The sequence below is a fragment of the Bradysia coprophila genome, chromosome IV (assembly GCF_014529535.1).
Source record: "Bradysia coprophila strain Holo2 chromosome IV, BU_Bcop_v1, whole genome shotgun sequence".
In the NCBI taxonomy this organism is placed as follows: Eukaryota; Metazoa; Arthropoda; class Insecta; order Diptera; family Sciaridae; genus Bradysia; species Bradysia coprophila.
Genome location: NC_050738.1, coordinates 11692 through 132733, shown reverse-complemented (window position 1 = coordinate 132733; position 121042 = coordinate 11692). Strand labels below are relative to the sequence as shown.

The 121042-nt window shown below is 35.4% G+C and overlaps 10 protein-coding genes and 1 long non-coding RNA gene across 19 annotated transcripts; 3 read left to right on the top strand and 8 right to left on the bottom strand.

Annotated features, from left to right (window-relative positions):
• Positions 1 to 1853: 1853 nt before the first annotated feature.
• On the bottom strand, positions 1854 to 62020 carry LOC119066517 (RNA polymerase II elongation factor ELL2). 4 transcript variants are annotated; one of them, XM_037169033.1, is made up of 13 exons: positions 61599 to 62009; positions 28593 to 28640; positions 15282 to 15508; positions 8714 to 9166; positions 6523 to 6593; positions 6301 to 6457; positions 6031 to 6231; positions 5878 to 5970; positions 5133 to 5342; positions 4890 to 5061; positions 4382 to 4420; positions 3781 to 3854; positions 1854 to 2580 (listed from the first exon to the last, which is right to left on the bottom strand). In XM_037169033.1, exons 1-13 carry the CDS (start codon positions 61740 to 61742, stop codon positions 2478 to 2480), a joined length of 1992 nt encoding a protein of 663 aa, XP_037024928.1. In that variant the 5' UTR covers positions 61743 to 62009; the 3' UTR covers positions 1854 to 2477. The 4 variants fall into 4 exon arrangements, with proteins under 4 accessions (XP_037024928.1, XP_037024925.1, XP_037024929.1 ...); XM_037169030.1 differs by having other exon boundaries at positions 5878 to 6231; XM_037169034.1 differs by lacking the exon at positions 4382 to 4420.
• Positions 62021 to 67443: 5423 nt separating this feature from the next.
• On the bottom strand, positions 67444 to 68890 carry LOC119066514 (hsp70-Hsp90 organizing protein 2-like). Its single transcript, XM_037169028.1, has 5 exons — positions 68731 to 68890; positions 68421 to 68666; positions 68211 to 68361; positions 68050 to 68147; positions 67444 to 67854 (listed from the first exon to the last, which is right to left on the bottom strand). The coding sequence occupies exons 1-5, from the start codon at positions 68731 to 68733 to the stop codon at positions 67609 to 67611; spliced, it is 744 nt and encodes a 247-aa protein (XP_037024923.1). The 5' UTR covers positions 68734 to 68890; the 3' UTR covers positions 67444 to 67608.
• Positions 68891 to 71125: 2235 nt separating this feature from the next.
• LOC119066510 (apolipoprotein D-like) lies at positions 71126 to 72696 on the top strand. Of its 2 annotated transcripts, XM_037169021.1 has the most exons (6): positions 71126 to 71341; positions 71413 to 71601; positions 71670 to 71883; positions 71949 to 72100; positions 72158 to 72343; positions 72405 to 72696. In XM_037169021.1, exons 2-6 carry the CDS (start codon positions 71482 to 71484, stop codon positions 72666 to 72668), a joined length of 936 nt encoding a protein of 311 aa, XP_037024916.1. In that variant the 5' UTR covers positions 71126 to 71341; positions 71413 to 71481; the 3' UTR covers positions 72669 to 72696. The 2 variants fall into 2 exon arrangements, with proteins under 2 accessions (XP_037024916.1, XP_037024917.1); XM_037169022.1 differs by lacking the exon at positions 71126 to 71341 and having other exon boundaries at positions 71363 to 71601.
• A 443-nt stretch (positions 72697 to 73139) lies between these two features.
• On the bottom strand, positions 73140 to 75059 carry LOC119066511. 2 transcript variants are annotated; one of them, XM_037169023.1, is made up of 8 exons: positions 74950 to 75059; positions 74779 to 74873; positions 74229 to 74315; positions 74015 to 74161; positions 73802 to 73948; positions 73592 to 73735; positions 73382 to 73525; positions 73140 to 73322 (listed from the first exon to the last, which is right to left on the bottom strand). In XM_037169023.1, exons 1-8 carry the CDS (start codon positions 75011 to 75013, stop codon positions 73263 to 73265), a joined length of 888 nt encoding a protein of 295 aa, XP_037024918.1. In that variant the 5' UTR covers positions 75014 to 75059; the 3' UTR covers positions 73140 to 73262. The 2 variants fall into 2 exon arrangements, with proteins under 2 accessions (XP_037024918.1, XP_037024920.1); XM_037169025.1 differs by lacking the exon at positions 73802 to 73948.
• Positions 75060 to 77173: 2114 nt separating this feature from the next.
• LOC119066508 (glutaminase A-like) lies at positions 77174 to 79817 on the bottom strand. The gene is made up of 5 exons (XM_037169019.1): positions 79582 to 79817; positions 79389 to 79518; positions 78182 to 79322; positions 77588 to 78125; positions 77174 to 77508 (listed from the first exon to the last, which is right to left on the bottom strand). Exons 1-5 carry the CDS (start codon positions 79625 to 79627, stop codon positions 77180 to 77182), a joined length of 2184 nt encoding a protein of 727 aa, XP_037024914.1. The 5' UTR covers positions 79628 to 79817; the 3' UTR covers positions 77174 to 77179.
• Positions 79818 to 82635: 2818 nt separating this feature from the next.
• Positions 82636 to 83177, bottom strand: LOC119066516. Of its 2 annotated transcripts, none has more exons than XR_005085764.1 (2): positions 83029 to 83177; positions 82636 to 82970 (listed from the first exon to the last, which is right to left on the bottom strand). It is a non-coding gene; the product is annotated as an uncharacterized LOC119066516 (long non-coding RNA). The 2 variants fall into 2 exon arrangements; XR_005085765.1 differs by having other exon boundaries at positions 82636 to 82967.
• Positions 83178 to 83766: 589 nt separating this feature from the next.
• LOC119066515 lies at positions 83767 to 84924 on the bottom strand. Its single transcript, XM_037169029.1, has 3 exons — positions 84735 to 84924; positions 84174 to 84500; positions 83767 to 84110 (listed from the first exon to the last, which is right to left on the bottom strand). Exons 1-3 carry the CDS (start codon positions 84787 to 84789, stop codon positions 83788 to 83790), a joined length of 705 nt encoding a protein of 234 aa, XP_037024924.1. The 5' UTR covers positions 84790 to 84924; the 3' UTR covers positions 83767 to 83787.
• A 2615-nt stretch (positions 84925 to 87539) lies between these two features.
• LOC119066513 (apolipoprotein D-like) lies at positions 87540 to 90120 on the bottom strand. Of its 2 annotated transcripts, none has more exons than XM_037169026.1 (5): positions 89849 to 90120; positions 88617 to 88839; positions 88118 to 88269; positions 87837 to 88043; positions 87540 to 87737 (listed from the first exon to the last, which is right to left on the bottom strand). In XM_037169026.1, the coding sequence occupies exons 1-5, from the start codon at positions 89978 to 89980 to the stop codon at positions 87624 to 87626; spliced, it is 828 nt and encodes a 275-aa protein (XP_037024921.1). In that variant the 5' UTR covers positions 89981 to 90120; the 3' UTR covers positions 87540 to 87623. The 2 variants fall into 2 exon arrangements, with proteins under 2 accessions (XP_037024921.1, XP_037024922.1); XM_037169027.1 differs by having other exon boundaries at positions 87797 to 88043; positions 89849 to 90105.
• Positions 90121 to 99787: 9667 nt separating this feature from the next.
• Positions 99788 to 103186, bottom strand: LOC119066509. The gene is made up of 3 exons (XM_037169020.1): positions 102258 to 103186; positions 101495 to 102188; positions 99788 to 100320 (listed from the first exon to the last, which is right to left on the bottom strand). The coding sequence occupies exons 1-2, from the start codon at positions 102898 to 102900 to the stop codon at positions 101872 to 101874; spliced, it is 960 nt and encodes a 319-aa protein (XP_037024915.1). The 5' UTR covers positions 102901 to 103186; the 3' UTR covers positions 99788 to 100320; positions 101495 to 101871.
• A 3469-nt stretch (positions 103187 to 106655) lies between these two features.
• Positions 106656 to 108062, top strand: LOC119066507. 2 transcript variants are annotated; one of them, XM_037169018.1, is made up of 4 exons: positions 106656 to 106877; positions 106951 to 107194; positions 107268 to 107453; positions 107529 to 108062. In XM_037169018.1, the coding sequence occupies exons 2-4, from the start codon at positions 106966 to 106968 to the stop codon at positions 107810 to 107812; spliced, it is 699 nt and encodes a 232-aa protein (XP_037024913.1). In that variant the 5' UTR covers positions 106656 to 106877; positions 106951 to 106965; the 3' UTR covers positions 107813 to 108062. The 2 variants fall into 2 exon arrangements, with proteins under 2 accessions (XP_037024913.1, XP_037024912.1); XM_037169017.1 differs by having other exon boundaries at positions 106656 to 106881.
• A 3688-nt stretch (positions 108063 to 111750) lies between these two features.
• On the top strand, positions 111751 to 113605 carry LOC119085966 (probable cytochrome P450 9f2). The gene is made up of 2 exons (XM_037196522.1): positions 111751 to 112792; positions 112849 to 113605. The coding sequence occupies exons 1-2, from the start codon at positions 111820 to 111822 to the stop codon at positions 113499 to 113501; spliced, it is 1626 nt and encodes a 541-aa protein (XP_037052417.1). The 5' UTR covers positions 111751 to 111819; the 3' UTR covers positions 113502 to 113605.
• Positions 113606 to 121042: the final 7437 nt, after the last annotated feature.

The window sequence follows — 121042 nt, the reverse complement described above, 5'->3', positions numbered from 1 at the left end:
TATTTTTATTCTTCGTTTGTTTCCCCCATTTATTTTGCACTTCGATAAATTTTCAACATTTTTTCTTCTCCCGTTTCTGTTAAACAAGGAACATTTAAATCACAAAAAAAATTGCTCTCCTAATTTCTCTTTTATTTAAATTTTCGTTTTGTCTTAAGAGTTGTTTCTGAATTCTATTAAAATTTAGAAATTAAATAATTTACACATAAACCTATCGAGCACACACATCGACTTTAAGGCATTCATTTTTGTAGTTTCTGGTTTTTAATTTGTTTTTGTTTTGTTTTTGTTTGTTTTATGTGATTCTTGCTTGTCTCGGATGTACTCTATACCCTAAGATGTCAGAAGTTGTGTCGACAAATCGATTTTATTTATGAATCAAGTTGCTGTTCGATTGCCTATTGATCAACGTTTGACTAATACATCACCTTCTAGTATGCAAGTTTTGATGGTGCGCCCAAAATTTAGGCGAATTACTAATAGTTTCAGACACATTTTTTATGATCGTCAAATCTGGTCCCATCGAACAGCAACTGAGGTTGATCAAGAACAACAGTTCTCAAGTAGGGATGGGAGACCTTTTATATTATCGATAATATCAATCAAAACAATTTATCGATAATTGATATATCATATCGTTATCGATAATTTGATAATTATCGATAATTATCGAATTATCGATAATTTGATAATTATCGAATTATCAATAATTATCAATGTATCGATAATTATCAAAATATCGATATTTCGATAATTATCAAATTTTGATATTTCTGAAAATAATTGATACTCATAAAGTTATGTTACTGTGAAGAAATTGAAAACTGTTCTCAGCAACTTTTCGAGATCTCTTTCCAATTTATCATCATCCTAATGGAAAGATGGAAGAGTTACAGCTGAAAACTGCATGCATTTGTATTGATTTATCTAAATATTCATATTAGAGTAGCTATCAAAATATCGATTTTTCGATAATTATCAAAATATCGATATTTTGATAATTATCGAGATATCGATATTTTGATAATTATCGAAATATCAATTATTATCGATTATCGATATTATTTTTGATAATTTTCGATAAAAAAATTTATCGATAATCGATTATCGATAATCGATAATTATCGATTATCAATATCAATATCGCCCATCCCTATTCTCAAGTGACTGTTTCTCATCATCCGAAATTCCACACATATTTTAGGCTAGTCAAGAGCGATAGCTCTGAAATATTTTTTGCTCTAAGTGAAATTTCCAGCTAACCGTCAATCACTGATTCACAATATCTTATAACTTATTCGACAGACTTAGGTCATAGTATCCGACATGCAGCAATTTCACTAACTTTTTTTTTGACACAAATTCGAGGTCGTCCATAAATCCAGTCCTCATTTTTTATCAGAGATTTTTTGAACCTCTCCTCCACAGCACTTTTTCAATACTTCTAAGCCACACAATTTCTGGACCCATCACCTAGATTGCATTTATGGATGACCCCTGCTGAAAACATTTGTTTATTTCATGTGAAGGTAAGGAAATGTGTAAAATATTTAGGAAAAATGGGTTTTTTTGAGTATAAATGGAAAAAAAGAAATTGAGGAATCGATTGGTCGGATTCCAAAATTCGGGTTTTTGCGACCTTCGTCGATTTCCATTGTCGACGTTCACTTGTTTGGTTTTTATTAATTTGTTTTTTTCTTTTAATTCACTACGTGTGTTTGAGCTTTACCGTTTATGGTTCAATTTGCGTGTTTCACATCAAGAGTGTTTCATTAGTTACACTTAAGATTTGTTTTTTGTTTGTTTTGAGCAGTAATTGAAACATTTTCATTTCATTTTTTTAATTTAATTCTTTTTTTTTAATTAAATGAGGAATTTTAAGTTTTCATTTCTTTTTTTTTTCAGTTTAATTATTATGTTAAGAGCACAAAACTAAGTCTTTTTTATGTTTCCTTTTTTTCATTTTTCAGTTTGTTACTTTCATTTCGCTATTTTAGCCGCAACGGTTCTCTCTTCATTTTTGTTTACTAATTTTTGGGTATACGTTTCTGTCTCTGCTTCTCATATTAGTTTGTTTTTTCAGTTGATTTTTGGTCTCATTCATTTTCGAGCGACATAAATGTTTGGATTTTGTTTGTTGTTTCTTTCTCTCTACTGAGCTGTGTCTGATTTTAAAATAGGAATCACATCCCTACATGGTTCTATTACAAATAAAAACAGTTGGCCGTTGTGTGGCACGACGAATTAATGTTCAGAGATTTTTCTTTTATATAACATTCAAATAACAGACGATTGACCAGGAAATAGTTCGTAAACATAACCATTTTCACTCATCAGTCTTCTTTTTAGTAATATAAAATTTTCTGTATAAAAATCTTTCAAATTCAAATTCAAATGTTTTCTTCAGAAAAAAAAGTAAAGCAAAATAAAAACAAAAAATTTTTTCTCCTCCTTTGTTTTAGATTATAAAAATATAGTCAGTAGTCGTCGATCTCGTCTGTTCCGTTGATCAAAAGTGATTCATCGTAAGCATGAATGATATCTTTGATTCGCGACAATTTCTGATGCAGGTACTGAAATCTGAAAGTGAAAATTTTAGAAATTTTAGTGACAGTTTGTCAGGATAAAGAACAAATGGAAAACTGAAATGTCGAGCAGTGCGAAACCTGGTCTAAAAAACTGGAAGAGAACCAATTTCCTTCCAGTGCAAAAAGGCGCTTTATCTCCAGCTATATCCGCAGCTATTGTGATTCAACTTTAAAATTTCAGTTTTCAACTTCTGTTATGGATAAAAACTTTAAGAATAAACGACAAGATCTGACTAGTAGTCTTATATAAGAAGAAACAAGTTCAACGAAATGAAGTAGAAGATTTGAAGACAATCTTCTTAAAATAATTAGATCAAAAATGAAGTAATACATTCGATAGTAAAGCCGCAACAGGCTTGCCGTCAATCTCGGGTTGGAACGTACTAGTCTTCCACCAAGAAAACCCGGGTTCAATCCCAGAAAGGGCAGATTCTGTATAGGATTTTTCTTCAAAGTTTATAGGCGTACCCAAGCTTCTTTCGGGTAGTTGAGGTGTTTGGTGCCCTCAACGAACTGTACACAGAAGAACGACATGTATGACGTCACCCATACACGATGAATTCTGTGTACAAGTATCTGTATCCTATAAGACTTGCTAACGTGTAGGCGTGGTTCGGAATTCACGTACAGCATGTGGTCCACACTCACCAACCCGCACTTGCCCGTGTGGTGTTTCATGGCTAAATACTCTTTAACGGGAGGTCTACATTCAGAAATGGATAGCGAAAGGCTACAAATGTATATTCTTGCCGTCTGTGAAAGGTTGAAGTATTATTTGTTGAACTTAGAGCCTTGGTTTGTCGTCTCGATAACACGCTAATTTGGTTAAAATTTACTCGAGAGGTAGGTGACGTTCTTATATTGAATAAAGTTTTTGTTTTAAACAATTGTCGGAACGGGAAGCATGTCTAGCAAGTGTTCATGATCTAAGAATTTCTTCGGTAAATCGTACGCAAGATATAGCCAGCTGTCCACTTAGCCGAAATCATTTCTTTAATCTTTTAATTTTAAAACTTGTCGATTAGGCTGTGGAACTAGCGCAGGATAAGAACCAAGTTGTTGGTTTTGTTGAATGTAAATCGTTCCAATTGTGTTTATAGTTTGGGTTTGGGTGGCATTACACCATTGAAAACTACGATCTGTTTCACTCAAAAAATTGTTTGTAAAGAAACCAATAAAGTTGTAAACGTACCTCTCTTCCTGCTGTTGCTTTGAACTGTCCGAAATTGTTCGTTGGAACTCAGCGATGATTTTCCGTTGTATATCCTGAAAGCGATAAAAAAGTCGAATTGAAATTCACACGTTGTTTTCTTATGGATTCAAACACATGCAATATAAATAGAGATGCCGTGTCTTGGAAGATCTGATACTTCACGACAAACGACAACGAAAGGTAGAACTATCCTATTCAGGATATCAGTTCGAGTCAGTCAACCTTCCGTTAGTTCAAATATATTATGGCGACAATGATGACCAACAACATCAAAATTGACCTTTGATTGTTGCTGATGTTGTTGACATCTAGAATTTGTCGATTCGACGATGTCGATTGTCGAAATTCTTAGGAATTTAAAAAGCAGAACGAACGCTTGTTAGGTCTCTCATTCAGGTGATTTGCCAAACAACAGGATTCCGAGTCAACTCTATTTCGATTTCGCTCATCTGAGTTTCTAGTCGTAGCAAAGATTACACCCCACACTTTACAGACACAATTATACGAATTGCGGCTCGATCAAACCACACACAGACAGAAACCATCATCACTGAAAACGTTGGAAAAGCGATATATTTACCTTTTTCAACGTTACGGGAGACGTAGACGATGGTCCAACCTATAATTTTTTGTATAAAAAAAAATTAAACGAAAAACAGGACAAAGTTCATTGCATCAAAGTTCCATCCACATCAACCGAGAGAATAAGTAGGGAAAAAATGGCATGAGAAAATGATAGGTGAGATGATCGAATAGAAGGAGGTTATTGTTTTGCCAAGGGTGACAGACTGTTAGCAATATGGTTAGCTGCGTAGGTATGCAATTTTCCGAGGGAACGTTTCACCGTTAATTCATTCACACTCCCAGAGCCACAAAAAGTATAATTTGATCGAACCGCATCGTAAATTAGTGTCATAAAATGGATTTATTATTAACCTTTCGCGGACGGCAAATATATCAAAGATCCCGTACATTGGCGAGATCAAAACGATTAATTGTTCTCGTCTCTGTCGGTGACACAGCCGTCCGCAAAAGGTTTGTAAGCATGCAAACGAGCTACAGCAAAAGTGATTTACTTGACCACTAACCTTATGCCGTTCTTCGTTATTCGACACCTGTCTGAGTTGACTCTCCAGATCGGTAAACAGTTTCGTGATTCGCTGCCGGTTTTCAAACAATGTTTTGTATTCAAGGAAGTCTTTTTCGAAGTCTTTCTTGTATTGACGCCGTTGTTCAATAGACGTTATTTTCGAGTATTGACTGTGAAAAAGAGAATAGTTCCAAAATAACGATCGGTTGACAATATGTGTTTATCAAGCGCCGGACTGTACCTAAAGTCATAAGTAGTAGATTCATTCATCGGTTTATTGTAAGCCTGTTTTCGTATCAGTTTTGTTGTTTCTTCATAAGTATCCTTCTCCTGGTCGCTAATCGACGATGAACCACTTGATATTCGCTTAGCTGCCTCCGAATTCAATACGGTGAAATTTAAGCTTGATACATTGTCATCGGACTCGACAGCAGTAGGAGTAACACTGGAACTATTGGATGGAAAAGAAAAATTTATTGAAAAAAATTATTATTTTTTAGTCACGATACTCGGAATGGGTCGACCGAGGTCAACCGCGGTCAAAAACCAGTTTGTTCTGAAAGCTGACCTGTTCCGCAGTAAAATTTTTGCGTTCGGTTTTTTTATGAGAAAAAATTTATTCAGCCACGAATGGTCTTGCAGTGTTTTTTGGCAGTGACAAAAATTTAAATTGCAAAGTTCGGTCGACTTGTAACGCTTTTTTTGGTGTATTGAATGAAGTGGAACGATTTTTAACCGAAAGTAAAACTAAAACTTTGATTGCGCAAACTGATTTCATTGTAACTCGAATTCCAGTTAATTTCCTCTTCATGGGTTTGTGACCATTGCAACACACATATCAAAAGCTGCATTGAATTTGAACTACTTTTCTCGGCGGAACTACGAAGCAGTCAATTCTATTCATTATTTCTAATTGCCAGAGATTCCATTCGTTTAGTCCCATACAAATACGGTAATCACAAGCAAATTGTCCGTATTCTCCTTACCTGTAATGTGATGAGGAACGCATTGGAATTCCATCATATTCCCTTGAACGAGGATTTAAATTAGCCGCATCTCTAGAATCGAGGACGTTTCGCCTGCGATTTAATAACTTCAAATTATCACACTGCAGTTGAACACAAGAATTATAGTCTGACCTGTTGCTATCAACAACATCTTTCTTAAAGTGACTTATTCTTTGCTTTTTACTCGATGGACCACTGTCGGGAAAATGTTTATCATTATTCAATGATGGACGCTTTACAGCTGGTGGCGGACTGCCATTGTGCGTACTGGATGGACTCTGTCCAGAACCTCCATCCGAACTCAATGGCGGAGTTAAATTTTGAGGTTTTCTTCTGCAGAAATGAAAATGTTTTCCGGTTTTTCCGTCATTGTTCGTGGTCATTTATCTGGCAAACATTTACCTTTTCAGTGTTTGTCTATCCTGTTCGGTATAAAATGGCCAATCTTCTTGCACATCATTCCAAATGTGCCGACTTAAGTAGTATGTGTTCTCGCGTAAAATTGATATCGATTTCAGACAAGTACTAATTAGAGATCTTTCCTTTTCCCGGATTCCATCTGGGGGGAAGAAAATAGCATTTTTAGTACATCACAGGCGATTTCTTGTAGTTTGTAAAACTTACCACTTGTGATTCTTGCCCAAAGTTCAGGTTTTTTGTACGGTCTTAGAGCTAAGAGGTGTATCAGCCGTTCTCTGTGGAATAGAAAATGTGACGTTCAATAAGAATATTCATCAGCACTAGCAGTTCTAATGGAATCTAGGTCATATTTTTCGTGCAATCATTTGAGTTCAACAGTTTTAAAACAAGATACGGAATGGGTCAGGTTTGAGTGGATCTGACTCAAGATTGAACTGACCTGAACCCATCAGGTCGAGTCAGACCCGCTTTGATCCTTAGCTCTATATGTTTACATATTGATTGGACGTCGTGTCAGGAATGTAAAGGCATTTTACAGTGTTGTGAAATTGAAACGATTCAGGCTTGTGGAGAGATATAGAAGAAACGAAGCTCTTTGGCTTCACAATTTAGGTGATTTGAATTTATCGAATTTCCAGATCATATTGAGATCCTTCTTATAATCCAAACAATCTTCCCCTGACGATTTTTAACTAAATGGTAGAATCGGCTCGACTGGTCAGGCTTCTTTCCTGAATCTCAAATTTTATCAGGTCAGATCCAATATACGGAACGGATGGTTGAGGTATAATCTATTACGTTCCGCGCTGTAGAGCACAAATTCAGTTTAACATTTTCCGATTACCATTCAAGTGAACAGAAAGTTTATCTCTTTGAACATCGATTTATCTAATCGATAAATAAATTACAAACAAAATGTAAGATTGAAACATTCAATTCATCAAACCTAGTTTATTTTCGCGAAAGAAACACTAATGTGTGGGTCGTTTGATTTGCTCATTTATATCTGTGTGATTGTATTGATTGTTGAATTGTTTGTAAGCTCAAAATACCAAGTCGGTGCAAAATAAAAGTGTCACAAATTATTCTCAAAATCGATACATTTTATCTGGTAATGTTTTAACTGTATGTGTATGTAACAAGTACGTGTCGCTAAAAACGAAACGATGTTTTAACGTGTTTGTTTCACTATAAATAACAAAATGCAAGTGAATGTATGCGTTTTTTGCCCATATCTTAGACGTGACACCGAAATGCGTTATTGGAATGGAAAGATATTTTGTATGTGTAAGCACCATCGCTTGCATATTATACCATTTATGCATAATTTGTTACCACAATTTCAGTTGATATTCGAACAATTTTCTCATTTTGCGGTCTCTGATATACTAACAAGGATTACCGCATTACGATGTTGGCTTTTTTTTAATGAAATGTTTTACCACGACCGGAAGGCATTGGCAGATTTTTGGACGATTGAAACCAAAATTATTATCAAAAATGATTTTTGGTTTTTATTTTTAGGTTTTGGGCAGATTTTAGTACCTTGTGTAAATTATGAATTAAGGATGCTAACTGCCCGTTTGTTTGCAATTCGGTAATTAACTAAGACAAGAAAAGGAAGAAAGAAATGACAAGAAAAATGCTCGGAAAGTTCAATGAACTTCAGCACTGAGACATTTATTATGATCTGACGAACGGATGGATACGTCAATACTAAAGACATTTCATCATCTGTTATTGACAACAGCTACAAAAAATGTGGGACATGCTCTTGCTAGGATCCCCTTTTATTACAGAATTTATGCTCAGACTAATGAGGTAGCAGATTCAAAACACAAGAGAAGTAACAGATTTGACGCGCTTGCCTTTGTAAACAATTCAGGGAAAACTGAAAAGACCATCACAAATCGGAAAACTCATGGTAACAAAGGCATAAAAGGTCACTAATAAGAATTGAAGAATAATAAGATTCTTGGGTAAGTTGTGGGTTTAACTTAACCATCAAGACAAAATCTTTTACTTCATTTGTTCAATCATTCATTTTACTATACAAGACCGCATCAATCGTTAGACATTGTTCATGTTTGTAGCTGCTATCGTTACCGTATGATTAAGCGTTTCTGATAGTTCGGCTAAAAGCAGGGTCGAACTTAAAAAATTAAGAAATTTTCATACAAAAATCCAAAAGGCTCTTCGAGAGTCGTCCGAATTCACTGTATCCAATCCGGGCCTCGGCCGTCTCTTATCGACAATTTTTAAGTTTACATTAAGGGTATATTGGGTATGATCAAACACATGTAAAAAATCGGATTCGTCGAATCCAAGGAGTGAACCCTCAGCGAATACTTTAAAGGCTGCTCAAAAATCTTAAAAATCTTAAAAGAAATCTTACCGAATAGGTCTTTTCATAATGTCTGGAGTCCCTCGACTGTTGGAATTCTGATTACGATTATTAGTTACTCTTCTAGGCACTGAACCACTCGATGCTGATAACGACATAGGTAATCCATTTGTATTTTGACTATTGTGAACATTTGAATTGGTCGTCGCCGATATGATTGACGATGCGATTAGGGGATTTGATGATTGCAATGGCGCTGACGTTGTTAAACCGTTCTGCTGTTGTTGTTGTTGTTGTTGTGTGTTGTGTGTTACATTATTATTTTTTAACGATTGTGTTATCGTTGCACTATTGTTAACATTATTATTTAAACTATTTGACGCTGAAGAAGAATCACGTTTGTTTAATGTACTACTACTAGGAATGTTGGAAAGACGATTTATTGAGGATTTCACTTTTACTTTTCGCCCAATATCTGTTTGATTCGGTTTGATTTCACGTGTGCTGGAAAGAGATAAAAGAAAAATGAGAAAAATAAATTTATTTACGGTGCCATTTAACACACAGCGCAATTATACACGAAGAATAATTGATTAACTTATATTCAGAAAGGCATGAAGACGGTCTGACGGTCATCAATAACAATAATGTCTTTTCTTGTGTTACAAAACAAAGCGTTAAACTAATGTAGAATATACGAACAGCAACAAAAAAAAAACGACCAAAGTTTGTAATGAGTAAGAGTAACGATATAATTACATAATTCATTTACAGTGCGGACGGTAAGAGTTTTAAAATCAGTCACATTGTCAAGATGTGATTGAATTATTTAATAAAAACGAAAAATCGACTTTCTCCACGAATTACATACACAAACACACCAACTAATTTGCTAATCCACAAAATATATCATCGCGGTATTGCCATCTTCAAGAAATTTGCACTCATTTTCACCAAAACTCATACCATCGGCACATTCAACATATTCATTTGAGATCATGTGAGATCATCAACAAAAAAGATTTGAAAATTTTTAAATAGTTTGAATTTTGAATGTACGGTGATGGGTAAATCCATCGTTTAATTGTCTACCCTAAGCCCCTACAGTGCATGTCACAATAACTTACTTTACACGGTGGGGCTGAACGAACTTTAAATAAACATGTCGACTTCCATCTCGGTTCTTTTCATAGCTGAGTTAGGGGAGGCGTGTACTATCCAACGGCACATGTTGCAGGCGCAACCGCTGAACCGTTTCTGAGAACTAGGAATATCGTCGCCTGGCTCCGAGGAAGTTGATGGACCAGTGTTTGAAACTGGAATCGGTAGAGGGACAAATTCTAAGAATAACCATGTAAAAATTATTGCTCTCGGTCATTTGGTCGCAGAGCAATAGAAGCGGAAAGTCGAAAATTCCACCTCTTCAAGGGGTGATGCCTCCTCGACGAAGTTCTCGACCCAGCACTTTAATAGCGTTCCTAGACAAGGTTAATGTGCTCTTTCGAATGGCAATAAATTTTGTGGTCTCTTTTGGTACATTTTCAGAAAAGTCACTTTTTTGCAACATGGTTGTTCTTAGAATTTGTCGCTCTACCGATTCCAGTTTCAAACACTGGTCCATCAACTTCTGCGGAGCCAGGCGACGATATTCCTAGTTCTCAGAAATGGCTCAGCGGTTGCGCCTGCAACATGTGCCGTTGGATAGTACACGCCTCCCCTAACTCAGCTATGAAAAGAACCGAGATGGAAGTCGACATGTTTATTTAAAGTTCGTTCAGCCCCACCGTGTTTATTGTTACCGATTAGAAGCTTTTTGATAATTTTTTTTATCAGCCCTGTTCAAACTTCTCAATTTTCTAAGAAATCCAAATTTAGACAACAACGATTTGTATTGTAAAATGTTTCCATTGACGCTCGGCAATTGCCTAAATCGCTTGTTTCATTTACGACATTTGAACATTTTCCATGTTGAAGTGACCTGTGCTGCAGTATTACAATTTCGATTTCTTCAATGAATCGTTCGGTGTAGTAAGTACTACAAACTGCAACGCTACACATAATCTGTAAAGTTCTCCAGCTATGATTCATGCTGACAAAATGCAAATGAGTCGAGAGAGATGAGTTATTGTTTAATGAGTCATGACACTGGAGATATTAAAGCATTTAATTCGCATAGAGAGAGCCCTTATGTTATGTTATTACGTCATTAACACTATATTTTAGAACTGTGACGCGTGTAATGCCAAATCGAAATGAAAATCAGCTGCAATTTCATAACAAATGAAAAAGATGGTTTCGAGTTCAATGTAAACGATTTCTCAATCGAATGAACTGTACAGATCGATTGTGTTAATTTTTACACACTGGCTTAAAGCCGCCGAACAACATTACATTAGAAGATAACATGGAATCGGATGATAAGGAAAACGTCTTCAAATTTCATATCGGCATTACAAGTCAGTAGCATACAATATAAGAAAGAAACTGTTGTACCGTTTGGCTGAGATAAGGAAATAATGATTTCTGATAGCACTCACACTGTTGAAAACGAATCTTATCGAAAAAATAAATAATTTTTTTTTGTGTCCTCGTCAACGCATGAAAATAATAATTCTGCGAAACGGAAAAGTTGTCGGTTTTTCGTTGGTATATTTCCATTGAATTATTTGATATTGTACGTAGAATTGATAAGTCAAATGAGTGACAATACAATGTGCATTCCATTATTTTTTGTTAATTTAAAACCGCACTCACATCAAAAACGGCATCAAATCCTTTCGTAAAATATTTTCCATTTTTTTTTAAATCCTCAGTCAGACGTACACCTCACAACAATAAATTTGAATCCATTTTTTTGTATTTGTTTAGTTAAACCTCAAATTTCCCATGAGCCTTTGGGGGATATGTCGAGCATTAATTATGCAATTACACCATTTTTTGCCACTCTGCACAAATGCACACACCTGGGCCATAAAACCGCATAAAATGAACCACCAAGTGTACAGCTAAAGCTCATAAAATGTATGAAAACATGTGAAAGAAGAACTTTGTGGTAAAATTCAATTTAAAAGCAAAGCTTTCTGAAAGTCTGCTTGGGAATTATAATGCAACCGACGATATGGAATGGGAAAAGCAACAGAGTTGCACTGTTTTTAACTTAATGAAAATAACGACAAGGGAGGAAGGGAATTTGCATTTAATGCTACAATACAGACAGAATGTTGGGTAGCTGGTTCAAAGTCTGTTGTGAAATAATGTTTAGTCAACATTTTAGAGATTTTGTTAGTCGTAATGTGTAGAAAGTAAATGGATCTATTGATGACTGGTTGCAGTTTCAGTTCATCGAATAGTCTCTAGAGCTAACAGTAGATGAGTGAAACGAGACCGCATGATTAAAAAAATGAAATATTTTCAAATAGTACTCAACACATTGAATAGTCTGAGTCAAACGAATTCATATTTTGCTACGACATTTTTTAGACCTACATTGTTATCAAAACATAAATAATGTGCTGGTTGGGTCTGTGAATACTAATCACAGATAATGGTAGAACCTACATTTTAGGTAATAAAAGAACCCTTAACTTGTTCGTATTGACATTCTGATTGAATGACTCAAGGTGTTTTCTGTAAAATATTCTTTTGCAATTAAAGTCTGAAAGTAAAACAGATTTGAAACTTTTGCTGCGTGTCATCGTCTCGCGTAACCTTCTTGAACAAACAAAATGATCGTAATATGATGCACTCAGGTCGACCTTTCTCGGTTACATAAAATATGAAATAATCAAAAAAGATGCACATCACTGCAATGTCTGGCTCATTAAAACAAAGACGAAAAAAAAACATTTAATATCTCAACATTGTCAAATATTGCATCAGCATTATTCTATTTCGTCGGTACGTTACAATGGAGAATGTGTCTAGAAAACCATAACGAACGCTCGTAGCTATGAACTTCACGTTGTTGTTGATTTTTTTTTTCTTCAAATAATGAGAGAGGTGTGCTTCGACAGCAACATTTGTGTAATGCACACAAAAAAAAACTACACTTTTTTTCACCATAAGTTTTGTGTCATTGACCTACTTTGCCGTTTTTTTTAATCATCATTTTTGTTCGATACATTTCAAGTTTATTTGCCAACACCGCGGCTATCGAAACTGTAGCTACGAATTTCGAGTTAAATTTTTATTACTATATTTGGTACTCGACAGACCAGAATGTAAAGGTCTATGGCACCACACACAAGTGTAACATTTAGACTAATTTAAAAAAAAAAATGAAAGAAAAACTGTGTTCGTCAGACGGCTAGATGCATTAACAAGCAAACACAGACATGGAAAATGAATGGGAAACATTAAAGCAGATAAGTTCTGGTGTCTAATGAACTGGTTGAAATAAGCATATGACCTACCCATAACTACCTTGGTGGAAATTTATTGTTTCGTTTCCTGTGAATTTTGCAATGGCGGATATTCTATTCAGACAAAACGTCTCCCCTTGCTGAATTTCACCGTAGCTAGACTTTTTTTGTAGGCTCGTACGTTACCGACGTCTTGTGTACACAGTTATGATTTTCCTGTGACGGTTTCCTTACAGTTACGTAATCGAAATACTAGAAAAACGAGGGGTCTGGAGTGGCAATTTTTTGTTGTTATGTAGCAGTGGAATTATAGGGACTGACAATTTTAATCATTACAATCCAAAGATGAGTTTGTTGTATCTTATAAATCCATCCTCCCTTTACTTTTCTAATGCCAGTTCACCGGTAAATATGATTTATAGTTTTACCGGTAGAGCGGTAAAAGATTGTTCATACAGTCTGACCGTTATACAGGTGGTTGTATCTGTCCATGAAAAGATCATTGCGGGTTTTAGCGGTAAATTTTTGACATATTTACCATTTTTACTGGTAAATGAAAACATGACGGAAATGGATTCCCTAGGTACTTTTAGACACTTAACTTGAAATTCATTTCGACATTATTGTTGAAGTGAAACACTAGGGGTGAAATGATATGTTCAACGCTAAAGGTTTGATGATAGTAGGCAGTAACTACTGTCTCTCGACTGAGTATATTCACATTCACATTGCTTCACATCTTCGCCAGGTTCTTTATTTGAATCAAGCAAAAAGAAAAGTTAGCGTACGGGTCTCTTGGAGTTGGCCCGAACAAACGGATGGTCGTAATGGATTTTTTCGTTGATTTTTCTTTTCATTTTTTTTTTCGCGTTTTGTATGAAATGGAATTTCATTGTATTTCATCGTCGCATTATTGTCGTATTTTCCGTTTGGTAACGTCTGAAATACGTTTCTTCATTATTCCAAGCACCTTTTTTTCCACACAACTTTTATGTTTCAGTTTTCATGTTTACATCAGGCCTTGTAAACAGATTTTTTTTTTCTTCAATTAAAATGAAATAAAATTAATTTGATGTTATATGGAGTTACATTTTATAGTAGCTAATAAGCTACGTGATCGCGACAACGTCTTTGCTAGAGTATGGTATACCTATGTATTATTATGATGTTTCGGTGCGATGCGGTTCGGATTCAAATAAAATGATCAAATCAATTTATTGAGTGTTGCATGAAGCAACGAGTTTGAAAAATATTGTTACATCGAACTTTCTTAATACATTCCATTATGAGTGATGTGCCTCATTTGTTTTTTTTTTTAATTGAATGCTTATACTTGTCGACAATGGCGGTAATTTGATGGGTTTTTTTAAAATTTGGCAATCGACATAAATCATAAATTAATAGAGAAATGACACAGTCGGAATTTCGTAAAGGAATTTTTAGGTCTTTTTTCTTCTAGAAAAAATACCCTATTATGACCGGTTTGTCTGTCTGTCTGTCTGTCCGTCTGTCTGTTCCACAAATTTGGTAGTTTTGGTAGCTCTCAGTCGGTAGTTGGTATTTTTGGTGGTTGGTAGTTTCGAGCTGGATTAACATTCAAAATTGCAAAGCCACCATGAGCATATCAACACCAGGCAAATAATAATTATTTGTTATCTGATCACCGATAGCTCACAGTTAACATTGCAATTCGAAAATTTGGTAGTTGGTAGTTTGACTACCAAGGCTATAATTGACTACCAAACGTAATTTTTGGGGAAGAGATGTTTACTATTCGAGAACTACGCACCGACTGACGAAATTATTCTACATGCTCGGCTATTTATAAATCGGAAATTTGGTAGTCGGTAGCTTTGGTAGTTGGTAGTTGCGAGATGGATTGACATTCAAAATTGCAAAGCCACCATGAGCATATCCACACCAGGCAAATAATAATTATCTGTTATCTGATAACCGATAGTTCACAGTTAACATTGCAATTCGAAAATGTGGTAGTTTTGGTAGGTCAAATAGTTGGTAGTTCCAAACAGAAATTAGAAAAAAGACCTCACCAGGCTTTAGCCGGTCTATTCTTGTTCTTCATTTCATACAGATATGTACGGAATTCTCTCATCTAGCTACCATATTACAGTTCATAAAGGTCTCAAGACTCGCTCTGGTATGCCTACTATCGTGGACTTAATATAGTTAATCAACCATCATTCGTTGAAGAAAAAGAAAAAACACAAAATTCGAATAAGCTTCATTAAAACACCTACCAATTGTTTTTCTTCGTCTCCTCGACCACAGCCATCCTATGCCTTGTTGCTTCGTATGTGTCCTCGTTAGCGTGAATTCGGAGTTTGTTCGTCAACGCACCCACAACATCCAATTGATTGTGGTTCTGTTGTATGCAGTCGAAAGACCCCTGAATTTCATCCGTTTCCGTGATAGAAAACATAAATTGTTGGCCGCCGTTATTTGACAATGATGGAAACGATAGGTACTGCAAATAGTGGAAATGGAGAAGAAGAAAATTAATTTTTTTTTTCATTTTTGTTTTGTTTTCGAATTTCTAATCGAAATGTTTTGCGTTTTTGAATTTTAATAAACATTTTTGTTGCATGAAAATGATTAAAATTCAATTTCCTAATATTATTTATGATTCGCATATAATAACAACGCTGGAAACAACTGACAACGTAATGCATAATGCGATCATTTAAATTCAAATATTATTATTAATACAAAGAGTTTCTATTTCTTATCCACTTAACAGTCAGTGAGATGAATGGAACACAAAACAAAAATATTTTTTTTTTTTACAAACGATTTCCTATTACCATACAAAAACGCGAACGTACGAAACAGAAAATATTTCGTAAAACAGCAACAAAAAAAAAACGATCGTCTCAATTCAACCATGAGTATTCAATGGTGACAATGCGATTTTTTCTCATTGTTTCTCTACAATTTCTGTATGAATGGCCTTAACGTTGGTCGGACAAAATTTATAGGATATACACTACGATCGTCCTCCACATTTGTTTCGAACAATTTCGGTAGACACTTTGGCTGCATGCAATCTCAATCGCTGTAGTTTCAATTAATTTAGATGAACGAATTTATAATTCGTTTCTGTATCATTTGGTCAATTTTTTTTTCACTATTCAAATTCGAACAAGGTCCACGTAAATTGAGAGAACATATTGACCCTGACATGACTCTGGCCTGGATTCGAAATCGAAATTATTTCAATGAACTGCCCAGTAAAATAGCGAGAGTAATTCTTTGTTCGCGGAATCAGATACAAATACATTTTGTGTCAACGACATTAGTTTCTGTGGTAAACGTTTTTCGACGATAAGAAGAAGAACGAAAGAAAAAAAAAAATTGGGGGAAAAATGAATCGAATATTGGAACTCGAATAGAATATCATCTTACCAGATCTTATCTGAACCAAAAGAGCGAATTTACAACAAAACAGATTCGAATATCCTGGCAACATCAGACATATGTTCAATATTTAATTTAGCTCTTTTGGCATGCAATTTATTACTTACATCGAAATGTAAGCTCTCTGCATGTTCAATAAATTTCTGTTTAGACCCGTACGAAGTACTGGGGTCTTATAGGTTTACGCATACGTTTGTAACACGTCGAATTGGACTCCCTGAGTAAGGGGAAACCTATTGTGGTTGTATAGAGATGCCAAATCCGCGAAAAAAAATGTCCGTCCGTCTGTCCGTCTGTCTGTGGGTTTTCTAACTTGAGTAAAACGCATCCGATTTTAAAAATTCTTTTTTTCCTCGTTTGGTAATGTCAAAAGACAGGCAAAGTTCGAAGATGGGTGATTTCGGATCGACCTCTCCGGAGCTGGGGCCCAATAAGTGCCTAAGTGTTTTTCGACGATATCTCCAGACATTTAAGCACTACACTTGTCAGTGATACGTCAAATAAAAGGTACTTACAATACCGATCGACAAAAAAAAAGTTTATGGAAATCGGATGACCGACTCGTGAGTTAGACCCCTTGGTGTGAAACAGACACAGGGCGGCAATCAGTTTTTGCTTGTAGGTCGGCCACATTTGAACATATTTCGTCTGTTTTAGCTTTATTAGATGGGTATTGACCGTACCAATCAGGGAAAAAAAAGTTCATGAAATTATGTTCTCCGGAGCGTGAGCTAGGTCTCTTGAAGTGAGCTCTTATCTGGCTACTCGGAAGTACAGTGAACGTGGTGTATTTTGACAATATCTCGAGTAAATTTTGACCGAATTTCATGAATTTTTTTTTTGTTTGAAAGGTATTAACGAATGTAAAGCATCGGTACTATTTCCGGTCTCCTAACAAAATGGCTGCCGGCGGCCATATTGGATTTTAGTAAAATAGAAATATCTTGGGAAAAATTAGAGAGTTTCTGTTAACATGGAAATAATGTGTTAAGTGTGAGGGGTTTCAGGGATTCCATATATGGACATCTATATATACCTATATACAGCTATATTGAGCTATATACAGGCATATAGAGCTATATAATATCATATTTTTCTGTGAAATGTTTATTTATAGTGAAATATAGTTAAATATAGCGGTACATAGCTGTTTAAATAGGAATTTATGAAATTTGTCTTCGTACGGGGCTGTCTATATTGCCTCCGGCAATTTATTTGTATATGATAACAAGGCAAAGAGTGGATAATGTAAGTGATTTTGAAGGCTTTTGACACGAATAGGTGTTTCGTACGGGTCGGCGTTAGCTATGTTCTTTTATTTATTTCGGCTGATATAAATCTACCTGCAATCAACATTGCTGACTCATTGTGTAGTCCATTCGTGAAATTGACTGCATATCAATTACCTCCAGTCAAAGATTAACCATGGACCTTTTTTTTCATCTTATTATATCCCCATAAGTGATAATGGAAAGAGTTACCGATCACACTCTTCCACATTAACAAAAAAAAACACGGGGAATTCCACAGTAAACCGTACACATACATTGCTCTCTGTAAGGAATGGCGAGATAGTTGTAATGAATAAAAAATCCCCTCTTCGTTTGACGGAAAATTATTATGGCTACGAACTTAAATGACTACAATTTAAATGTTCGTTTTAAATATATACGGTCTCAACAGCAGCACTCTCTTGCAATTTGGAATACAATTACAGTGTTTCGTTTTACAAAAACACTTAATTTTTATTGTGCTGATAATGTTGATGTTATTATATCTCATTTAGCATTAACATCCAGTAAACCAATTCATAAATGAAAATGTATTTAAGGTATTTCCCAGTTCTATTGTATACACATATATATAGCGAGACGTGTGTACTATATACATCGAAACATTGTTGGACATGAACGATAGAAAAATAAATCTTTTATGATTGTATATTCACGTGATATACACGTATCGTTGCCGGGTCAGTTATAAGTTATATATGGCTGTGACAGACAGTGTTATAATGGACCCAATGGAGGAGTTAAATATGTAAATAATTACGATAACTTTTTCGTATCCTCAACGCCAGACTGTCCGCTAACGAAATTGTAAATCAATTTACAAATTTCATTCAACGTCTTTCTATTACGAATACGGAAATTATATCTGGATCCCCTAGGCTGCATGACCAGCAACAACAATCTTTTTTTTTTACAGTCCACAATAATATTTGTGCTAAAGCAATCAGCCAGCATTCTGTTTGTATATTTTGTGTTTGTAATTCGCTACATCAATTCTTTAAAAGGAAAAATAAACACACCGTCTAATATATGGCTCATATGGTATACGCGTGAGCCTCTTCATATATACAATTTATACAATGTGGTGATGATTTTCTGTGTCAGAGTTAGAGTGAGTTAACATCAACAATAACATTATCATTATTCAATAAAAAGTTTTCTTTTTTTTTTCAGCTTATACATGTTAGTGTGTATTGTCAGTGTTGTTGTTGTTGTTTTCATTTTTATTGTTATGCTTTACGATCGATGTGTAATGTAGACATTATATACCCGGTGATAATTGGGAGAGCAAATTGAATTTTGAGGGTATTCCATTCAGGCAATTTAACCATATTTTGCTTGTCATACATCGCACAACAAGTGCGATTTGTATTTAAATTCAATTATGTAAGTTACGTTCGTCAATTGCTTGATGAATGCTTTTATGGAGAGAATATATCACTGGCTAGGTGTGTTGGAAGCAAAGACGCGAGGTGATGATACTTCGGTCTTACGATGGTACTCTCAATATTATTCCTAATCAATGAATCAAGTTACCTTGGACATTTATACGAATCAAAAGGTCGTTCTAAATAAACACTAATCGATTCGCGTTTTGACAAAACTTTTATCGTTTCGTATGCCAAATAGTCGATCGACATTCATTTTATATTGCAAACACAGCGAATAATGCTGATTGCTGCTATTGGTGTCAGCATACATAACCCTGATCACCCCGATTTCCTTTCAATGTATGTAAAAGGCAAAACAATTATTTTTTTTTGTTTCTATCCCAAATCAACAGATTTATCAATAAAATATAAAAACTAAAAATAGAAAAGTTGTTTTTGCAATGCGCACACACATAACGGTGTTTTTGAGGTGTATAAATAATTCCGCCGACGAGATTCATAAACTGGACGAGCAACAAAATCATATTGTAGAATGTACGATTGTTGCTGTTTTTGCTAAATTCCATTAAAATTGGAAACATCAAAGAATGAAAATTAAAATGTCAAACGCATAGACTCATTTAAACATCATTTGAATGCTCGATAAAAAAAAAACAATAACAAACGTCACGTGACCTTTTCATAATTGAATTGCAATAACAGAAAAACTGTTTTTCCATTCAAACACGAAAATTTTTGTGCTGTCGAATCCAATGCTCGAATATTATGGTACGACATGAATTGTGTTTGAATTTGTTTAGTCTAGCTTGGTCTGTTCTGTCACTCTGGAAGTATAATACGTTTCGCACAGGTTTGGAGATTTTTATTTTGACATTACTGACGTTTACAGCTCGAGCCAAAGGCGTATATTTAACTCGCCCAAGCTCCTAGATACGAATTTGAACGCTAGTTTCCTTGAAGGTATACGAGCTTCCGGGGTGTGGAACGCGTAAAAATTGTATTCAGTTTGTTAATACTTCCTCTCTTTATTTCACAGTAAAGTGTAATTTTGAATATTTTCTGGAAAAGGTTGCATGTCCTGCCTTAAATTCTAAAAAAAGGCTCTGGTCACATTTTAATGATAATTTTCCCTTTAGTTTCTCACATGAGCATTACAAAATGCCTCAAATTGACCTTCTGCATACCTAAAATTTGGTTACGAATTTTCTGAGCTTAACGAATGGTTTCGTTAAGATTTACAGAATTTCGTTGAAAAATTCGCTAAAGTTTAAACGAATTGGATTCCAATTATTGTCCTTGCAAAATTGTTTTTCTGATTGTCTTTTTCCACCCATTTAGCATGACGAAACTAGTATAATCAGCGATTGCATTGAGGCACAAAAAACACTGTCAAATTTGAATTGCCGAAATTGACAACTATGCTGCGTTCTCCGTATTCCAATATTCGCCACAGGCTAATCAATGGAAAACGCAGCATAATTGTCGGCTTTATAAATTGTCAAAATTGACGTGTGTCGCTTGTCAACTATAATCCAACCATGTATAAAATACAATCACACCGAGGACGATTGTTTTTGTTGCTGAATTTTCGATCAACCACTAAATAAACATGAAATGCTATTCTACCTGTTGATATAAATTGATTTATCTTGCAGCAAATGTGACGGTAATAATATCAGTTTCAACGAGGTTTATTACCATCGATAATTCATTTAACGAATTGAACCAAATAAACTCTCTTTCTTCAGTGCCGAACACAATCAATCAATTGCATTATTAATTAGCGTTCGTAGCAGTGGAGTTACAAATCGAAATGATGTTGTAGCGTAATGACAAACAATTATTAAATTTTCAATAGATGGGCCTCGTTTCGTGTATTGTATTCTATGCCGTTGCCACAAATTATCAACGAGACATGTAAACTATTTTGCGGGCTGACATTCGAATTTTGAAAAGTTTTGAATAATTAATTGTGGGAAACGAGTCATCAGGAATAATAATCCAATTTTGTAAGCTGAAGATGGCATTGTGTGTAGCAGCACAGTGAATGGGGGACGTTCTGAATTTCAAATTTATCGGTACAAGGATCCAATAGACCTTCTAATTTCTTTCATTCCGGCGACGATGGCGTTCAATTTGTATTCGTAATAGTGATTTTCTACTAGAGAAAGGAGACTTTCGTTGTACTGTTTGTATATTGTGACGATCAAATATTCAAGAAATGAAATTATGTTAATTAATAGCTCGCCATGGGCTATCGTTACATGTTTGAAAGCTGCATGTGATACAGATAGACAGAATAATTTATTTGATAAACAGCAAATGATACGTTATCAATGTTCGTTCCATTTTACCTACTCACTTTCCATGTAATATCGTCATCACCATTAAAAGTTCGTAATCCAGTTAGGGTAGTACTTAGTAACATACGCTAAACAATCAATGTATCCTTCGGTATGATTACAGCATTTTATCGGGGAAAGGGACAAGGACTGGAAAATTATTATCTTCTCGTCTGAAGTTTCAAAAGCGAAACTAACTTCAAACTGAATTTTAAACGAACAATAAATTATTCAGAGAAATTAATTACGAAATGATTCAAAGGCGGATATCATTTCCCATTAAAATGATACAACAGTTTCACGGTAAAGTGTTCATAAGGTGGTATGGGTATGGAAATGGAGAAAAAAACGAAATGAAAATTTTAAATGAAAAACGTTCAGAGTGAAACTCCCACATATTATACAGAATGGTGGTATAGCATTCGCTGCGAACGTCTCATACACGGGGCGCTGTTTTTAATGAAAACATGCATTCAGACGTACAATCTATACACATTTTGTTCGACGAACACATTCAGTTATTTAGATAATTGTCTGCTTTGAAAAATAAAAGATTGCTCTCGCCAAGAAGCTTCTTAGCGCGCATGTATCACATTCAACAGATCTAATAAAATTGACTGAACCGAAAAATTGTAAACAATTGGAAATATTGTCATGTGTTGTATTATGGAAATCGATTGCGAGCCCGACTGCATTTTAGACGTCATCGCTGTCTCGTACGTATAAAGGGAATTTCAGAATAAAGGTAAATTCGCATGTGAGTTTAGTATATGCATGGTAAATACACAGCGTCTGTTATAGGGATGAAAATGATACCACTAAAAAAAAGGATCAAGAAATGCGCATGACTGTACAAAAGCATAATAATGGTATTCATTGTGCTGGAAACTACACCTACTGAATACCAATTTCCTCGGCTAAGTACGTATGTGACACATGTATCCGTGTAATTATGAAAATCACATGCAAGTCAATAAATAATGAAGGTTTCACTAATTAAGTCATTTTTAATTAGTGACGGAACAATATACCTCGTTATAGCGGTAATCTATCATAAAAAAGACCCCGGCAAATGTCCTGCTTTTCTCTAATTAATGCTAAAAATTATCTCGCCTTTTTTGCCCTTTATGGAGAAAGATTTTCGAAAAGAAAAAGTAGTTTTTAATAAGGCGACATATCGGTCAAAGCGTGGGGTAAAAATGTTTGTGGTCGATTCGATTAACTTTCTATCTACTTCTAGCGATTAATCACTTTCGTAGAATAACGACATTTGATTTTTATCGATGCGACAAGCAACACGTGAACCAGTCGTATAACGTGAGTACGTGGGATTAGGTCCTAGCGTCAACAAACTTTTTCCCAGTCAGACTTTTTCCACTATAAAATAACGTGACATGCATTTTGTCGTTCGCAAAACGGCACCCTTATAAATTCGATTACGGATTCTGGGGATACATACACATCTTGTAATTGCGCATTACCTCTATATATCCATTAACAGTGAAGGGGCATCATAAGAGAACACTAATTTGATTACGGGCTGTTAGACTTTGCGATATGGAGTCATCAAACGATGAAATACTGACGTCAATGTTTATATTGTCTGCGTTGCGATTTATATTATGTTCATTTCGATGCCTTCCAACAATTCATTCACAATTTTTTTTTTAAATATATTTACGTGGAATGATTTAAAATGATGGTTAATATCAATAAACAATAAATTATAATAATACCAAGGCTGTACGGGTATTTAGGTATATATGAAAAAAAAGCTCGTGATTGCCTTCAAATTAATTCAAATAATAGTTTTGGAATATGTATTCCGAGTTAACTTCAAAAAAAATTGCATTGATTCAGCACAGCTTTATTGAATTCTTTTCGTAGGTAAAAAAAAAGTCCACAAAATCAACAAAAAGTTGATTCTTTTTTGTGATTGTCAAAGACAAGGATTATTGATTTAGTACCGGTGCAAGATTGAAACGATTTTGGATGTGACTAAGCATTTATACACCATAGTACACATCCAGCTCGAAGCTCATTTTCGGGTTCACGAACATTTATTTTGACATTGAAAAATGAATAAACCGATGGCGAAAAAAAGCGTATAGAACTTCGTGTGTTGATTTTATATGTTTTTATCGGTGTATACAGCAAATCTCTATCTTGGAGGACAAAGCGTCAGAGAATTGGGTCAACGAACGGATAAAGCGAAACATTTTGAGCAAAAATAATTTCATTCCGATAACCGAGACGGCATCAAAACATCTCGCTGTCCTATCAGTAAAATGAGTAGTCAACATTACCAAGTGATTATCTTGTGTCATAAAAAAAAATATTGTGTATTATGAGGAGAATGAAGACTTTTCCAGTCATAAACACGATTTATAGTACGTGTTACTTTCTCGGTCGAATAACATCGAATTCCTTGAAACATTTTGTAAGTAATTTCAAAGCAACACACAATCGTTAAAACACTGTGTTTGATCCACAGCACGAATTTTAATGTCGTCGTCTATATTCTCGAAACGACAATAACATTGTTTACACAGTACCAGTGTAATTGTACACAGTCTTGGGTAAGTATAGTAGCGCTTTATAGCCGAGAGTGAGAGAGAGAGAATATAGAAAATAATAATAAAATATTTATCGGCAAATGACAATATAGTTAAATTATCTTTTATAACGTATCGCGAAGGTTCAAGGTCATCTGTTAGTTAGTTTCATTTCGTTTTGCTTGTAGACTTGATTAACTGCTAGCATCAAAATGAAAACTTATGGTGAACATCGTATTAGATGATATTGATTAGAATCGAACGAAATTTTCGCTTTGGCGTCATTCATATCCGACGAGACTGTTACGGCGTATGATGTAAATTGTTCGGTTTAACGTTGGGTTATCAGTTCGTGAAATCACTGCCATCTCACAGCAGAATCAACGGCTATAGCCATCATCTGTTATCGACAACGACACAAAAATAATAGACGAGCATCGAGTATTATAGTTTCTTATAGAGCAAAAAGTATGTTAAAACAAGCGAGGTAACAGATTTTGCGTCAAACACTGGACGATAGTTTAAACAAAAGAAGTAATAGATCTTATGGGTGTATGGCGATAACAGCAGTGTCTACATCGAATTCTGAGGTCAAACAAAAGAAGTAATAGACTTAACGGATATAGAAAGAGACCAACAACGACATCATCAACAAATTTTGACTTGTTCTCGCAACCTTATTGTTAGCAGAGTATAGATTCGATTTAACACGTCTTTATTGAATCAGATGTATATCCGGAATGACAAGAAAAATATTACAAAGAATTTTGGACTACATGATCGAAACTTATTTAAGTAGAAATTCAATGCAACATTGATTCTATCACAACCCCTCAATGTTATCATTGAATTCGTATCCAACCCCTCAATGATGACAATGTTTAGAATAAATATTCAAATCCGTCGTCTTCTTCGGATACAATTGCATTTGCGGCTTCTGTCGTCTTCGGAGAATTATTCTTTGCATCTTCGACATCTTTCTTGTACGTAAAACAATTTACTCTCAAGTGACCAGGTTTATGACAATAACTGCAACTTCTTTGAAATTGCCGTCTACCATTCGAAACTTGCAGAATTGAACTTTCAGGTTCGGAATACTTGTGATCAAGCGATTTCATAGATTTCAGTTCCATTTTTCGTTTAAATTCGTCCGTCAACTTTCCAACAACATAAACGACAGTAAGGTCTTCTTCAGGTTTGGTTTCGAGTGCATTGATCAACGAGTCGTACGCTTCTGGAAGACTACGTAGGATCATGGCAACTACCAAATTCTCAGCCAACTCTTGACCCAAACTTGTCAACTGTTCGACTAAAGAAGTCATTTTGGTTAAATGTTCTTCCATGTCATCTCCTTCGTACATTTGCAGACCACAAATTCGTTTCAGTATGGAAATCTTGTTCGTCAACGATGGTTTTTCATGACGATCTTTCAAAATTGTCCATGATTCCTTCGATGTTTTCGACTTTTTAACATGAACGAACTCCGTGTCCTCGACTTGCAAACCAATTAGTGCTCTAGCTTTGTCGTCTTTTCGCTTCCAGGCTGCCGTAAGGTTTGCAGGTGGGTTTTCATTTACCACATCCCATACTTGCTCCTTTATTAGCACCAATTCGATTTTATATTTCCAGATCTGATAATTTGAGCCATTCAGTTTTTCGATTGATATCTTACTTGTATCCATTCTGCTGCCCAAATTATTCTTTTAGGAAATTTTCAGTGATTCTGACTGTCTACTTTCTTGGATTGTCTCGTGATTCTAACTGACCACGAAGTTCTCCGATTCGATCGTTGTAAATTTCTCTGAATTACACGCAGAATTTCTCTGTATTTACTTCGATTTCCAGTGAATTTCTCTGAATTACACGCAGAATTTCTCTGAATTCACTAGTGATTGCTGATATGCCCATAACCTGTTAGCAGAGTATAGATTCGATTTAACACGTCTTTATTGAATCAGATGTATATCCGGAATGACAAGAAAAATATTACAAAGAATTTTGGACTACATGATCGAAACTTATTTAAGTAGAAATTCAATGCAACATTGATTCTATCACTTATTTGTTAAACTAACAATAGAGACAAATGTTTGTCCGTCGCTAGGACAGAGTTTATTTCTTTAAGTTCCAATGAAACTGAATTGGAAGGAAATTTGAGTTCTTATCATCAGATCCAAAATTGGCCTGTCACAACTTTGAGACGGTCTACTATGTCAAAACCAAATTTAGGCGTTTTAGAGGATGAAAAAAAAAATGCATCGGTCAGATGTGCCTATCACGACGAACTGAATTCTGAGGATAGACTACATTAAGAAGTGAGTCATGCAACATGATTTAGTGAATTGTTCCTTATGTTCTGTGGACTAGAATCGAAATAAATCCAAAAATGAAACAGATGAGTTTGTAGATAGTTTAGAAACAGCAACAACAAAAATCGTTCCACTCTACTGAAATGGCAAATGTCTTTTCTATTCAAATCATATAATTCGCAAACAAAATCCGATGAAATTTGAATACAATACGCTCAAAATATTTGTATTTTTTTGGCAAACATTCAAAACAATTCAATTGCTTTTTGAATGATTTCCTTAATCGATTCAAAAAATTATTTATTTATTTTTTGCGAATATGAAGCGAGAAGGCGAATTTGAAACTAATAAAAAAAAATTCTTCTTCCAATTTTTTTCCATCGTTTATGCAAAACATTATAACAATCTGTGAATAAAAGAACGAACATATGATGGTGAATGATGACGATACCCAGTCACTCATATGATTGTTTGCACACACAAAAAAAACTGATATGCGTGAAAAAGTAATAACCGTATACGACGAAGTTATGTATTATATAAAATGTAATGGCCACACACGAACAATTGGGGCAGTAGGGTAATTACATTAAATTGCAATCATCCGTATATGTCTGATGCGAATTTGTTACATATTTTTTTAAAGCATAAAGTCATTCTATGCACAAGTTTAACTCGTTTTAACGAAATTTCGTTTTAATGTGGAGAGATAGGTTATCGAAACATTGCACGAATATTTTGAGTTAATGAAAATGTAATCGAATGACACACGTTCGCAGTTTTAACCTCGAAAGTAAATGACCTTGCTTTGCCTAACATAATCGTTTGATCGGACGAATAGTCTAAAAAAATATAATTTTGCACTTCTGAATTTGAGATTTTTATTCAAGAAAATTGTTTGAAGGTTCAACAATGTCGTAGTGGAAACTTTTTCAATTGTAAATGCGATTCCATCTGTGCGTTATAAATAGGTACAAATAAATGCTACCATCATACCTATGACGTTGACGTGATAAAGGTACTGGAAATTATTTTCGATCAAAAAATCATCAACATGTACGCCATTGGACGGTAATTGGCGTCATAAAATAGAAATTCTTTTTTAATTAACACTCTGAATTGAGCCGAATTTGCAAAACATTTGCTTGAAATGTATTTTTCAATAAAAAAAGAACAACAATAGAGCACGCGACATTTCATTTAATTTAACAATGATGACGCCAATCGAAACACTGTTGAATACTAAATATTTTTAAACAAAATGCACCACGAGTAAAATAAGAAATTAAATATTTGTCAGAAATGTTTTTGTTTGTATTGGGAGACATGTGTGCGAATAATTAGAGTTGTTGTTCTTCTCTTGCATTACGTTATTGTATCACAATTTACTTTTTTTAATTAAAGAAGAAAAACCCCAGGTATTTTGTTTACTATGGCAGTGCCCTAGGTCTTTGCGAATTTTATGATATTTGGAATGGATGAAATCATTCACCCAAAGGTATAACTCGACAACAATTTTCTTTTGCATAACAAGGGATAAAGAGTTGAAAAATCCAGTTTTCGTGTGAATTTTGTTGATCCGAGGCGAAGCCGAGGTCAATAAACATACAAAAAGTTGACTTTTCACTTTTATCCCGAGTTTAAGCCGTCGATGTAATTCGATGAAAAGAACAATTTTCGCTTCGAAAGCATGTAAAAGGCGGCTCAAGAAATAAAGTTTTACGTTTAGCAATACACTGAAATTTTTAAACTCGCAGTAGCATTTGTTACTCATTAAGCTTCCTACATTGAATGCGAGCTGCCCGAAAGCCATGAATTCCTGTAGCTTTTTTCTGATTTTTTTCCGAATTTTTTCCAAAATACAGTTAGAGGCAGTGAAATTTGAGCATCAGCTGTTTTTTTAGCAGATCCACACTTCCAATCAAACTTACAATTACTCTTAATACGTCTACGGTTTTACAGCAGCTTCAACCGTATAAACAAGTATAAATAGTTTTGATTGTATGTGTGGATCAGCTGAAGCAACACTGCCTTGACTGCATTTCAGAATTGTTTGGAATTTTCACAAAAAAAAGTTCCAAACTCCATTTTGTGAATGTTGAAAGTTGTGACAAATTTCAGTATTAAACTGGGTCCCGAAGGTATAATTTTGCTTGGTGTTTCATTCATAATGTCGGGACTATGTATCCGTTAAAATATGCGAATCATCTTGCTTAAGTTTAATGACTGATTGAAAATCACTTACCCCTTCATTTCCTAAGAATTGAATTGTTGCTTGCGAACTTAGCTTATTCTGAAACGAAAAAGAAAAATTTCAATTAATATTCACGTCACAGATAATTATGGCTACAATGCTAAAAATTTCCACCAATCAAACACCTTTGCGGTACATCATAATAGAACCCACTAACCTCGTAAACCCATCGATTTAGAAAAACAATGACGAATGTGTAATTAAACTAAACAAACATAACAATAACATTGGTTTCGAGTAAAACAACAACAACAAAATTGTTCGCCAAGCGCAGCTGTTACATTACCAAATTAGTCAATTGACTCATTCACTCTCAGCACAGAATCGAAAACCTGTGTAGAAACTACAGTTTTGTGCAAGTTAATTTCCATTCAGTTCACTTGAGATTTTTTTTTTCTTCTCTCCATTATTATTATTTGAGGACTTTCGCATCTACATACACAGTCGCTATGTACAATAGATTTTTTTCCGTACGGGATTTTCCATGCGCCCACTCTCGTTTCATTTTGGTGTTTCATTCTCACGCATATAAAGCGTTCAGCAAGTCATTTCAGTCAGTGGACTTTTAAAAGGTAGAACGAAACATCATGCAAGAATATTTGGTTGCATCGATTATTATCTGATGAAATACTGTTTGTGTTAGAGATGTCACGATGGGGGTCATGTAACACATACTTGAATTTTGTAGTCCGGGTATCGAGTATTACCAAAGTTAATTTAGTGGAAATGTAAGATGAGAGCATTCTTAATGGAAGCGAGATCGATCTTAATCTTTCCAACTTTGTTAAAACTCTGATTAATATTTTAACAAAGACAAAATTGCAAACGGTGGTCAACACAATTTTTTCTGGACGTATTAGGAAGGCCCTTGAATAATTTACCGGAAAAGTTTTGCACTTTTCGTTGAGCGTTTTATTCTCAAAACTTTGAATGTCTAGCCAAGACGATCATTAATAATTGGCTAAACTACCGCAACTAAATAATGGTCTCATCGATTAAATTGGTATGTGGCAATTACAGTGAATTTCGAATGGAAAAATTAAATCTTTCGGAATGTCTGTGACAAAGTGTTCCAACGAAACCCTGGCTTTTCCAGTTACCTAACAATATTAACAAGTTTTATCAATTCAAGTGTATACCCGTCTTGTATATTATACTAAAATGAAAACAATTCGTGATCGTATGGGTCTATAACAGTCAAAATGTTTTTTTTTCTTTTCAATTTCAATTTAAACATGGAAAATTTCGTAGCCATTTTTAATGTGATTTTTTTTATCGCACATTTTTATATTAAATGGTGTAAGTATATAAAGTGTACTCCACACCAAAGCACCTCATGCTGTATTAATTTGTAATAAAAATAAAGAAAAAAAATAAACTCGTTGAATACGCGCTTGCGCTTCACGATCGCTAAACAACGAACGCATGCGCTTTTCTTAGCGTTTTTATGAGTGTTTGATTGTTGATTTGTATAAAACAAAGTTTGTTGTTGATACTTTTTACTGGTCGAGAATCTGTTGGTAGCTTTTTTTTACACTTGCTTGCATACAAACTCACGACAACGAAAAAAAAGAAGAGAAGAAATAACAAGATGAAGCAAAAAATAAAATGAAAATTTATTATGGGTACCTAGAAACAGCTCGGTATAAACTGTGTACTAGTATTGGTTTCTATTTCGTTCGGTGTGTGTAACGTACGAACCAAATGACCTTGTTGTCATAATTTTAGCATAACATATACCTGCAACTGTTATAATGGCGATATGAAAATAAAAAGTAAATCTATAAGACACATTATATGCAACCATCGTTAATGTGTAGATGTACACTTTTCTGTATTGCAATTGTCCATTATCTGAGTTGGGTTTGTACTTAAAAAAAAAAAATCAAAATAAAAAATCGTACATTCACATTGAAGATAAGGGACTCGATGGAGTTGAAAAGGTGGCGCTTTGCGAATGGTAATTTACGTTTGTGCAGCATATTATAAGCCACTAAGGCTTCGAAAGTCATTACAAAATGTTTCTGGTATTTTGAAGAATGCCAGACGCTTTAATAACGCAGATTAGTCTTCAAGTGCGCAACAGGTCCAACTAAGCCAATTAAATGATAATTTTTGGGAATTTTAATTTCGAAAAATTCGGAAAAAGTTCGAAGAAATTCCGAATTTTTTTAGGGATTTTTCGGAAGGTTTTCCGATTTTTTCAGAATTCAAATTTTCAAATTTTCCCTTTAAGTTGAAGGGATGCCCATCCACTGTCAACTAAAACTCATTTGAAACTCAAAAGACGATCAATGTAAAATCTGTTCTTATTGTAACGGTTTTGACGAACTACTACTACCACTACAAACTTCTACGACTTCCACTGTTTTTTGTAGTAAAAATCCTCAGATCCAAATTTGGAACGATAAACTCGCAACAGTTTATTGATTTCTGAACTTTCTTAGGGTTAAACAAACCGAAATGAAGAAACGTGTTTCCATTCGCGAAAAACGGAGAAACAAACACACACCGCGGAAATCGCAAAATCAATAAATAAAACAACGAAACATGAGTTCAAATAAAAGACCAAGTGTAACTCGGTGTAAAATGAAAGTCTGTTTGGTGACAGAAACCAGAATTGATGTCAGAATCAATGCAAAACGAAAAATGTACACTGGTCGATGGTGTTGATTCTTTTCCGTACCAGTTGAATTACCTTCGGTATCGGCATGTAAACTATACACGGAAAGGTAGACGTTACCCACCACATACTATGGACAATATACAATTTTAATTCATTTACATTTAATTTTGCTGGAATAAATTAAGAGAAGGAATAGCGTAAAATTTATACATAAACACGAAAAATTTGTGAACGTTTTAATTGAACAACTGATTAAATAATCACTCGGCATATTTTCCATTTGTAACTTGTTTTTCCATTAAAAATGCCAATAATAATGACAGAAAAATGAACGATAACAACAAAATTTAATACGAAAATTCTTTTTTTTTTTAATTATCACAATCCGCATTTGTACCTTTTCGGTACGAGTCGGTTCGTTTTCGGTCTACGCATGTTCCAACTAATTATTCCACTTCTTTGAATTTGAAACGAAATAGAACCTCTACGGACTCCCATAATAGCGGAAAAGGTAAAACGATATATACCTAGTAAGACACATTGTAATTTGTAAGTCAATCTGTGGTTTAATTACGTAATTATCAGTTTATGCAACAATTCACTGAAAGTGAACACAAGAATTGCAAAGGTACGTTTTTCATTCGAAATTCGAATCGTAGATCAGACAGTATATAGGGACACGGTAGCTACGAAATCGAAATTTCTAAGTTGAAGTGTCAACAATTAATTGGACATTAACAACAAATCATAATTCATTTTGATTGTAATTTACATTCCGCATAAATAGACATAGACGGTAAAGTGATTGCTCAATACTTTATACGGCATGCACTTTACTATGCCATAATGCAATATTCAAGGGGTTAATTGAATTCAAATTCGGATTGTAGGGTGAGTGTACCAATCCTCGGACAAGAATGAGTCCTCGGCCACCTATTTATAAACTTTTATTATGAATGAGAGAACAATAGGTGTCCGAGGACTCATTCTTGTCCGAGGATTGGTACGCTCGTCCTACTATGTAGTAGAGAGGTTCTTATTTTCCAGCGAAAAATATCGATTTTTTTTTGTTGTGTTTTTAATTTATTCGAACAATTTAATACATTCTTCATGTATAAAACATATTGAATGGCATAAAGCGCGACTGCCTGTGGTCAGACATTTCATTTCGATTAACCAAAGTACATGCTTCATATATGTATATACGAATCGCATATATGCATGCAGGCAGAGCCTAATATAAATACAATCAAATAAATAACAATAAACCAATGTCTGAGGGAATGTGAGCGCGTCAAGCATACAATATATGCAATTTACTTGTAATAAATATATAAAATTTCCTTGTTTTGTAAATAAATATTTTGTTGTTGTTGTTGTTCGAATTTAAAATATAAAAATTGTGAGAGAGAAAGTAAGTTTTCGGATCCGCTTTAGATTTTTGTATTGGTGGTGGAAAGTTAAGTTACTGGTTTGCCATCTAATTAACGACTTTGTATTTTATATAAAATGATTACAAAACAGATGATTTAGTTTACGAACGAAATATAATTGAAGCCTTTTGGATTGTTGTGTCTTAAAAGACCGTACCGCACCGCCGGCATACAATGCCATATATTTCCAGTCAGCTGACTGTCGTGCAGTTAATCTGTGCAAAATTGTATAGACCTGGATGATTGATTGGAATTTGTTACACACTGGTTTTGGGGTCGACTTAATTGGTTTTGTAATGTTTGTGACAAACTTTCGAAGTATTTCGGAGCTTTGGTTGACACCTTTTGTGACATTTTCTTTCTTTCTTTGAAACTCGTTGTTTGTCTTTGAAAATTAGTAATAATGGCACGAGCCGTAATACCTATATATTGAAAGGAAATCATGATTTAATGGTAATTAAATTCAACTCCGATGGACACAATACGGAATTTACTTTTCAAATTTTTATTTTTGAAATCTAACGATTTTCTAGGTGTTTGAATGTTCGCCGAATTTATCCGAACAACTGGACTTCAGGCACCAAGTGATGACGTAATATCGCCATCGTAACAAGTGCATTCGATTGAACGCTGTTGGGATAGATCGTTTCGATATTTTGTAATCATAATTGGGTTATCAACGATTATAAAATGAATAAACAATTTTTATATACAAAATGAAATTGGGACAAACGAAATGTTGAAAATTATAAACAGCAAAAAAACAACGAAGAAATAAAATCAAAAGCTTGAAGCGAAAAAAAAATTGTTTTAATGTCCAATACATCGGCTCTCTTCGCACCGAACGACAAACCGGTATTTAATTTATAAACGAAACTTTTTCATTAAATCGTTTTTTTAAACATCGTTTATCGATACATACATAAGAGCTGGTCATTTGAAAATGTCGAAGGAAAAAAAGCGATCATGGATACAAATTCAATATAAACTTGTGAGACTGTGTAATGTGGTATGTTAATTGACTAATTAGTCAAGTTTTTTAAGAAGAAAAAAAAACTTCTTTTATGCAGGCAACTTTGGGTGGCAATTTTAAGATAAATCAACGACAAAAGCTTAATGAGCTAATCCCTTAATTACAGAAGAAGAAATAAAAAAAAAACTCTCGCAGCCTAAGCACCAAGTATAGTATACAAATAGGAAGTGCATATAATAACCAATACAGATTACATCCAATCACAGTGTGACAACTCTTAACATAACATGAAATTATTATCCATTTTATGAGTGTGTGCTGATAAACCGGATACATTTTTATTACATTCAAATCATAAGAAAATGTTGAAATGTTCAACTAACATATTGCACACACACACACACAAACACAACAAATGCAAAGGTTTTTCTCGTAGTCGACCGTTTGTCTAATGTCTATGGCGAATACGCACCGATGTTGATCAAATATTTACATCCTAATAGCACCCTAAATTTTTCTTTTCTTGACAAACAGGTGAGATAGTACAGAAAATTTGTTCTACCGACGTAGTCCCCCATTCAAAAACCTTTCACTACAATTCGGTAAACGAAATTATTTGATTTTTAAATATTTCTTTCTTCAAAAATTCTATACAAGGAGTACACAGTTGAACGAAAAGATTTTTTATTTTTATTCTAAATGGAATAGAAATGAATGTATCAGGCACAGACACCAGGTGTTTGTTGGTTGTCGTTTTATTTTTTATTACATTGATATTTGCGTGGTTGACGTTATGAATACGTATACGAAATGTTACAGAGCCGAAAACTTTTTGTTCGTTATAGACGGTGACAAAGACCCAAATAGCCGCACTTCTAGGTCATTGAATATAATTATTAAGTAATTGACCAGGTAACGCATTCTTTCTTTTTAATTACGTTTTCAAGTCTGAAATGCAATTCATACGATTGCTTGCTTAATCGTCGTTCAATAATTAAAATGAAAGAAAACCGTTGCAGAGAGAAAAAAAAAGATTTTTTATTTTTCATTTAATCATTTCTTATGTAAAAATGATCCGTCCACGTTTAATTAAACCGATCAAATCTGAGATATATCTCAGTGCGCACATATGTTCGATAAATTTTTTTTTTTTTTTTGAGGTAATGAAACCAAAAAAAATCATGTTCTTGTGTGTGCAGGACAGGTGGTGCAACTTTGATTTTTCTTCGGTTGTTCCCTCAAAAATTAAACTTCTTGTTCGTTTACGTCAGGTAAATATTAAAAGTCTAGAATAAAGGCAACTGACAGCACGGTAAACTTTTTTGAATTTATTTTTGAAAATTTATGATCGCCATTCAGTGAGAGTTTTAAATCGATTTTCAATGTCTTCAATATACCCATTTTCTGTATGGTATAAGAGTATATGGCTTCAATATATCTAATGTTTGGATTTTATTGTTGGATTTCGTTTGCTGTGGTATCTTTTTCTTCCCTTCATTTTATTCCTATTTTCCATAAAAATATATTTTTGTGAAGGGGAAAGATATCCATAATGTACCTTAAACATCATAACAATAGAAAGTGTACGTGTAATAAAATCATGGTGTAGATAAATGGTTGATGTACCGTGTATATAACCACTACACATTTAACGTCCTTTATAGCCTTCAATCCTTATAGCTCAAGTACATATGCTTTGCGCTGAAAGCTAGTCATAAAAATTGTTGATGTTTCCCTCGGAAGGGATATTTCTACAGTTTCGGAATGAATTTATTTCAATTTCAAATTCCAGACCGTTAATCATTTAGGAGTGCTTAGTGGTATGGATGATACGAGTAAAATTTGTTTGTCATCTCCGTCATATAATTACAAAACATTGACAACATTCTGAGTTACGAACTTTTGCCGGCAGAAAGAAAAAAACTTTCGTTTACCGGCTTTATACAAAGTTCTGATCGAACGTTGCATTGAAGACATTATTTTATTATCTATCCACCTTGGCACTCAGCGACTCAGCATACATTGTATATGCAATTGCACGATAATTGAGAACATATTTATAGAAATTTGTCGTCAAACCAAAATAAGTCCAAGTCGACACACAACTTATAAATATGGCCAAATAACAACGATTGAGATAAGACATTCGGTAAACATAATTTACATTTTGCTATATTATCGCATAAATTTCGGCCATTATCATTCGTGATACGAAAACAAACATGACCTTTTTACAATTTTACTTTATGGCATAGAATAAATGAATTTTTAATGGGCTTAAACAAACAACAACCGACCGTATTCGCTATACAGCTATACAATTTTCAATTAGCATGAAGAGACCAGGTTGAATGTAGAGAGTAGGGTTTGAAGTTGCACTTGGGAATTTATTACGGATATCGCTGAAGGTTAAAAGGAATGACAAACGAAGAGGAAAAATTCTCGAAAGATTAGCGTCTTTCGAAAACATTTATGTCATTCTATTGATAAGAATGTTGTTTACAGTGATTCTGAAACTGAAACTACTGTTGATCATCACAGTTCGGCGACTAATTTTTCGAACATTCAGATTCGGAAGGCTTGTTAATTGCGACCTTTACAACATTGATAGAATTGTGGTGAACAGCTGTGTTCACCCATTGATAAGGAGATTCAACTCTGGAGAATTGTGTTGTCACAACACTGTACTAAATTCGGGAAAAAGTTAAAAATAGCAATTTTTTTCACACAAAAAAAATCGTTTGATTGTCATATCAATTTTGGTTGTTGAATTGTGTATAATTTACCGCATTTTGATTAGATATAAAATGGAAACAAAATATGTGATCGAGCTGTTGAAAAACCATCAAAAAAAAAATAAAAGTTTTGGGATTTGATGTGTTTGTGCTTCATATTATGTTATCAGCACAAAACCAACTTGACGCTCCATAAAAATCATTATCTAGGTTTGATTTACATTTTCCAATTTTAAAATTCTCATGATAGTCGTAACACAATATAGTCGAACCAACAAAAATGATAATTATCTGCCATATAACGCAAGTGTTCGAGTATATGCTTTTGCGTGGAAATACGCAAATTGTAAAAACGAAAACGGAATATATTGACAACAATGAACACTTTACGTGGTTATGAATGACTGTGTAATGCAATGTAAAGTCGATATTGATTAAATTTTTCGTTTGTTTAACGTTAACGTGATTCGATAAGAATCGTTCGTTTGCTGTCAGTATAACTGAATGCGGAGGGATGACAATGTTACGTGACAATGAGCGAATGGAGAGTTGCTTTTTTTTATAGATACATTTTAGTATCGGTTAGAATGGCGTTGATAATATTGTACATACCGTTTGTAAGCGACGATTGTCAATTTTCTTAGTACATCATTAATCTAATATTTCTGTAAAATGGGGTGGAAGTTCCGATAAAGACTGATTCCTAATATTCCAACAAGATTTCTATGACCGGAAGTCTATTGAACTGGAAAATGTGTCTCCGTCAAACGTCTTTGTACAACGAAAATGATGAATTTTAAACCATCGTTACACCCCCCAAAAAACCGTCAGTAATTTGTGAATGGTCCCTAACTCAAATCCCTTTCACTACATCATAATACCAATGCAACGAATCTCTATGATTGACGCCGATTAAGACAATCATTCAATTCGTATTTACAAAGAAAAAGTATCGTCACGCCAAGCGAGGTTATAATTATTTAAAATTCACGACCATCAAGGCCTCGAAGATACAATTATTATGTAAATTCCTAAGTAAACGACCAAAACACCATTACAGTCGCTGTAGTACTATCGGTATAAATAAGGTTTACTGATCTGTTCTGCAACGTTCTAACCTATGAATAAACATTGATTTTCCTTTGTTCACTTAAAATGAAAAGAAATCCTACATTGGCGCACTTAACATAATCACACCACCTACCCCATACAACTATTTACTTTCCCGTTGACCCGATGGTTCACAGACTTCAACAGAAATAAGTTCGTTTTGTAATTACCTGTTTATTATTTAAATGAAATCTCTCTGTGTGTGTGTATACGACACTGTGCTTGAACATAATACATTCAGCATTATCGTTCGGTTACAATTTTGCTAACTATACATCGGTTCTTCTCATGTACGTATATACATACACTTTGAAGTACTATATATATTGGCTGGCATGGTCGTGGATTATTATAACCAATGCCGTTTCATTTCGCGTACACATTTTGAACATATGAAATACATACAGTCATGTGTAAAGAATCCAATCTTTGGCACACTTACCAGTAAATAAAAGAAAATATTTTTACTGAATATATTAAGTAAAAATAAATTATGAAATCTCTTTTTTTTCGCTCTATTGTAAAGTACAAAACGGCCACCTAACGACTGTGAAAAGAAATACAGTAAAATTTGAATAGTTATAGCATAGGCATTAGGTTGAAGAAGAATACTCTACTACCTACAGCCCACATAACGAAAGAAAAATATTCGCAACAACAGAACAATAATAACGTTCGCTTCTTTTACGATTGTCTAATGTTACGTTATTGTTTATTTGCACTATTTTCACCAGTCTTTATTAGGAAAATGATTAAATTTAAAAAAAAATTGAATTGGGTTCGTCATTGCGATATATGAACTATATTTGAACGGAATTCTGTGCCATATATATAAAATCAACCGCCCGCTCTAAACAAAACAAAAAAATTAATGTCTTCCGGTAATGATCTTGATTGTTACATTTTGTAACGTAACTTGTGCGCTGCCGTAATCGATTATGGCTTCATTATTCAATTCATTCTGAAAATGCGTCCGAGATGGTGGAATTTGAATTGGTATAGTGAAACTGTTCGTTTGTGTGGAGGTGAACATTGAAACGATCAGATAATTCGATACAAATAAATCGAATTGTCAGCAAAATATCTTATCATATTGCTAACCAGTGATCCACTGCAGCAATAAACAATTTAAATGAAATGGAGAAAACAGAAGTCATCACTTCTTACTAAATGAAAAAAAAAAATTGCAACAAAATCCATAAATTATAAAATGAAAGAAAAACTCACAAAATCTGTTCATGCCAATGTTACTCGTTTGTAATTTTTATTAAAGAGAAAACGCGTGTTCAATAACAATTTTTACAGTTAATACATTAAAATATCGGTCGTTGATTGTACGTATACAAAGTCAGTCTACAGGCACACACACCTCTCCTCGGGTAAAGCGATATGATATGGTTGAATTTCGAAAAGAAAAATGAGATTTTTTGTTGCTGGCGTTCATTGAGAAAACCTATACTCGATAAAGTTTCGTCGACTAGTCCAGGCTACAAGTGGAACTAGTTATTGTTTCTGGTGTGCGAATGCTTTCAGAAAGATATATTCAGGGCAAAATTGCAGTTTAGTGGAACAACCCCGATTTGGACGAAAGTGGGTGAGATCGACAGGGGAAGGTCCCCTGATGACGAAACAACAAGATTTGGGGCGCGGAAGCCCCGTCCATGGCCGCCAGGGCAATATAAAGTTTTCACACGAATTTTCGCGTGTTTTTTTGATGGAATCGACAGTAGAAGGTCCAATGATGGCAAAACAACAAGAATTAGGAAGCAATAGCCTCTCCCTGGCCGCCAGGGAGAATTTTTGCGTTTTTTTAGGGAAGCGTCATTTTTTGTGTTTTTTATGTACTGATGCCTTTGTTGCAATGAAATTACGTATGTATTTAATTGCAGTCATTATATTCTTCTTCCGTCTCTGAGTCGGTGGCAGTAGAGGGTTCTTCGTCTTTCGTTGTTGTTTTCGTTGTTGTCTTTTTGCGTCGTAAACTTTAGTCTTCGGTATTTCGTACAAGGAAAATGAAGTTATTTTGTAGGGCACAATGAAGTCCTCGGCATTTCGTACAAGGATAATTTCTTCTGAGAGGCAAGGCACCTTTGAAAGGAGCTCTTGCGCGTCAATTCTTGTTGTTTTGTTATCAGTGAACCTTCTACTGTCGATTCCGTCAAAGAAACACGCGAAAATTCGAAAAAGTGTGAAAACTTTGTATTGCCCTGGCGGCCATGGAAGGGGCTTCCGCGCCCCAAATCTTGTTGTTTCGTCATCAGGAGACCTCCCACTGTCGATACCATCCACTTTCATCCAAATCGGGGCTGTTCCACTAAACTGCAATTTAGCCCGAATTTGGGCTCCCTGGATTTCCGTTACGAAGTACCTCAAATAATAAAAATAATTTTTTTGGAGGGGTATGGTCTTACTCCCTAACAACAATCGAGTGAGCCAAAATTCGGCGAGCCGCAATTACCATCAGTGTGTTAAGAATCATTTGGAAGTATTTTCACGTTTTTCGTCTTGATGGCGACCTCATCACCCATTTCACTCTTCTATTTTTATCAAAACCTCACAAACGAATAAATTTACTTATCAACAGTAATAGGACCTTGACGTAGTACCTAAATACTTTGCTAAATTGCGCAGTTTCTTGTCATCAAAAAAAGAAGTCTTCCATTACGTTAAGAGAAAAAAAAATAAACAAAAATTTGAATTACAATTTCCACATGTTCTGCAAACCGATGCCATTTAAAATACAATTTGCTGGTATTTTGTTCTTTTAGTTTTTCAAATGGATGTGTTCCATTGAATATGTATTAATAACCCACATAATATTCGAGCGAATGAGTAAATAACAAAAGTGGGATGAATGCGGAATCGAGATGAATTTTCTCTGTTCAGCGCTTTTTTTCTGCCTGCCTGCCTGCTATTAAATGCGCTCTTTTCAATTTAATTCCGTAAAGTGTGCATAATTGAAATTTAGCTAATTATAATGTAGTTACGACGCTCAGCCCCCACAAAACAAAGTGGAACGTGATTTTACCCTGAAACATTCTTATTATGTGTAACAAGCTTAATCGCTTCATGTATTTACTTGTATAATTACTCAATAAATCTCATGCAAATAAAATTTTGTTTGTTCCGAGACACTGGTTGACACAAAACAGGATTTCTGAACAAATACGAAATAAATTGAATTAAAATGAGAAGTGAAGTCGTCAAGAATTTTCATTCAAACAAAAAAAAAAAATCAAATATTTTCGCACATTTAACGCAACACAAACCGATTTCATTTTTAGTAAATAGTCTAGGCGTTCATGGTTATTATTTGCGGTATCGCGGTATCTCATCATATTGAAACGGTGCAACTCTGATCTTTATTTTTAGACTGGTAAATTCATATTCGGATGCGAAAAATGTAAACTCGGCGAATACATTGTATCAATCCCTTGATAAAATCAGCTGCGTTTAAAAAAAGGAACAGGCATTAAACAACGAAATGAAAATAGTATCTTCCCAACGAGTCACAGATCGCTCAGTCCTGTGCTACTGGACTAGCACGGTGTTTTTCTTGCAAATTGTTTTGCTAGTAACTTTTTAAAATTGAATAAACGTTCTACGATTTTCTTAGTTCTTTTCAAATGAATTGCCTACAACTTATCAAGACGAGACGTTTCAATTGGTATGATGCTGTGCTAAGGATTTTTTTTTCGAATCAAGAAAATGAAATTAACCAACTAAAATTAACTCACTCCAGTTACTTAGTAGAGAGGAAAAAAAAACTGGTTTACGAGAAAATAGATTCACATTATACCAATGTATCCAGTCTCTGTCGTACATATAAAATGTAAATAACAATAATAACGAAAAATTTCTAATTATATATTGCACAAGAGACCGTTCTGAAGTTGGGTTCGAGCTTTTAAAAACAATTTCTTTTTCGTATTTTAATGAATTTCGTATTATTCGAACATGTTTGCATCTATTGAGTATATTATTATGCATGAACACTATATATGTATGCATAACAAACACACATAGTTTACATCACCATATGACATTCGAGGAAAAAGCTACATGGTATGCACAAAGCGAGCACACAGGTGATCATTTCAAATGCGCATCGATAATCATATGAATTGAATATTGTACTTGAACACTGTTACCGATAAATGAAATTTAAATTGAAAACAAAAAAAAACCCGATGTTATTTTGAGGATTGAGGTGGGATTTTCTAGTTATAAGTGAATCATGTGCAACATGTTTAAAATTTAATTTATAGCTTCGTTCATATGGCAGAGCGTTCAGTTACAGATTAGTGAGTATGGTGACATGTTGGCGGTTTTTAAGTCCGTATTTAGAGTGGTAGCATTAGATTTCCCTGCAATAATGGTCTATGATCTAATTGGATATGACTAACAATTCTGTCCTTGTATTATCCTCTGTAATCATGCATGGAAACAATGTCAGACGAAACTGACACCCAGCGACCATATTTGATTGTATAACCAATTAAATGACCCAAAAAATGATTTTCTTCAGACCTGTAAAATGCAACGCGCACACACATAACATGTGAACTATCACGTGGACGGATTTCTTTCACTTTTCCTCGTTCATAAAAAAAATACCGAATCGAGCTTGGTGCTATAATTTACAGAAAGCTACTCCAAAATTTCCTAGCTGGCCGTGTTCGAGCCATATCTGTGAATTGATATTTCTCTCTCTGACATTCACTTAAGATCATTGTGTCTTGTGTGGGCAATATAAGAAGGAGAAAAAAATTGTATTTTTTCTCTAGTTGGTTTTTTTTTCGCATTCGATGTGATGTCTACATTTTATTATATTTCTTTAAGTTGGAAACCGAGTGTATATCGGTGTGTGAGTGCTTCTTATTGATTTTATATTTACAATTTACATACACCGATTATATCACCAACACCAGCGCTGTAGACACATATAGACATATTTCTCTTCACGTTAAAATAAAACTGAACGAATGAATGTAATTCATCGTAATGCTATTTTAAAAGTTGCACAAAACTTGTATATCAACGAGGTTTTTAAATACACAACACTTTATATAACATTTTAAACAGACAAATTTCGACTTTCATTATTATTTTATAAGTTCTATAAAATTGTCTTTGTGTGAATGGAGCGAGGAATGGAGTTTTTTTTTATTCAGTGTGATTTTCTCATTGAAAATCGATGTTTTTGCTTGTTATTTCGTGGAAGTAGACGTTCAATTACACAGCCACAATTTTATTGTGGACTATGGTACGGATATATTTTGAGTATAACAAGTTTTGAGCTTTTGACGTAGGTAAAATTATTCGCCATTTAGTTGAAAAGCGACGAATCAAGCATATTCCTTTGAAAAGCATCAACATCAATTTATTGTCTGAAAGCTTATCCGATTTTTTAAACGCAGAAGACCGGAATTATAACATAGAATAGTCTTCTTGAATGACTTTGCTGTACATATTCACTGAAATCAACAGGTATATATCACCTTCAATATCAGTCGAAACGAAATTTTCATGTCAATTCCCATTGTTTCATTTACTATTTAGTTCAAGGTACTTCAACAGACGAACGTTTCCATTAAAATGCTCAATGTAACATGTAACTAGGCGATTTTGATCCATTCCGCGTTTAACTGAACTTAAGACTTAAGAAAAAAAGTTGGTGAAAATGGCACATCCCGAATACGAACATCGTTTTTTGTTCAAATATTACAGAAAGAAAAAAATTGTGAGAATGTTATGTGCGTAGGTGCATTACATACTTAATCGAAAACATCTAGCGAACACTTGCGAATTTTTGTTGGATGGTTTGCAGTACTGGGAATTGACGTGATAGGTTTATGTTTATTTACATTGAATTTTTTTCCACATTTTCGGTAATAGGTCTGCACATACTTAACATGACACAGCTTGGGATTTTACAGATTTTACCGAAGTCGATAATTCCTCAACTAAAACTCCAGCGACAATTGGAGGTAACGTAAGAACATGAGATTTCCGCTACATAAATACATTTTTTTTCTAAGAATAAACACACCCCATTCTAGCAGCTGTGCCATAAATGTTATTCTAGACCCCATTCCATCACTGCCTACGACAAGTGATTTACGGAATAGAAATTTCTAAATAAAGCCGGGCTTGAAATTGAAATGAAAACCGTAGACAAGAAAATGCGACCATGGTAGTATATAAAATGTGAAAATCGAAAAGCACGAAAGAAAACTACAGAATTTCTACCCGTCATGTTAGAAATCTACCGCCGGCAATCAAAATAAAATTAGAAGAGTGTGGCATTGTGTTTTTTTTCTATTTTTAGCCAAATTTTCGGTTTTATTATTTAAGTCGTGTTTGACTGATTATGTTTGGAATTAGAACACCAAATTTTTTATTTATTTATTTGTCGTGCGACATTTAGCTGAAAAGGTAGGTTAGTAGGTGACTTTCGATTTTTATTTTATAGTTTTTTTCTTCTTCTTCTTCTTCTTCCTCTGCTGTATGTATATTACATACAGCATGTGTTCAATATCATAAATATAATTAATTGGAACAACGAGAATGGAATTGGTGTCACATTATAGACGAGTCAATATGATTTTTTATTACAATACCAATTGATTATCTCGATAATAATTCAAATTCGAATTTATCAGTTGGTGTATACGTGTTAATTGCTTTCATAACAACTGTATTTGAATATTTTAGAATTTTTATCTGCCGAAATGATATACCTGCCGAATGCGAAAATATTATCAGAATTGTTGTTAGACACATTTTCCGGTGTACGACTTAGTCATGCGTTAGTTAACACCATTATCACTTGTGCACTGATAAAAAAAATTCGTCAACATACATCCAGTATGTATGAAATGGCTGGCAGACAGCTTCATTTCTGCCTTACTTCGGATATGTATATATTCCAACGTCTGGCAAGTATATCGTACATGTTTGACGTATAAACATACAAGTGACAAGAATAGTCACGAGCAGTACGTATGACTATACGTCGGACATGTACGATATACATGTCAGACGTTGGATATACATGTCAGACGTTGGAATATACATATCCGAAGTAAGGCAGAAATGAAGCTGTCTGCCAGCCATTTCATACATACTGGACGTAAATTTTTTTATCAGTGTAAAAACTAAATTGATGTGCATGTGTACGTTACCCAAAATCGATTGATACTATGCGGAGTAATACGATTAAGGCTAGACTGCTCGACGGTTATTAGAGAAATTACGCAGTATTAGTCGTACTCATCTGCTATCAACTTCAACGACAAAAGAAAGCGACAAACTATGTCAAGTGTTTTCCAATATATAGTAAAATCGATGATAAAACTAATGAAGTAATAGATTTTGAATGAAGTAATTAGCGCCACTTTCAACAAAAGAAGTAGTAGAGTCGATGATTAAATTACGATACATTTGCCAGATTTGTTACGAATAAATGAAAAATCTCTGAACGAAATTAAGAAGGAAGTCCACATTATTAGTACTGCCTGTGCAGTGTGCATGTATTTCAACAGCGATCTATTTCATTTCGCATACTTGTGTTCCACACCATCTTCTTTCACTCAGTAAAATCTGACATCTCTCGTTTGATATTCAGAGTGTTTATGTAAGATGTGAGTTAATTTGTAGGAATTTTAATGTCTAATCTTACAATAGCCGAACTGTGTTTATGTCACAGAAAATTGTAATTAAGTTGTACGTTTTTGGAGCTAATTGCAATTCAATTAAACGAACAATAATTAATTGAATAAAGAAACGTTTCTCGATTAAAAATAAAAGCGAACGTGACCCGTAGTCTATTTCCGTTGCTTCAATTTTTATTTTCGTTGCTAAATAACTCGAATCCATAGAAAGAAACAATAATTAACCACCGCCCCCGCACTCAACGTACTGCTGGATATTAAAAAGCAATTTTTTCCTCTAACAAGATGTTTCAATGAAAGATAAAATTCCTTTGCCAATATCACATCACCAAGGATACCGTCATGTCGACAAAATGTTTGCCATCATAAAAAAAGGACCAACAATTGAAAGGGTTCATCAAGTTAAGTGGAAGAAACGATTTACGGTATTATCAGAACATTGACAAAGCCATTACAAAGTACGTTGTCACCACACGGAGCTTATATCACTTTTCGCTGGGATCTTTTCTGAAGCGAATTGACAATGATGTTAAACATTATTAATGATGGAGGATTGTCGAAAAAAAAAAACAACAACGTGAGAGTGGAACTTGTACGTAGGAGGTATGTGAAAATTTGTGTGTCTCTCGAAATATAAACGCAGAGGTTTAATCACAATATTTGCGTTGGGAATTTGGTCGGTAAACAATTACCGAATAAAACGTTTTTGTGCCAACAATTTATTGTTACACTACACTTGAAACGTCGAGTCATGTTTATTGTTTACTGTAACCCAACAAAAACATAGTTTTCGTTTCGGTTTGATAACAGTTTCGTTTGTTGTATAGTTGTGTGTTGAAATATTGGAAATTTTCTGATCGAAGTCCATATCCACTTAAGATGTGATCGAGTATCGAAACAATTGTGCGTTATATAGACCTTGTATAGCATAACCAGCTAGGTTCCGAACGAAAAACGAATTGCTGGATTAATCAATTCGTTGAATTGCATCAATGTCAGATGTTAGAAAAACAAAAACCGATTGTCGAATGCTTAATAATGCGACATAGCAGTAGAGTAATTAAAAACTAATTAATGAGACTGATGGAATAAAGAAATAAAATAATTTCTTTATAATATCATAGGTCACTGGTTGACTTATTAAAGAGCAAGGAGAACCACTAACACAACTAAAACATCTCCAGATACGTGTATAATACACAAAAGAGCTGAAACAATGTCCGGTGTCGAATAATATAATTATTTCAATCAGATAATGTTCATTGAAAATTGGTGGAAACGACTTCTACCATCAAAGTGGATAGCTACAAATATAATAAACCACAAACATGATCGTCGTTACGTGTAGAATGAGTTAATCATGACAAATTTGCGTTCTTTTTTTTTCATTGCCCTTCATAAGATCGAAATTTTCTTGATATTCACCACAAACAAAATGGTGGCTAATTAAAAACAGATACAAATCATGTACGCAAACAAGACGACAAAACTACATACGAAAAGAAACGAACAGCAGCAGCAACAACAACAACAAATTGATATAAAATCCCAAAATGGTGTCTGATGATTCGAATATGAAATACTCATTTAAATGTAACGAAAAAGACAACAAACACACGTAAAATCAAATAATAAAAAAATAAATAAATGAAAGCAATTTACACAACATTGACGCTAATATACTGTAGGGAATGGTATGTGTGTCTTGTTTATTATGTTCCTTAAAGGTCATTTTGACGAAACAAAAAAAAATTGAATAAAACAAGTTTTGTCTCAGATTTTAAATTATATTTCTGTCAGTGTCTACAATACACATAATATACAAAATGCTGAAAGTATATCGACTTTAAGTCAAATGCGAGAATCAAGAGCCTGATTTCTTAGAATTTGTTGCTGGCGTTGTTGTTGTTGTGGTTTTGAATTTGTTGTTTTCAATTAAGTATCGCTGAAAGAATCTCCGATCTATCATTTTGTGACGGATGAGAGAAAAACATTTTTTCGATCATTCAACATTCTCAGATCAACCTGATAATTGATGATGATCGCAGATTAAGAAGATTCAGTGACGATAGTGTTGCAACAGTCTGGGATACGATTTTTATTTGTTTTAACAGTCTTAACGATATTGAATCGAAACCGATACAGCGAATACTAATCTCTGTTGCACAGACGCGTCATAAATTGCCCTCCATACACCGTTTTGATTGACAAACGATCCGCATAATCCATTCGTTCCAATATTTTGGCATGAAAATAAACTGATTGAACTGAGTTCATGAGACCGTGGCTGTTGGTGCAGTGCACCGGCGGACGATGTAACCGAAGGAAAATAAAGACAAAATATAACACGACAAATTTATCAAATACCAGACGATTGTACGGTTGAAAATAATAATAATAAAAAAAATTGTATCACGGAAATGATCTACTTTTGATGTAATTGGTGACGAATGTAACAAAATACACTACCGCATATGTGTACACATAGTGGCAGCGACATAGTGTGCTGTGTTACATTTCATGTTTAGTTTGTGTGTACGCCATATGAGTTTAGTGTAATTTATCGACAACATTTTGCCACACATGTGCGTTTTTTTCGGTACATAAGGTAAAATGATTTTTCTATATTTTTTTCTCTCTAAATATATTCTGAGAATAAATGGGTCCCCCTTGTAGTAGCTGTAGTTGAATGACCTTGCTGTACAATTGATGACAATAATTGTTCGATAAGTATTATATACATTGTTGTTGACAAAGTTAAGTAACTTGTAACTTGTTGCTATACGAATCGGATAGTGAATTTACGTTTGAAAAGGTCTTTTTGTAATCTATTGAATTTAATCTTTCAAAGGGGTATTGTGACACATACAGTGGCATCTTAGCGTTGAATGAAACCATATAAAACAAAATGTTACAATGTACGTCGAAGCATTTTCTTCTACGTGCAGACCATTGTGTGCACAGACTGGACTGCATTGTGTTCGATAATAATTTTCAAGGTTTAGATTTAACAGAAATTTTGGTTTGTAGCGATTCGGGAAATTGGAACATTTAACACAATCTTTTACTAATGGCTAGTCACCTCTTTTATCGACAACGATGACAAAAGTAAGCATATCCTCTTATGTCGTTCATATAAAAGAGTACAAAAAGATTTGTATTTTGCCTGAAATTGATCAGTCTATACACTAGGCGAAGGCGAAGGCGACACGTTAAACAATGGAAGTAATAGATTTATAATTATGTCGCTTCACGATATATCAGTCTTTTACTTGCTACTCGGAAGCAACAAGAACGCTTAAATGAGAGACAAAGAAAACTGAATCCGTAAAAAACACAACAAAACGCAAGAAACGCAATCACTAACAAGGTGAAACCAGAATACCAAGACCAAAATCAGGGAAATTATCGAAGAGATAAGCTGTTTCGGCCTCAGGTTGCAGTAATGGCCCTAGGTCAGCGTGGTCTGACCATCATCAGTTGCTTGTTACTGCACCTTTTAGCAAGACAGCGGGCATATGATCGTTTGTGAACTGGTAAAACGTCATACCTGAATTTCTTTGACTTATTAGTCACAACAAGTACAATTAGTGGGAATGAAAACCGTGTGACCAAAAGGGCTTGGCAAGAAAGCAACCGGTCATAGTTCTAACAAAATTCACTTCTCTCATCCGCAACAGTTCAGCCATAAGAAAACACAAATTCAACACGTACCTTCACCTTCATCCTGTCAGGTGTAAATCCTTCACCAAAGGCCAGATACCGAGCAACTCTCCAACTACTCGAATTCCAACGTAAAAACAAAGACCAACCAACTCAAATGAAAATTCTTTTAATACAGGAAAACAGTCAAAGGCAATTGCGATCAGAAAGCAAAATCGAAAACGAAAAATTAACTCCGAGCCAACTCTAAACCTTCTGCAACGCATTCAAGGCTAATTTTAACTCGAACTTACTCCTTAATTGAACCTCATTTTTTACTTCAAAAGTATGTCCACTGTGAGAGAAGTGTCCGTGCATGTCGGAATCACTGTTCTGCATATGATGTGAAATCGTTCTCTCGACGTCTAAGTCAATAGCGCTGATCCGAGTATTAAACTCACAATCGTTGCAACTCACGGTGAAAATCGTATTAATCTTCCCACTGCTTCCTCTCTTATCTTTTAGATTCGTTATAATCTGATTCGCATTGCTCTTGATGATCCTCGGAGCTAGTTTAATATGGCGGAATTTCATCTTTTTTATTGCTTTTGACGAGAAGTTCATCGTCGGAGGGTGTTCAAAAGAGTGTTCTTGTCACCTTCGGGTGGCAAGTAAAATACTGTTATTAAAACGCTGACCTAGGGCCATTACTGCAACCTGAGGCCGAAACAGCTTATCTCTTTGATGCCAAATGCATTACGTCTCTTCAAATTTCCCTGATTTTGGTCTTGGTATTCTGGTTTCACCTTGTTAGTGATTGCGTTTCTTGTGTTTTGTTGTGTTTTTTACGGTTTCAGTTTTCTTTGTCTCTCATTTAAGCGTTCTTGTTGCTTCCGAGTAGCAAGTAAAAGACTGATATATCGAAGGTTTCGTTTGAAACATGCGACTTTTACGATTGACAAGTTTCCCTTTGGGTTTAAGAGACTTGTCAAATATTCATTTTTCGTGGTCCGTTTTATGGAACTCCGTAAAGGCAATGAATGCAACTTTCATATCAGACGTTTGCTCAAAGAAAAAACCGAAAATCTACCAACATAAGAAACATCGAAACAGTCTCTCTCACAATACACACGCGCGTGAACACACAATTTTATTAAGTTCGTGTATCCATAAATTATTGAACAAATTTAACATAATAACGTAATTAAAAATGTAAATAAAATGTTGGAAATGTTTAACCGAAAAAAAAACCGTTTCTGATATCATGCAAAATGGAAACAAAAATCCAACGAATATATCGGTTTTGAAATAAACTTTTTTTTAAAAGTTGATTAGACATGGGTGTCAGTCAGGTTCTTGAGATTAGGCTCAATAGAAAAGCATTTATTTGATGCGTGATCAGAAAATTTATGTTGAAATTAGTCACTTTGATTTGATATGGGCTGTGCGGCTTTTTTTCTACTCCTCCGAAGTTGTATCTTTATGCTGACAGGAATTGTTGTTGTTGTCACCTTTTTTTGTCACGATAATTGTTACGGGTTTGTGTACAACTTAATTGGATACTGTAAACATTGCCACCAAAGTTTCATTTTATTTAACAGAATGAGGCTCAAGATCCCGACATCAGAAGACAAATGCATTTCACAACAAAAAAAAAAATTTCAACTCAAATGCAGAGTCAGTTCAGCTCGAAAATGGATTAATGTTTGACATTCTGACACACAGGCAATTTTTTTAATGTTCAAAATGCAGAGACCACAGCTTGTTGTAGTGTAAGTCCCTGTCATTAAGGAACATAAGATTCGTTCATATTAAGTTTTGTTGGAGTGATTCCAATATTCGAGCGATGGTTAATAATAATTTATTAAATTTTGTGAGTCGGATGATACTGTTTGCGAAGCAACAATGTAAGGAAAGTTTCGGAATTTATGCAAAACAAATTGAAAATGTTGTCACACTTAATGCCGACTACAACACCTTGTTTTCTTCAAATAGAGTAGTAGCTCATTAACATTTAAAATAAAAAACTGGGTCAAGAAGTAATTCGTTCAAATACTGTGAGAGCTTTTGAATCGAATAAAATCAGCTTTATTGAAAGAGGCCTACTGGTAAATATTTTGACCTTGACAGTCAGTGCGTAACTATTTATGGGTCAAAAGAAACGATTTTTTTTTCTTCGATCTATTCGATGAGACGAACGTCCTTTAAAAAATACAATCGCTGCGAAACAAAGATGTTCAAAGTCGACAGAAGATTTTTCTTTTAAATTTTATCTCGGATACTTATGACTTCCCCATTCAACGGACCAGCGACGTTATAATATACAAATGTTTTTTTTTTATCTAAAAATAAACTCCAAAAATAGATGAACACACAGGTGAGCGGCTAATATGAATCATCGAAACACTTTTACACAAAGATTCAAGCAATTAAATTGAATTGAAATAATGCTGACATGTACATCGCTCAGATTGAAAATATATTCTTTCGGGTTTTTTTTTTTATTTTCTTCTCTTTGATATAAGTCTGTTTCGACACACTCTAAATAACTTCACAGTTATACGGTGAATTCGTGAAAAGGCGCAACAACACAAAAGGTTCGAAAAGAAGACGAAATAAAATTACAAATGACGGTGTCAGTCTAAGCTGACTCGTATCCCCGAGTTCCTATGTATACTGAACTATATGAATCGTTAAGTTGTTTGTCATCAATAAACAAACAAATTTTTGTTCATTTTTTATGAGTTTTCGTTCAAAAATGCACACAAAGCAAAACTCATCGATGATTTATGGCAGGATTTACTGTGACGGTGAGTCCCAAAATTAAATCATCACAGTCAAATACCGCCATGCTAATTCTGTAATGTGTTGGATGCGCCTTTAAACCATCCGAAATACACACACAAAAACCCTAAACCATTTGAACACAAAAAAAAAAGTTTTAATTTCATTAAGTCGATCCGATGTGATGTGGATGATATTTACAAGTGATTCCATTTTATTCATTGACGATGTTGAATGTTTATCTTGTTTTCCATTCATCCATCTATTCATTCAATTACAACATAGGGCTTCATGAACGTAACTTTACACCGTACACGTTTGAATCGGTTATATATACAAGGCTGTAGAATAGCACAATATCGGATTAGAACTTTTAGAACGACACAACCTGATTTAACTACCTTTTTAGCAGAGGTAAGCAAACATTTTATGACCATTGCTAAGCAATTTGAATGTCGTGATTGATTGTTATCTATCTGGTGTACGTCTCTGTTCTCGTTTTATTTACATCCGTTAATGTCTACTCACTAACTCAAACAATGAGTCATCTTTTGTTGTATTCCGAAAAATCATTCGTAGTCGTAGGTGTTTAATCGATCATTTTAATATTTATATGGTAAGGTCACATTGTGCGTTCGGTAAAAATGAATTTGTTTTACCTGGGCAAGAATTATCGAGTTAAATATGTCTTACACCGTTTACGCTTTAGAACTGAACCTCTTTACCATCACAATTAGTTTTCTCTTTATTAAGCCCTTTAACCAGTACTTAACACAATAAATGTCTCGCCGTGCAGTAATTATATCCGTCGACACGGCATTCATAATGACTATGCTGTGAAGATGGAAAGAATTTTTTTTTTCCTTCGGAGAAAAAAACGCAAATTAATTGCTTGCTGCAAAATGTATTCACGTTTTACGGACATAATGGCAACATTCTTTTAAATCAATTAATTCAACAGCAACAACAACAGCAATAATAATAATGGAAAATACGACAAAGTAACGAAGGTCGGCTATTGCATTAGATTTATTTGTTTATACAATGAGTCCATTCGAACCTAAATCTGTAGGTTTTCCCCATATATAATGAAATTTACATTTTTAATTCTGTTTTGAACCGATGTTCAGTTTACAATTACATACTGTCATCTTGCAACTGATAAGATAGAAAAACTGAATTCGTTAAGAGTACATCGGTTGTGTATCTGTGTGTGTATTTTAATATGGATTGCCTTTGTGCACAGTGAACAGTAACAATTACAATATTTGCTACACCGATGTAAATAAAAAATTCATTTCATTCTCGTTATCAGCTGGCAGTCATTATTTCCATTTCATATCTCATTATCACATGAAAGTTTGTCGATAACATTTAAGCAGGATTTATAAAAATTTTCATTTATTCGAATATGGATAAGCATTACGCCGAACGTATGTTCGGTATTATTAATATAGGTAGAGAGTTATCACACTGATGTTTTTCGTCTAGCTGATATTGACCCATGTGTTCGGATCGTAATTATTCAAATGGTTTCAGTAATAAATGAAAGTCGATTTATAATCACGTTAATGGAAGATTTGTCAATGGAAAAATCACAAAACTCCAAAGTCGGAAGCATTTATGGATTGTAAATTTCCAACCATTAAATGGACTCAATAGCAACAACACAAACTGCAGGAGATGAAATCTTGATAAAATGTTACAAATGTCACACAATATTTATGTAGGTAACGTCCGTGACATAAATGTATTTTTGACATTAAAACTAATTTTATGGGCGATTCATCGATATCATCTTTAGGATCCATTGAATTGAAATAAGAAAAATGATGCGACTTAATTTTCATGACTTTAATCTTGATATTGGACGGGTTTCGATAGACAGACGGATCGACATCTGCATAGGGAATTAAACAAAGTGATGCTATCAACAACGGTTAAATTAAATCATCTGTTATCAACAACGGCGACAAAAATAAGCAATGATCTCTATTTAATGTCGCTTTATATACCAAAATATATGTTGAAACATATGAAGTACAAGATTTTGTTTTATTGTTTCGAAAGAATTCATAACAAATGAAGTAACAGATTCGATAACAGAATCATTACGATTACTCTCTGTGAAAGTTTAATGTTGTTTTGGATTAAAAACCAATTTTTAGAATATGCAACGAGATTCGCTTGGAGAGCAGTCGAACGAACATAAGTTTTTCTTTGTGCAGAGCTTAGTAAAAAACCGAAAAAAAAACTGATCGTTTACACTGTAGGTGAAAGTAATTGCAGCTGTAACATAGCGATGGTACGGTATTATAAATCATAACCGTGATTTATTGAGTACGCTCACAGCATAAAAAATTGATCCTCACGTCGAAATATGCTGAAACGTTGAAATGAAAAACTACTTCCCGTTACGACGTCATGTCCAAAACTTTGATCGTTAATATCTACCATTCAAAGCAATTTGCCAAATTTTACGATTCATCGAAAGTTCCTTTAATTTAAGCTGCCAAATTTTCTGTATATAAGTGAGAGGTAGAAAAAACTATGATTTTGAATGGCTTTCCGTTGTAACTCCAAATATGATCGGTGTGTGTAAAAAAGAAGTATATTCCGAATACAGACAATCCTTCACTGCAAAATACAACCGTAAACAAGAGTCTATGAACTAAAATTAAATTTTTTCTTCTTCTTCTCCAATTACCGCACATATAATTTCAACCTCTGTATATTTGTTTAGACATCCATCTTATACACACGCAGTGTACGGTCGTCATTGCACGTTTTTTTTTATTGTTTCGAATTTACAAATACTACAAAAAAAATCGTTACTGTAGGCATGCACAAAATTTACGATTAGCAATCATTGACATTGGCATGAATATCATCTCTCTTTCGTTTCTTATATGAAACGCTATGTATACATTACGTTCCGACAGTGTATTGTTTAGAGGCAAATCAACTTAAATGGTTTTTTTTTTAATGCGGAATGACTGATCTTAACCTTTACGTTAATTAATATTCATAGATTAGGCTCTGACGGAGGTATTAGATTACTATTTTCGTTGCGAAAAGGTTCTTGAATTGGTTTTTTTTTGTCGAACACGACTTTCGTTGTCGTCATCTGACCGAATTTAATACAAAACCGAATGTGTGGGTACACCGCCACATAACTGTTGTTACAATTCGATAGTCGCAAGAGAATTTCATTTCAGACACAGGCAGGTTATGTCTCGTTTTTTTCCTCATCAATTTTTCGTTTCAACTAACCATCAAGTCAATTAAAATAATTTTATGTAACATTTTCAATCAATGTAATAGAAGAATATATGAAGTTATGGTTGCTGCACAGACGTAGTAAAAAAAAAGAAGATAATCCACCAAAGATATGACTTCACAATGAAGAAAACGGAAACGAGCGTTCAAGCCATTGGAGGTATTCCGATTTTATTTTTCGGCTTCGAAACCTTTGATTATTAGTACAAAATGAGTGGCGATTAGCATCGACAGATAAACTTTATTTTCTCTTTGTCAAACTTGTTGACAATAAAGCCTTATCTGGCATCATCGCAGCGGAGAATGATTGATGGGACGACACTTGACGTTGCACGTGGAAGTGAAAACGAGATTGGGATGAAAGTGACCGGTAAAAGATTAACTCCTAAACGGTTAATCATCTCTTATCGAAACTGATAAAAAGAAGCAATGTACTCTGGTGCGTCTCCACTTTTATAGGAAAATTGGTGTTCAGTTCGAGGTTCAAATTAAAACATTTTCCATCAAACTCATCATATTACTTAAACCAATTGAAGTAATAGATTTTACTTGTGGTGCCCGGAATATTTTACAAATTTTTGCTACTTCTACACAAACTCACACCGGTTTTGTTCTCTAAAAACGCCAACTATAAAAAAAACTCACAATTTCAAACTACTATTCGAACCATTAAGGACATGAAGTAGAGCCAAGACTAGATTGAAAATTATTTTAAAATCATTTTCAAATCACTGGTGAACTCAAACGTGATTCATTGACAATGGTATTTGGTGTGACTAAGAAGCCCTAAGTTTTATTGCATTTAAATCTTGTATGGGCCGGTCTCGTTCAGATCATACTGATCGTCAGATATTTCAACCATTGAAATGAAATGGGAAAATAACGAAACGGTTTACGTTAATAACATGTTTCAGTTGCTATAATAATGGTCTGGTCTAGATTTGGGATAAACTTGTTTTTTTTCCTCTGTTTTTGTTTATTTATTCGTCTTACGTTCGTTCTTATCTTGTTGATAATTATATTAAACTTGTCCGACATCAATTAAAATCGAATCGATGTTTGGTTTACGGCGTGTACAACAAAATGTTTTATTAAAAGGGACTGAAGCAATCCATCAATTAACTATTACGTGCGATGGAGACTGCGGTGTTGGATACATTTAAGATTTATAAGACTTTTAAACACACGTCAAGTACACTGAGAATTATTACTTAACGCTTTTAAATATCCGGGTTCAGATGGAAAATATATGGAAGCCAAAAATATCATAAATTAAATGTGGATGGAAAAAAAACGAGTAGAAAAAATGCAATAAAATATCCGAGAGATCTCTTTTTTTCGTACAAATAATTCGGTTGAAACACCACCAGTGTGAAAATCAGCCAACGACAACGATCCAACGGAGAACTGAATGATCCGGTCGTTGTTTATATATATATATATGCATACACACCACATCTATATACACATTCATGCATTTGAGTATATTTTATTATTTATATGAAAATGATTACAAAACATATTTTATTATAAAAATTGTATCTCTCATTTTGCCATTAAAAAGTGAAAGAAAGTCTATGTGGAACAGCAGCACTATTATGTGTACATGAGCCGTATAGTGGAGCTCTGTGTTTCAGTGCCTTTTTTTCTCGACTTATTTCTCTTCAGCTTTTGCATTATATTGTTGTGGATTGGAATACATTTTAAAAAGTAGTACCTAGACACCGTTCGAGTGAATATAAAATATGGCTTAGAGACTGGTATTTGTGGGTGTATATGTGTTATGGTAATATCAAAATCGTTGCCTCAATGCATGTCCAACTCGAAATTGATTTGCTAATGTTGTTTTATTTCATTTTTTTACGCTTCGAGAACAGTGTGTCGATATGTATGCATGTATGCAGACGTCCCATGATACGATAATAATTAATTGACTTCCTGAATAATATTGTGAGCAACTCGTTTTGATGATTACTATCGATACATACAGTTTCTTCCTCTAACAGCACGAAAATGTATGCCGAGTCATTGGTGTAACTGATCTGATTGGTTGATTTCTGTTATTTAATGCAACTGACGACTCAAACCCCCTAAAAAATTGGGAAGCTGTTCTAGAACAACAATTGTCATTAACCAGAACATTCAGCCACATTGACTGAAAAACTGGACAAAATTCCAAGAAAAATTCGATTTATTTCCACAAAAAAACTATTTTCGGCTAGACAATGCGAAGACAAGGCGAATTGAATTTCTCAACTATGATCTTAAGAGAGCAGAACTGCAACATAACTTCCATTAAAATGTCAAAGCCACTCCTTTTTGCGTGACACAATTAATGTAAGAGGTTTTCATACATTTTATCGAGACAATTGGTAATGTTTCATATAAAAAAGTCGGTGTTGGAGATGGATGTTACACAATAGGGCATTGTATTCGTAAGATGGACATTGCATCACACCAGATACAGAGTTTGTTGGGAAAGTTTCTTAGATACAATTCAAAACTTTCAATTCAAGAATACAGAATTCAGTAACGTTACGTGTTCAATCAACAACACACTATTCGACGAACGATGGAGTTCAATGTTTTCTAATTTGAGTTCATTTTCTTCTAAAGAAAAACCGGTGGACGGGTGGATAGATATAAATTTCCTTCCGGAATGCTGACGAATCATTTATTTTGTCTCATTTGTGTAAGTCATGGCTCGATCATAGTTTTATCTGACAAAATTAATTCCATAAAATCATTTCCATTGCTACACTTGCAATTTGCTCTCGCAATTTGCTGTAGATTACGTCCATTACAAGTTTCATTTTACGATAAAATCTTTCGAAGAAATTCAATGATTCACCAAGAATAATTGTGAAAAGTCTCAACTATTATCAGTCAATTGAAATGTTTCGACAAGGACAGATATACAACTTTTTTGACCGAAGGAAACACATGTCTCAAGTTGACACTCTCAACAATAAAATTTAACTTAATTAGCGCCCCACAAGCGACACAAACCACGGAAATATTTGAATTTTTGCGAATTTAATTTTGTTAATTTCTTTTACGATGTCAATGTTTAGCTCAGCATTTTGTGCTACTGAAACACTGTTTACGATCAGACTTGTTTACACGAAATAAAGATACGCTGCCGCACACTCACAGATACTCAGTTGCGAATATGAAATCAAGTCAATTTGACTTTCTACAGACATCACGCATTGATATGAACATTTCATCTATTACTTCACTTCGTTAAATTGTTTTCAGATCCTCAGTGCAAAATCTACTACTTCATACGTTGTGACACTCTTCTTTTTGCTATAAAAGTAACATTTGTTGGATTTGGTTTCTTATTATGCCATCGCCTCTCGATAGATTATGCTTCGTTCAAGAAGATGACCCTAACTTTAACTGCAAGAGATGACTGTCTAATGAATACTTGCATCATTTGACGAGGAAAAGTATTTCCTGGGAGATTGGTCTATCGAGCGGTAAATATACCGCCCAGTTAATGCATAACAAGAGAGTCGTTAGGAGAAGGAGCACTGAATTAAATTTAAAAAAGAAATGGACTGTCAGCAAGAACAGTGAAGGAATACGTGAGCGTTTACATTGACATTTACACTACTAAAAGGTAAGTCGTGGTGGCCACAATAACAATACGATCACACCGGTGAATGTGAGAGTTTGTAGAGCTTTTCAACAGAACAGAACTTCAAAAAGAGATTATAGAAAGTCGCTAAAATGTGATTTACAGATTTTCGATCAAATTAACTGATCGAAACCATTCAAGACTTTCAAGAAAAGTGGAATCGATTCAAATAATTCAATTCGACGACAGCACAGACATCTATAAATTTACTGTTGTCACTCTTGGCAGTATTGTTTCAGTTAATTTAAAACAAAAATCCATCAGACAACTTTTTGGTGAATCTGAGAGACTTTCTCTTCAAATTTTAAATTCGTTCTCTTCAATTAAATGAAAAACTTTTTTTTAAGATCAATGGTCAGCACGTCCTTCCTGTTTCATCAAAGGTGGAAATGTAAAACGAACACATAATATTCATCCTCATTAATTCCTGCTCTATTCGTACAAAGCCATTCCCAAATTAAACAACAACACCAACGAAAAATAAAAATAGAAAGAACGAAATCAAATGGGTCATCGACTTTCCATTTCAAGTATAATTTATGTAGCCCTTTTTCTAACCGAAATTAATGCCGTGCACTAAGTGCGTCATTGACTTTCATTTGTGACCCGACTTTTTATTTTTAAATTCACAAAAGAAATGAAAAGGAAATTCGGTTCGATCAAAAGTACACTTTTAAATGTGTGTACACAGAAGCTAAATCAAGACAAAATTTCTTGAGATTGAGTGACAAAAGAAACTTCATATACATCCACCTAATTAAAGAAAATTCACTTGGCAACAACGGATCATTCACATTTTATATAGATATATATCCCATACGTATTGTATATATATATATATATATGTACAGAGACACAGAATAATTTTTCCATAATATTGAAAATAAAAAAAAGTGTTGCTATTGGTGTGTGCTAAATCGGCGACTCGGTAAGTTGTTGCAATAATTTATATTGAAAACTTGTTGTTGGGTTTTTGTGTGTGATTTTTGTTGTTGTTTTTTTTTTCCTCGAAACATACATCTCTCTTGGCTCTCTGATTCGTTTGTGTGTATTAAAATTAGTGGAGCCCCCAAACAACACCTTTCTACGTTAAATAAAAATGTACGAAAAATTTGTACAAAACTTTTTTTTTTCTTCGTTAAACAGAGACAACCTCACATCGATTGGCATTTCGAAAAACAAAGACCACAAATATAATCTACCTTAATGTTAAAGCGATATAATACATACTTCCAACCAAACAACCAATGATACAACACACGAAGTTGTATATCTACATGAAAGAAATATAAATTTAACAGAAAACAATTTTTTTTTTGCTGTGACGCAACAGAAAATCACAGCAAAAATATTTCGTTTCATGGAAAATTGAAATATTAAGACTACATTTTCGCTTCATGTACGTACACATTTTGTACAATTGGCAAATGGGCGATTGCGAGCTAAATGAACTTTGTTTTAGCAGAACACCCGTACGATGTCTAATCTAGAGTCTAATGTGTCTCAAGACACTTTTGGTGATAATTTTCCGAGATACGAAATTGACTAGATGCGCTCCACCCGCAGATAAAATTGGAAAACCAAGTGTTGTTGCTTAAACGAAAATAGATAGACCTTCAACCATTCAACCAATTGACGTTACAATTTAGTTGAACGAAGCGATAAAGATGACAGAGCTAGGAAAATATTCATCTAATGAGCTTATGACAGAGAAAGTTGAATGGATACATTAAATGACCAGCTGATAAAATTAGTATCACAAGCTGATTCAACTGTTTACACAAATCTCGCGTAATGTACTACCTCTGAATGGATTCTTTTTCCATACAATTATCGAGATGTACTTGTTGATTGAAAGACTGACGGTCATTGTAATGGGTAACAAAAAAATGGTGACGAATGGCATGATTTAATTCAAGGAAACAATTACGGATACAGCTGTTTGATTCGCAAACGACTGGCTTTGAAATTACATCTATTTTGACGTAGCTTGTCTCTCTATTTCTATGGCAATATGGCGAACATTTAGCTGAAATCTGAATTTCAAGTTTCAATAAACTCTTTGACGATTGTTGTTTGATCAACGAATGCGTGACCCAGTAAATAAAACACGGATGAGTTGACATAAAAAATTGATGAAATAAAAATTGAAAAGAAAGAAACGAAAATGAAATAATTTGTCAAACAGGTAGCTATATAGCGTGTTGAACACAGTTTCGGGTATGGTCTATTCAGCACTCGAAACAGCTGTTCGGAATTACAGACGTAAAATATATGAATTGTACGAAAGAGAAAAGCTTCCTGATTTTAGTGTTTGTGGCCTAAATATATTACGGCACAGATACTAAACTTTCACGTAAATAATTTTTTTTTCTTTGGGGAAAACGTTTTTCTATTTCTTCACATTTATATTAACATTTAACCAGCCGATTTAAACGCATCGGCACGTTGCTGAAATCATTCGTCACCGCACACTCACACTCTTCGGTTTTTTTTAAGTAGCAGAGATATACTTTTTCCTCAACCGATTTTGTTCAACTAAATACGAAGTAAAGAACAGATAGAGAAGATTAAAATCGTCGAACGAACGAAAGAAAAACCTGTAACACAAAATATATAAAAAAAATCTCATTTCTGAAAACGAAAAAAATTGATGGGTGATCTAGGTGATCATTTTCTCGAGTGTGCGAACTGAAAAAAATAAAATAAATCTGGACACACATGTGAGATAGACTGACTGCTTTACATTCCATTATAGATAAAAATATATTTTTGCAACTTTAAACTCGACAAGAAAAAAAAATTATTTCAAAAGTAGCAAAATACCTTGACGACGAGTGACGAGACGTTTGCGAAATAACTTAGTTTATAGGCAGCAATATTACTGTACAGTAGATGTATGGTTGTGATATGATAAATAAATTGACGAAAATTGTACAGTCTTCAAAGTCGTCAGCGAAGTACTTTTTTTTTAATCGAAACAAAAACAGATAACGAAAGTCGCAGACTCTATTTCGTTCACATTGTTCGAAGGAAAAGTCAAAGAAGAAGAAGGCAAGAAAAAGTCGGTGGTAGAGAAATATCGGTTCTTACCTGATTCTTCTGGTAATCCTCAATGGCTCGATAAGCTGAATCCGTTAATTTCACAAATATAACTTCTTTATTAGCATTGCTGATATTGCTCTGAGACAGTCCATATGAAATGCCTGGACAGATATTAGGACAGAGAGCGGCCATCTTGGCTAACGATTATATTACAAAAATTTGCCACGTAAATCTTAATTTATCTTTTTTACCAGCCACACACACTATTTTTATGTTCACGTCAATCTTCGTAACACTAAATAGTAACACAATTCCCTTCTTATTTTACTAATTATATCAAGTTTCTATTCTTTTTGTGAGATTGCCTTTTTTGAAATTAGAATTTTTTTTATTGATTTACGGACCGTTTCGCGACCGTCGCTGGCCTGGCCGTCGCTAAACTGAACTTTCAAATATGTCATCGAATTGTCATTTCAGTGTTGACATCAAAACATTTAGAAAGTTGTAGCGCTCAAAGTCATTGAAATGGCTGCCATCTATCGGCCTTGAATTTCATTACACTGGCGAAGTTTAAATTGCAATTCGTGTGTATGGTATTGTTATTAACGAGGAAAAAATGCGCATTTCGCAATTACCAACAAATGTTGCACGGTGATTTATCAATGAAATTATCAAATTGTCTAATTGGATTCTCTTTTATCGTTTCTAGCCATTTCATACAATACGGGCTACATTTAGCGCTACAATCAGGTGTTGCATGGTAGCGACAAAAAGAACGGACTAGATTCAACATATCAGTGGTGACAGGTGAAGACACGATTAGGTACCATATGTTTCATATGGTTTCATCGGTTTCATCCATATGATTGGATAATGGATATACAGTGTTTCGTAATGGATACACATCAACTCCAAAGCAGCAATAACGAGACTTACGCAGTATCAGGACTTGAATTTTGAATTGAATAAAAAAGATGTACACTTAATAAAATTAACGAATTATCACATTTTCGTTTTCAACAGACTCTACATAATTTCTAGATCCACAAATTTGACAGTCTTGATATTGAATGGTTATGTGCGACGAAAATTTCGACTGGGAAAAAATTCAAAAATGGCATTCAATATAACAGCTGTCAGGGGTTCGTTCAGCAACTAAAACTCGTTACCCAAAGTGACGATTTTGACATATTTCATATGAAAGAAGTGTCAAAATTCTCACCAGTGAAACTTAACAAAGAGTTCCTGAACGAGCTCCAGAATCTGTGGGACTAGTAATATCAGATCACACACAAAACGAAAATGTGATAATTCGTAATTTTCCATAATTGTATGCAACACGTTGCGAAAGTTGTAATTTTTGTCACACGATGTCACATCACATCTAGTTACAAAAACTACCACTTTTTGCATCTAGTTGCATAAATTACTATTACGTATTGGAAATGTACCATCGATTCTTGGTACAATAGGTCAGAGTCAAGTAACGGTTCCTTCTCTCAAAATAGTGTCAAATGAGTTGTCAATTTCACAAAGCTAGCCTCATAGAATGACAGCTCCATTGTGGTTAGCTTTGTGAAAATGACAACTCATTTGACATCTCAAACGACATTGACATTGATCTATTCCACCTTTTAAAGCAAGGCTGTATACTTTGGGAAGGTCACGCAGATGCATATACGCGGGTTACACACCACGTCTCATACAAAAAATTCAACACACCACACAAATTCAATTTTGGTGAATTTGTTTGCATGGAAAAGGTGTGTTCCCGCGTATCTAATAAAATGGCGATCTGCGTGACCTCCCCAAAGTATACAGCCTTGCTTCAAAGAACTTGGTAGAATTCAGAACGAGTAGAGGCGATGAAAAATTCAACCGAAATAGTTATTTATACAACCGAGTGATAAATGCTTTTTTAGGCACTAGATGTGTAGATTGTCTTTCGAGGCCGCAGGCATGTGACAATACACATCGTGTGCCTAAAAAGCATTTATCGTCGAGTTGTATATAATGTTTTTCGCAATAAAGGCAAAGGAACGCACTTACGGCGTGAATTATTTTATTTATAAATAATGTAAAATGCTGTTAAATAAAAAATATAGTCTTCTATTACGTACTGTCATTGAAGTTTACAACGTTTAATTTTTGATTATTAAACGACGCCGTAAGTGCGGTCGAAATTCAAAATGGAAAGTGCGGAGGTCTTTCTAACGTAGCGTCATTTCCATAGTTTCCATACAATGAAACGTTGAAATTAATTTTTCGGTTCACTTTTTCATCGAATAGTTCACTTAAAATTCAAATTTTAGGCACACTTACGGCGTGAATGCCTATCTATAGATATCTTCAGTTGACAAAACTAATGACAGTATGTACCTAGTTCACTTTGACTATTTTGTGTGCCAACTAAATTACAGCCAACCTCACAAAAGCGGAATATTTTTTTGAATTCTGAGAAAGTCAACATAAAATTTATCATTTTTTGGAACAATTTAGTGCCTTTATTGTGTTTAGCTTAAAATATAAACATTTCTTGGTTACTTCAAATTGTTCAATTATGTTTTATAGAAAACTTAAAGAAATTTTTTTATGCACCCCGCTTGCTTTTGAATCTTTAGGTTGCATGGGTCCAGAAACAAAGAAATTTCTCACGAAATAAGGATCGTTGATGAAAAAAGCATCAGGGGAAAAGCGTTCAACTTATTACTTATTGCAAAGAATTTCAATTGCTATTCAAAGAGGAAACGCAGCATGCATTCTTGAAACATTGGGAAGGAGTGGACGATTTATATTTAGTGTAATTTCTGTTTATGAAAAGATCAATTTTTACTGGCTGTGCATTGTGCAATTTGAGCAGTCTTTTTTTTCACTTATCTTAAAGTAAAATTAACTTTTTAGTCAGAATTTTCAGTTTATTCGTTTTCCCAACAAAGAATTCAAATATTACCCCGTTTTGTGAAGTTTGCTGTGAGTTAGTTAGCACACAAAATTTGGCATGTGACCGCACATTGTAGATCAAAGGGCAAAAAATTGAGCTCGTTGCTTTGAATTCGCCGCACTTTTGTACTGATGATAACTGAACATGCTAACATTATAGTAGACACATGTCCGTCATGTCCAAAGTGTTTACAAAATCAAAACCAAAAATGGGTGGCAGAAAATTTCTTACACATTTTCATTCAATTTTGTGAGAATTTAGAATACGGAGGATGTTGACGTGGTACCTTTGGACTATTTGAAAACTGAAGCACAAACACCTGTTAGACTTCCACTATCGAATCCCGAATTCTCGTTCATGTATATTGTTATTGTAGCAACACTCTGCCTATATATATTTTAGATACTGATTAAAGTGGAATTACAGGAAAATGGCTGATGTGATCGCAATCATTTTTGCAAAAAACAAACTTACGAGCATCAAGAAGTTCGGGCTAGATTCGTTGCAGAGAATTTTGAAGAAAAATTTGGATGAGGAGGATACAAAAACTTTGTTTATGCTTATATTCCACGTAAGTAAATTCAACTTACCACATCCTGCGTGCAGTTATTCAAAGATGGAAAGAGCAACGGCAGTTCTAAACATTACATCAGCGATGTGACGTTGGACAAGAATTGCTAAGAAAGTTATAGAACACAACAAGGTAAGTTCCATTAGGACAATTGAACCAGAAGGAAATTTTGTGTAACGCTAAGATGTCAATATTATCTATCTTGCATGTTTGCTGGGATTTTAAATTAATTCTAAATTCTAATCTTAACTTTTCCACGCCGAAACTTATGCTGACCCCGTCCACCACACAGGAACATGAGTTCGGTCGCATGATGGCATGATACATTGGAGAAAGTCTAACGAATTTGGACGGGTGCCACCGAACTTTGTTGATGAGTTTTTAAAAAGTTTAAGAGCAAATTCTACGCTCCCGCAGTTGCCCCCCGACAATAATCTCATAAGACGTGTTAGTCAAACAATTGGGGATGCATCTGAAGTTGATATATGTTTCGAGTCAGATGAAGAGATTGACTTACCATTAGAGGTGTGCTGTGGATAAAGAATCGAGATTGGCGTAGCCCACAAAACATTTTTATTGTCACTAGATGTCGAAAATCGATTTGAAAAATTTTGGAAATAAAAATTTATTTTTAACTAGCGAGAAATCATCGAAACTAAATTTTCGAGTTTCCGGCCTCCCACCTTTTTCGACCTCTGCCAAAAGATTTCTTTGAGATTGTTGCTAGCTGTATCAGTCTTATTCTACTATTCAACAGAAAAATAAAATCTGGAAGAAGTTTGTTGAAAAAGTCTTCTTCGTGAGTCGTCAAAGTTCGCCGACTATGAAAAATTGATTGGATCATGAACTTGAAAATTCGTAAATTCGTAACACACCAATGTATTACAGTATCATCTATCAACCCGCGCAATTAGAATGTTTTATTTGTCCATGAAAATATTGCTCGATGAAGTGACAGAAGTGACCGACTTGCCGACAGCGTCAATCATTGTAAGGCTGCTAGGAATTTCGCGCCGCGTAGTTCACAATAATTGACAATATGACACATTTTGTATAAGGAAAATGCCACTTTGTGGGTTATTGTGAATGGCGTGGCGCGAAATTCCTCAACACCCATTGTAAGTCCTGTGAAATAATGCTCAAATCCACAATCTCATAGATTGCAGTAAAATATATGATCTCTGGAAAACTGTACGATGTTTAACCTTTTGATGTTAGTAGTGAAATTCGTTTAAGATGTGATTGTAGAATGTGGGTCTTTATTTTGGCCACGCACTGTGTTGCTTATCCTCAGGCCAATTTTTTGATTTTTTGCGCGTTTTCATCTTTGTGCACAAAATGGCCACACGATGATAATTGAGCGCAAAATGTGCACATTTTGTGTTCAACATGTACACAAAGTGTGCTAATTTTGTAAATAAATCTGGCAAAATTCGTGAATAAAATTTACACATCTTGTGCGCAAAGTATGTACATTTTGTGAGCAAAATGCGCACAATTCGTAAATAAAATGTACACATCTTTACTGGACGGCCTTTAAGTCCTAAGGATCACTGTACAATGAAATAGATACGAGACGGTTTAATATCTTTAAAAGTTTTTGTTTTTGATCTAACAAACATATATGGAAAATTATGGGAATTGTACATGCCAGATTCGAATTAAAGGTTTTTTTCCTATATACCTATAAGATTTGTTCATTTGTTTATTTCAATTCTCGGTTACACGTATTGAATGGGTTTTTTTCAGCACACGACCCAAGTTTTCCATACGAGCGGAGCGAGTGCTAAAAAAATCAACATTACAAAACTTGTAACACAACATACTATAGCGGCAACGTATGATTTTTTCGGTCGAGCACTGGTGGAACTGCGTGTGTAAACTTTTTCATATCTACTTTGATATGCGTAAAGACAACTTTTTTCACTTGCTGTGAAAAGTTTTTTCGTAACTAGTGGTGAAATAGCTATTTTCAGCGAAATGTGAAATTATAGAAGTTAGCCGTCATTCTGGGAATGACGGGTTTAAATCTAGCTCGTTTTGATTCTAAAAGTGTCACCAAATTGTGAATATTGTGACATTACAGTATCTAAATTATTTTTCTCTGCTATAGCTGCGAAATGTAGCTGTGGTTAGCTGTTATCGTTTATATTTATGCGAAATCTAAACAAAATACGCATAAATTGTGTAATTGTTGCGCACCGGTCTGCGTAATTGGCCTGAGGGTTAGATTAGTTTAACTTACCCTTGTCTCAGTTAATTTAATGGGGACGTTCTTCTCTGTTTTAAATTCGGCTCCAGTAAGACAGATTCTTTTAAACGCTTTCAAACCCTCGAGTACGATAATGTATCTCCATTAAACAAAAACTCAGAGCGACGAATTTTCGTTTCAGATTTATTTTTTATTTCCCTTTAGCAAAAGCTACACACACATTCATTTCTCCACCTACGATTATACGGAATAAACAACTTCCATTAAAATGTTCAGATGGAAGTGGCGCATCATTATCAATCTATGATAAATTGTCGCCTTTTTAGCAATAAATTTACTTAGACAACCCCTTGCGAAATCGTTGCCTTGCTTGCGCTTTTGAGTATCTGTTTCGTATCGGTGTCGAATCGACATTATTTCCTTCAATGTCTTCAGACGTCTTCTTAAATGATTCTAGAATATCTATCGGCGGATCGAGCAGACCGCGATTCTGTAGCTTCGAATAGTATCGAAATAGTCTAGCTATGCCGTAACAAACACCAGCCAGGGCCATTATCAACAGAAGCATTAAAATTGGATGCTGTGGGATGAATGGAAACAAAAAACGAAAATTGAATTTCAGTCAGATATTGAGGTCGTTGTTGCGATGGTGGTCAAACCAGCACAATAACAGCACTTCATGACATGTTTATGTTTGTGTCGCTACAATTTGAAATGTGAAACATCCACACAAAATCCAAATTGTATCGCATTGTCGCTTCCAATTCCTACTTACTTTAAGTGCGGGAGATTTGGTCAATTGATCAGACACTACAATTATCACACCAAGTACGATTCCGATTCCAGCCCCAGCCCAGGGTACACGACTTTCGTCTAATGTGTCAAGATGGATAGGGGGTTAGTTAACACATTTGACATTTTTCCAATTTCACTTACAATATGCCTGTTTCGTGCTTAGAGAGGCACAATGTTTGGCTGCATTCAATATGCTTTCGTTTGGTTGCAATTGTAAGGCCCGGCCGTACGATAATAACGACACATCATACTGTGCAGCAGCCAGATGCACTTCAGCCTTCCGGAAATGTGCCTGAGAATTCGTTTCGCGGTAAATTGCTTGAAATTTACGTAACAAACGAGGGCAGATACCTTAGCCCAATCCGGTTTCAACTGGATAGCCCTTTCTGCGTCCTCGTTGGCATAGTAAAGTTGCTTCAATTTTAGGAATGCAAATGACCGATTACTGTACAGAATCGGATCGTTCGGACTCAATTTGATGGCGAACGAGTAGTGTAGCACCGCTTCACTGTAACGTTCCTGGCGCACCGCCTGATTTCCTTTTTCCTTCAGTTCGTCCGGAGTCTCTGGTTGACTTTGTTGTTGGTTTTCGGATTCCTGAAATTTTTAACTTTTATATCCAATGCAGCGATTAGATATCTGGACATTTTATGTTTGTTACCATCGTTACGATTCACAGTTCACATAAACGGAATGATAGCCACTCCGGAACGAATCAAAACATAAATTTCTTGTCAACAAGAAATTGGGAAAATTTTTAATTTGATTTAATTTTCGGTTTGCGGTATTTAAACGTCACAAAATGTCAAAGTTTTGTTTTTGTTTTCGTTATCACTACACTCTTTTTCTCCTCGGCTATCTGTCTTTTTCTCTTTCTACTGGTAGCTCACATCTCATCACTCGAAACGGATAGAACCGATAAAATAGGAGGGCTTTTTGATTCTATTCTACATAGAAGTCAGTACCGTCAGTACTCATAGGAGAATGATGTTTAGAAAGTAAGAAGAAATGTAATAGAGTTTTCCCATATTTTAGTACATTCGGTCGTAAAATTACTGCTGTCACTGCGCTTATTTTCATGTGAACCAACTTCATGACAGGAGGAATGACAAATGTGAAGTTGGTTCACATGAAAATAAGCCACAGAGAATAACGGACTATGAAAAAAATGTGGCGCCTTTACAGGCCAACCGACTTGTTTCATAGCGAAATGGTCTTCGGAAACTAAAGCTCAAATGTAGTATATTTCTAGTACTTTTTGTCATAAAATTACTGATGTCAGCGCTCTATTTTTTATGAGCAAACTTCACAGTCATGACATTTAATGGACTTTTTTTTTGCCAAAGTGAAATTATGCCACCTGAAAATAGAGCGCAAAGAATGAAGTACTGAAAAAAATGTGGTGCCTCTACAAAGGTTCTGAAAGATGAAAGTTCTTTCAGAACTTTGCCTCTACAGGCCAAACGAGGTTTCCTTGAAGGAATGACAATGTTTAGTCTTTTCGTATTTCTGCTTGTCACATGCTTAGATATGTACATTACAGGTAGTAGACAGTTTGCACAAATGACGTATGAGTTGTAAGTCAACTTATAGGTTGGTAGTAAATACGGTCACTTAGTAAAATGCACGTTAAAAAATTTGAAGTACAAGATTTGAAATCAACAAATTAAAATACTTTGATCGATGAGAATATGAGAATGGAGTTTAGAAACTAAGGGTAAAATCTACTACAATTTAGTACTTGTCTTCATAAAAAGACTGCTGTCACTGAATTATTTTTTCATGAACAAACTTCACTGCTGTGACATTTCATGGGAATGAATCAATGTGAAGTTGTTACACAAAAAAATAGTATAAAAAAATGAGATTGAAGTACTGTAAAAAAATGTGGCGCCTCTACAGGCGAATAGGGAAATGATGTTTGGAAACTAAAGCTCAAATGAAATAAATTTTCGAAAATTTCTATTACATTTCTAGTACATTTACACTAATGTCAGCGATCTATTTTTTGAGAACTCACTTCACTGCTACGACATTGCATGGATATTTACCAGAGTGAAGTTATTTCACGTGAAATGAGAGCGCAAAGAATGAAGTACTGAAAAAATTGTGGCGCCTCTACAGGTCAATCGACTTTTCCTATAGACCAGATAATAATACTGGTCATATGCTTGCCGCCTGCAACAGGTTAATAAACTTTGAAGATTACCCGCTTACAGACGGCAATCAAATTAGCACTTTTACTAACAGTTCTATTACTTCATTTGATCTAACTATTTTCAAGAGATCGATTTCATAGTTATTTACGTATCTGCGGTGGACGGTATATTGTAGGCAATTTCGCGGGTTGCAGCCCGAACGAAGTGAGGGCGACAAGCGAACTTGCTAAAATAAACCGTACTTAACAGACAGGGCCTATTTTAAGGAATTAAATTTCCAAAAATTTCCAAAAATTTCCAAAATTTCACAAATTTCACAAAAATTCTTAAAATTTCCAAATTTTGTTTTCTGTTAGATCTCATTCCGAAGTAATCAGTTAAGCTCAAAGACATGAAAAACAACTTAAAAGGCAGTAAAAACAACATTTATGATGCAATCTGTTGTGTTTTTAGATGAAATGACGAAAAGTGATGAAAAAATTTGAGAATTTTTGGAAATTTAATTTCCTTAAAATAGGCCCTGTAACAGATGCAATGCATATGCAACTTTTCATGCTGAGGGCTACATTACGAGAAAAGTTCGGAAATGTATGTCCATCATTCTTTTGAACATGGTTTTGGTTATTATATAAGATCGCATTGGTCAGAGCGAAAGTCGTTTATTCCTAAAGTCTTTATCTATCGATAACAGACCGTTTTTTGCTGAACAGAAATCACATTTCAGAAGTTGCCAAAATCAAATTTCAATTTCCAGTTGCATTAAACCATTTGCACGATTTTCAGCCAATGAGGGTCTACTAGCTGTTCACACATTCATAGGTAGTGGCAAAACCGTATTAAAGCATGTGCCGGAAAAAGAATGTAATCTGATCAACATCTGAACAATGTCACGGTTGTTCTAAACAATAAAGTCTGACCAAACCTTTAGACCATCAACTATTTCGTCTTTTTTACAAAGGGTCACCAAGTTTGCAATTTCCGTCCAATTTATCATATAAATTAACTCAAGTTTAGGACGGAGGTGACAATTAGTACAATAATGAATCATTAATGTATTAACGGTTAGGTTCATTTAAATTATGGTTTCAAACGGAATTACCCGACAAGTAACAGGTATAAATTGCTAAAAATATTTTCTATTTTGGTATCTGCACAAATCCACCAAATAAATCATTTTCGATCAGAGAGTGGTCGAGACGATATTGTCGAGTCGAAAGTGTACCTGCGATATTCTTACATTGTTTCTGTGTAAAATGTTCTCTTTAGTTATATTATTGATCCTTCTGTGCTTTACACACCCATCCCTGTGTCACACATACAGTCCAGGAAATTGTCCTAGCGTTAAACCAATCCATGATTTTGATATGACAAAGGTATGTAAATTGTGAGGTGTATAATACATGGTGCCAACCTTTATCATAATATTTCTATGAAACTCCAGTTCCTTGGGAGATGGTATGCCATACAGAAGACAACGACAAAATCGTCGTGCTTGATTTATAATTTTACGGAAGGTAAAAAGTCTGGTGAATACTTCCTGGAACAAACATCGGAAGGATATCCTACCAAACTGAATGTGTCCTACGTCTTTGACTATACTGGCAAAATCAAGGCGCACAAGAATTCATCAACAATGTCGATACACTTTCCGTTGAGTTAGTTTAAATTTGATTGAAATGTTATTAAGTCGAACTGATTTACAGTTACAATTACAATTTAGGTGTGGCTGGCTCTGCATCATTCGATGTAGTTACAACGGACTATGAAACATATGCTGGTATTTACACGTGTCAGAATTTATTATTCTTCAAACGACAAAGTGCCACGTTTCTTTCCCGAACGAATACGATTGACGAGAACGTACTGATGAAGGCAAGATGAAGCAAAATTATCCACCATTTAAACCACGTCTAAAAATGTGTTTTCTAGATGAGACATGTATTCCATGAAGAAAATCTGACCGATCTCCACTTGAATCACATCAGACACAATAATTGTAACGAAGCAAATAGTCAAGTATTGTTGACTGTGAAGTCAAATCTAGCGTCGTCAATCAATTTTTCAAACATCCTTTCAACCCTGCCCAGTGTGACTGACTTGATCGATTCGGAAAAGGTGAGATTCTACACGAGAATCTTGTGTAAATTGTGCTTTTCATACGAAAAATCAATTCCAGAAAAGTAATCGACGCATTGATGATGAAGTGGAGGTATTAGTAACAGTTGAACCAGCAGTTGAACCAGCAGTTGAACCAGCCGTTGAACCAGCCGTTGAACCAGCAGTTGAACCAGCAGTTGAACCAGCCGTTGAACCAGCCGTTGAACCAGCAGTTGAACTAGCAGTCGAATATAATGTCTTCGATGATGAGGAAAATTTCATCCAGCCCCGATTCCTTGACAGCGAGAACGATGTGAAATTAACCGAACCAATTATAAAATAAACGAAAAAATGGCTTCGCCATCAATATGTGTTCAAATCTAACTAGTTTGGTTTTAGTGGGATAATTTGTATGCGAATGCGGTATATGGATATATTGGTGACATGCTGGCCGGCTGTAAAATGTAAAAAAAAAAAAAATTTCTAAGGGAGAGTCTGACTCGAGCCTGTTTTCAGAAACCCTGTTTTCGGTTTCAGGTCGGTTTAGGTTGACCTGAAATTTTCGGTGAACATTTTCAGGTTGACCTTAAATGAGAAAACATCATTTGAATGTGGTCAGGTCCAGGCCTAATTTCAAAATCTTAAACTCTGGCTCATGTCAATTGATGTTGTTGACTAAATCAGGTCGACCCTAACTTGGTCGAAGTCCAACTGCACCTTCAACATTTGGAATGAGCATTTGGTTTTTTGTCTGAATTCCTACAAAGAGTTAGATTTCTACTAGAATCATTTATACCGGTAGACCACCAAAAGTCCTCGCAAAAATACACAACTTTCGTTTGTGAAACATATCTTTTTGTCAGCCGAAAGGTATTTCAAAAACGTTGCAAAATTTGCAAGTGGCTTCATTTGAAAGTTTGTCATCGGTGGAAATGCATTAGGGCGACGGCACAGCTGTTGTAGTTTGAATTCCTTCATACTTCGCACAATCAGTCTCCTTGAAAAATATACGATTTGCAGAGAGAAAGTCGAATGACCACTTTATCATGTACCTACCGTTAAGCCACATTCCTTTGCATTGTCTAAGCTTGCACACCAATACGAAGGACCCCATGTGCACGGATTGTTTCCCACAATAGCAGGAGCAGTAGTCGTTGTTGATTCGGCTTTAATTCCACCATATTTGGTACAATCAGCTTCCTGAAATGTACACGCGATTGTACATCACTTCCTTTCAGCCAAACAGGCCATTTAATTTCATCTTACTGCCAAGCCACATTCCTTTGCATTGTCTAAGCTTGCACACCAATACGAAGGACCCCATGTGCACGGATTGTTTCCCACAATAGCAGGAGCAGTAGTCGTAGTTGATTCGGCTTTAATTCCACCATATTGGGTACAATCAGCTTCCTGAAATGTATACGCGATTGTACATCACTTCCTTTCAGCCAAACAGGGCATTTAATTTCATCTTACTGCCAAGCCACATTCCTTTGCATTGTCTAAGCTTGCACACCAATACGAAGGACCCCATGTGCACGGATTGTTTCCCACAATAGCAGGAGGTGTAGTGGTCGTAGGAGGGTCGGATTTTATTCCACCATATTTCGTACAATCGGCTTCCTGAAATGTATACGCGATTGTACATCACTTCCTTTCAGCCAAACAGGCCATTTAATTTCATCTTACTGCCAAGCCACATTCCTTTGCATTGTCTAAGCTTGCACACCAATACGAAGGACCCCATGTGCACGGATTGTTTCCCACAATAGCAGGAGGTGTAGTGGTCGTAGGAGGGTCGGATTTTATTCCACCATATTTCGTACAATCGGCTTTCTTAAAATGTAAATGCAGATGAATCAATCATTTATTTCAGTTTCCATGTGAATACGATTTAACTTACTGTCAGACCACACTTTTTAGCATTTTCTGCACTTGCACACCAATATGATGGACCCCATGTGCAAGGTTTACTTCCGATAGGCTCAATCTATAGACATTAATTGAATTAAGACTTGATTTCTACTTACAAAAAATTTCGTCATTAGCTTCATGAAGGATTTTTATTAGTTAATAAACGAGAGAAATGAATTTCGGCCAATAAAAATCCTTCACGGTGCTCTCTTCCGACGAACTGTTTTAAGTGGAAACCAGACTTAAAGCTCGTAAAAGATCGACAGCGGTAAAAAATAAGTATTGCATGAAATTGCAGTCAGATCAGTTAATTTTAGAAAACCAACCTGACTTAAACCTGGTTTCAGTCATACCTGTCAGGTCAGGTAACCTGAATTTTTATACAGATTTTCAGGTCAATATGTCAGGGTTCAGAAAAAAACAGGTCAAGTCAAAATAGGTTCAGATATATTCAGTTAGTTTCAGGTAAACCTGACCTGTTCCGAGCTTATAAACAGCAGATGTCTCAGAAAATCTCTTGTTGATTTACTTTTTTTTACCTTATTTCCACATCGATTTCGAGCATTAGGTGGATTCAGGACTGGTCCGTTGGCGCACGGATTGATAACTCGAGTGACAGCAATCGAGCTGACATCTAGACAAATTTGGATAGTAGAATCTAATAGTAGTACTATTCCAATCTATTCTTCTGGAAAATGCTATAATTTTACCTTCAACAGTGATGGCGACGAATACGGAAACAAAAAATAATTTTCGAAAAGCAGAAAAATTCATTTTACACGAAAATAATAAGCACAGAAGGAAGAAACGGTGTTCACAGTAACGCAGTAAAGTAAAGTAAATTATTTTTCGTTTTTGAGCGAGCTACTTATAAAAGTTTGTCTATTGACTCAAGTGTTTCTTATAAGTAATGTAAAATTGTTCGTCTAAAAGCGTCAGTAAATATTTTTCAAACATGCACGGCCAGAAGTTGTGTTAATTTCCAAGGTAGATAAGTAAAATTGCGATTCAGACGTTCGAAAAATCTGATTTATTTACGGCAAATCTAAGGAATTACTTTTGTCTAAACTTTAAGACTCTGGTTGCAACCGCTTTTATATTTCTACAAAAAAATAAAAAATAAAAACTTTCAAGTAAATCATTAAATGGGTAAAGTTAAGTCTTTGTTCGTCTTCCAAGCAACACCTTATATGCCATATGTATTTTCACCATCTATTTGCTATTGGTGAATTTTTGTACATCTATTTCCTTTTGTTGATGCACTATTTCCTACTATTGGTACCAATAGCAATTGTCCCAGTATTCGCCCGCGCAGTTTCCCCTCGATTTTCACACACCGTGACGCTAGAGTACCAGTTACAATAGTTCTTAAGTTTCTTTCCACATCCTTTCATTGGGTCGGGAATCATCTGCACGGCTGATGTTCTGATCATCAGGGCAAGTAGTAAAGCAAGGCTAACAAACTACAATCCCTTCATAATGATGATGTGCTAAGAGTAAGACCAACAACTTTACACTGTGTAAAATAAGTTGACAATAAGCATTGAGAACAATTTGTGGTGGAGTCAAATTTACACCGATCACTTCAATGGAACTGTTTACCGATATAAAAACCAGACAATTTTCTAGAGAAGAGGCAGCCCTAAAAGCATACGAAAGAATTATTAGACTCTACAATGCCTCTAAACAGTTGCAGTAGACGTAAAACATTATCCGCCAAAAAACCCTAAAGGGTGAAAGTGTGACGTAAGTCCCTGCGTTTCTACTTACAAAATAACTGATATCGCTGAGGGTGACGCTTTCTGAGGCGAAAGTTTTATCAACAAAAAATTTACTCAAAAAATTTAAGAAAGAAAATTTTAGAAAAAATTGCGTCACAAGTGGCAGATGTTGAGGAAACTAATGTTAGGAAAATAGTTAAAACAGGGAAAAATATGTCCTGAATCATCTACCATCTATTTTTTCTAAAATTTCTTTCTTAAATTTTTTGTTGATAAAACTTTCGCCTCAGAAAGCGTCACCCTCAGCGATATCAGTTATTTAGTAAGTAGAAACAGGGATTTGCGTCACACTTTCACCCTTTAGGGTTTTTTGGCGGATATCAGTTGTTTTGGAAGTTTATGGGTAAGGGTCACTAGTTTTGTAAGCATCTCATGTCGAACAGTTCAAATCGATTGAAAAATCCGATGGAAGTTGGGAAGTGCCAGAGGAATCATATTTCATTCCAAAATTTAGGAACCAACGTTGGAACACCTCACTCATGTCGAAAATAACCCAAATCCATCAAAAAATCCGATGGAAGTTAGGAAGTGCCAGAGGAATCATCTCTCATCCCAAAATTTAGGAACCAACCTCGGAACACCTCACTTATATCGAAAATAACTCAAATCTATCGAAAAATCCGATGGAAGTTAGGAAGTGCCAGAGGAGTCATCTCTCATCCCAAAATTTAGGAACCAACCTCCGAACACCTCACTTATATCGAAAACAACCCAGATCCATCGAAAAATCCGATGGAAGTTAGGAAGTGCCAGTGGAATCATCTCTCATCCCAAAATTTAGGAACCAACCTCCGAACACCTCACTTATATCGAAAACAACCCAGATCCATCGAAAAATCCGATGGAAGTTAGGAAGTGCCAGTGGAATCATCTCTCATCCCAAAATTTAGGATCCAACATTGGAACACATCACTTTTATCGAAAACAACCAAGATCCATCGAAAAATCCGATGGAAGTTAGGAAGTGCCAGAGGAATCATCTCTCATCCCAAAATTTAGGCACCAACCTCCGAACATCTCAATTATATCAAAAACAACCCAGATCCATCAAAAAAATCTGTGCATTTTAGAGGCAGACTGTAGAACAATTTTGTGCTTACAATAACGCTCTGCGTCGAATTGGTCAAAACTTCAATCCCCCATTCACAATATCTTTATTTCAAAAATTAAACATTATTTTATTTACGTAAGCAAATAGCAACAGTATACTATTGCTTGCTACTAGTTGAATGAAAGAATATCCAATAATAACAGATGCAGATTTATCAGGTGTAGTGATGGTATCATTAAGCGCCAAAATTGCAAAATGACCGCCGACAACTGGTCGAGCTCTAAATCCGATGTGAAGAGATGTGGCTGTGACATACCAATCTGAAAATGGTTCTCTAAATGGTGTAAATTTCAAGAACTTTGACAAATCTTCAACGAGATTAGTTCGTAGAGTTTCGTTTGAATGACCGAAAGCAGCTGCAGTCCACATCTCCCAATCTACAAAGGCGATAGAACCGTTTGTATTACTTTACCGCCATTATCATAGATAAACATTGTGGAACTACTGTGTTCTTACCACTTTTCGTAAAATCCCGAGTGCTTACGAAAGGAATCCCATACGCTTCCTCTTTAGTTAGATAATAGTCAGCTTCCAATTTATAAATCGTCTCCGGAACCATTTCCAATGCAAGGAGTTTATCTTGAAATGCATTGTATTTAAGCTGATAGCCATTGTCCACATGATACTCCATTTTCAAATGAGTTCCGTCTGCATGCATAGACTCACTGATCCAAGTCAAAATAAACTCATCGGCGATCTCAGTATATTTGGAGGATGCATCTTCATCTCCAATAAGCGAGGCGAGTTTTGCAAAAGTTTTTATCGCAAGAATTCCTTTCAGTGCTAATCCCGAGTTCAGTTCAGTTTCACCAATGAAATCGTCGGTTGTTAATTGATCAATTGGGTATAAACAGTGATTATGTAGGTAGTTTGCCCAACTGCTTAAAATCTCGTAGTGTGATGTAACGTAAGCTTTGATCTCGTCTAGTTTCGCTTTCGGATTGAACGCAATGTTGCCTACCATTAGAATCATGTTTGCTGATTCTTCGACGGGCTGTCAATTTATTAATTGGGTAATTGGAAAGAGATTGTGGCTGTTCTATAGCTTACCATATCTTCTTCTATTCCATCCTCATGTCCTGTAGCATTAGGATAATGAGTTCCAAGGTCATGAATAGAAAATTCCCGTGGCCAAAATCCACCTTCCATTTCGTAAAACAGTGGTTCCAAAAGATATTTCAGATAATCAACATTCAAATAATAGAAAAGTGGTATGGCTGGATACATAACATCAACAGTCTGCATATTTCCGTTACTAGAAATTTCCTTCAGGTATAATAAGGGAGATGAGGGAGTCCCACCGAATTCGGTGGCACCATACGCTTGTCTCAATGAAAATGAGAGCACATCAGCGTAAGCCTGACCCTCAGCCCTGTAAGCATCATTGAGAATCCTAGTATCCAGTGCATCCGCTGTTGATCTTGAATTGGTCACGTCGTCGTAAAAGAAAGAAATCATCGCAGCCGCATTTGTAAAGTAATGGGTCCACAAGGCCTTTTGAGCGGTACCCTTAAGATTAATTAAATCTTCTCGAATGTATCCTACTACGTATTGAACCACCTTTTCCGTATCACCTATTTCCCCTAAAGCATGTGCAAAAGCGAATGTTGGCCAGTCGCAACTGGCACAACGGTACGAATCATCATGTGAATTGTCTAACCATCCATTTTCAACGAAAGATCGTCTGACATCTTTATCTGACCCGGAGCGATGTGTCGCATCATTTGAAGTAGCAAACACAGCCTGACCCCATTGAGCGTGATCGTTGTATTCACCAAATTTATACTGTGTTTGTAATTCGGTGGACCACACCTTAACCGTCGATACAGTATTAAGAGCCCATTCGACTGTTTGACTTAGATCACCTGCTGCCCATTCACCGGTGATGTCACAATACAGCTGAACGCTGTGACTCGCTCCGTCGTTTGACTTGACTCCGACAAATACGTATGAAAGTGGAATTGATTGACGCTTCACATCTTCGTACTCCACTGGAGATAAGAATGTCACTGTGAGATTAACTCCACCTGCAGTTAAGCTGAATATTGTTTGTGTTGGTGTTGTTGTTACTGAGGTTTGTTCCGCCTGATCTCGTACTGGAGTTCCACCTTGAACAGATATTGCACCCATCCATTCGTATGCTTTACCATCCACTCGAATAAGACCCAGCCATCCCTTCGCTTGACCAGTCCTGTGTGAATATCAGTTTACTTTTATGTATAAGTTTCCATGTGACAGTGACTACGGTCAACATTACCAGAATGAAGGCCACTGTCCAGGTAATTTATTATAAGGCATCCATATTGATGCGTATGGTGTGCGTACGGCTAGCGGATAGGACGGGGATCTAATTGTACTTGCATATTGTGGTATGGCCGATGAAATTCCTAGATTAAGTGATACTTGTTGCGTTTACAGCTCATTTATATGTGTAATTCAATTGGATTTACCTGCTACAAAACTGCATACTATCCAAACAGTCAAAATTATTTTCATTTTGTATTTGTTGTGATCATGCAGCTACATTAAGACTCGAAATTCAACTAATTACGTTTTTTAGTCAGTATTTCGTTTTGTAATATCACCGTTACACGATAATGATAATCCGAATCTAGAATCTAAGAGTACCACTCATCTTTTCGATATATAAATTACATTTGTATAGATTGGTATTCGTTTTATTACTTAGAATTATTATGGCTTTATGATATAATGTACTCTGTTCATATCACTTTCGGTTATAGTTAGGGGGTATTTCGTCAAAAAAAGCGATTCGCGTTCCTATTGATTTTAACAAGAAAACTTTAATTAGTAGTCAAATAAACACTAATTAGAATTTTTTAAGACCGCGGATCAACAAGCTTTTTTTAACAAACAAAATTTTGAACGCCAATGTAAAGTCAGTGGTACAATGTGAACAATCCGTTTCTTCGGCAACTTACCATTATTTTCAACGGCGATTCTATATAAAATGTAAAGCCCACTAAATGAACGCGACATGTGTGTTATCATCACCGAAAATTGAACATTCACGCAAATTGTTAACGTAAGTACAAGTTGAGCCAAATAAGAATTCTTTTTCTATACGTCGCTTCTTTATAGTACTACTGTCATTGAAATTCTTCAAAGTTGTTCCAAGTCGAGGGCCAACTCACTGGCCAAAATAGTGGCAAATGAATTACTAATTCCGTCAATTGCCGGATTAATTTCTAATTAATTCCGTTTTGACGCATTTGCTCTCCAATTCCTATTAGTTTACTATTCATTTGCTATCCAATCCATTTTCTATTTTTTCGATATAATTTTCCACACATTTTTACTCTTTTTTCTTTATCGACAATTTTCTAAGATTTCCTTCAAATGTAAAATGAACAAAAACTGTCGAAATTACTGCAGTTTCGGAGATGACGGAGCATCTGGTTAATAATAGTAATTGAAGGAAATTTAAAATACCAAAACCAATGTTCAGATTCCGTTTTAGCGTTGCAAAAATGCTCAACGAACCACGCGAAACGTGCAGCGAGTGAGAAGAACAAGTTTTTTTTTGCATTGGCTGATTCTTTTGATCATCATACTCATCCGCATTTCCTCTCAATTATTTTCAATTTCTCTTATTTCCAGTCAATTCTTTGTAATTCCATAAATTTCTAGCATTTCCCTCAATTACTATTATCTACCTGATGATCCGGCAATTCCTTCAAGGGTGTCTAGCACATTGTCTAGTCAAATACCCGAGTCGTTTCCCCTACGTTCCAAGTATTAAACATAGCTAACGCCGACCCGTACGCAACACCTATTCGTATCAAAAGCCTTTACTGTGAAACTCTTCATTTCTTTTACTTCATTCTCTACTGAAAAGCTATTCGCCCTTTAAAATCACTTACATTATCCACTCTTTGCCTTGTTATCATATACAAATAAATTGCCGGAGGCAATATAGACAGCCCCGTACGAAGTCAACTTTCATAAATTCCTATTTAAACATCTATATACCGCTATATTTACCTATATTTTCCTATAAAGAAACATTTCACAGATGAATATGCTATTATATAGCTCTATATGCCTGTATATAGCTCAATATAGCTGTATATGGGTATATATAGATGTCCATATATGGAATGCCTGAAACACCCCACACACATAACAAATTATTTCCATGTTAACAGAAACACTCTAAGTACCATTTTTCCCAATATATATCACTTTTATTAAAATCCAATATGGCCACCGGCAGCCATTTTGTTAGGAGACCGGAAATTTTACCGACGCTTTACATTTGTTAATACCTTTCAAACAAAAAGAAATTCATGAAATTCGGTCAAAATTTACTCGAGATATTGACAAAATACTCCACGTTCACTGTACGGCCGAGTAGCCAGATAAGAGCTCACTCCAAGAGACCTAGCTCACGCTCCGGAGAACATAATTTCAAAAACTTTTTTTTCCCTGATTGGTACGGTCAATACCTATCTAATAAAGCTAAAACAGACGAAATATGTTGAAATGTGGCCGACCTACAAGCAAAAACTGCTTGCCGCCCTGTGCCTGTTTCACACCAAGGGGTTTAACTCACGAGTCGGTCATCCGATTTCCAAAAAACTTTTTTTTTGTCGATCGGTATTGTAAATACCTTTTATTTGACGTATCAGTTACAAGTGTAACGTTTGAATGTCCGGAGATATCTTCGAAAAACCGTAAAGCACTTATTGGGCCCCAGCTCAGGAGGGGTCGATCCAAAATCACTCATCTTCGAACTTAGCCTGTCTTTTGACATTACCAAACGGGGAAAAAAAGAATTTTCAAAATCGGATGCGTTTTACTCAAGTTATCGTGCAGACGGACAGACGGACAGACGGACATTTTTTTTCACTGATTTGGCATCTCTAGACAACCACAATAGGTTTCCCTTTACTCAGGGAGTCCAATTCGACGTGTTACGGACGTATGCGTAAACGCATAAGACCCCAGTACTTCGTACGGGTCTAAAAAGAAAATGGTCTGATGTTGCAAGAACCGAATTCCCTTATTAAGTTCAAGGTTCTATTTCTTCACTTTCTTTGAGTTCAATTAAGACTTCGCCAATCGTAATTGAGTTCCAAACAAAAAAAAAATATATTTTTTATCGATGGAGAACCTAATTATAAGACACTTTGTCTCGTATTATATGCCGAAAAAAGTTAAAACTTTTTTTACAAATCATTTTGAAAGTCACTGAAAACACGAAAATTCGAATCGAAATACAAAAATGTTTGATGGTATACTGTATTTCTATTCGAATTGTCGTGTTTTAAGTGACTTTCAAAGTGATTTATAAAAAAAGTTTTAACTTTTTTCGGCATATAATACGAGACAACGTGTCTTATAATTAGGTTCTCCATCGATAAAAAATAAAAAAAAAATTTTGTTTGGAACTTAATTAGTTGCTGTAAGTTTAAGGCTTGAAAATCCAATTTTCCGAAAATTTAAGGAGGTGGATTGTGTCTAAATTAAGAACTTAAACGTCTGGTTCCAACCGCTTTTTTATTTTCACCAATAAAACATGTAAGTCTCATGTACATTTTTAAATCGATCTCCAGGTATAGCTAAGTTCTTGTTCGTCTTCCCTGCAACACCTGTCCATACCGTATGTATTTTCACACACCGTGACGCCAGAGTACCAATAGCAATATTTTCCAAGTTTCTTTCCACATCCTTTAGTCCTTTCGTTTGTTCGGTAATCATCTGCTCCTCCAGCTCGAACACACCAGCCAATGTCTTTTCCGGCTGATGTTCTGATCATGAGTACAAGAAGTAAAGCAAGGCTAACAAACCACAAACCCTTCATGTCGTTGCTCTGCTAATAAATATAAGACCAACATTCTTACACTGTAAGTTGACTTTTAAACTTAACTTACATTTTAGAGTTCCACTCCTATTTTTTGCGATGAGCAAAAACTGATTGTAAAATCACTAAGCTAACCAACGTTAATGGTGAAACCTCCGACAGACCTTTTCACGTTCGTTTGGTATTGAAACTAATTTGTGCACTAACTTAAACTCACCATTAAATGATTGTTTATATATTGGGGAGTTATCAATTTTATTTATTATCAAGAGCTTGTTTAGCTTGTTTATGTTCCTGGTAATAACAAGGTTTCATTATCCCCTTTGGTTACCCGGTTTGCTACTGCGGTTCGTCAAAAGTTGTTGTGTTATGTGTATGTTACCATTCGAGTAATGTTCCACTATCAACTTCTTGACTGAAGAATATTCAGTGAGACTAGCCTTGGTGCAAACATATTCTTACAACTTATCAATGCTCGCAACAAGTTTGTCGACTTTATGTAATTTTAGAATAATTAGTTGTACAATGAAAATAAAATTAGAATTTCATGGATATCGTACGTGTCTTCTAACGAAAACTTGCAATACTTCACATTAAGTTTAGATTTCACAGAAGAAGAACCTACGACTCGATGTAGATATTTTCAGTTCATTTGTTTTATCATGTCATAGAAGACGACGAGAGGTGGAGCTCATTATTGATTTGTGTCATTCGTTGTAGGCAACAGACGATGTAGCCGTCGTCCGCGAAAGATTACCACTTCGTCATTGTCGCTGTTTAGCAAAAACCGCAAAAATAGAAACGCTCATTCCACAACAGATTTTTATTATTATGCCGAATCGTCACTCAGATCACTAAGTACAAATGAGTCTTCTAAATCTTCTCCTGCTGCTAGTTTTTCGATTTTATCGACCATTTCTTTGAGATGTCTTTTGTGGCGATTGATCAACACCCTGAGAGTTGTAATTGTACTATGATCGTATGCGTCATCAAGCCGAATGCTAATTTCGTTCATGTACTCCTTCATCAAATATTCATAGTATTGCTTTTCACCAGCAACATGACCTGAATCTGCTGGGATCCTATCGCATCTCTGTTGGATAAGTTCGAAGTCGTCCTCAAATTTTTGTCGAATTTCACGTTTCAGCTTATCTGATACAGTAGAGCGACATTAATCTATGAAGGTAATTAGAGCCAATCATGCGCTGTACATACCTAATATTACACTGTCGGGGATGGAAAGGATTTCAAACAATTGGTCAACAATCACCGACAATCTATTTTCAAACATAAGAATGCTTGCGTCGAAACGCTGGACAATGGAAGAAGGTCTCGAGCTGCGAATCAGATTATTTATTTGATTCCAAGTGCTGTTGATTTGACTTTGGAATTCACGGCATAGGTCATTGAACACTGGATAGTTTGCTCTAAGCAATGGCCTTTGGCTGTATTGTAACTTAGCTATGGAAACTCTTTGTTGTAAGGGTGCTACTGCACGATTCAATGCATTTGTCAAATATCTCCGTACCGCTGCTTGATGTGCTACATTGCATAATTGATAATTTGATTTTTTTTAAAGTTAAAACTGAGGTGAAAAATTAGTTTTTATGCGTCAGGGTTGAAAATGAGGGAGTTTTGAGATTTTCTTTGGATTTTCGTCCCTTTGCACGTAAACTTTTTTGAGTATCTGTGTTGGGCGACTGGTTTTGGGCTTGTTCCAGCCTGAACGAAGTGCGTCCAAAAGAGATATTTTAATCCAAATAACTATTTCCTTACTCATATCTCTCGGATTTTTACTGTAGGAAACATCGCTCATTCTGCTTCTGCTCATTTTTATACAAATAATTTGGGAAAATAGAACGAAAAGAAACTTTAAATTTTGAGAACAGTTATTCACGAATTAAAATTGCTCGACTAAAATATAATGACGCGAAATTGAATTTAGGCCACTATGTTTAACATTTTTGAAGTTTTTTTTCTTCAAGCAACGTTGATGCTCATTACAGTGTTTAAAGCTCAAACATTTTGGCTTTCCGTGCAAACAAAAATAATAAAAAAAAGGGAGGGTAGGGACTATTCTTTGTATCACAAGTCATTCGCATCCTTGGAAGACCCTAAATTCCAGGAACGCTCCTATCTTCAGATTTAACTCCAACATCACTTCTCGAAAGTCTTGCCTCTATCACTGTTCTCACAACGTGTGTGTGTGTGAGAGAGAGAGAGAGAGCCATGTGTAATTTCCTAGATAATAGTATATTACTTCCGAGGTTCCAAGTTGTATATTTGATAAGTGGGGTGTTACAGCCCGACCCGAAGGGGACTTGGACAACTTGGAACCTCGTAAGTACAATGCTTTACGTGATTAGGCAATGTAAATGAAAATGAAACATGGCGTAACACGTAAATTGTTATTTTCCACCTTACGTAAATTTTATGCTCTCTTCCGTTTTGGCGTATTCGCTTTCCAATTCGTATTATTTCCTATTAATTTCTCATAATTCCACGATATTTTCATTTTTTTCTTTATTTCGATAATTCCCTTGACTGAAAGTCAGTGTCTTATGAAAGAAAATACCCTTAAATGTCCGTAACGCTAAGTTCACTTTGATATTTGGAAAATGTTCTACATTGGCAAAAAACGTTAAATACAGAAAACGTCCGTACACTTGTGGACTCGATAACTAGAGTAATTCTTTACCGATTTGCAAAATTTTGGTTTTAATCGACGGAGAATAAAAATCATGAGGTTAAGTTCGTAGATGGGCAATATTGGAGTAATGAGATGGGAGTAATTCTCAAGAGAATTTAATTCCTTGTTACCGCGATAACTTCCTTAATTCTTATCAGATTTTCAAATTTTTTGTGTTATTCGACGAAGATTGAAATTCTTGAGGTTGAGTTTGCAGATGAATAATGTTCGAACAACGAGATGGAAGAAATTCTACACAGACGCTTTCTCTTGTTACCGCGCGATAACTTGAGTAATTTTTACCCGATTTTCAAATTTTTTGTTTTAATTGACAGAGAATGATATTGGAGTAGTGAGTTTGGAGTAATTTTAAACATAGCTTGTTATACCACGGCATTTTTGCAACGGATTTCCAGAAAAATTTCTTATTTGACGAGTTGTGAAATTCTGGTTTTCTGGTCTAACAATTAAGAAGTACTTCCCAAAAGAGTTTTTGCTTGCTTGCTTGAGAAACCGATAGCTCGAGTAATTCTCACAGGCTTCAAAAATCAATTTCAACCAGTAGCGTAATTCATGTGGTTAAACTCGAACATTGGAATTTAATATGATTAGTAATCTGGGATATACGACAATTTTTGCGTGAAATCCGAATTCGTAAAAGAATTTTTTTCGTTCCTAAAATGTTTGAACGAGTGTGAACGAGTTATATTTTTTCTAGAGGTAGGCAGGAAATACGCCACCTTTTCAGCGCTTTTAGTAGACTATATAGGAGACTCATATTAGGTGTTAAACGTACCTCGCTGGACCTTCCACTCATAGCGTATGTTTGGCATTGACTGGAAATAAGAGAAATTGATGGAAATTGAAAGTAAATTTAAGGAAATACGGATAAGTATGATGAAAGAAAGAAATTTTAAATATCAAAACCAATGCTCAGATCCCGTTTTAGCGTTGCAAAAGAATCAACAACTTGCGAAACGTGCAGCGAGTGAGAAGAACAATTGTTTTCTTCATTGGCTGATTCTTTTGATCATCATACTCATCCGTATTTCCTCTCAATTACTTTCAATTTCTCTTATTTCCAGTCAATTCCTTGTAATTCCATCAATTTCTAGCATTTCCTTCAATTACTATTCTTTACCGGATGATCCGGCAATTCCTTCAAGGGTGTGTAGTCAATTACCCTAGTCGTTTTCCCTTCGTTCCAAGTATTAAAAAGAAAATTGTCTGATTGTTGATCTTATCCGAAACACTGAAAGTACCCTCTATTACTTTGAGAAATCAATCAACCTACAAGAATTTATTAGTTGAGCATTGAAAGAATGCATACAGACTTGGCTTAACCTGAGACGAAAAGCTTAGGGGCGCAAATCGCAAGAACCGAATTCCATTGTTAAGTTCAAGGTTCTAACAGAACAGGTTCAGACAACTCTGAGTTGATCACGAAGGCGGTGACACACAAATTGCGTCAACGGCTGCGAAGTTTATATGTAAAATGGAACTTAACAAAAACAAAATTCTGAATTTTCGAGAAAAATATTTTCTTCAAGTTGATTTCTCACACTATCTGTTTATAAAATTTGGTGTCACCCGCCTTCGTGATTGTCTTAACCTGTTCTTTCAGAACTTTGGAGTTGATCACGAATTGCACGCAAATTGCGTCAACGGCTGCGAAGCTTATATGAGAAATGAAATTTAAGAAAATTCTGAATTTTCCAACAAAAAAAAACATTTTTTTTCAAGTTGATTTCTCACAATATCTGTAGTGAGTACGTTTATAAAGTTTGGTGTCACCCGCCTCCGTGGTTGTCTTAACCTGCTCTTTCAGAATCTTGCATTGAACAATCGTCACAAAGACGATTTAAATCGTTACAAATGTCAACTAATTACAATTTGGCTTCACAAATTTTGCAGCTTTAATGTATCCAAAATCAGTAAAATTACAAATTAAAATGACACACAGATCTTTGAACGATTTACTTAAAACGAACCCATTCTGCATCTTGATCCGCTGTTTGGGGCTGTTGCATTATTTTATCTTTATTCTCCGCATCAGTTACTGGTGTTGAGTTGGTCAGTTTGTTGTAAGCCTTGGAGGAAAATTAATTTAAAAAGTTTAATTACTCCAGGTCGATTGCTTTTAACGTACTACGCTATTAAAATAGAATTGTTTTAGCAACACCACCAACCTTCTTGGTTGCATCGATGGTCCACTCTACTCCATCGCCGATTTTTTCGCCAGCCTTTCGGAATACGTTCGCCACATTTGCAGCCGAAAATGTGTCCGGATCGATGTGAATGTTATAGCCTTCACTGGCATCTTTCGGACAATCCGTTTGCGAAATGATACTCAAATCGAATGGATCGACACTGTGTGATGCCAAACGGGTTCTCATCTGCGAAGATGAAAAGTTTTTTTTTTGTTTAAATAAATTGGTCGATGTGCTTTTCCCCATTATGACTGTTCTACCTTGTCGAGGTACATTTTATCCAATGTGCGAGTACGGGAGAGTAATGTTGCACTTTGGCGATGAGTAAAAGCCACTTTTTGGCATGAGAATATTCCGGCATAGTTTGAGTAGTCGGTCATGAACACGGTAAATGATGATTCGCCAGCAACGTCTGATAAATAAAGTTTACAAATTAATTACATGAGTCTTGCTCGAGGTCTTGCTCCAGTAATCAATGAAAGTCTAGAGCAGGTATGGTCGATCGGCGAATTCGTCTTAAACGCACTCACATTTTATGTCAAAATAATATGAAAATGAGTGCGTTTAAGTACGAAAATCAAATTTTTATGTCCTCCGGGCGGACAATAGACCATATCTGTTTTACACTTTCATTGCCAGTAAGAGTCATTTAAGCGAAAAAAAACTAAAAAGTCGAATTTTGGGTCAAATTTGTTGATCCGAGGCGAAGCCGAAAATGTGACTTTTAATTCCATTTAACGAACGGTTTGAATTACTTACTCAATGGGAACTTGACTTGCATTTTAGCTGGAACATCTCTATGCGGAACTGTGATTTCTCCCGTGTAACTGTATTCATGTTTCAACGGCGTCAGTCCAAGTGCAAAATGTTGCGATGTTTGTTCGATCAGATATTCTCCCGGCTCAGAGCCTCTGGTTATATTGTAAATCAGACATGATGAAGCGGTGGAAGTCTTCTGAACGGCATACCAAATGCCTAGAAACTATAACGATTTGATGTTCATTAATTCACTAGAGTCGGGAACTGATGCACTATAAAGTACATGAACTCAATATGCAGATCTGTCGATGTTTAATATCGTTTTTATAAGAAATAATCGAAGGTCAGCATGGAGAGTGGAGAAGTTCTCATAAAGGAAATTAATGTTCTCATGTAAAGAGAGAGAGAAGAAAGAGAAAATTTCTCAGAACGTCTGAGGTTCAGAGACGTTAGTAAGACCGCTTGTCGGCAAGTCCGGACTTGTCATATTGTGAATTTGTTCGATTCCCGAAGAACCTTTTGGATTTTTGTATGAAAATTTTGAGTTTTTGGACCTTTTAGAAATTAGTTGTCTGTACTCTGTAGTCCTCGAAAGGCTTTTCCGAACTAGTGCAGCCCTGTTGCACGGTCACGTAATTATATGAAATTTAATCTGTTTGACTGATGTGTCGGAGTTAGTCATCGAATAATTTATGAAGAACGTGCCTTTATAATGGACTAATCTCTCTAAGTATGGCACGTACGCAACACACCGATTTTCTACTAGAAAATTGTCTTCAAAGTGCTGGTACGCCTTTCTTGCAAAAACTTTAATCTTTTCATCCAATTATGTTGAAAAATTTGCAACGTTTCCTCATAAATTTACAAAATATCAACAATTTACCGTTCAGAAATTTTTGCATGAGTTCCGTATAGATCAACGTATGCATAAGCGACCGTCTCAGATTCCGATAAACCTTTCAAAAGGTCAAAGATTTCTGTCAATGATAATCAACATAAAAATGATTTAAACAAAGTGAATAACAACAAATTGATGTAGCATTGCTATCACAGCATTGTGCGCATCATTCTTTCTCAGAATTTGTTTAGTGAAAAATAAATAGTGGGTCCGCTAGGCTAAACACCACTAACAATGCTTCATTCTTGGCCTTTTATTTGTTCAATTAAATTCTGTTGAAGGACCAGCAATTGAAAATAAAACGATAAAAAAATAAACAAAACGAAAATCTTACTTGACTCATATCAAATCCAGACATTGGTTCCACCAATGGACATTCTCCCGAATGATAAGTGTGCGCATTGCTTTTATCACTCACAGCAATCACAAAAAACAACACCAAACAACTAACTAATTTACAAGACATTTTGAAAATAATTATTGGTAAAAAGATCTATCTGTGACACAGAGAATTCACTCTTCAACCTAATTCATCTAACAAATAAATTACACTGACTTCGACCGATACACTGGCTTTATGTAGAAGTAAATAATTTTCTCCTTCCTCTTATACTTAGCTTAAGAGGGTGAAACGTTTAAACCAATTATGGCATATTGCATTTCAGGTCGAATTTCATTCACATTTTTAGTGACGATTCATTTCAGTTTTTAGTGTTTTCACGGTGATTACATTTGACTGCCTCAACATCCGAACAGAAAGATCGATGTAACATTTTCTTGCAGTTTATTGGAACCTGATAAAACTGCAAGTAGAGTATACAAAGATCGGAAAATTTTGATCTTTGATTTTCGTCACTAGAATTTTCCAATCTTTAATTCGATTCGAAATGCAGTTTGGATGGTAACTTAATGTTCGTGGTGTTCATATTTAATTGAGAGAGAGAGAGAAGGAAGATGCGATCCGTTTGTATGTAAACAAGTTTTAATTTGTTGAATAGTCGGTTAGGTATACGAGGTTAATACTATTTTCATGTTTAATGAAATGCTACGAAAAATCCCATCTTTGTTTTGGTTTCAAAAATATTCAGCGTTAATCTGAAATGACTCACCCACAATATTGAATAAATGTGCCGACATAATGTTGCACTGTGAACCTGTTTTTCAGATTTAACTTGAAATGTTTTTCGACACGATTAACGTTATTCGAATTCGAGGAATTGTTACCAGCAATAAGTGAATAATGATTGAGGAAAGAAAACTGTACGTACACTGTCAATTGGTTGTAATTGGAGTCGTTACGAAAATGATAAGACGTCTTTCAGTTATGTCGGTGACTCAGATTGAAGACTTTGGAACCAATTAGTGGCTTTGTTTTCAAAATTGACAAAGTGCAAAAAGTGTTATTGTCAACATATTATTGATGTGAAGAATACGCTAGCGCCTTTCAATGTGTTTGGATAATCTATCTGTTATTAAGTCCGTGCTTCCAAATATTTGTTTTGAAGAGTGTGTAATCCACACTGTGATGTACAAAGCCCGGCCGGAAAGGGCCTTCCACTTGACATTTAGAAGCAAACAGACCTACGGGATTTTAAGTGATTTAACCTGTCACAGACGGCAAGAATATTAACAGTTTTACTATCAAACTATTACTTCATTTTATGGAAGATTGATTTCAGAAATCTTTCACTTCATTTGTTTTGAACATGATTTTTGCTTTATAAGACCTCATCAGTCAGAGCTTGTCGATTATCATTGCTGTCGTTGTCAATAACAGATGACAGCCGTCTGTAACAGGTTAACAATGCAATAACGGATTACTATGCCAGGGAAGTAATTTAATATCTCGTATCCAGATGAGGGCTGATACCTCACTGATATAATGCTGTATATAAGACTTAAGACACTCGTACTAATACTCGCGCAAACGCTCGTTTACGTACAGGTCTCTTATATACAGCCTTATATACAGTAATGTCCTATTTCTTTACGAGTCTGTCTACACTGAAGTAATTAGCAATTTTTGTTCTTTTTCACCATTTTGTTAACTTTATTGTGAGAAAGGCTGTATACTTTGGGGAGGTCACGCAGACCGCCATTTTATTAGATACGCGGGAACACACCACTTCTGATGACTTTACATATACAAAAAATTCACCACATCATCAAGACGACGACAATCATCAGAGTAGGTGAATTTTTGTATGAAATCGGCCATTTTATCATCAACTGTGGTGTGTAACCCGCGTATATGTATCTGCGTGACCTGACCGCCATTTTATTAGATACGCGGGAACACACCACTTCTGATGACTTTACATATACAAAAAATTCACCACATCATCAAGACGACGACAATCATCAGAGTAGGTGAATTTTTGTATGAAATCGGCCATATTATCATCAACTGTTGTGTGTAACCCGCGTATATGTATCTGCGTGACCTCCCCAAGTATACAGCCTTGATTGTGAGCCCTATACGAGTAAATAAACTAAGTGAAATAGTTTTTTTTTTCTATCTTGTGTTGTACTTCCGACGCCGCGTCGTTTAGCAAAAACGTTGTTCCTAACTTATGCTGAAAGGCTTTTTCAGCTACTTCAATTCTAGAACTCGCCTCCGGCTCGTTAGGGAAACCTCTCATTCGCTAAAAAAGCCTTGCTAGGAAAAGAACTATCAAATAGCTAGATATGTAAAGTTGTATCTTGCTTTAGCTATATAAATAGAATTATATATCGAGCGACTGTGAGTTCGCTTACTCTACTGTAAAATGGACTTTACATTAGAAAGATATATCGAGAGCAACGTCACTAAAGGGCGTAAGTCCCAAATCTCTGGAACTACTCGACCGACTTCCATAAACCTATTTTCGCAGTAGGACAGGTGAAGCGAAGGACGATTAAACGAAAATCTATCTGTTCTTTGAATATAGTACGTTTAAATTTTTTTTGCTACGCTGAAAGCTATCACGAACCACTGTAATTAGTCTCTACAGTTTGTTATCGACCAAGCACAAGAGTGAATTGAGCCGATTTTGGTGGTAAAGAGAATGATGGAGGGTTTTCCTCCTCTTTTTTAGTAAGCAAAAGCTAACATCGCGGAAATCTTTATACTGCCATTCGATGCCAAGTGAATGTAATGTGCTTAATACTAAGTCGACATGCTATGCCGTTTATTTTTATGTTGTTTACTATAAAACAAGCGCGAATACTTTAATTAGTTGATTTCTTTTATAATCCTTAAAGCTAGTTGAGAACAGTAAAGCGTAGCTTTATGTAACGTGACTGACAGGCCCGCCGTCACGTTACACCAGGTGGGTAATTAAAAGTTACAGTATATTTACAATTAATTCAAAATTTATTTTTTGTACAATATATACATTTCATCGGAGTCTTGAGATCAAGCGAAATTCATCGAGCCAAAATTTAATTATTTCTCGTTTGACAGTTGTGAAACCTATACTATTTATACTTAATATACCCGATATACACAGTATATCCAGTATAATCTTTTTGTACAATGTACATAGCATGTTACTACCTACATTTCTAATCAAATTTGGCGTTCAGTACAAAGTGCTATGTTTATAAGTTTTTTCAAAAATATCAATCGATCACATTTTCACTGCTTGTGTGTTTTTTAGATAATCAACTTAACCGGTTAGTAAGAGCTGTAACAAATTAAATCACGACATAGTAAAATATACAGGCAATAGCGGACCGATTTGACGAGGGACCTGATATATAAGTAGGCTTTTCACATGTCATATATGTTACCACAACTCAATTTTTCTTGAGATTGTGATCTCAACTCAATCGGAAATTCGCTTAAAAAAGGTAAACTGATCGCCGAGCGATCCGGCCCATGGCCTCGAAGCGAGCCATGCACCGGAACAACTGCGGTATTCCTTCCTCGATACAATCAAATTTCTCGCACAAAGAAGCTGAGCCGATCGACAATCCACGACAATAAATTTTCAATTTTTGTGCAGATGATTTTATAAACTAGGACCATTAGGTATCAAAATAGATTCGAAAAATACTCTTCACCCGTCACTGTCGTTAGGATGTGAGGTCCAAATATTTCTGATTATCAAGCAAAAAATTAGTCAATATAAAACCCGTCCCGATTTAATTCGTTACAACTCTTATTCTACGCCAATTTCATTTTTGTGTGTTTTTTTTTTCAGCACAGCTCAATTATTTTTTAGAAACAACACTGCCCTTAATCGAACAAAGAATTTTTTCTTCTCCTCAGTTTTAATATGTCTCAGCCCAGTAAGAAGAAGGATAGGAACAAGAAGAAACAATTTGTTCGAGTTACCACAGTGTGAATCACAACTCAAGAAAATCTTGAATTTGTTCAATTTAGTGTTAGAGTGCTGTGAAACGTTATAGATTATTTTTGAAGTAGAAAAATCCTTTTTGATTCTTTCACTATTTACAATATTTTATAAATTTTTAGTATTAATACACAATATTGTAAATTATGAATCGTGCTGAAAAAAAACCCCATTGGTACGTCGTCGAATACTTCATATCAGCTTACTACAAGTTCAATAATTTTCGTGTCATTATAACTTTAAACAAATTCTCTTCTTTCTTAGGTTTGCTTACCGATAACAATGCAATTATGGACTCTACTGCGATTTTTGCGTGTTCCGCTCGCATTCGGAAATGGGAGCCGATGTGGTTTCCATGCATTGCGTAAGCATCCACTGCAATGTTGGAGAAACGGAGCAACTTTTTCCTGATTCCATTTTCATCAAGTAACGCAATCACTTGTTCAGAGAACATTGATACTTCTATGCCTTCCCCATACTGGTCAAGCATTAATTTGATTGCACGCTTGGCATTTGTTGCCGCTTCTTTCAGGTTGTTATCAAAGCGGTTTTCCGACACCAGCAACATCGAATAGTTTGGAAACTCTCTAAGACAGTAGCGATATTGTTGACGTCGGTGGGCGACGGAGTGTGATCGGATCTTTGATAATCCAGACAACTGCTTCCTATTTCTGCGCTGGACTCGTTCATATTTCTTGAATGAAAAAAATTGCTTTTATAACGTCTACGAAATCTCGTGTGGATTATTATTCAAACACAAAGAGCACTGACAATACAGAAAAAAAGAGTTTAATGTAAACAAACACATACGTTTTCATGCTGACAAGTTTACATGAAAACGACTGACCACCAAATTCCACGAGTTTGTTTTTTTTTTTGCTTAGAACAGGTAAGAACTATCCTTAGTACACAAATTCATCGGACATCTTTCGGGCCGGGCATTTTTTTCAATTTTGGGTGATTACAGGCTGAAAAACTGATGCCCGCTCAATCGAAATTGATGACTTGTTTATGATTTTTTTTCTATCCAGTTTTGTTTTCCTTTTTTCGAATACAAGTCGCTCAAATTTGTTTGTTGAATATTTTCCTGTTTGACACTCTATGACAGATGTGTTCTGATCGAAAAGTCTGAATAAACTCGGATACTGTTTCTGACTGTAAAACAAGTAAAGGTGACAGTGCCCCCTACATCTCGAAACCATGATATAAGTGTTCATCTGACATCGGTTCAATCGTTTTTTTTTTCGGCGGGACAACAAGAGTCTTGTCTGTATACCTTTTACAGACCGACATTTCCATTTTATTAACAGAAGAATATAAATTTTCTTCTGTTTTTTTCCTTCAAAAGTTTCTTTAATCTCAAAATTAAGCACACGATCCGATTAAACAAACGAAACAACAGATTTGCCGAATATAATTGCTAAACGTCTGCCGTTTCTGAGTCAGATGCAATTCGAAATTAAGAAAATAACTTCCAGTTTTTATAAATTGCAAAATTGCTCATTTGAGAACATTCTTTGAGACATTGGCTAATTTCCGCCTATTCCATTCCTGCCTGAGCGAATTCGAGTTGACCTGAGCACGGTCATGAACTGAAAGCTTAAGTGTTGCGCGTATCAGAGTCGCCAAGACAATTTTCATTTCCATATTATTCGCCAAAAACGGTCAGCGGATTATATAAACGTTACTCATAAAATGTCAACCAGCTGATTATTACTCGCCAAAAATGGTGGCCATGATGATTCTTAAATGGAAATGAAAATTGTGCAATCCACATCTAGAAAATCGATTCTAATTTTCCGCCTGGCATTGTCTAGTATACTGGTATGACCGGATTTTCAATCTATTATTGCATCTTCTATCTGCTGCTGCTGTCATCTCTTTCCATGATTTTTAGTTCATTGCAATAGATTCAACAAAAAACCGAACTTGGCTGATTGGGTATACTGGTACCAGACGAAAAATACAATTTTTTTAAGCCATGGTGGGGTCTGGAAAAATAAACATTTTATGTGGACTGACTGAGATTGTGAGACATGGACAAGGTTTACCAAACGCCTCTCTTTGTCGCGCTGAAAGCGGAGACAAATATTTTTCGTACAGAATCTGAAAGCAGCGCTGCTCAGGATGTCAAATCTCAGCGAAACCATTGTGGTACGTTTTGGTTGTTAAAAATTCGGTTACCACAAAATCATTCATTGAACAGTCCACATTCATAACATTAAGCTAGCGGCTCATTTTTAATCTGAACATCCTCGAAATCATTATCCTCAATTACGGATAAATTCGTACAAGTGGGAACCAACGCAAGTTAGCGCGCATTTAGCGGTAATCTTCGAAGCAGGCACAGATTTTTTTGGGAATTGTGGTTTTGTGGAGTTGTGGTTTAAGTCGATTCTCTATATTAATTTTCATCTTCTTCGCCTTTGTCGTTGAGCGTGGTGGCAACGGTTGTTTGCTTGGACGCGACATCAGTCGAATTAACATTTTCGATAACGCCAATTTCATTTTATCAAGTAGCTCCTGTGATAGCCGGAGCTTCGGCAGCTTTGGATTTGTGTTTCTTGCTGCCAGACTTCCTGCAGAGAACATGGAATTTTGCACAGTAGCATAGAAGCAGCGGTCGGATCATTGACAAATTCATAGAGTGAAAGTAGTAGATCTGATACAAAACTGTTAGTCACCGCAAAGTGAAAAACATTCGTTCGACAATCTCAATCTTCAAGCGCCCAAAAAGCTGAAAGCTATAAAATATCTGAGTCCCTTAATAAGATCGATGCAGTAATCTATAGATATGGAAAGAGACACATTTTGGAAAAGGTTTTTTTGCGAACGTGGGACTGCGTTAACGTTTGCCGAAGGTTCACAGTTTCTTCGAAAGATATTCAATGAAATTCACATAAGCTTTCCCTATTTCGATCCTTTTTTTCATTCAACGACCTCTCGTCAAATACTATACACCTGACACCTCTGCATCGCCCATCCTTGGAAATGAGCGGAGAATTTTCAAAGTCTGCGATGCTTCTACTTCAAGCAGAACATTTATAAGCTTGAACGGTTACGGTGTAGCCGCGCTACACAAAACTTAAAGTTCCAATCCCACGACGTCGATCGAGTTACCGTCGATCAGAACTCAATAGAGGAGAGGAGTACCATCACGTAATCTAGAATTGCTATAAGAACTGATAACGACAATAAAATCTAAGATTAGAACAAAAATTATAAGAAGCGAGACGTGAAATCCGAATCAAATGTGTCAACTTATGACTCGTTGGGGGATGAAATTCCAACTTTCGGAGAGTATTTTCAAAAAGTTACAACGATAGACTTGGAAGATATGGGTATCGTTGGGTAGGTAGTGACCTCTACTATCCATGACACCATGAACCTACCGCGGCACTTTCGTTGAGCTTCAATTTTGATTGAAGTGTACTTACACAAAAATACTCTAGAATTCCAATTTTTTTCGCGTCTATTTTAATTTTTCTGACGTATGAGACAATTTTAAGTCAGGGCTGGAGTTACTGCCACCTTACACTTCGGGAAATTACGCTCAGGATCTATAAAATTGTAAAAAAAATATCCAACTAATTCAATTGTGTCATACGTTCTTCGGGTATCTCCAGACTTTCCAGTATGGCCATTGCGGCACTGTATCAAGTGTTTACTAGCATATTATAATCTTTTTTTGTAAGTTGGCCGCTTACCGATTTCTGGCGTGAAAACATAATTACTTCGAGGATTTTTAGGTTTACGCATACGTTTGTAACACGTCGAATTGGACTCCCTGAGTAAGGGGAAACCTATTGTGGTTGTCTAGAGATGCCAAATCCACGAAAAAAAATGTCCGTCTGTCCGTCTGTCTGTCTGCACTATAACTTGAGTAAAACGCATCCGATTTTGAAAATTCTTTTTTTTCCCGTTTGGTAATGTCAAAAGACAGGCTAAGTTCGAAGATGAGTGATTTTGGATCGACCCCTCCCGAGCTGTGGCCCAATAAGTGCTTTACGGTTTTTCGAAGATATCTCCGGACATTCAAACGTTACACTTGTAAGTGATACGTCAAATAAAAGGTATTTACAAAACCGATCGACGAAAAAAAAGTTTATGGAAATCGGATGACCGACTCGTGAGTTAGACCCCTTGGTGTGGAACAGGCACAGGGCGGCAAGCAGTTTTTGCTTGTAGGTCGGCCACATTTGAACATATTTCGTCTGTTTTAGCTTTATTAGATAGGTATTGACCGTACCAATCAGGGAAAAAAAATTTATGAAATTATGTTCTCCGGAGCGTGAGCTAGGTCTCTTGGAGTGAGCTCTTATCTGGCTACTCGGAAGTACAGTGAACGTGGTGTATTTTGACAATATCTCGAGTAAATTTTGACCGAATTTCATGAATTTTTTTTTTGTTTGAAAGGTATTAACAAATGTAAAGCGTCGGTACTATTTTCGGTTTCCTAACAAAATGGCTGCCGGCGGCCATATTGGATTTTATTAAAAGTGATATAAAGTGGGAAAAATGATGCTTAGAGAGTTTCTGTTAACATGGAAATAATGTGTTAAGTGTGAGGGGTTTCAGGGATTCCATATACGGACATCTATATATACCTATATACAGCTATATTGAGCTATATACAGGCATATAGAGCTATATAATAGCATATATTTATCTGTGAAATGTTTATTTATAGTGAAATATAGGTAAATATAGCGGTATATAGCTGTTTAAATAGGAATTTATGAAAGTTGACTTCGTACGGGGCTGTCTATATTGCCTCCGGCAATTTATTTGTATATGCTAACAAGGCAAAGAGTGGATAATGTAAGTGATTTTAAAGGGAGAATAGTTTTTCAGCAGAGAAGAAAATGAAGTAAGAGAAATGAAGAGTTTCACATTAAAGGCTTTTGATACGAATAGGTGTTTCGTACGGGTCGGCGTTAGCTATGTTTTTTTGTTGCAAATGATTCAGGGGGGTCGCCTGAATCGATTACTGTATACATGCCGATTTCCCTGATTGGTACGGTCAATACCTATCTAATAAAGCTAAAACAGACGAAATATGTTGAAATGTGGCCGACCTACAAGCAAAAACTGCTTGCCGCCCTGTGCCTGTTTCACACCAAGGGGTCTAACTCACGAGTCGGTCATCCGATTTCCATAAACTTTTTTTTGTCGATCGGTATTGTAAAAACCTTTTATTTGACGTATCAGTTACAAGTGTACCGTTTGAATGTCCGGAGATATCTTCGAAAAACCGTAAAGCACTTATTGGGCCACAGCTCGGGAAGGGTCGATCCAAAATCACTCATCTTCGAATTTCGCCTGTCTTTTGACATTACCAAACGGGAAAAAAAAGAATTTTCAAAATCGGATGCGTTTTACTCAAGTTATCGTGCAGACGGACAGACGGACATTTTTTTTTCACTGATTTGGCATCTCTAGACAACCACAATAGGTTTCCCCTTACTCAGGGAGTCCAATTCGACGTGTTACGGACGTATGCGTAAACTCATAAGACCCCAGTACTTCGTACGGGTCTAAAAATGGGTGTATTGAAGCTACTCAGGGATAACGAAACACTCGTAGAAAGAAATGAAGCGAAGAAAACTAATTACCTTTTACATATTCTTATCGTTATCACTCATGGTTGGATCATTCCGGGTCTAGGTCATCCCTTCGGTTCGTTGTGATGGTCTGTTTGTAGTCTTGTTATGGTTCCATGTCTCATCCGGTTCTTATATGGAAAATTTAATGGAGTTTTTACTTTCAAAAGTTTATGATTACATCAGTCGCACTGTTTGTCCGAATGTTTTGTTGAAATAATGAAAACTGACGCATATTCAATGTCTTAAATAATTTATTTTCTTTTAGTACGTAAAATAGTTATAAGATTATCCGTGTTGTATAATACACCCTAACTTATCGATTAATTCTTTCTTTTCACTTTTAATTTCACTGTCAATGCAAAACGTTTCAGTAAATTTCAATTGAAAATCCGAGTTGAAACGAATATGTACATACCTGGCTCTAGAAAATTGGTTCGTATATGTCGCACTAAAAACTTTTTATTTTTATTTTTTTTACATTAAATATTTGGGAAATCTGAAAAACGATAAGCTGGCATTCAACGCTCAGCTCTCTCTTTCAAATAAACAAAACTTTTGCCTGAAATGTTTAAAAAAAATGACAAAGATAAGATTGGTCCGAATAGTTTCGCTACGATAAAGACTTTTCAATTTATCCCGAATTGTTGACGTGAACAAAATAGAAGAACGGAAATTTCCGGTTCTTGATAATTTTAAAAATGGGATTCCGATCGAAACGAAAAATTGAAAAATCTTGGTCGCATAGTCGCAATTGATTCTTTTGCTGGTTCGATACGATACATATTCCATATACACGGAATGATTTTATACTTAGCCGTCAAAGAAACCGAACTTCGAAATTGCTATCCAAAACACACTTGCTGTAAGCATAAATACCAAATTCAATAAATAAAAATCCCAGACAATATTTTTGGTATGAATCTAAGGTGCAGGAGGCACGGCGGCCGTTTGTAATTGTAATTCAGTTTTATGGTCTAATCACCAATGCATTCGAACGAGGAAAAATCTCAAAGAAATTCACAAGCTCCTCTGGACGCATTTATGTTTCCAACGCAAAATTCATCATTTCAATTTGAAGTTATTTCACACAAAAAGAGGAAGGACAATTTGATGCGCTCTCAGTGAGTCGAGCCACTGAGCACTCCTTGTTTGAAAGTTTGTAATTCCATAAAGGACTATTTTTGGGAATACAATTTCCAAAATTTTCCGAAATTTTCTTAAATTTTTTCATATTTTTCCATTTGTTTGGTACAATTAGGGAAAACTTAGGAAAACTCGGGAAAATAAAAAAAATGAGAAAATGTTTTCCCAAAAAAGTTACTGAATTGAGCACAGTGCCGCATTTCAAAACAAAATTCGAGTTGTCTTGTGAGTCTGAAAGAATTGTGAAATCAATTAAGATTCAAAGAAATACGAAAAATGAAATCTCAGCGACATTACATCTCTCAAAAATTTCAGTGGACGATTCAGTTTAATTTTTCTATTGCGGTAGAAATGGAGGAGAAGGAGGAGCTCCTCAAGATGTCAAGGATGACATTGAAGTGATTTTCGGTTTGCATGACCGTGAAAAAAAACGATTTATGAAAGACTTACTGACCTATTTTTGGCCAAGACATTCTTCAAATCGATTTTTTACCGTGAAGCCATGATGGCACATTTTTGACCAAATGAAGAAAAATGTTGCAGACGACAGGTTCTGCATTTTTCTTCATTTTAGTCAAAATTGTGCTTTCATGGCTTCACGGTGACAAGTCGATTTGAAGAATGTCTTGGTCATAAGTAACTAATTCGTACAATGCTTTTCACTTTATAATAAGCGGGTGACGCTTGTGATGTATGTTGAAAGCACAGAAAATTTAGTCAGTCAACTGAGCGAGAGAAAATCTCTGAAATTATGACATTTTGTCGCTCAATGCAAAACCCTTCCTCTTTTTATGTGAAACTCGACGATTACAACAAGAAAATAAATATTTTCGGATTGAACCTGTGACCTTAGATGTCATACCAAAACGAAATGATGCAATGGTTTCCCACCTTAAATTAACACCACATTCGGCCATACACAATCTGTTGCCGCACTGTTGTGTCTCCGATCAACATTCTGAAAAATTAACATGAATAATTAACAAGCAACGGATCAAACCAATTCTCTGTAAAAATTTCGTTTCAGTATATTCGTAGTCAACTCTTCATTTTCTTTGTTCTTCGTTTTGGACGTCGCAATTGCTGACGCTTTATGTTTTTCAAAAAATGAAAGAATTCTATCGATTTACAAAATGAAAAACTAAACTTAAAGGCAAAATATTTTGTAACAAATTCCTCGCTTCCATGACAGAAAATTAGAGATTAAGAATTTTTTAAATTACAAAAATGTATTCGTGTCCGATACAGACATTCAAACTCTTTCCTATTTACATTTCCTCGATCCATGCATTCTGTGAACTGGAATGGCAGGCCGCACAGAATTCCAACGAAACGCGACCGCCTGACAGATGCAAACAAATGCCCGGACCGGCATCCTTTCCACACCGCTCATCCGTTTCCGACGTCCAATTCGTGTGTTGCTGATAGTAATTGTGTTCACTGTTCACCAATGACTGTGTGTCACTGGCCGTCGACAATTGTGGAATGGATTTTACATCGTCGTCACTGTTCAATAAGCTCCTCCAATCGCCCATTGCCAGACAGTTATCATCGATGGTCGACTGGCCGAAACCTAAATCATAATCTGAAAATGAAAATTCATTTTCGTTTAGCGGCCAACTTAAAAACGGATCTTTGCGGATGGTCACTGTACCATTCTCTTTTTCGTCTTCGCCGAACGATGTTGCTGTTGATGTTGCTGGGGACTGGCTCGACACAGAGCCGGTCAATCGTCGATCCTTCTGTTCGTCTTCGGCAACAAAACTCAGTGCCGATGAAGTGAGTGGCAACTTATTGCCGCGAATGGTCTTCAACAATGCCATTATATCGGTCTTGTTCGCAATAGTGCTCCGTAAATACAGGGTTTCGTGTTCGAGTTTTTTCACAGTTCGATCTTTTTGCTTCAAAATCTTTCGCAGACATCGAATCTCCTGAGCCTTTTGCTCTAATTGATCTTCCAATACTTTGACGTGCTCCTTCTTTCTGCGACGATTTTCTCGTGCCATTAAAGCATTTCGATTTTGTACGTTTGGATCCGGTTGTCTGGTCGGCAATCGTTCGATGCGATTACCTGACGCTGTGGATGATGTTTTTCGTCGTTTCACAACTTTATGTTCGTCAAACGTTTGCAAACGTTTACGTGTCGATGACGCAATTCGATTATTTGGGACATATTCATCGTCCGAATCAATTTGAGTGAAGGATTCGTTGTCCGGTAACGATTCAAAATTACTGTCATCGGATGAATCAGTGCAATCCCGTTCTTGTATCGACTGGGCGAACGTCTCAAAATCCATCGTTCGACAGTTTATTAGTTTTTCTTACTTCACTTTCTATTTTGTACGTGCTGAGCGCAATGGCGTCGTAATTTTTGTTGTGTGAAAAACAAGAAATAATTGGCTATTAAACTTGTCTAAATTCAAACCCTTTCTCAGTTTTACTTACTGATGGTACAACACTTGATGAATATTTTGCTTCAGTTGCATTTACTTTCCGTATATTTGATTATTTTTTCAATCTTTTGTCTAAGAGAGAAGCAACGACGTCGTTACCTTAAAAAAACTGAATTTCACAAAATGGTGTCACATGATCAGTGTTGTTAGAACAGCGAAAGAGGCGAATACGGCGAATCTCTGTTTTGAGTCTTGCGTGAAGTACAAGAGCAATAAACTGTTATGATCAGAGAGGGTGAATTTTTTTTTTGAATCGGACACACCATTTTTGTTTCCGGACATTTATGGTGCTATCGATAGGAAATTTTGAGGTGATCATTTCGAAGAAGAAGTTTCTTTTTTAAACGACCTCTCCGGCTCGAGGTGAACCTTTTAAAATTTCAAAATTTTGTTCTCCGAAACTAACCGACCTGGTCGATTTTGATCTTATGGTGGTTTGTAGAGTAGAATTTTTTTTTAACAGATTGATCTGGATCTGGAAACATGCTCTATCAATAATCTCAGTAGACACTTTCTCCCACACTCTCCTTCCTGGAAATCGATTTTATTTGAAACGACAGAACATTTCCAGCCTAAATGCCTCGCTTAGGTGGGTTCTGAACTATATTAAGTTAATATTATTATTATTATTATTATTATTATTATTATTCGTGAGTTAGGGCCACCTAAGTGATTTAAGGTCTTTTGGTGATATTTATGGCAAAATAAACGATGGAAATGTAAATGAACGGCAAATGATAGGTATTGTCAATACCAATCCAGGAAAAAAAAGTTTTTTAAAATCGGGTGAGTGGACCGTGAGTTAGGGCCTTAGAAGTGAAAAGCTACTAGGGCCCTATGTGTATACATTGAACTCGAGTAAATTTCATTCGTTTTTCGCAATTTTTGTGTCATTTGGAAGGTAATCAAAGGCCGAATAGAATGTTGTTGAAAAAAAAAAAATTTGGGTCCTCGGACTAAGGCCGCTACTAGGGCCCTATGCGTATTTTACATACAACTCGAGTAAATTTCATCCGTTTTTCGTAATTTTTGTTTCATTTGAAAGATAATCGAACACCGAATAGAATGTTGTTGAAAAAAAAAATTAAATTTGGGTCCTTGGACTAAGGCCGCTACTAGGGCCCTATGTGTATTTTACATATAACTCGAGCAAATTTCATCCGTTTTTCGTAATTTTTGTTTCATTTGGAAGGTAATCAAAGGCCGAATAGAATGTAGTTGAAAAAAAATTAAATTTGGGTCCTCGGACTAAGGCCGCTACTAGGGCCCTATGTGAATTTTACATATAACTCGAGCAAATTTCATCCGTTTTTCGTAATTTTTGTTTCATTTGGAAGGTAATCAAAGGCCGAATAGAATGTAGTTGAAAAAAAAAAATTAAATTTGGGTCCTCGGACTAAGGCCGCTACTAGGGCCCTATGCGTATTTTACATACAACTCGAGTAAATTTCATCCGTTTTTCGTAATTTTTGTTTCATTTGAAAGATAATCGAACACCGAATAGAATGTTGTTGATAAAAAAATTAAATTTGGGTCCTTGGACTAAGGCCACTACTAGGGCCCTATGTGTATTTTACATACAACTCGAGCAAATTTCATCCGTTTTTCGTAATTTTTGTTTCATTTGGAAGGTAATCAAAGGCCGAATAGAATGTTGTTGAAAAAAAATTAAATTTGGGTCCTCGGACTAAGGCCGCTACTAGGGCCCTATGTGAATTTTACATATAACTCGAGCAAATTTCATCCGTTTTTCGTAATTTTTGTTTCATTTGGAAGGTAATCAAAGGCCGAATAGAATGTAGTTGAAAAAAAAAATGGATTGACTGAGGCTGATACTAGGCCCTATGTGTATTTATACTCAATAAATTAAAATTTTAGGGCTATTTGAAATTTTTGTTTTATTTGAAAGGAACGTCGTACGGGGCTTCGTAATTGCGCTATGCGCAATTTCTAAGATGTATACATTCCATAATAATTTTACTTTAACTACTTTAACCGGCGCATAGGCTTACGGTCAAAGTAGGGTGACAGACGTACTAGGGTCACGTACGCAATAGATATACGGGTTTGTACGGGGCTCAGTCGCAGCAAACGCTCCGACTGTTCTGATGGCTCGTTTTTTATAGGCAGCTGTACGTTTCGATGTTTAGATGAATTAAAAAAAAAATCCATTCATTTTAGAGGAACAGTCTAGCTTAATGATTGTGAAATCGATGCGACGATGAGACCGTTCAATAAGAAGACGACTTTCTGTAGTATTTTCATTTTTACAACGAGATGTGCATTGATTGCCGAAATAACCAGTGTTTCAATGTTTTTGAAGTCATTGTTTAGTTATAAAAAGTAACAAAAAGGAACGGCGCTCGAGTGATTCTTTTCTTGTTATTTTTACATTTAAAGTTTCAGAATAGGATAAAATAAAGTGTACAATAGAATTTTGTTTCTCTTTGCTTTTAACGCCTTCATTTGTTCTTTATACCATCCTTTAACGGAATATTCTTTATCATTTTTTTGTGAAATTGAAATTGAATCAGATCAATGTGATCAGATCTGAATCTTAAAATGACCGATTTGAATTTTCCAGATTCACATCAGATTACAATTAGCCTGATCTGATCTGGACCTGAAAATTTCAGGTCACCTTTTTTTCAGATTCAGATCAGTTCAGAACGATCTGTTCCGAGCCCTACAGCTGTCAATTACTCACAGAAAAAATTTCGCAGTATTCATTTTTAAAGCTGCTTGACATTCGAAATGGAACACTCTATCATTTTGTTACTATACAATGTTAAAAGAGTTTAAAAACAGGAGAAAAAACCAGTTAATTCAACTGAGCTCGATGGGTGATATGTCAAAATTTGTATGTAAAAAGGGGAAAAAACCAGTTAATTCAACTGACATGTCGAAATTTCCACTCTCTTTTAACACTGTATACAGTGTTTAAGCAGAGAGTTTTTTGACCAATGTGTAAGTGATCTCGGGGTATAGCTGTCAAAACAGGAGGCAAAATTTGAATTTGTTTTGTATTTTGCAAACAAAATTAAATTAAAATTTGGGAAACACAAATTCAACCGAATGAAAGATTATAGTTTACTATTGAATTGTTTGAAGTCAAATACACTACATCTACATGCAATTAAAACGAAGAAAACTCAAAATTGTTTTCACATGAAAACATACTGCCACGCAAATTCAAATTTTCAGCTCACTTTATTGTGACAGCTAACCCCAAGATCAGTTATATTTCCTCTACTTAAACACCGTATACTCGATACACTAGTTAGGAACTGAGCCGAAATCTCTCTCCGTTAATGTGTTCACGGAGAGCGATTTCTGACCAGTTAATTTCAACTAATCTGTGGGTCACTCAGGTCGCTCAGGTCCCTCAGGTCACTCATCAAAACGAGAGAATTTATTTATTTATTTATATGAATTTCTGACAACTGACCTACAGATCAGTTAGATTTGACTGGTTTTCGCCCGCCGTGAATACAAGCAAAGAAATTCAAATTTTCTGAATCCAAAGTTATGGTACTAGATCGACTGTGAGCAGCATTCAATTCAATTTTATCATAATAGTTTGTACAATCTGTTACATACACTGACAACACCGCGAATCAATGACGTTTACCTAGTTTTAAAACAATACACAATCCTTAGTTTTGTAGACTCATTGTTTTAGTTTTCCCCATTTTCATTTTGCATGCATTTTCCGTAGATTATTACTTATCACCGAATTCATATTATTATGACCGTCCCACTGTCGAAAGACGAATCTCATTTATAACCGAAATCGGAAGCAGCACACAAAACAATTTTCCGTAAGTCATAAGCTTTAGGGTGTCACACATCATTCCTCAGTTTACGATCAAAACAATTTTTGCCCTTTTTCAGTACCACTTGTCTATCATGAGTATTAAAACAAGATCTCTAGTGTTTGCAACGTTCTTCGGTAGTTGCATTGTTGTCGGTCTTCTAGTTGCCGCCTTAACGACTGATTATTGGGTATTATCTGAAGCAAAACGTCACACCAATGGAACGATAACGAAAGAACCTGCGGGTAAAGTTAACTTTGGCCTATTTTCCGGCTACAAAGGACTCAATATTGGCTATGGCGTTCGACCGGAAACTATCAATGGTTTGTTTGTTCAATCTATAATCAAAAATTGCCTTCCGTTCAGTAGTTCCAACATTTCGTGTGTTGATTTCAGTTATGCTGTTCATGCAATCCGAACCGGATTCGATGAACTATTGGTTGTGGTTAGGAGCGGCTCTTGGTGTCGGATTTGGTTTATTGGCCAGTGCTATTGCTGCCATTGCATCGGTACTTAAGACTGCTTCGATTTCGAAGAAACGGGGAACATTGATTTTACTGTTCATCAGTAATGTAGCGTCAGGTACGTGAATCATTGACGGTCTTGTCGATCTTTGAGTTAGTAACATTCCTTACCATTTGTGCTTTGTATTCACAGCTCTGTCACAAATTCTTGCCTTTATTTGCTGGCTCGTTCAATTCTTCCAATATTTAACGCACAATGTTCTAACAACGGCTGATCGAGAGACCCATTGGTACTCACACGGCCTAGCATCACTTGGTCATAGCTTTTATTTCCTTGTCGTTGGAATTTTATTCGTGTTCTTCAATATTGGACTGCTCATAGCTGCGGTAAATATGGAACGTAGAGAACGCCGAAAAGCCAGACACGATGATCCTGCGTACGATGAGAAGGCTCAGGGAGCTATTATGTTGTATTAGGAGGGAGAGACGTTCATGTGGAACGTTAACTTTTCACATTTTTTTTTTATTTCTAAAGATCTGAGACTTTTGAACAAATTGAAATTAAGCAACACAAAGTTAAAGTGCCTATCATGCCATACTCACAACTCTTTTTTTTATAGATTTATCGATGATTGCCTAACTGTACATTGTTGTACTTAACAAAATGTTAACGAGAGTGAAATATTTTTGTTTTACAAATAAAAGTTTACATTTTTCAGTAACAGCACGTCTCTTCGATCTTTATATGCCCGGGATACACTGACAACCTTAACCACACTGACAACCTTAACCACACTGACACATTAAACTCAAATACCACACCTAGAACATTGGCAACAACACTGACAATCCTGAAACTTTAGAAATTATAGTTCCGAAGTAATCGTAGACGGTACGAAATCGTCGATCAAAGGGAATCGTAATTCCTGGTGAAACGAAAATTCTGAGGAATCAGAATTCCTAGTCCTACAAAATCGTAATTCCTAGCGAATCGTAATTCTTGGATAATCTCAATTCCTATTTAAAGTTAAGGTAGCTGAACATAAGTGAAGCTTCCGCGACATCGGCTCGACGGATTTCATCAATCGAGATCCGGTGACACTTTAGTGGTAATTATTATCAAATTACTGAACCATTCATCGTTATGCCAGTTCTGTCAAAATTTTAAATTTTATTTCACTGGCTGTTAAGTCTAAGGTTCTGAAAAAAACAGGTTAAAACACTTCTGAGTTGATCACGAAGGCAGTGAGGTTGCTAGGAATCTCGCGCCGTATGGGCGCGAGATTACTACGTTTATATAGTGGTAATTTCGCGCCCATACAATTTTTGAAATTTTGGTGTTGTTGGAATTCGGCGCGAATTATGGAATTCGGTGCGAATTTGATTTATGATGGTTTTAGGCTAAGTAAAAGTTGGAAATGGGTGCGAACACGATTTAGAGCACTTTTAAAGGAACTGAAAGTTGGAAATGTGTGCGAACTCGATTTAGAGAATTTTTGAAGGAACCGAAAGTTGGAAGTGGGCGCGAACTCGATTTAGAGCACTTTTAAAGGAACTGAAAGTTGGAAATTGGTGCGGACTCGATTTAGAGCATTATTAAAGGAAGTAAAAGTTGGAAATGGGTGCAAACTCAATTTCGTAAAAGGAAAATTCACTAAGTCTTTGTTAGCATTTCGTAAAAGCAGGTTCTTTGTACATGCTCTAAATCGAGTTCGCACCCATTTCCAACTTTCAGTTTCTTTAAAAATGCTCCAAATCGAGTTCGCACCCATCTCCAACTTTCAGTTTCTTTGTACATGCTCCAAATCGAGTTCGCACCCATTTCCAACTTTTAGTTACTTTGAACATGCTCTAAATCGAGTTCGCACCCATTTCTAACTTTTACTTTGCCTAAAACCATCACAAATCAAATTCGTACCGGATTCCATAATTCGCACCGAATTCCAACACCTCGCATCCGTTTTCAAAAATTCAAAAAATGTATGGGCGCGAAATTACCACTCTAGAGTAGGAATCTCGCACGGCGCGAGATTCCCCAACACCGGCAGTGAAACACAAATTTTGACAATTTAGACAAGTTTTGTTAAAACGACTCATTGCAGACAGATTGCATAAAAATGTCAACTTTCATATCAAAATATCTCGTATTTTAGTTGTCCGAAGCAAAAAACGCTGTTCCTACCTTATGCTAAATATGTGTATGAAAATCCATTTATGAACTCTTCTGCTAACAACTTTTTATAGACGCTGGACGTGAACATAATCCTATTAAACATAAAACTGACCACTTTCGAGTTACCATCGAAGCTAATATCCCTTTAACAGCCTCAGAAACAGTCCTATCTCTCGGCAAAGCATTTGGATGTATCTGGAAATCTCATTTTTGACGAGCGAATATTACCCATCGAATAGTCTAGTTGGAAAAGTTTAATCTCCGTCGGCCCAATGTTGACATATATTTCTGAGTAGTAAACACAAATGAGCAGGAAGATGGCGAAAAAAGCTAAAAACTCTTTGGTACTGACATCAACAAACATCTAAGTCTTCTTTATTACTAAAATTTTGAAGTTCCATTAATTCGCAAAATTAATAAATTGATCAATTAATCAATTAAATTGATTCAGAAGAAGGCCAAGGTCAATTATAATCCATACACATTTGGACATGTAGAGAATAATAACAAAACAATTCATTAATGGTATAAATGGTATAAATACTAGAACTCTTTAATCACAGTAATGACAATGATTTAGCAAATTCGAGGTTAAAATTTACCCAGTCAATTCAAAGAAAAACGAAAAATATAGTTCATTATTATACTTACAGTCGGAGAAATATAGATTTTGGGTTTTTTTAGAGATACCATCATTTCTCTGATTCTCTCAATTGCCATTTGAAATATCATGCGAAATGAGAGAATACAGAAAAACGATGAAAACGATGATGTCTCCTAAAATCCCGAAATCTATTTTTCTCCGACTGCACCAACGGTACTTTTATGTGAAGGCTAAATAAAAATTCGCTCGTATCACAAAATTGTGTCCGAGCAATACTCTCTCTCTCTCTCTCTCTCTCTCTCCAGCAAACAAACTCTCAGCTCCCTGTGTCAAATTCACACCATATTTCTATGTATTTTACAAACACTATTCTCCATTTTGACTGACTACGCTGTAATGTACATGTAAATTCCAAAGGCTACTTGCTTTTTTTACCACCTTAATCAAAGTAGTTTGGTTGCTATAGGTTTGGTTGCTAGAGAGGGTATTGGTCAGAGTCAGTGAATTACGTCGCAGCATCCAATGTATTCTGGTTTATTGTCTGCCCCAAGCGAAAATTGACTATTACACGGCGAAAATGATCCATTACACTAGGCATATTTAGGGTTTATTTCACGCTGACAGTTTTTTCAAGTAAAATTTGCCTTATTTTCACTTTAACTTTTTGTGGAATGCATCGTACAAAAAAGAATGCAAGAAGTGTCGCTAAAATAAAACAGTTTTGGTAAAAATATTGAGCGATGAACACAGTTATTCGAGACAAAATTATTACGCAAGCAATCTGGTTACAACAAATTTTTAGAAGAATTTGCAACACACAGAATTAAAAATGTCGACCACATATTGTGTGCATATATTTTGATGTTTTGAAACAAAACAAGTCAAAATCACACTCGTGAGTTCGCTCGTATCACAAAACTGTGTCCTTGTGTAATGAACTACTTTCGCAACATCCAACTTTAAATCGAGGCAAATCTACTTCTACAATTATTGTAAACATATGACAACAGTAATAATACCTAAGTTGCCTGAAACAACAGTTGAAATTCTTGTCATTCTGATAAGTTCTGATAAGCAACGACTAAATCAGCTTTATTTCAAGTTTATTCTAAGATAAGCATACATAGTCAAAAATACCATAAAGGAATCTCCTAGTACTTAATTTTCGCTCGCAGTTAGCCGCGTTTGCTCATTTTGACTTCGGTTTGCAATCCCTTTCATAAATTTTCTAGCTATGATATGATGTGGTGTACACTTAACCTGTTACCTGCAAGCATATTACCAACATTACTATCGGGTCTATTACTTCCATCGATCAAAGTATTTTTAATCGGTTGATTTGAAATCTTGTACTTCATTTTTTTTAACATGATTTTTACTGCATAAAGGACCATATTAAGCATAGCTTGTCATTTTTTTTGTCGTCGTTATCGATAACAGATGAATAGCCGTATGTGACAGGTTACTGTTTCGCAGACCATCTTTAAGGCAGTTTTCAGTAATATAAATGCCATGACTCCGTTTGGAGAATTTGAATTCTTTTCACAAGTGTAACAAAAGTGAATTGACAATTACTATACACAGCAACATAATCACAAGTTACTCTGACCGTTTAAATTTTGCCAAACAGAAAAACAATTCAGTATTTATCGGGACGCTAAGTGATAAGCATTGCGGTGTCGAACTGAGGTTTAATATCGAAGAAAAATGGGCCCACTTACACTAATGTCGATTTTTCAAATCATTGGATGGCTTTCAGTCATTGGTGTAGTTTTCTTTCTCTACGCTTGTGTATACAAAAACTGGTCATACTTTAGCGATCATAATATCACCTACGATCGTGGAATACCACTTTTGGGATCTATGTGGGACTCACTTACCGGTAGTCGTTCCTTTGTTGATTCGGCGAAACGGATTTACGACAAATATCCAAACGAAAAGTTTTTCGGAATGTATGACAATTTCGGACAGCCAGGCTACGTCATTCGTGATCCCGAATTGATAAAACAAATTGCCATCAAGGACTTTGATAGCTTTCGAAATCATTCGTTCTCTATACCGGAGCACTGTGACTCACTGTTCGGACGATCATTATTTTCAATGACCGATCAGCGATGGAAGGATATGCGGACAACTTTGAGTCCTGTTTTCACGGGAAGCAAAATGCGTGTTATGTTTTCACTAATCGGTGAAGTATCGCAAAGGTTTTGCACATTTTTGAAATACGAATTAGTAGATGGATCACTGGAATGTGATGTGAAAGACCTGTTTAGTCGATTCTCTAATGACGCAATTGCTTCCGCTGCTTTTGGAATGGAGATTAATTCGCTAAAAGATCGCTCTAATCACTTTTTCAAAACTGGCGAAAGTCTTTCGTCCATGTTCGATGGGTTTTCATCGATTGTGAAAATTGTGACAATGATTGCTGCACCAAAACTTGCGAACATCCTGGGTATGAAACTTATAACTGAAAAAGATGCGCAATACTGTCGCGACATAGTTAAAAGCAATATGGAGCATCGTGAGAAAAATAACATTGTCCGTAACGATGTTATCCAGCTGTTAATGGATGTAAGGAAAGGACTGCTCACCGACAACACTGACGATGTGGAAGAGAGCGGTGACATTGGCTTTGCTACCGTGAAAGATCAAACGGAACAGTTGGGAAACAAGATTCAGAGTAAGACGTTTCATGCTTAATGTTCCTTCCGTTAAAACGCTTGATAAACATTTCAGAATGGGAAGAAGATGACTTGGTCGCACAATGTATGCTGTTCTTTCTTGGTGGATTTGCTACGGTTTCATTAACAATTTCATTTATTGCTCACGCATTGGCTGTGTATCCGCAGGTACAGGAACAATTACTTGACGAAATCAAGCGAACCGAAGAAAAACTCGACGGAAAAGCGTTGAACTATGACGCTTTGCAGAACATGAAATATCTTGACATGATTGTGTCAGAAACTATGCGTATGTGGTCACAGGGCGGTATAAGTGAAAGAAAGGCAAACAAACCATTTGATTTACATGACGATAAAGGATCCAAAATCACGGTTGAAGTTGGTCAAGCAGTTTTGTTCCCAATGCACGGCCTTCACAGGGATGCCAAATGGTTCCCCGAACCCGACAAATTTGATCCGGAACGATTTAGCGATGAAAATAAGGGGAACATAGTTTCAGGAACGTATGCTCCATTCGGTTTGGGGCCGAGGGCATGCATTGCCTCACGATTTGCTTTAATGGAATGTAAGGCCTGCATCTATCATTTAGTTAAACTGTATCGTTTGGAGCCATCATCAAAAACACAGCACCCGATTAAATTGAAGGCGGGTGTCGGTAATACGGAAGCAGAAAAAGGTTTTTGGCTACGAATTTCGTTGAGACAATAAAATCATTATTTTGGTTTAAAAGATACAATACAAAGTCGATGGATGAATTTTGATTTGGAATCATAATCCATTTGTTTTGCGATAAATAGTTTGGCTACAGATTAGATTAGATAAGATATTAATCAACTCACTGCGTTGTGCTGATGTTCGTTAATTAAATTTTTAATGACAATCAAAAATGTTCCATCCATCAACGTTTCATTCTGATTTCAAATGATTCCTTTTTTAATTGTGGAGGTCAAAAGACCGGTTTGCCTATAGTTGGGGAGAACCGCCCATCTGATTCTGTTATACAACCGAACAACATAGACTTTTGCGGGAATGACGAAAACAAAATCCAAGATGACCAGTTATAGATCTGTGCCCGCGACATTTTGAGTCCCTCATAGCCCCACGGACTTTCATCGATGCTATTGGCCGCTCATGAACGTGAGAAACACGAAAATGTTTTTTTTTTTGACCTAGATTAGGGCATGCCAGACAAAACGAAATCTGGGAAATGGCAGTTTCTTGTCGTGTTGACCCCACGACTCGAAACGGGTGCCATTCGACGCCTACAGATCCCAATGAACCAAATATACTTTGCCAGAGAAAAAATGGCATCTATTTTTTTGTCAGCAAATTTATTCTTTTTTTCTGCAAATTTATTTTTTTTATCAGCAAATTTAGTGTTTTGTATCAGCAAAATTAGTCTTATTTTCAGCAAACTTATTAGTACTCGAACAGCATATTTATTGCTTTCTGAGCAGCAATATTACTGACTTTAAGCAGCAAAAATAATTCTTTTGCAGCAAATCCCTGGCAGCAAATTTATTAATTTGTAGTCAGCAAATTTATTGTTTTGTAATATGCACTTTTAATGCCTTCGAACAGCAAAATTAATACCTCGAAGTTATTGCTTTTTGTCAGCAAATTTATTAGTGTTTCAATTGCAAATTTATTTTTTTATAAGTAGGAAAATTACTATCTTCAATCAGCATGTGTCCCGCAGTAGGACATATAAAATTATATCACTAACACCACTAACACGAAAACGTCAACTCAACAAGCGACGAAAAGTAGAACTTTCCGTTGCCTTTATTGCGAAAAACGTTGTACACAACTCGGTGATAGATCTTTTAGGCACACGATGTGTATTGTCACGCTCGACCTGCGGTATCGAGTGACAATCTACACACCTAGTGCCTAAAAAAGCATTTATCCCTCGATTTGAATGGGGCTTCGTAATTTCGCTATGCGTAATTTCTAGGATGCACACCTTTCATAATAATTTCACTTTAACTAAGTTTACGGATGGCTCGGCGTGTTAAAACGCTCTTTATGGGCAATGAATTACACAGACTAATTATTAGACGATGCGAGAGAAAAAAAATTAACTCCTAAGTTACCAACACCGTTCCGGCGCCCGGCTCGCATTGCGGCCCTCCGCTTCGCTCCGGGGCAATGGGCCGGATCGCTCGGCGTGTTAAAACGCTTTTTAAGTGCAATGAAAATTGGTATCCATTTCGTAAAAAGAAATGAATTGTCCGTGTAGTGTCAATAACTATTTACGTTGACGTAAGACGTGAAATAGTAATTTCTGCAGCTAGTTGCGAAAAGTGGTAGTTTGTGTCACCAGATGTAATGTTATCAAACGCGCGAAGCGAGCGAAGCATGTGACAAAAACTACCACTTTCACAACGTGTTGCATACAACGTTTTCTGCAACCAGCTGCGAAAAATGAACTTTTGAAAATTGTTACACTGCGATTATATATCTCAATAGCCGAATGGTTAGAGGTGTTGCTCGATAAGCATTAGGTTTTGGTGTCCATTTCACCACTAGTGACGAAAAGAATATATGAAAATCCATTTCACCAAAAATAGATAAAAAATAGCTAAAATAAACAATTAATTTTGCTGATGACGAATAAATAAATTTGTTGACAAAAGTATTAACTTTGCTGATAGAAATAAATAAATTTGCTGCTAAAAAATAGCTAAAAAAATATTTAATTTTGCAGATTGCAAAAAAATAAATGTGCTGACAAAATAAGATTAAATTTGCAGCTTCAAAAAAATAAATTTGCAGACGAAGAATTAAATTTGGTCACAATAGCAATAAATTTGCTGAACTAAAAGAATAAATTTGCTGATAAAAAAATAATTTTGCTGCAAAAAAAGAATAATTTTGCTGACAAAAAAAGATTTCCCGACAAAAAATGTTCAGAATTTCCCGATGCCAGACAAATTGAAAAGCTCAACATGCTTTACTCGACGCCCACAGATCCTAATGAATGGAATACACCTTGCCAGACGACATGTTTTCAGAATTGAGAGCTGCCAGACAAATATAAAGCTCTTAAGGCCAGTTCATACTCGCATAGATTTTTGCGATATATGCGACCATGAACTGGCCTTAAAATGTCTTCTTTTTATCATGATAAACCCACGACTTCAGGCACAGACCCACAGACCCAAACGAAGTTGTCCACCCATGCCAGACAAAAAAAAAATCAGAATTGACCTATGCCAGACAAATTTAGAACTCAAGAATTCGATTTTCTTGTCGTCATAACCCCACGACTTGAAATAAGTCACATTCGACATAGTGCATGTTTATTTGGTTGTATATGGTATTGGGGCGCGAAATGTAGGTCACGAAGGTAGATAATATTAGTATTTTTAGCGTTTATTAACATGAAGCATCATCCATGTTGTATGAAGTTAAGTCGAAACACGAACACGAAAAATGCTCGAAACAAAATTGAACAAAATATAAACTTCCGGTAAATGATCTCATCTCATGTAAGTAATGCAGATAGAACTCACTATCAAACACGATCTAGAACGCGATCGAAATCAGCCGATTGAAACCGCTGTACGCTAAATCTGCTATAGAAACAACATGTACGGACTTAACATTAGGGTGTGTCGATTTCAATTATTTTTTTTAGTCATTCCGGGTTCCGCCCTACCGCGATTCACCCTCGCACTAGCAATAATAATCAGCAAAAATTTTTTTTTTCTAAGTCAATATAAGCTTGCACCGTCACTTTTTCAAAAATTTTCGAGCTACACGAGATAGCTGGATTATGGGTCCGAACCAAAAAAAATCTACAGATGCTTTTGCAAAGTTTTCACTCTGTACGGCATCTAGAGGGTCTACTAGAACATACAAAAATTAAAAAAAGTTAAAAAAATGTTTTACCGTCATTTTGGTATAGCATCAAGTTTCACCGAGGTGGAATTTTCAAGAATTTTGTAAGTGGAAAAGTCATCTCACCTGGGTGAATTTTTTTCAAGCTATTGTTGTGATAGCTCATTTTGTAGGTATTTCAATAGCGCATCCAGCAAACGTACAGTTTCGATAGGTAAATTTAAATATTTTTTGGTTTCACTGTTGGAAGGCCCAAAAATGGGGCATTTCTTTGGGTATTTTCGAAAACATAACAAATTGGCTTCTCTTAGAAAACGAAATCGTACTATTTTCAGCTTTTAAATGTGTTATTCATTAATAATATTTGAATTTCTGTCAAAATTTTTCATTTACTTGATGTATTTAAAATGTTAATTGTCTCCATACTCGAAGAAATGCCCAATTTTTGGGCCTTCCAACAGCGAAACCAAAAAATATTTAAATTTACCTATCTAAACTGTATGTTTGCTGAATGCGCTATTGAAATACCTACAAAATGAGCTATCACAACAATAGCTTGAAAAAAATTCACCCAGGTGAGATGACTTTTCCACTTACAAAATTCTTGAAAATTCCACCTCGGTGAAACTTGATGCTATACCAAAATGACGGTAAAACATTTTTTTAACTTTTTTTAATTTTTGTATGTTCTAGTAGACCCTCTAGATGCCGTACAGAGTGAAAACTTTGCAAAAGCATCTGTAGATTTTTTTTGGTTCGGACCCATAATCCAGCTATCTCGTGTAGCTCGAAAATTTTTGAAAAAGTGACGGTGCAAGCTTATATTGACTTAGAAAAAAAAAATTTTTGCTGATTATTATTGCTAGTGCGAGGGTGAATCGCGGTAGGGCGGAACCCGGAATGACTAAAAAAAATAATTGAAATCGACACACCCTACTTAACATTGTGACAGATTAGGAAGATTGCGATTTTGACTTACACGTATTATTGGGACATGTGATAGAAGTTGAACTAGGACCTTTCAACTGTCTATCCTCTGTTTTGTAGTAATGGATCTTATATGCTGTGACCTGCTAATCCAATTACTTCGTTTTCTCCAGTCAAGCAATAAACCACTTTCGACACTAGGGTATGTAATATATATTACTCAACGCAGGTACGTCTACTTTGTACGCAAATTTTTAATTTTTTCGGTTTCTTTGTTCCATCCCTCCCGATGAACAACTTCATAACCAAGTTCTCTCACAGATGTGTAAAGTATTAATGAACAAATGACATCAACGACGACTTCAATACTACGTACGTAGACTTAATAAAATGAGTGGAAATCTCAATGTTTCTAATGTTTGATGTCATTGTACGTTTCCTGTAACAAGTTTTTCTCGAGCGTCTGGAATTAAGTCACAAAAAATGACTTTATATAAATATTGTAGGCCGTTTCAATCGTTACTCGTAGTATTTGCACTCCACAGCATTACAGTGACAATGCTGAATTATCCTCAGATTTTATTGTGCTTACTTTGCCTCTGGAAGGCTAGTTCAGTCAGTTCAATTAAGTTCAGTCAATTAGGGCAATAAAATCTTTAATTTTCAATTCTAGTTTCACACACATTTTACTGACTTTTATTTGGAGTCGGCTAAGATTCTATATATGAATCCGGAGTTAACGTTTATTCATGCGAATGTCAGTTTGAGTAGAAAACAACACGAACCTCCGAGAGCATCATTCGACGCTTATGTAAATGACTCGTTGGCAAACTATGATGTAACTATCGACATTCTTCTAGATTTATCTTCTATAGTGAACGTAATTACCACAAATACAGGCAGACGTGAAAGTATACTACAGTCCGTTGGGTAACCGGCGCTATATGCTGTTGCCATTTAAGTTCGACCGTCAACCGTTTTGCAAACTAATGCAATATAAAACATTTCTTGATTTCGTTAAGACGCTGCAAAATTCTTCGAATATTCCCATGCCCGGTGACCAAAACGTTCAATATTGTGAATTATTTACCGTGGTAATTTCGCAATAATTTATTTGAAGAAGAAACTGAACCGGGCTTACATTTGCTTTCAGGGACATTACTATGTGCATGATATTCTGTTCGAAAAATCAGTTTTCCTTCCATTTACACCGACAGGTAGATATCGCTCGGTAGGGTTCGTATATCAAAGAACAACAAAAAAAATTGTTCAGGGACTTGAACTTGTGATAAATTTTATATGAAAGGAAGGAAATCGGCCATTTTCTATTTTAATATTTTAAGTTGGTATTTGTAAAAGAGCAATGAAGCTTACATCAGTCTGCGCTGATGTTCATTAATTAAATTTTTATTGACTTCATGACAACCAAAAATGTTCCATCTATCGTTTTGTTCTGATTACAAATAATTCCTTGTTCTTTAATTGTGGAGTTCAAAGGACCGACTCGCCTATAATTGGGGAGGAAACCCACATCTGATTCGGCTGTATATATGACATTATCCACTTTGGACTCGCCTGCAGTGCCAAGTTGGCACTGCCAACATAGATTTTTGCGGGAGTGACGAGACCAATTCCCACAATCTATGTCTTGAACGCATTCATCGTCTTGTATCGCACAAAATCCGAGGTGACCAGTAAACCATAGTACATATGAATTTGGTTCTACATGGAAATTACGATAGTCGTACTAAGTGAGTGTGGCGTAACATCCTTATGAAACCCCTGGAGAAGGATTACAGTAATTCTCTTTCATCTATTCTATGTCAACGCTACCGATAGAGTACGATTAACTTTTTCTCTGAAATATGTCACTGCAACAATATGTCGCTGCTGTAGTCAAACATCGGCTTGGCCATAAGAGTTTGAAAAAACGTTTGGTATCGATTCATTAGAGGGCCGATTGAAAAACTGATTACTCTTCCAGAGTCCTGACGCCATGTGCTATACAATGGCATTTTTTTTACTAAAATCCGTCCAGTAAAAAAATAAATATTTTTTTGTTGACATTGGCTTTGTTGCTGCGACATCTTTCAATGAAATAGTGAATCGTACACTATAGACAATCAATCTAGTTGGTAAGTTCTGTTCGGAAATATAATTTCTTGATGGAGAACAATCCATAAATATCATCCAAAATATGAATCTGATAGCCTTTCAAAAACGGCTAATTATTTTTTATCGATATCAACGACAGAAATAAGGAATGACTAACTTAAAAGTTGGTCCTACGAAGAACGTTTTATCAAAACTACACAGTTAGAACCTCCGGGCATTTCTAGAGATGACGATGTAACCATTAGAGACACACTAGTTCCATCATAAATAAATCAATGACCCAGAAATTCTGGATCAATTGCAGATAATGCTGAAAGATTCAAGCATTAACATTACATTCGTTTAAAAGAAAATTATTTATTTACACCCATTGCGTTTGAATCACTAGGTTGCATGTGTCCCGAAACAAGTACATTTATTAAGACATTGGGTACATTAATGCGCAAAGCTTCTGGCGAACCACGCTCTATGGATTATCTATTAAAAAAGGTTTCTATTGCAATTCAACGGAGAAACACTAGTTGCATTTTGGGGACTTTGGGACGTAATAGAGTTGATGATATTTATTTATTGTCAATATTTGTTTGTGAAAAGATTGTTTTTTACTGTTTTTTTGGAGCTGAATTTTTAAAATTTGGCGCTGAATTTCTATTTGCAAGTGGCGCTGAAAACCTTAATCCGCCCCTGGTAAAAGATTTACTATTTCAGCAAATGAAAACCAGACTTGTCGTTTAAGCCCCATATTAAGTCGTTGGCCCAAAATCTCGGGGAGATACCACCATAAAAGTGTATGCTTGTTTTCATCAAATCTTTGAAGATTCTAGTTTTTTTCACGAAACCTGAACCGATTTCTCTAAACGTTTTTTTTTTGCTGAAAGCTATTGACAAGATGCGTAGTTTGACACCAATATGAGGTCATTGGCATAATGTCTCGGGGAGATATGACATTCCGAGATATTCTCAACAGTCAAAAATCCCTTAAAGTGTAAATGTGACGCAAGTCCTTTATCTTACTTACAAAATAACTGATATCGCTGAGGGTGACGCATTGTGCGCCGTACGCAAAAGTTTTATCAACAAAAAATTGACTCAAAAAATTTGTGAAAGAAAATTTTGCAACAAGAAATTTGCGTCACAAGTGGCAGATGTTGAGGAACGTATTGTTAGAAAAATGGTTAAAAAATGTACTGAAAGAATTTAAACGAAAGAAAACTGAACCATCTGCCACTTGTGACGCAAATTTCTTGTTGCAAAATTTTCTTTCACAAATTTTTTGAGTCAATTTTTTGTTGATAAAACTTTTGCGTACGACGCACAATGTGTCACCCTCAGCGATATCAGTTATTTTGTAAGTAAGATAA

Coding starts and splice junctions, on each gene's coding strand:
- LOC119066517 (XM_037169030.1), bottom strand. CDS start 61,742: ATGGCCGCTCTCTGTCCTAATATCTGTCCAGGCATTTCATATGGACTG. Junction 15,509..28,592: donor AATTCTTAGGAAATGAAGGG/GTAAGTGATTTT, acceptor CACTATTTGCAG/TACCTATCGTTTCCATCATT. Junction 6,232..6,300: donor GATAGACAAACACTGAAAAG/GTAAATGTTTGC, acceptor TCATTTCTGCAG/AAGAAAACCTCAAAATTTAA.
- LOC119066514 (XM_037169028.1), bottom strand. Junction 68,362..68,420: donor TGAAACCGGATTGGGCTAAG/GTATCTGCCCTC, acceptor ACGAATTCTCAG/GCACATTTCCGGAAGGCTGA. Junction 67,855..68,049: donor CCAAATCTCCCGCACTTAAA/GTAAGTAGGAAT, acceptor TTCATCCCACAG/CATCCAATTTTAATGCTTCT.
- LOC119066510 (XM_037169021.1), top strand. CDS start 71,482: ATGTTCTCTTTAGTTATATTATTGATCCTTCTGTGCTTTACACACCCA. Junction 71,884..71,948: donor GTCGATACACTTTCCGTTGA/GTTAGTTTAAAT, acceptor ATTACAATTTAG/GTGTGGCTGGCTCTGCATCA. Junction 72,101..72,157: donor ACGAGAACGTACTGATGAAG/GCAAGATGAAGC, acceptor TGTGTTTTCTAG/ATGAGACATGTATTCCATGA.
- LOC119066511 (XM_037169023.1), bottom strand. CDS start 75,013: ATGAATTTTTCTGCTTTTCGAAAATTATTTTTTGTTTCCGTATTCGTC. Junction 74,162..74,228: donor CTAAAAAGTGTGGTCTGACA/GTAAGTTAAATC, acceptor TTACATTTTAAG/AAAGCCGATTGTACGAAATA. Junction 73,323..73,381: donor CAAAGGAATGTGGCTTAACG/GTAGGTACATGA, acceptor ATATTTTTCAAG/GAGACTGATTGTGCGAAGTA.
- LOC119066508 (XM_037169019.1), bottom strand. CDS start 79,627: ATGAAAATAATTTTGACTGTTTGGATAGTATGCAGTTTTGTAGCAG. Junction 79,519..79,581: donor AGTATGCAGTTTTGTAGCAG/GTAAATCCAATT, acceptor CACTTAATCTAG/GAATTTCATCGGCCATACCA. Junction 79,323..79,388: donor GGACAGTGGCCTTCATTCTG/GTAATGTTGACC, acceptor ATATTCACACAG/GACTGGTCAAGCGAAGGGAT.
- LOC119066515 (XM_037169029.1), bottom strand. CDS start 84,789: ATGAGCAGAAGCAGAATGAGCGATGTTTCCTACAGTAAAAATCCGAGA. Junction 84,501..84,734: donor TAAAAATCCGAGAGATATGA/GTAAGGAAATAG, acceptor TATGCAATGTAG/CACATCAAGCAGCGGTACGG. Junction 84,111..84,173: donor CCCCGACAGTGTAATATTAG/GTATGTACAGCG, acceptor CTACTGTATCAG/ATAAGCTGAAACGTGAAATT.
- LOC119066513 (XM_037169026.1), bottom strand. CDS start 89,980: ATGTCTTGTAAATTAGTTAGTTGTTTGGTGTTGTTTTTTGTGATTGCT. Junction 88,044..88,117: donor ATAAAATGTACCTCGACAAG/GTAGAACAGTCA, acceptor TCATCTTCGCAG/ATGAGAACCCGTTTGGCATC. Junction 87,738..87,836: donor CCATCGATGCAACCAAGAAG/GTTGGTGGTGTT, acceptor TTTTCCTCCAAG/GCTTACAACAAACTGACCAA.
- LOC119066509 (XM_037169020.1), bottom strand. CDS start 102,900: ATGGATTTTGAGACGTTCGCCCAGTCGATACAAGAACGGGATTGCACT. Junction 102,189..102,257: donor CGAAGACGAAAAAGAGAATG/GTACAGTGACCA, acceptor TTTCATTTTCAG/ATTATGATTTAGGTTTCGGC.
- LOC119066507 (XM_037169018.1), top strand. CDS start 106,966: ATGAGTATTAAAACAAGATCTCTAGTGTTTGCAACGTTCTTCGGTAGT. Junction 107,195..107,267: donor TCGACCGGAAACTATCAATG/GTTTGTTTGTTC, acceptor TGTTGATTTCAG/TTATGCTGTTCATGCAATCC. Junction 107,454..107,528: donor CATCAGTAATGTAGCGTCAG/GTACGTGAATCA, acceptor TTGTATTCACAG/CTCTGTCACAAATTCTTGCC.
- LOC119085966 (XM_037196522.1), top strand. CDS start 111,820: ATGGGCCCACTTACACTAATGTCGATTTTTCAAATCATTGGATGGCTT. Junction 112,793..112,848: donor GTTGGGAAACAAGATTCAGA/GTAAGACGTTTC, acceptor TAAACATTTCAG/AATGGGAAGAAGATGACTTG.